Source organism: Mytilus californianus, unplaced genomic scaffold, assembly GCF_021869535.1.
Source record: "Mytilus californianus isolate M0D057914Y unplaced genomic scaffold, xbMytCali1.0.p SCAF_19, whole genome shotgun sequence".
NCBI classification, from domain to species: Eukaryota; Metazoa; Mollusca; class Bivalvia; order Mytilida; family Mytilidae; genus Mytilus; species Mytilus californianus.
Genome location: NW_026262667.1, coordinates 32,777 through 139,897, shown reverse-complemented (window position 1 = coordinate 139,897; position 107,121 = coordinate 32,777). Strand labels below are relative to the sequence as shown.

The 107,121-nt window shown below is 32.2% G+C and overlaps 2 protein-coding genes across 8 annotated transcripts; both read right to left on the bottom strand.

Moving 5' to 3' along the window:
• Window positions 1–14,172: 14,172 nt before the first annotated feature.
• Window positions 14,173–31,030, bottom strand: LOC127727019 (pancreatic triacylglycerol lipase-like). Its single transcript, XM_052234406.1, has 11 exons — window positions 30,952–31,030; window positions 23,834–24,099; window positions 23,352–23,498; window positions 22,346–22,454; window positions 21,548–21,664; window positions 21,156–21,275; window positions 20,715–20,830; window positions 17,348–17,480; window positions 15,795–15,912; window positions 15,040–15,234; window positions 14,173–14,282 (listed from the first exon to the last, which is right to left on the bottom strand). The coding sequence occupies exons 1-11, from the start codon at window positions 31,028–31,030 to the stop codon at window positions 14,207–14,209; spliced, it is 1,476 nt and encodes a 491-aa protein (XP_052090366.1). The 3' UTR covers window positions 14,173–14,206.
• A 9,935-nt stretch (window positions 31,031–40,965) lies between these two features.
• LOC127727010 (phosphatidylinositol-glycan-specific phospholipase D-like) lies at window positions 40,966–105,543 on the bottom strand. Of its 7 annotated transcripts, none has more exons than XM_052234384.1 (25): window positions 105,399–105,519; window positions 98,617–98,761; window positions 97,715–97,770; window positions 96,810–96,888; window positions 93,726–93,823; window positions 91,390–91,500; window positions 88,337–88,385; window positions 85,504–85,567; window positions 84,940–85,047; window positions 79,991–80,018; window positions 79,289–79,428; window positions 77,015–77,204; window positions 74,577–74,719; window positions 73,105–73,223; window positions 70,522–70,616; window positions 66,687–66,800; window positions 64,960–65,034; window positions 64,094–64,244; window positions 60,943–60,998; window positions 58,544–58,629; window positions 57,719–58,055; window positions 54,527–54,614; window positions 53,928–54,031; window positions 52,974–53,051; window positions 40,966–42,880 (listed from the first exon to the last, which is right to left on the bottom strand). In XM_052234384.1, exons 1-25 carry the CDS (start codon window positions 105,468–105,470, stop codon window positions 42,779–42,781), a joined length of 2,688 nt encoding a protein of 895 aa, XP_052090344.1. In that variant the 5' UTR covers window positions 105,471–105,519; the 3' UTR covers window positions 40,966–42,778. The 7 variants fall into 7 exon arrangements, with proteins under 7 accessions (XP_052090344.1, XP_052090346.1, XP_052090343.1 ...); XM_052234386.1 differs by lacking the exon at window positions 52,974–53,051 and adding an exon at window positions 43,374–43,451; XM_052234383.1 differs by lacking the exons at window positions 52,974–53,051; window positions 53,928–54,031 and adding exons at window positions 43,374–43,451; window positions 44,328–44,431.
• Window positions 105,544–107,121: the final 1,578 nt, after the last annotated feature.

The following is a 107,121-nucleotide window of genomic DNA, read 5'->3' as shown; positions in this document are numbered from 1 at the left end:
CCTTGATGAATTTGGAAGCTATCGCCAATGTTTCCTTTCCATTTGACCTTAGAGACTAGACCACTGTATAAGTGTTTTACCACAGTCCACATTGAATGGTTTTGTGTGTGTTCATGTAGTTCATCCAGCATTATTATATGATCCACTACATCAAATGCTTTCTGACTGTCATTAGTAATCAGATACAAAGGTTTAATTGTGAGATGTTTAGCTTCTGCTCTAGCCTCAGTGATAATTAGCCCAGCCATAAGCATAGACATGCCCTTTGTAAACCAAATTGAAGAGTTGACTGTTTAAAATTTTGAGTCAGAGATGGCAGTATGGTACATTCAAAGGGCTTTGAAACAACAGGTGTGATGGCAATTCCCCTGTAGTTGTCCATCATCGTTGGATTTTTTCCTTTTTTTCAGCACGGGTATTACAATGCCAGATTTAAATATATGTGGAATAAGCTTATCTTTCATGATAGTATTAAAACAGTCTGTAAGAAATTGTGTAACTATTGCTGGAGAATTTTTAAAATGTTCAGCAGCGAGACCTAGTTCATCTGTTGCCTTGCCGGAATGAAGCTGTTTAATAACAACGCAGATATTCTGAGTGCTGAATTCAGTTGTAATATTTTCCTGTTCGCACAGTTGTTGGATGATTTTGTGCCGGACATTACATAGGTCTAGAAATTCTGGGTCATATCCTTTGTCTTTGGGGAGAGCCAGGTCCTCGTAATATTTTGAGAAGCTTTGTGTTTGATCAGTGGCAGAGTACTGAAGTTCACCATTTTCCATTATGCACATCGAGTCCTTGTTTCTGTTGCCTCTATTACGACGAATTAGCCTATGGAACATTTCGTTGCTTGGATTGTCCATCACTTCTTTGTAAAATTGAGCCCTATCTATGTATTGTTCTCTCCTCATTTGTTTTCTTAGATTGCGTTGATCCAAAATTTTGTCCGACTTGAAGTGGTCATCATGTTTACCATGCGATTTCCAAAGATGATATTTTTCCTTACAGGTTTGAAGAAGGCTGAGGGTTGTTGGTGATGCCTTGAATTTAGGACCTTTCTGTTTGATGATTTTGGATGGAAAGGCAACTGCTGCGGCTTTTTTCAAATAGTTGCACAGATATTGAATGTTTTCTTCCAAAGAGTGTTTTTCTATGTTGTATTGAGTAAGTTCTTCATTTATGAGAGTATTAAAGGATTCAGAGTCTAAATATTTCCGTTGAAGTTTGAATTGCCTTGCAAAGTTTGGTTTGACTATTCTTTGTTTAACGTTTGCTTTTACTTCGATTTTTGCGCTGACAGGCACATGACTTGAAGTATTTGATGGACATCTATTGTGTTTTATAATAAGAGATAATTGTAGAGGTGTTATTGTCTAGAATATAGCCTATTTGAGAACAGGACAGTCCAGAATGATGGAAGAAAGTTGATTTGTCAGTACAGCTCTGTTTTAAGTTCATTTCCTGCACAAGTGCTTGTAGCAGTCTGTCATGTTTGTTATAATTTCTCGGAGGCTTTAATGTTCCATTGAAATCTCCCGCTATGATAATTCTTTGGGTTGCTGAATATGTTGAAAAGATGGAGCTAATGATATCGAGACATTCAGTATATTCCAGATAAGAGTCTCCAGAGTTGATTGTAGGCATATAGACACAGATAATACATAAGTTAAACGGAGGCTTTAGTTCAACTGCTATGAAATAAAGGCAACAGTAGTATACCGCTGTTCGAAACTCATAAATCGATAGAGATAAAAACAAATCCGGGCTACAAACTAAAACTGAGGGAAACGCATCAAATATAAGAGGAGAACAACGACACAACAAAAACACAATATTAAAATGTAACACACACAGAAACGAACTATAACATAACAATGGCCATTTTCCTGACTTGGTACAGGACATTTTAAGAAAAAAATGGTGGGTTGAACCTGGTTTTGTGGCATGCCAAACCTCCCGCTTTTATGGCAACGTCAAACACAACACCAAAACGACAACATCACATGACAGGACCACAATACAAATAAATGGGAGAACATATAAGACAAAGAAACACGAATAATAACTTACAAAAGGTACTAGGCTTAAAATTCAGGACGCCAGACGTGCGTGTCGTCCACACAAGACCAACCAGTGACGCTCAGATGAAAAAAGTTTGAAAGCCAAAACAAGTACAAAGCTGAAGAGCACCGAGGACCAAAACTTCCAAAAAGTTGCGCCTAACACGGCCAGGATTTCTGCCTGGAACAATAACATCCTTATTATTTAGAATAATTTATAATTTTACAAACAGTAAATTTTATAAAATGACTATATAATAGATATACATGATAAAACCAAAGTGGGGACTAACTACAGAATAAAAACGGATACATTACATAAAACAACTATTACCCTGTTGTTTCCGGATTGTATTTCTTGGACGGATGGCGTCAGATGATTTTTCCAAGCTATTGCAACACCCCCTTTCCCTCTTGGCAGTTTAAAATTATCAATTTCCTCATTGGTGTCACTGCATCTTATATGCATGTCCATATTAGGTAACACAGGCCCTCAAATTTGTTTTTGAAATTCATACAACCAGTGTTCCTGGATGCAGATTATGTCTGATGGCATTTCCAATGTATTAAAGTAAAATGAATTTCCTTTTCATTCCATATTGATTGTGGTTAAGTTTAGATAATCTTTGATAAATTTTTTTTCGTTTTTATTTTTAATTTTGCTGGTTTTATGAGATTCTGATTATGCTTGGATCTGGTGGTGGGTTGATTTGGTCGAGCCCTAAAAAAGACTTGTCTGAATTTGCTTGATGCGATGTAGCTCCTACAGGCGTTGACGGGCAGTTTTGCATGGTTTCGGTTGTGTACGTATCATCTTGAGGACTGCAGTTCGAGGTTGGAAGTGCCTGTTGTTGGTTCTCTTGCAGATTTATGTTAGCAGAAGTTTAATTGCACGGAATGTCCCCAGGTGAAACAAATAATGGAGTGCCAGATTGATGATTTATGCAGTTCGTTTTAACTTGAGCCTCCTGTGCATTAGATGGATATACACAATTGGACACTTCTGAGAAGACTGATTTTTAGACGCTTGTACAGAATTTTGATGCATATTAACGCTGTGGAATCTTGGTATTTGGGATGTAGCATGGTTCGACCTGTTGTGATGTTTGTCATGGTTGTCTGGTTGTCGTTCAGAGCTTCTGTTACATTCTGATGGACATGCTTGGGGTGGCATATTGTTTATATTTTCTCTCTGTATGGGTTGATAATTAGCAGAGTGATGCATGTGCTGTTGGTATACGTTTTGTCTGAAGATTGGCTGCTGAAAATAGAGGATGCTGATTTATTCTGACGGGAATATTTGGTATAATATTTTGAGGATAGCCAGGAGGAGGTGGAATATGCCTCGGTATTGACATGCGTGGATACATGGAGAAGCCGAGATTTGGCCGAAAAGATTATTGCTGAAATGGTGGTTGGAGTATATATTGGTGTTGTTGCTGCATCATTTGTGGTTGTTGCATCATTTGTTGCTGTTGTATCATTTGCTGTTGCTGCATCATAAATTGCATTTGTTGATTTGCTAACATGTTGTTCATGGACATGTTCTGCATCATCTGCATCTCTATCATTCTGAACCTTTGCTCTACAGTGTCATTTCTATGATGGTTAGAGTTTAGATGATTTGATGTTGAAGATTGTTGTGAAGAATTCATGCTGAAGGATGCTGCTTCTGGTTGCTCATTTTGGTGACGTAAGCTACTTTGCAGTTCAAGAGTGGATTTTAGCTTATTGATCTCATTTTCTAATTTAATTATGTATGCTTTATCATCAGCATTATTGATCTTAGGTTTCATTGTTCTTATATTTTGTCGTCTGGGCTTCTTCTGAATGTTATGACAGGGATGGTTCAGAATTTGGGAATGTTTTTGGAATACCTCCATAGGATTGGTTGCTAGTTTGCTGAGAATGGTTATCCTTTGCATTGTTGGCTAGAACACTAGTATCATGTTGGTTATAAATTTTCTTCACCAGTGTTGTTTCATCCGAAGCATCCATTACAGAGTTTGTAACACCTTCTGGTAGAGTAGTAGGTGGCGTGGGAGGTCGCACGTAGGTATCATGAGAGGTGTCATTTACTACTAAAGGATTCATTTCGGAATGCAGATTCTGAGAATTGTTACAACCAGTTGTGTCAACCTCATACAACATGTTGTCCGTGCACAGATCACAAACAAAGTCTAAGGCGTTCAGTGCACTAACAGCTGATTGTGAGAGTCCTGCACACTCAAAGTGTATCCAAAGAGATCATTCACTACGCTCAATAGTTTCTAAAAGCGATATTTTGTTGCAAATTGGGCATATGTCTGCTGTATCCTCATTTAAATCTTTGCTTTCGTCAATTCTAAAAGATATAGCTAGATCATCCAAGTTGTTTTGACGGTTTATATTTGCCGCAGCAAGATTTTGATTTAGATTTGGCACTGTACATTGTTATCATTTAGCGATGTAAGCATGTGACCTTTTTTGGAGAGTTCATCACATCAAATAAAAGTTTGTGAATATAAGCCACATAAAGGTCTACTCTAGAGCCATTAACTACAGTACAACCTGTGACTTCCTCTTAGTTATGTCCACTCTCTTGTTTGGTCACCATCGAATGGTGGCCATTTATTGGGGTATTCAATCTTGAGATGTTGGCCATTTATTGGGGTCATAAAACATAGGTTGATGTTTTATCTAATTATGTTACGTGTTGAAATCAATCAGGGTTGAAGTTTTCAGCTTGTATGTTTCATTAAAATTTACCTGTACAGGTAACTCAGGTTTCTTCTCAAATTTACATATCACCTTTTCTTTAAAATGTAGAATAGGATGTTGTTTTAGTCTTTGTTAATTCATATCATTTGTTGATTTTTCTGTCTTTAAATTTACATATTTTCCTTTTTTTATAATCATTAATAAAATTAATAAATCATTATGTTATTTAATATTTATTTTTTTTGCTTCTTATTCTTTTAATTTCTTCTTGGAAAGAATCTTGAGTAAAAATGACAAAAATTCAAAGATAAGTAAAGTTATTGATTAGCATTTGAAAACAAAACAGAGAATCCTTTAAATAATTATGTTTACATTTAAAAAAAAGTTATTGTACATGATGTACATGGTATTCAATTGTTTGTTTGCATTATTAAATGAATTATTATTAATTATAACTTATAATCATGCAAATGATATGTTTAAAGGAACCACGAATCAAGTAATTTAACAAGCCTGTTTCTTAACTAATCAAAATTATCAATATCATGAATATCAATCCTTTTACAATAAATTTTGTTAACAAAGTTGTACAATCTATTTTCATGATTATTATTCAGGAAAACTAAAAATATCATTATATGGTATAGGAATAAACTATTTTTGTTTACCTTTTATATTTTTCCAAATCTCAAAACTGGAGTTGTGCATGAAGAATCACTAGAGACTTAAATTTTCCAAATGGCTACCTAGTTATCATCAAATTTTGATATATGCTAATCATAATGAAAAATGTTCTTATCTCTATATTAATCTGAATAAAGTAAATCTTATGAAAAGAAATTATTTAAAGAAAAAATTGTCTTGCTTTTTGAAACAATTGTAAACTTATCAAATATGTTATCTTCAGTTTGGCTAATTTTGTCAGTTAACAGGCAAAATTTGTCTCCATAAAAAATAAAGTACACTTCTATATATATATATATTGTGACATTTTTATGGTCTATTAATTAAATCACTTTTTGTTCTGTGTATTATATTGTCGAAACTGCAGGACTGGCATATGCATGATACATATTCTTGGTATACATTTGCAAAGAATATTTCACTCAACTCAGGCCTTTTAGATAAAGTTAATAATTGCAGGGACTTGAATAAATTAGATTCTTTAAAGCCCATGATTAAAAATGAATTTTAAGAAAAAAAAAAGAATATTTTTGAAAATAAAATAAAAACTTATGATGAAAACAGTAAACTCAAATGCTTCACTCAGTAAAGAATTAGTGGTCATAATTTAGAAATAGAAAATGGTGGATAAAAATTCCTATAAAGGATAGAATTGTTTCTAAAATTAACATAACAACTTAGAGATAATCTATTTGAAAATTGCTTACCTTCTCATAATTATGTCTCTGACCAGTTTATGAATAAAATCTTGAATCTTATGAATAAAATCTTAACCAAGAACAAAAGGTAAAAGAAATGCTAAACCTCTATAACATGGAACATGTTTAAAATATTGGCTCCTTTATGAAAAAAAAGTCTTTAGAACTGAAGGCAAAACCTAATAATTTTTTTCCATGTGTTTTGATTTCTTATAAAATTGTTTTCTTTGCATTATAATGATTGTTTTTGTTGTTTTTTTTGTCAGAAACTTGATTAAATTATAATATGTTTATATACCAACAAAAATATTATCAAATTTTTCTGTAATTATATATTTTGAATTTACATGTATTTATTCAATAGAGAAATAATGAATTGCCTAAATTCTATTTAGAATAAGTCCTAAAGATCATCTTTAACATTTGTTAAACCATGTTAAATGCAGTAAGTATAAACAATTTTGATTTTAGAAAATTAATTTGAGAAACACCTTTTCAATGGAAAAAGGCAGGCATTGTGAAAGTTTGCATTATATTATAACATTATATTCATTTATTATTCACTTGCCAAAAAATACATGTAAAAAATAACTTAAATTGATAGAATTATTTAAAAGGCATAACATCAAAACAAATAATTATGAGAAAATTTTTACAAAAAAAAAGTTAGGAAGCTATATGTTCAACTAGTTTTATTATTTCATTTTATTTTAGAATTTTCCTGTCATAATCACAGTTATTAAATTGGACAAACACATATATTTTACCTGAGACACTTTACCTGTAAGTTATATAATTTTAACACTTCAATGCAGTCATGATTTCCCTTTATCCTTGACTAGTTTTTGATAAATACCTTGTGTATTAATTAAGCAACAGGAGGTATAATGATGGACATTTAGGGCCATCATGGTGACCATATTTTTTATGGCCACCATTAATAAGATAAAGTCACAGGTAGTACTGTACCATTGTTGAACTTGTATGGTATAGATTAACAACGAATTTTAGGTTCTTGCCCTGTGAACTATCTGATTTGCGATTATATACTTTAATACATGTGTCTACCTTTGTCCCAGAAGTTTCCTCACTATGTCTTACCATCCAAACATATTGTGTAGACTCTATAAAGTATTGTGACGAGACATTGCCTAGCATACTCGTAAGCTGATGTACTAAATTCCAGTACCAGATTATTCCCAGATTTCATTGTTGATTCAATGTGAGGTTTAGCACATGCATCATTTTTTCTTTGAATGGCTTTGGTTTTATCCAGAACATAGTCCTTGTATATTGGGTTTGAGATGTGTAGATTACCGCCCGAGTTCATACGGGTAATTCGTCTTGTTTGAACCTCTGATGTATCCATTTCACTGATTATATTGAACTTTATTGTTCGACTCAGGAGTTACGAGGAGAGAAGAGGTGTAAGCAGGTGTATCTATGAGGCAGACTATTTTGTATATGGATATTTGATAAAGATGCAGAGCAGATAGATCAGCAGCGTATTCCACCAAGCAGCGTATTAAATATTTGTATATGTTAGCCGGACAAATATAAGATGAGTATAACTGCAAACGAAAAGCATAAGGCCGAAGGAGCCAACGCGTCGTGGATATTCCCACCGTTGGAATGCTCAATGTGGTGACGGATTAAGCAGCAGATATGTGTTTATATGATTCAGGAGAGAGGTTATTTTAAGCAGTAGTTATATGCAACAGATGAGAACAATGAAAGTCAAAATCCAAATAATATGTATATAGCCAAGATCCTTGGAAGGCTGAAATAGAGAGCTTTTACAGATGCAGAGGTTGAGCTAGGGAGCACGTCGTGGATATTCCCACCGTTGTCTATGATATCAACCCCAGCACTGTCTTTGTATCTGTGTTGCTAGTGAAAAATCATGTGTCTAACACTAAAATTGCAATCATTACTCATCCAACATCCAATGGATTTAGTGTAAAGACGTCATTAACAATCACAGAAAAGCATGACCTTATGTAATGCCAAAATATAAGTATAGAACGGATGCTATCAAAACTAACGTCTCATATCTGACTGGATATGATAATTGTTTTATACGCACTCATGTGGGATCATGCAAGCCATTAACAGAACCGTTTTGAAAATTGACAATACACGAGTCATAATTTTGATGTGAACTTACAAGGTAAATTTAATTCTTTCTGTTTTCATGGCAAATTTTCAAAAAATTAAACCACCGTAAAAGTTATAGATAGCCGATTTGCAGTTTTAAGTACCGTCTTATCGTATCGCACGGTCAAAATATGGTCTAGTTTAAGTGATTAAACGGTCAACCATTTTAGAATTCACACGCAAATATTACTTGAACGGTTTTATCCGTTGGTAATAAAATGAAAAATCATTTATATATAAATCTTGTAAATATTTTTTTCTCTCAGTAATTTACCGATGTTCAAATCTCATAAATCCACTAAGAAGATACAAATAAAGGTAACAATAAAAATTTGAGGGAATCGCATGAACTCCAAAGGAAGCGAGACGAAATTTACTATATAGTTTTGTTTTTTTGTACAGGGATTTTAAATAATGTATAAGTGAAACATAAGAGATAAATTGAAAACAATTTATGATTTTTTTTCTTTATATTTGGATTACAGAAAAGAACTGTATGCGTTATTAAGTTATTTACTTCATGGAACATAATATACTTCTTATTCGGTATTTAATAGTAGTTTTATTGCTAAGTTAAAAAGTCAGAAAAAAAATAACCTTTTTTATGAAAAAATATAACATAATGGTCTAATACCTTAGTTTAAAATTTCGACTGATTTAATCTGTTGGCAATAATATGAACAAAAAAGCATCAAGACAACATACAAGTAAGATATTTACAATAGAAAAATAATTAGGTTTATGGTCTCCTTAAAAATATTCCTATAAAATCAGGTTTGTTATTTACGAAAAATATATAAACAGAATTCAGTAGAATATTTACTACTTTAAACTGAATTTATACGAATATTATAAAAGTCTGTCTAAAACTGATTTTTTTAAATTTTCAATCCGAAAGTTTACGATATTCTGCATTTATTTAAAAAGAGTGAATATTAAAACTATGTCTCATGAATGCCTTCTGCCTTAATGGATGGTTGAATTTCATTCTGGTACTTTCAATATATCGACAGAATTGTTAAATCCACTTGTGTTCTTTTTCACCTTAATTGTGTTGGTGGGATATCTGCGTGTGGGTGTTGGTCAGCTATCTTATCTAATCATCTCTTATTATACATTTTTTCAATTCAGTGGCCTGAGAGAAACTTCAATTATATTGTGTCCCTGCTATTATTTGATTGTTTGAGATTTTCCACCATTTTTCAAAATCCAATTGTCGTTGGTTGCTCTCTGTCGGAATTGATTTTACCTGCATCGCCGAAGGTGACTGCAGGTCTAGTAACCGCTCGACTCTGTCTGTCTGTCTGTCTGTCTGTCTGTCTGTCTGTTTGTCCGTCCGTCCGAAAGAAAGAAACTATCATGATGAAGCTATCCTGTGTTCTCATGTATTGTTCAAGTTGAGGTTTAATAACTTATACATTGTAAAACAATTTAACCAGGTTGACATAATGGACTGTCTTGACTCAGGATTTTGCTGAACAGTTTGACGTATGTTTTTTTTATGGTCACCACCTTTCAGCAAATTGGGTCATCTACTATTGCTGGAAATAAAAATAGTCCCCTTATTTTATGTTCCCCTTAGTGACAGTAAGGGGCAGGGGCGTGTGGCTATTGGAGTCTCATTGAGGTTCATATTTACATTTGTATTTTATGCAGCTTTTCCAGTTGATGTCCTCAGCTAGTTTTAGGAAATTAAAAGACATAAACCCATTTAATTTGTTGTGCAGATGAATCATTAAGAAAACAGCCATGCACACTAATTTGAAGCTTTAATGACTCATAATTTATGGTCAAGAGGCTTTTCATTTTAAAACTTCATTTTTCATATCAAGTTTTGCACCCAAGCCCAAATCTCAGGAAAAAATGACCTACAATATAAAGTCTTGGAACAAAGATGCATCTATGGGAGTAAAATAGCTCCAATAAAATGTAGGCTGACTCTGACGTTCATTGTACGCTTCATTGACTTGTGTTCAGTTTTGTGTCATTGTATAGATCTCACAAATTAGATTTAATCCTTTCATAGTGATTTTATAAAAATTGGGAAAGATAATTATACATTATTTAGATTTGTTCTATTTATTGGTTCATTTTTTTGACAGGCAAAGTTGACCTTAGATAGATTTGGCTATTTCAACTATTTCGATTCCTATACATCCTTGGCTTTCAAATATTTGGCTTAGATCGTTCCTGATGAAGGTTAATTCAGAAAAGGACTTTGGACAAGTGAAAATCATAAAGCGTGGTTTTCATTTTTTACAGCAGTTAGTCGATACCACTGCAGGAGAACTACCAGTCCCCGAGGGTATCATCAGCTTAGTAGTCAGTACTTTGGTATTTGGTACTAACATTAATTATCGCAAACCTTTCTAAAATTTGCAGTTTATAAATTTTGAAATTATACAGAAAAAAAGGCTTCAACTCCCTCAGGCAAAGTTGACCTTAGATAGATTTGTCCATTTTTTCAGATCCTTTTTGGTTATATAGCTCTTCATCAACTATTTCGGTTCTTATACATCCTTGGCTTTTAGATATTCGGCTTTCAGCGTTTCTGGTGAAGGTAAATCCAGAAAAGCGCATCGGACGCATGAAATTAATAACATGTTGTTTTCATTTTTTACAATGTAATTTTGTAGTTATATACAGTAACATTTCACCGAATACTACACCAGACAGAAATGCAGATTTTGTAATGAGCAGCATTTTTACAATGTGCAGTTGACGTGAAATATGAGAGCATTATGATGTCAAATTTGTTCCAAATATATTGAACAATTCATGAACATTCTTAGACTCTTAAACTATTTTTAAAATAGTTATGTTGCGATAACTAGTGATAATTGTTGTTTTTTTTCATTCTGTGCGATATTTTTTTAGTTTTTTTATTTTATCATAGAGTGACATTTTATTAAAATTAATTAAGTGCTAATGATTTTTATGTTGAAGGACATTTTCAGAGCAGTGTTGAACTTCATTCGGTACACTAGTAACTTGTTACTTCAATTATTTGTTATTAATCTGAAAATATTTTTCTAGCTCTGTCTGTTCAAAGGACTAAATGTTCTTTTGTCATCTCATCCCATTCAATGTCATTGTCCATAACGTTAAACCTAATGACTTAGCCTTATAATGGACATGACCATGATAACTATAGAGTCAAACATTTATAATGATATTTTTAGGTGTAACTACAAAACATAACTGTTGATGACGTGGTACTATTATAGTCACATTTAAAAGCCTGTTAAATGTCCCCAGGGGTTTCAGTGACGGAGTGTTTTTAGTAGTTTATCTACTGTATTACTAGCTTCTCAACACTGAGGTTGTGAGTTTGAACCCATCATGTGGCAGGTGCATGCTTTACAAATGTATCCGAGGATTTGATCTATCAACATATTCCGTATCAACTTCACAAATAATATACATGATGGTCTTAAAGTATAGATTCTAGGTACTGACGTTGTTTATCATCTTAATTACGTGTTAAAGTGCTCTTTTATTTGTCTTTGCAAATTATTAATCTTTACTATTTAGTCCATTTTTGGTAATATCCTTTTGGCGTGGCTCGGTACTTATACATCCCGCCATGGTGATATTGTGCTATGGTCATTTTTTGAATTGTTATCTTTCATTTTTGCTTATGTGCTTTGTCTATATTCCATTTTGTTTTTCTTCGTTGACATATTTGTTTGTTTTATAGTGATTAAATTAATAACACAACGTTGACTGCTGTATCCTTATTTTTGACATTTTTACCTATTATATAGATATAGGAAGATGTGGTATGAGTGCCAATGAGACAACTCTCCATCCAAGTAACAATTTATAAAAGTAAACCATTATAGGTCAAGGTACGGCCTTCAACACGGAGCATTGGCTCACACTGAACAGCAAGATATAAAGGGCCCCAAAAATTACTGGTGTAAAACCATTCAAACGGGAAAACCAACGGTCTAAATCTATATAAAAACGAGAAACGAGAATGTCTTTTTGTTTTGTTCACACATTGTTGTCAATATAATGGAATTTGTATGCGACTGTTTTACAAGTGAGAGGTTTAGCTAGCTATAAAACTAGGTTTAATCCACCATTTTTTACATAAGGAAATGCATGTACCTAGTCAGGAATATGACAGTTGTTTTCCATTAGTTTGATGTGTTGGAGCTTTCGATTTTGCCATTTGAGAAGGGACTTTCCGTTTTGAATTTTCCTTGGAGTTCGGTTTTTTTGTTATTTTACTTTTTTCTGTAGTAATTGCCACTGGAATAGAATTTTTTTGCTAGTTTCTAAGCTTTAGTTATTATCTTGAAAAGTGTAATAGATAAAAAAAAAAATAGCAGTAAAAATTACAAGAGCAATAAGATCTACAAATAAGTCAACATTGACGAAATCATCAATTGACAGCTTATAGTATAGGAGTAATTGCATAGAAAGGCGATGTGAATCAACATTGCCCCCTAATAAGAGTTATTGTCCTTTAAAGATTATTTGATTGTCCATTTTTTTGAAGAAAGAATAATAGATAGAAAGAAACTGCAAAAAAATGTTCAGCAAAATAAAATCTCTACAAATAAATCAACATAGGCAAAATCGTAATTTGAGCCACAATAGGAATCATTCCTTTGAATTATGTTTTACCCATTTTATGCATATTTGCAGATACCATAAACGATAGAGAAATTATGAATATCAAAGAAGTTCAGCAAAATTAGATCTACAAATAAATAAATCAACACTGCTGAAATTGTCAACAAACTCCTTTCGGAGTTTTTGCCCTTGAATAGTCATTTTATTCATTTATGTATTTTGTTTTAAACTATAATTGATAGAGAACAACAATATATTGCAAAAATGTTCATCAAAATAAGAACTACAAATAAGTCAAATGTTCGAAATCGTCAATTGACCGCTTTGAGGAGTTATTGCCCTTGAAAAATGTTTTTTACGTTTTTTGCAGATACCATAATAGATAGAGAGAAACAATAAGTAGCAAAAATGTTCAGCAAGATTAAACCTATAAATAAGTCAACATGGCCGAAATTGTCCTTAGGACTAGTTATAGGAGTTATAATTTCCTCTGCATAATGATTTTTACCCATTTTGGCATATATACCTGAAAATATAGTAGATAGAGGGATACTTTCAAGAATCAAAATTAGATCTACAAATAAGTCAACATGGCAAAACTAAAATTATGAAAAAATCTTGAACTTAAATTCTTGGAAAAAAAATTCAACCAAAAATATATATTGTGCCACCATATGAAAAGTCTTCTTTCCAACAATATAAATAATTAATTTTAAATTATAAGAAACAAAGAAAATTTCAAAACGTGTTTGAATAATTTGCTTAGAGAATGAAAAATTCTCCAACTTTTGACACTAGAATAACAACTTAAAACAATTAAGGAAATGAATTACAAAAAAGTAGCTCTACCTACAATCATTCATATCCAATGTCACATATTTTACATCAATATTAACAGGCAATCCTGAAAGGAGTTATAAAAATAGTACACCAATGTATGAACAGAAAAATGTCTCTCAAAACAGTCATTTACAGGTACACTTTTCAAGACGATAAAATTGAAAAAATAATTTAGTTCTATGCCCCTTTATCTACGGGTCCCAGGTAATTAGCACAACGTTTCGGAATTTATGGTTTCTAATGCTCTTTAGCTTTGTATTTGATTTCCCCTTCCAACTCTTTTGATTCGAGTGCCACTGATGAGAAGACCAAACGCGCGACTGTCGTACCAATTTATAAGACTGTATCTTTGAAGAGGTTTTTTTCTAGTAAGAAAGTACAAATTTTTCGTAAAATGGTAAATGGAGCCATACAAGACCTCAAGAAAAGGCATGTGTTGTGTAAGTTTATTTATCTGTACAATTAATTATAGACACGTTGTCAACATTTCCTATATAACCGTACAGTTGTATCAGTTTCCAGTGATCCTTCCTTTCCTCGTGTACAAAAAGTCGACCTGTTAAATAGAAGGTAATTTATGACAGTTGATGGCACTGAAAATAAGTATAACAATTTCTTTATAATCTTTGTAGAACTTTGATCAGTTTATGATTACATTACAAAGATGTTTGATAGGATTCCATCATTTTGATTTGCAGACAAAATCACGTGGTGTTTTAAAGTGATGTTTTATATCTTATTGAAATGCAGCGTCCATAGATGCAATTTCTCTCTATGACACCGTTACAACAATGCGTACGAATATTTTCAAATTAACGAAAATTCCATTTAATTCGTAGTTTTCTTTTTTAGCATTGAAGTTTTTTATAATGAGATTTGAAGACTTTCTTTCAAGTTTTGTAGTTTTGCTAGAGTGTAAAATCGTTGTCGGTACTCACATTCTTTTTTACATTAAGCACTTTCGCGCTTTAAACTAAGCGTGCTTCATTCAACGCTTTTACACCTAAATAAAACTACAAAAAGCAATAAATTCATAATGAAATTCTAGTCATGTTCGATAGAAAATATGACAATAACAATTCAGTTCTAAAACTATAAGTGATACATCTTAAGAATGCAACAAACAAACAATCCGATGAAAAAAATATAAAATGATGAAGCCTTACACTTTTTGGATTTACCATAGACAGACTACCGATTAAGAAGTGACAGTGTGCTCCTGAACTTATTTGGTACAGAAAAGATTAGGAAAAGTGAACTCATTTGTCTGTTTGTACTTTTCGGCGACTAGTAAATCTTCTATTTGAACTTACTGTTTTGATGCATGGGCTATATGAACTCTAGATATTAACAGTGTAGGATTACGAACTCCGAAAGGGTTCCATTGGAAAGGATTTAATAGGGTTGATTGATGGTGCCAATGAACAACTACATCATTTACATCTCCAACGTCATGTGGTGCGGTTGCCAAGAACCTGTAGCTCTGTCCTGGTGTAAAATACTGACTGCTGCAACATAACAAAGAAAGCATTTGTATTATGATAACTATTTACTTTATTTATTAAAATGTTTTAATGTAGGTAAGTTATATATAAAGATGTTTTCTATTTTAAAAATATTGTCGTGATACGAATCAGTTAAGACACTAGCAAAATTACCCATACAGCTGATAAGGATCCTACCAAGATTAGGTGACAGTTAAGTATTACGCAATAACGGTTAGGTCCCGCTTTTTTGTGAAGTTCTTGACACTCAAACTTTATTTCATTTTTCTGAGTTAAAGTCTTCCTTTTATCTGCTTTTTATTTTGATGATGGTCTTGTTGAACTTCCATCGACTGATGGTTTTTAGTTAACGAGTTGATTTCGCTCAGTATGCCTTTGATGTAAGTTTTCAATATATTACTTAATAATATATTTTCTATAACTTAAAGATTTGTTTTACATCGAAAAGACGCCATTGAAACATTTTTATATGAACAATACAGTGCAGAAACACGTAACTGTTAGAAATAAGAAAAACTGAACAAGAAGTGCACATGAAAATAAAGCTAGCTGTACGGACATACCTGCTGGTCAGAAGTGTATCTGGGATCTCTCCTTTTGTTCCGTGCATAGAAGCATAAAGTTTACCTCGCCATAGTTTAGAAGTACTTCCAATGGTTACTTGTATTTGGTAATGGTATCCTAAAAGAGCATTTTTGCATATAACTAATTACCTCTACGTGAAAAGAGAGGGGACCATGGGAAATAAACAGTTGTGTTTTATGTTAATTTGATCACTGTAGCACTTTGCTTTCTGATGATCATTTAATTTGAATATGAATATTTTAGAATTTTGCAAAACTTTCGTAGAGTGTTTATGCCACCGACGAAAAGAAATAAGGTGTTCTGTGTGATAGGTTTCGTCCATAGATTATTACGTTGTGGGCTCAGCATATGAATAAGTTGTTCTGTAGGATAGGTTTCGTCCATAAATTATTACGTTGTGGACTCAGCATATGAATAAGGTGTTCTGTAGGATAGATTTCGTCCATAGATTATTACGTTGTGAGCTCAGCATATGAATAAGGTGTTCTGTAGGATAGGTTTCGTCCATAGATTATTACGTTGTGAGCTCAGCATACGAATAAGGTGTTCTGTAGGATGGGTTTCGTCCATAGATTATGACGTTGGGGCTCAGCATATGAATAAGATGTTCTGTAGGATGGGTTTCGTCCATATATTATTACGTTGTGGGCTCAGCATATGAATAAGGTGTCTTGTAGGATAAATCTAATATCGAAAGAAATTACTATTCATACAAATTTTGAGGGGGAAATGCACAAAATATCTTGATAAGGAATTGTTGTTAAAGGTAATCACACAATATAAGGCATCTTTAATTCAGCGTGTTTACCTCTCCGTCGTCTTTTTGTACATCTTCACGTCAAACAAATGTTATATGACTTTGCCAATTTGTACATAATTTTTACATTAACAGTGAATATTTGTAATTGATATTGTCAGTGCTACTAGAGGATCATTAGACATAATTTAGAAGCAGATATTTTGGTGTCAAAAGTATCTACAGACGAATCGTGTACAAACAATCTTGCAACCTATGGATAACTAAGCGTTAATTCTGACAATTTACTACAGAATGGCCTGTTAGCCGATGTGTCCAGATAGTACTTTGTGTTAATTCTGACAACTTACTACAGAATGGCCTGTTAGCCGATGTGTCCAGATAGTACTTTGTGTTAGTTCTGACAACTTACTACAGAATGGCCTGTTAGCCGATGTTTCTAGATAGTACTTAGTGTTAATTCTGACAACTTACTACAGGATGGCCTGTTAGCCGATGTTTCTAGGTAGTACTTAGTGTTGATTCTGACAACTTACTACAGAATGGCCCGTTAGCCGATGAGTCCAGATAGTAATTCTGACAACTTACTACAATATGACCCGTTAGTCGTGTGTCTAGTGAGTACTTACTGTTAATTCTGACAACTTACTACAGAATGGTCTATTGGCCGATGTGTCTAGATAGTATTTTTGGGTTAATTCTGACAACTTACTTCAATAAGGCCTGTTAGCCGATGTGTCCAGATAATACGTAATTTTAATTCTGATAACTTACTACAGAATGGTCTGTTAGCCGATGTGTCGAGATAGTATTTAGTATTTACGGTACCAGCTCGTGGCTTGTAAAGATCGGCATGGAGACCCATTTGACCACAATTGTTATTACTGCAATCTGTACATAGTCCTTTCTTCAAAATAATTATACATCATGGTTAACGAACAAATATATATACTAAAAGTGACAAATATTTCCTTTAAGTGTTAATATATAACAGCGATATTTCCTTTTTGTTTTCCATTTATCAAAATTTTCAATGTTTGAAAGATATTCAATTTTTTTACACTCACAATCATTTAAAATGAATGTGAGATATATGCTACCTGATGAGCTCCCAAAGGTTATAGGCGCAGGTTTGTTTATCATCATACTTTTCGGTAATCAAATATACAAATTTGCAGGAAATCGACAACTTTAGTCAGCTAATCGTATGCTTTTTTATGATGTTTTACGTATGATAGTGGTCTAGAATTGAAGACCCAAATCGAACCGTTAACCATTTATCCTTCTTGCGGGAGAATATAAATAGATTTGGTCGATTGCATTTATAGAAATTTGTTCCAGTAACACTTTCACGCGAACTAAAATCATAATCATACTTTTGAACTTTAGCACTACTGGTTGTCTGTCCGTTCAGTAGCTAGTACTACAGCCATACAGATGGTTGTCCAGTAGTGAGTATGAAATAAATAAGGATGACTGTCCGTTCAGTAGCTAGTATTAAAGACATACTGGTTGGCTTTCCGTTCAGTAGTTAGTATCAAAGACATACTGGTTGGCTTTTCGTTCAGTAGCTAGTATTACAGACATACTGGTTGGCTGTCCGTTTAGTAGCTATTATTACACACATAATGATGGCTGTCCGTTCAGTAGGTAGTATAATCGACATGATAATGGCTGTCCGTTCTGTAGCAAGAATTACAGACATACTGGTTAGCTGTTTGTTCAGTAACTAGTATCAAATATATAATGATGGCTGTCCGTTCAGTAGTTAGTATCACAGACAAAAAAATAGCTATCCGTTCTATAGCTAGTATTACAGACATACTAGTTGGCTGGCCGTTCAGTAGCTAGAATTACAGACACTCTGGTTGGCTTGCCGTTCAGTACCTAGTAGTACAGACATACCGGTTGGCTGGCTGTTCAATAGCTAGTATTTCAGACATTATATTGGCTGTCCGTTCAGTAATTTTGTACTTGTTTTGGCTTTTATACTTTTTTCATCTGAGCGTCACTGGTTGGTCTTGTGTGGACGAGACGCACGTCTGGCGTATTGAATTTTAAGCTTAGTACCTTTTGTTAGCTATTATTCGTGTGTTTCTTTGTCCTATATGTTCTCCCATTTATTTGTATTGTGGTCCTGTCATGTGATGTTGTCGTTTTGGTGTTGTGTTTGACGTTGCCATAAAAGCGGGAGGTTTGGAATGCCACAAAACCAGGTTCAACCCACTATTTTTTTCTTAAAATGTCCTGTACCAAGTCAGGAGAATGGCCATTGTTATGTTATAGTTCGTTTCTGTGTGTGTTACATTTTAATGTTGTGTTTTTGTTGTGTCGTTGTTCTCCTCTTATATTTGATGCGTTTTCCTCAGTTTTAGTTTGTAAACCGGATTTGTTTTTATCTCTATCCATTTATGAGTTTTCGAACAGCGGTATACTACTGTTGCCTTTATTTAGTATTACAGACATACTGACTGCTGTCCGTTCAGTAATTAGTATTACAGACACAGTGACGGCTGTCCTTTCTGTAGCAAGTATTACAGACATACTGGTTGGCTGGCCGTTCAGTAGCTAGTATCACAGACATAATGATGGCTGTCCGTTCAGTAATTAGTATTACAAACATAAGGATGGCAGTCCGTTCTGTAACTTGTATTATAGACACAGGGACGGCTGTTCGTTCAGTAGCTAGTATTACAGATTAACTGATTAGCTCTCGGTTGCGTAGCTAGTATTACAGACATACTGGTTGGCAGGCCGTTCCTTGCTAGCATTTCAGATAAAACGATGACTGTCCGTTCTGTAACTAGTATTATAGACATACTGTTTGGCTGTTCGTTCAGTAGCTGGTATTACAACCATACAGGTGGCTGTCCGTTCAGTAGCTAGTATTACAGATATACTGATGAATGTCCGTTCAGGAGCTAGCATTACAGCCATATTAATGGCTGTCCGTTCTGTAGCTAGTAATACAGACATACTGATGACTGTCTGTTCAGAAACTATTATTACGGACATACTGATGACTTTCCGTTTAGAAGCTGGTATTACAGATATACTAATGATTGTCCGTTCAGTAGCTAGTACTGTTGAAAACAAACAAATCATAGATATATTATGATGGTAAATTGTCATTTGGTTTTTAATTGTACGTCAACTGTGATTATAATTTTCCCTTTCTTCAGCAAAGGTCACATGTGAAGATTCTGGATGTTCTGTTTGGGTTCCTTTTGATTACATACTCGAAAATATTTATATGTTTGCCTTCTGAAGCTTTCAGTATCAAGTGTATCTCAAGCTTAAAGTATCGAGTGTACCTGAAGCGTTAAGTACCGAGTATAAATAAAGGCAACAGTAGTATACCGCTGTTCGAAACTCATAAATCGATAGAGATAAAAACAAATCCGGGTTACAAACTAAAACTGAGGGAAACGCATCAAATATAACAGGAGAACAACGACACAACAAAAACACAACATTAAAATGTTACACACACAGAAACGAACTATAATATAACATTGGCTATTTTCCTGACTTGGTACAGGACATTTTAAGAAAAAAATGGTGGGTTGAACCTGGTTCTGTGGCATGCCAAACCTCCCGCTTTTATGGCAACGTCAAACACAACACCAAAACGACAACATCACATGACAGGACCACAATACAAATAAATGGGAGAACATATAGGAAAAAGAAACACACGAATAATAGCTAACAAGAGGTACTAGGCTTAAAATTCAATACGCCAGACGTGCGTCTTGTCCACACAAGACCAACCAGTGACGCTCAGATGAAAAAAGTTTGAAAGCCAAAACAAGTACAAAGCTGAAGAGCACCGAGGACCAAAACTTCCAAAAAGTTGCGCCTAACACGGCCAGGGTTTTCTGCCTGGGACAAGAACATCCTTATTATTTAGAATAATTCATAATTTTGCAAACTGTAAATTTTATAAAATGACTATATAATAGATATACATGATAAAAAAAATTATATATACCTGATAAAGATTATTTCAGAATCAATAGTAAAGACAATAGGTTTATATTGCAAAACATGTCTAAACCTTTAAGTTTCAACATTTTAAAAGTTTAATTACGTCTGTGAAAGAAAAGACAAATATACATTAAAAAAATATATCTGTTACCTGAAAAGAGTCGAAATCTTTACACCGGTAACTAGTGAAAGGACAACGAGAATTAATTGATTCAGTAAAGTACGTGTATGACCTCAAATGATTACAGGCAACGTACTGCTTTCCACCTGAAATTAAACATTAAATGCTTTAACTTTTCAACAAATCTCCACCCTTATTAAACAAAAATAAAATTGAAAAGCCTACACAAAAGCTTGGTGTGTTATAAGAACGCTTACTAAACTAACTCATTCGACTGCATGTAAGCGGACTGGCCAGAGAAAAAATAATATTTTCTGAAATTTCTTCGGGGACCATTTAGCAATTCCAGTACAATTATAAGTACATTTCGGAACAGTTATTTTGTCCTTATATCTTTACTATTGTGGTCAAAGTATAGTTTACCTTTTATAAACTTTACTGATAACACATTATGACGAACATTATACAAACCGTTGTACAGACTTCCTTCAACAAGGACACTACTGATCGGGTCCTTGTCACATCCAGGTTGGTTATTACCACCGTTGGGATAATAATCAGCATGTCCCACTGGTTGCATCATTCCAAATCCTATGTAAAACCCAGAAACCGTGTCATTTAGATTTGTGGCTGTTAGTATTAACAATAATGACTGATTAATTAATGCCTATTAATATTCGTAGTTTCTCTTCTAATTACGGGAGCTCATTTTCCAGTTAAATTTCATAAATGAAAATTAAAAAATATTTCGATCGCAATGACCAAACAATACAATAGATTAATTACTAACTCAACATTTTGTTCAACGTTTCGTAAAATAGAGATAAACTAACCAAAGTACATTTCACATTGACTGTACATACCTAATGTAATTAATGGTGATCCGTCAGAATGAATGGCATCCACAAATGTGGCATCGGTTGGATCTAATCTGACAAGTTTGTCTGTACCCGCAAAGTAAGGTCCAGCCGGATCTAGTCCTAATCACATCAAATAATGGTCGAAAACATTTAAATTATCAAAACGACAAGCGAAAATGAAGTTATAATTAATAATGCGCCTCATTTGTGTTAAATGCGTGGACCAAAACATAGCTGTACCCTATAGTGAGTGTTTTAAGTGATACATAAAAACACAAACAAACAGAGGAGAATAGATATGTACCTAGATATGATTTGGTTATTTGTTTCTTTACGTTGATATATCATTGGCTTATTCCCAACATCTTCTTTTATGCATATAAATAACTAAAATGCGCATTTTGTTTAGTGTTTAATGGAAAACTTTAAGATATTATGTTCATGTGGTTGTTGTTTGCCCGACGTAAAATTATTTCTCTGTTATCTTGTTCTCAAGAGGTCCTAGTTCAATGCCTCTTCTATTTAAATAGACTTCGTGCATGTATAGTAGAGAATAAAATCGGTTAGTGTCAAAACTGTTATAAACAAAATATGTATGTCGATTTTCTTTATATTCAAATCACGAGTTATTGTTTAGAAGTCTGTTTGGAAAAGGTCTTATTTGAATGCTATATTGTTTTCAAACGGTCCCTTTACAATAATACATCATGTACTTTAAAAGACCATTTAAGTAGTTAGACGCAATCAATAAATGTAGGCATAAGCTATGGATGCCGTCTTTAGTGCTTTCTGAGAACATACCAGTGATACGTCCAAGATTCGGTGTTCTTTCACCAGCATATCCGGCAATGTGTGAACCAAGACTATGCCCAATGATGTGCATATCTTGTGGCTTGGCATCTCCACGTTCCTGATGGAAATAGTTTAATTGTAAAAAATGCAATGATTGATGCCATGAAGAAGGAATGATAAAACCCTTCAATTTCAATAATATTGATTTTTTATTTAATCTTTAGGGAATTTTATTTGTAAATAATAAGTGCAGAAAGGTCATGTGATATCAATCAACATTCGGGTTTTTTGCCGATCGTGACCTTAATAAATAATCAAAACAGAATCATGGATATTGAAAACGGCGAGCACGTGTATACTAAGTGAGATGAGAGAGTTAATATGTTTTTTATATTTTTCATGCGTTCCATTTGTTAATAAACCTTTGTCATAACTGTGGTTAAATGATTTCGTGTATATATTCTTTTTTTTTCATAATAGGTTAATACTATCTTCCTTCCATGTTTGTTTATTTTTTCTTCCATCACGGTTTTTCCCTTCGCATTGCGTTTGCCGAATTTCTTACGTTAGGTGTCATATTAAGTTCACTGCATATGGAAACGGCTGTCGGCGAATTAGAGTACGAGAAGACAATATTTCAATAGAAGTTCATGTCCTGAAATTTTGGATAGAATTAAGGATTTTTTGTTAGAAGAAAGTATGTATACATGTTAAAGATCGTATGACTTTAAATGGTGAGATATAAATTCAAACCTAGTAAAATACAAAAGTTTTCAAATACAAATCAAAACCAATAGTATCCAACAAAAACCCGACCCCAGATCCCTCCCCCCAAAAAAATTAAATTACAGATTTGTTCTAATAAAAATGATAGGTAAAATGCTGGACTTATATCAAGTTACCATCACTACCAACACATCCTGCATGACTTCTCCGATGGGTTATAATTCAACCTCTATTTCATCATCTGTTACCTTTTTAAATAGTGATTTAAAACTGCGATGAACGTATTTACTTGCAAAAATTTGATGAGTTTGGCTATAAGCGCTCCTACAACTCTGGTATTGGCTGTGGCTTGTGTATATGGAAGCTTTGATCCTCCTCCCCAGTCTACTAATATAACGTTGTAATCTCCCTGTGTCAGGAAAGCATCCTTCATGTCCTGTTCAGTGATAAAACATGAAATTATAATCCTACTTATTTTACTGTAAACATTAGTTATTAGCCGATTAGTCACTCATTTAAACACCTGATACTACTCAAAATCGTAAAGGAAACCCATTCGTTAAGTAATATTGTCTATTTACTAAAATGGAAATACCGGTACAAGGGATGACAAAACAAGATCTATAATGCATACAACATATGTGCTTCAACAAAGCATAAAACAATTTATTAAAATATCTATTTGCTTTTGCATAATTTCAATTGTATATGACTGTAATTTTTTTACCTATATATGCGTATGATTAGTCACACAACATGATATATACATACTTTCATCCACTTTACGAAACCGTTCTCAAGGAAACCATGCGAGACAATTTTTGTCGGTCTTCCTCCGGAAAATTGGGAATTTGTTATATCAGTGTAATCATTCATGTTAATGAAATGTACATTATCATGATTTTGGCGAGTATATAACAGGAATCTGACGTTTATCTTAGATGGACTCTGAGGAAGAAAGTTGATGGGTCTCTGTATACTGAAAAATGGCGAACTGGTACTGAAACATCCAAGATCTCCATAACATGTGCTAGATCCTGTAATAGAAAACAACGATCATAGTTAAATATATATATACTGAAACATCCAAGATCTCCATTACATGTGCAAGATCCTGTAATAGAAAATAGCAATCATAGTTGGTCCGTGGCTGAATTAAAGTATCTATGCCTTATTTTAGCCTAGATTTTAAGTATTCGTATTGTCATCTGATAAAGTAAGGCTGATTGTAAGGTGCACAGTTTTCTCTTCTTTCAAAATCTTTCTGTTTGAACCCGTCTTGGTTTTCTTACTACAATAAACTTACTATAAACTAAATTAAATTTTTTAACTAATTAACACAAATTAATGGTGGAAGAAAACAGACTGGTTAAATAGTGTACTATAGTGTAAAACAATTACTTGAAGAATTCCAGGTTCTCATGAAAAAAGAGGGATTTACAGAATAGTGATGTCATCCATTGATGTTTTGTATTTCATTAGGTCTTTCCACTTTTCCGTGGAAAGACCTATTGGTTGTGGTCTGATTATTTTTTTTTTTTTTTTTTTTTCTTCCGCCTAATTTTTTTCTTGCGCTGTATTTTTGTTTCAAAAGATGTCGTTTAGTTTTTTTGTATATAATATCATACAGTCTATACGCTTTTGAAACTGACCCTGTTTAACCGAACACTTTTCTGTGTAAGAGTTATCTCCCCGAACACTGTTTTTCTTGTTATGAGATCTCCTTCGCAACCCGAAAAGTAAGCGACAAATTTATTTTTCCAAAATACTCATTATATGCTCAGGATGTTACGTTTTATTTTGACCGAAGCTGTCCGGAGAATCCATATGAGAGTTATTCCCCCTTATGCATTTGATATAAGTGATATGCATTTCTAACTGGTAAACCATAAGTGATAGAGACCTAAGATCTTTTGATTTGAGGTCCTCGGTCCAAATAAAGAAAATTAGGTCAAGGTCAGAGGTCAAGGTAATATTCTAAATTATAGATTTTGGCTTAATTTCACTTCTTTTCAAAAACCGTATAAGATATCGACAACATATTTTTACTAAATTGTTAGTTGCGACATGTCGTAACACATACATTTTGGTTAAAAAGGTACGCTAACATTAAATTGGAGTTTTCTCCCCTCTTAGATTTAAAATTACGCGTATGGTGATATAACTCATTCACCATATATAATAAAGACCTATTGTCTTTTGATTTAAGGTCCTTGATTTATGACCTTCAAATTGAGCTCAAGGTCATTGGTAAATTTGACGTTCTAGATTTTGACCTTTGCTTTTACTTTATATGTATACATGATAAAGCCATGGGACTTTATGCATTAGGTTGCAAGCCATATGACCTTGGAAAAGCCAACCGGAAGTGACCTTGTGTAAACCGGAAATAGCTATTTTTTGTACTTTTGTAATGTACAAGTATATAGAACCATATATTTTTGGAATCAGTGTCAGGTAAACTATAACATAATACCGGAAGTGACATTTTTCAATCCGGAAGTAACAAATTATCTTGCTTATTTAGAAAAAAATGTCTAGAAACCATATATTTTTTTAAACCAGCGTACAATAAGCTATCATTTGACGCTGGAAATAACATTTTTAACCGAATTTTAATATTTTTGTATCAAAAAAGATCTTTTCGGGTGGAAAGACCTTCAATTGTTCTCTGAACAATTGGTTTTTAATTGTTAATATTTTTACAAAACTTGGACCCTGTGCGAAAAATTCGTTATACGGTTCACTATACTGACCCCCTGCGGATCCATAGATGATTAGTAAAGTCCATAGGGGATTCGGCCTTCGGCCTAACCCTTATCGATTTTACGGAATCAGGACAACTCGGACCTAAGACAATTCTCACCACTTTTAAAGACAACTTGGGCCAGTTTGAAACACTTGTTAGACCAGTGGCTCTTCAAATATGATTTTTGTTTGTTTTGTCTAGATTTTTTTTCTTCTCAGTTTCCCCTAACTGACCATCTTAAAATATCCATGATGATGATTTTTACGAAAGTGGCCATGGTGGCTAAATTACATTTTTTACATTTATGAGAAAACACCGTCGCATTAACAGATACATCCATAAAAAAATCAAACAACAAATATATTTACATGCAATGACAATATAATACAGTTATATGGTCATCTCTTCATATCCAATTTTGCCTCCATGTTGCCCGATTGCCAAGCAGAAAGCAAGACACGTTCTCGTCTGATTTTGAAAGCAGTGTGTATACGAAATTGTCACTAGTCATTTCTGATAATCTTTTATACAGCAAGTGTCTTTGTGTTTGACGTTCTGTGCACATACTAATTTTATGGTAAAGTGTATCTTGAACAAAGTGTCCACACAAGTTGCAATTTCCGCTAATCGGGGGAGTAGACCAAAGTTTAGCTACATGTTTCGCGGTTAGAAGTCTGCCAATAATTTTTGCATATTGCCACAGGAAATCATAGCCATTGTTCTCAGACAATCTTAGAAATCTTATAAAATCGTTGTCACTACGCATTCGTTCTTCCTTTTGAAATCTATCACTTAGGTTAATCGCACTATTGACAATGTTTTTCCACTGAAATTTGGTTGGGAAACTGCCCGTAAACATATAGCTATTCAAAAAATTCAGAAGTGAATATTTTGATAAAATGTTAATTACATCTGGGATGAATCCATATTGTTTTCTACGGGTATCTCCGAAAAACTGATAAGTCTATAAATGAAAATTTGTTTGGTAAGTGATTCGGCCTTCATTTCGCAAAGTTTATACAGGAACATCAATTTCCGTTTTTCTACTAGTATAGGTAGTCTCTCAAGGTTGGTCATAGATTCACACATATCTGACCGTGTTCGTTTAGGGAAGCCTTGAATATGTTTAACAATGAAATGCTGGAAAGTTTCAAGACACCTTCTGTCTTTTGGTTTTATCCCATTCCAAAGCTCACATCCGTAAAATACCGCAGGCATAACGATTTTATTGTAGAGGCCACACACACAGTTAACGGATTTAACAAACAAGATCCAGTACCGGCTATAGCAAAATAAGCATTGCGACCCTTCCTACATGAATGCTGAATATCTGTGCTCGGTGATAAGTCAACCGTCCTTAATATTCCAAGGTGCTTGGTCTCAGTTGAAACGTTAACACTATTATCACCTAGATTGAATACATGGTCTAGTTCAGTTTTGTAGCACAATACAGATTTCAGAGGATTAAACTCAAATCTCCATTTAAGTGAATAATCGTACGCACAATTCAACAGAATTAGGAGTCTTTGTGGTGAAGTACCAATACAAACTACATCGTCAGCAAATGATGGATTACTTGTACGAATATTTGAAATATTTACGGTTCCAACTAATTCTAATTCATTTATTAGGTCATTAATGTAAACCAGGTAAAGAAGAGTCGATAGTACACCGCCTTGCCTGACGCCCCGTCGGACTTTGAAGGGTACTGATACGTGTTCATTGACGAAATCACTTGTAATGCTTTACTATTTATCCCAAGTTGGTACAGTTTGTAAATTAGGCCACTATGCCACACCGTATCAAACGCACGGGAACTGCCCAAAAACGCAACGTACAATTTGCATCCTAATTCTAAAAGGTAATATATATATATAAATAGTTTCTTGGAAGTTGAAGGAGGCAGTGATACAGCTAAGTCCATTTAGAAAACCTTGTTGTTGTGAATTGGGGAACAAATCATTTTTCAAAGAGGTTAATAGTCGCTTCTTTAATACCGTTTCGAACAGCTTATACAGTATTGGTAATAGAGATATAGGAAGATAGTTTCCGGGCGCTTGTTTGCACTTTCATTACCTTTATACAATGGAATCAATATGCCATGCTTCCAACACAAAAGAATACGACCGAATCGAATCACTGCATTAAAAATACGGAGGATGACTGTATGTAGTGTACTTCCGCTGTATATCACATGTTCGTTTTGCAGCTTGTCATATCCTGGTGCCTTTCGTAGCTTGAGGTTTCTAATCACTGTTTCGATTTCGTACAAGGTTATTTCACCTCCTGGGAGGAGGCCATTATTTCTTTAGTAGTTATATGTTATCAAATAAAATTATATAACATCATTTTTTACCTAAATCCTAATCTCAATTTTACACATGACACATCATTCATAACGAGATATTCTTTATGTTTCATTACGAATAAGTCATCAGCTGATATTGAAAAAAATCGCCAACACCTTATTTACTACATGTATAACATAAACTTGATCAGCATATAATGTGAGAAATAAAAGAAAACACTACCTTAATATTTTCCGTTTTACTTTTTCAAGACAGATGAAATTAACCAAATTGAATTTAACATAATTGAAAGAATTTATTAGATATAACTATTTTGCAATCTCAGAGACAACTATTTTAATTTCTCTTATTAAACCTTTTCCATCCTTTTTTGCCACCAGTGTTGGTATACCTTGTTTGAGCCTTTTAAAACATAACGAGGGAATTGGTATTACATGTATCTGTCAGTGTATCTTATCCAAATGGTTACATCGAAATTATTTGTTCTTCATCGTCAAGTTCGTCAAGTCCAAAAAGGTATGTAAAAAATACCATTAACGTTGTTTTTGCAAGATTTTAAACGTTATTCGTCATAAAAGTACCTCCAATACGACACGACCTTCTTTCAAACTGTTCTGTGTTGCTTTCATAAGTGGTCCAAATAGTTTTTTTAACTGGTCCGAATTGTCTTTTTAACTGGTCCGAATTGTCCGAATTGTCTTTTTAACTGGTCCGAATTGTCTTTAAAAGTCAGGTGCGAGTTGTCTCAAGATTGGTCCGAGTTGTCTTGGTCTGACTTGTCTTTGGTCCGAATTGTCATATATTCGGATTAAACATACCCTCTATAGATCCGTAGTGGGTCAGTAGTTAACCGTAAAACGTATAATGGTTGAAGGTGCTGAGGTAACCTGTAGACTTTCTCAGCATATTTGCGTTTGGAAAATAGTTAATTTGTTTCATTGGCAATTAAACAATACGTGTATGTATCATACTAAAATATGTTTGATTGTTCGTTGAGATAGAAGTAAAGGAGGTAAAATTTATTAAGAGACTAGGGTTACTTGCATTTAGATAAACAGACTATGGAATTTCTCTTCATGTCTCTATTTTACATTGCGTTTCAAAATACACAATATGCTCCTAAAAGTTAATTTTCTGTCACGTGATTCTAATTCAAAGTCGATTAGATTATAGTGCATTCTTTGCCATCATTAGCATATTTCTTTTGTGCCTAATTGTATTGAGGTTATAATTGGAAAACTCCTTGACACAACTTCCAATGCACCACGCTTTGTACAGGTATAGTACAGACTGACGAAATGCATTCATGTTTACGAAAATAAAATACACGGACCTAATATTCTAATTTATTGGAAATGTACCTGGAAAACTATTGTTTAAACCTTACTGCTTTTTAACCTTAGAACATGTCTCCTTATCTTTCTGTAAATGTCGAAATATGAAATATGTCCCTTAACTAGGTCAAACGTTATGTAAAATTAAAAATGAATAACACCTTTTTAGATATATTACATGATCTTTCATTTTTCGCAACATTTTAATAGCTATATATGCATTTTAGCTTGTCGACTTTGTTTGATTTTTTTTTTTGTATAGGCATCAAAAAGGAATTTTTGCACATCTTTTCTCCCCGGAACTCCATTACTCGAAATTCCTTTTCATTGCTTGCATTTATATGCTTAGGACATTATTTTTTTTTTGGCATGATAAAAGTTCAAAGGACACAAACATAAAAGTTAAAGATAGCGTATTTGCAGTTTTAAGTACAGTCTTATCGCGTATCGTGCGGTCAAAATATAGTATAGTTTAATCGTTCATGTGGTTAAACGGTCAACCATTGTATAACTTGCATACAAATATTACTTGGACGGTTTTATACGTGGACAATGAAATGTGTAATCAAGACAACTTATGTAAAAATCTATTAAGTATTAGGTTAAGACTTAAAAATGTGTTTTTTTTGTGGCTAAAATTATAGAGGCATCAGTATCTTACTGATGTTAAAATCTCATGAATACATTAAAAAAGATACAACTCAAAGTAACAAACAAACATTGAACTGTAAAAGAAGGGAGACGAAATTAATTTGGAGTTTTTGTACAGGGATTTAAAACGATATATTGATGAAACTTACGAAATATATTTCATACAATTTATTTTTCTTTATATTTAGTTTACAGAAAAACTCTATGGGTATATATATATTGTTTTTTTGTTTTGTTTTTTTTTGTCTTTCATGGGACATATATACTTTTTATTCGTAGTTTTTATTGCTAAGTTAATCGTCAGAAAAAAAAATAACTGTTTTTATAAAAGGAAATTGAAAATAACATGATGGTCTGAACGCTTCGTTTTATAAACTGGAATTATTTAATTTGTTGGCAGTAAATATGACCATCAAGAAATTAAAACAACACACAAGAAGAAGGATACTTGTAATGAAAAACTATCAGGTTTGTGATCTCCATACAAATATTTTAATGAAAATCAGGCTTAACATTTACGAAAAATTTCAAATCAGAATTCAGTATAACATTTGCTACTTTTTACTGATTTCAAAAGAAGATTATAAAAGTCTGGCTAAAACTTAGTTTTTTTTAAAGTCAATCCGAAAATTTTGGATATTCTGCATTTATTTAAAAACATGAATATTAAAACCCCGAGACGTTTAACTACGTCTTGAATTCGCTCTTGCTTTGATGAATAAATCAATTTCATTCTGGTACTTTCAATATATCAACAGAATTGTTGAACCTTCTCTTTCTTAGCTTAATGTCCATTCGACTTGTCTTTCACAACTGATAGACATAAAAAAAGAAGAACAGTCTTACTTTTATGAACAATAACCGCCTTTCCTGATACATCGTAGACTAAACAAACAAGTAAGCCGATGAGTACCGATGTTCCCATGTTGTACTTTTGCTCCAACTGTCTATTTGTCCAAAGTCAAGTTTTATAAGTGATTCTCTGTGTCAAATGTTATCTTTAACATGATATAAGGACCAATCACAAAGCAATTACTTTTAATGATTATACTCAGCTAAAATAGTGCAGCAACATTTATCTTCTATACCCCGATGACAATCCCAATTATACTAAGAGGCTTATAGTATGGTGATGTCGAATAGGTTGGTGGGTTGTCGGGTGCGCACGGATGGTGAAAAGTGAATATTTATTTTATACCTACTACAACTCCTACTATACAGTTTTCAACCCAGTACTCGGAGAAAGACTTCAATTATATCGTACACCTGCTATTATGGAATTGCTTGAGGTCTTTCTTTCATTTTTCCAAACCAGTTGTCGTTAAATGCTGTTTGTCGTTTATTGTTGTGTTATAGATCAGACTCGTTTGAATTGTTTTACAATTTGTCATCCTGGGACTTTTTATACCCCAGAAAGCAGTCTGGTATTACTCGTTGTTGAAGTCATGCGGTGACCTGTTATTATCCATTTCTTTGTACTTTTGTGTTTGCTGGATATATAGTTGTCTCATTGGCAATCATATCATACTGTTTTGGTTTTTTTTTTATTTTTTCGTTCTGGTTTTCTTGTTGTTTTTACTACATGTCAATATCATAAGTGCTCCATCTGCCAAACTGACTACGAAAACCCTTTAATTGTAGCCGGCGACCGGTCTTGTATTGCACGTCTTTTTTTCTTCCTATAGTATATTACCGATACTACTACTACTACTAGTGTTGTTTAAAGACCTTGGATACCCATGAGGGTCTCGCACGGTCGGTTACTTATTCTACCGATAATACTTTATAAATACGGATTTTATACACGGAACCATTTTTCTTATCATACAAAAAAATACATGTACTTAGGAATGGATTGGTTAAGTCAACAAATTGTTTCTGAATCCTATTACGACTATTACGTATTCAATTGTAATAATATGTTCATGGCAAATAACGAATTGTGTATAACTTGAATTTAATTAATGAAATATTTAAACTAAATAAATCGAAAGGTTATTTTGTGAAAACAATTGTCTATTCGGAATTGGAATTGATAAGAAGATTTTTTGCATAAAAAAATGACAGATAAATGTTAGAGGTTGTACGCGTATGGAACATGGTGCAGAGTTATCATGGTTCTGTTTGGGACTTTTACCAAGTTGAACGTTCAGGATAGTCAGCATAATCTTTGCCGTTTTTAACGAAGATGGTTCAAGTGAAGGTCTTAAATCACACCATATCTCCCTTTTTATAAAGCATGTGGTCGTTAGACGTCAATACACAAAATTGAACAAGCATGGTATCGTAAGACGGGAATACACAAAATTGGACATGGACAAAAACTTGAGAATATTTTCTTTATCAAACTGCTTATTTTCAGATCGTTTTTTTATGGTTTTCATATAATAATTTATTAAACGTACATCAAATACATAAAACTGCATTAATATTGAGTTGTAGTAAGATAATAATATGTTTTGTTATATTGTGGATTTACTAGGGAGAGAAATCTGACCTTAAAGATTTATATGTTAAAGTTACTGGGTTCTATTGTTCATTGTGGATTTTTTTCTCATCTGTTTCATATTTTTGCATTTCTAAAATTTTGATCTTAACTTCATCTATTCTAACATGTCTAATGAAGGTCGTGGCGGAAACCGGTGCGCAACAGAAATGTATCATATGTTATTTACAATGACTGGATTGGTACCGCTGGATGTGAAAAATTCATTCTCCCGGAGGGTACCAGTCACCCAGTAGACAAGGTTTACCAGTTAATCAGGCAAAGTTGACCTAAGACAGTTTGTTCTGTTAATCTTTTTTTGGTGGTTATTCTGTCGTATACGTTTGGAATCTGTTCGGCTATTTGTTTTAGAACTTGCTAATGCTGATGAAGGTCTTTCCGAAAACATGTACTGCACACGGAGACGTACGTAATTGTGCATCGAAAACATAGAACGAAACTATAATATCAATGTGAATGCAACACTCAAAATAATGTCATGATACAAATTATAACTGCAATGCATAAATATTATACAGGAAATACGATAATTACTCTATTATGATGAAAGGAGTAATCCGGGGAGACAACACGGAAAATCAAAAAAATAATTCAGGACATTGTCAACTACAGTAAAACGTCTTCAGATGTAAACATTTATTTTAATAAGCACTATTAATATTTGGTTTATACAATTTTGTATACTTGAATAAGAAGTCATATAATTATTTACAATTCATATAAAATAAAGTTAAGCACTATTATTGATATAAGTCTGTTAATTTAAACCAATGTCTCTGTGCTAATACAGGAATCGTGTTCACGGTTACGGGAATCATTTGAATCTCTCAAAACTGTCGAATAGGTTGACAGAGTCTTTGTCGGAATTCTTAAAATCTGCAAAAAAAGCAAAAACACGTGAAAACACCTTGCCAATAATCAGTGTAAGTCAACGTTGATCTAAGACGAACAAACTGCATAATGTTATCGTTTTTTTAAACTCTTTTTTCGATGTTGTTAACTACACTACACTTTTAAACTGTTTTGTCTTTTTCAATACTTTGAAATTCAGTTATTATGCTAAAACAGAACTTTACTCTTTTAGTAAACACCCCCCCCCCCCCCACCCACACACACAAAAACACATATTACCAACACAGACACACACCACAGTAGAAAAAAGTATTTTACCTTCAGTCTAAGTTTCTGTGCAGCTTTGTGATCGCCAAAACGGAATGTTTCTTGCATCAATAAGGAGGTATTAGCTTGCGCCGACAGGCAACGTTCAATGAAATCCCAGCATGCATTACGCAGGTCGGGAATATCAAACTCTGTAGCCAAACAAAGTAGCCCTAAAATAGATAACTAGAAATTAGAGTTTCAAAATAAAATTATTCACCGTAAAGCACATTAGATATTATTATGTTGAAGCGTAAGCTTCTACATACATACAACCATGCAAAAGGTTCATTTGATAAACTGTATCAGGAAAATTGGAGCCTAAATTAAAGAAAGCTGAAGATATATGTAACTATTGCATGAGTAATATATCGTAAATTTGCTAGTGCTAATAGTATTCAATTATGTTTTGAACAAGTGCAAACACTTCGAACTTTTCCGAATAAAAAAAATACTAGAACATTCGACATTTTCAAGAACAAATATTCTTTTGAATTAGTTTCCAGGCCAACCTGGAATCAGTTTGAATTTATAGAAGTTTGCTCCCTCACATTGTTATTTCACTACTTATGCTTACCAGTAACTGAAGATGGTTCCATTACTATTGACCCACAGTGGACAAACAACAAAAATGTACGGAATATATCAGCATCGTAATTATCTATTATGATGGTCAGTCTGTTGCTCTGGTCCGGTTGAATGTGCTTTATTTTCTTCGTTTTCTTCTTCTTCTGTTTCATGGCTTCTTTTGAGTGTTTCAAAAACATAACGAAAAATGACCTATCAAATGAAAATTACAGCTGTAAATTAGTTCGTATGATATACATTGGTACTGATTCCTACCTGGTCGAGTTCATGGTTAAAGTATCATGTTGCAGTATTTATGCTACTTTAAGTGATTTTTCCACAATTCTCTCAAAAACAAATAACAACAAGATTTTTAAAAACGACCTACAAATGAGAATGGTTCTGAACCTTTTTTATTACACTTCCAGCAATTATGGAGAAAAACATCTTCGACAGCGTTACATGTTGCAGTTGAAGGCATTTTTTATACGATATTGCTGTTTTTTGCAATATTGAATCGAAGAATTAATTTGTATTCGAAACACAATATATAGCTTTACTATCAACAAGACGTTTGTCCTAATGCCAAATGAAATAAATCCATAGGAAATTGGTCTTACGGTTCCCCTAGCATACTGCATAAAGAAAAAAATGAATTCATTAAGTAGTTGTTAGATATTAGAAGATGTGGTGTGAGTGCCAATGAGACAACTCTCCATCCAAGTCAAAATTTATAAAAGTAAACCATTATAGGTCAAAGTACGGTCTTCAACACGGAGCCTTGGCTCGCACCGAACAACAAGCTATAAAGAGCCCCAAAAAATGCTAGTGTAAAACCATTCAAACGGGAAAAACCAACGGTCTAATCTATATAAAAAACGAGAAGCGAGAAACACTTATGAACCACATCAACAAACGACAACTACTGAACATGTGACTGTTTTGAATTGTGTTTGTTTATTATTTGATTTCTTACCTGCTTCGAGTGCTCAGAATAGCCTTTAATCCATACACAGGAACTCTTTGTGGGCCTACGATAAACAAAACATCGCATAAATCTGGCATCGATAAAATGTATCGGATGTTATCGATCAATGTTTGTGTACTGGTTACTTTCATCGATTCTACCGAATCAATATCGTTATCATCACCAATATCGTCATCTTCAGATGAGGAATAATCCAACGGAGTCGATTCATCAGACGAAAAATCTGAATCATCAGATGATGGTTCTATTTGTAATCTTCTTTGACAGTTTCTGTTTGTATCTTGATCAGAGATGTAAATCGGCGGAGAATCATATCCCGATGAAAAGTCTGGAAACAGAAATTAATAAGAATACTGTAAGATAAGTGTTTTAAAACCAAACAAAATAAAATACATGATAAATTAATTGCCTTTTGCTTACAGTCCAATTAGAATAACATCGAATTAACAAATTTGTCTTTCATTTTCTACTCGTTCTTTGTTTGTTTGTTCTTGTTATACTCTCAAAACTAAGTTATGCATATTTATTTACGTCCGAGCATAAGATATAATTAATATAATAGAGAAAAGAAACGGGGATGGTGTCAAAGAGACAACAACAAGACAATATACGAGAAGCAAAACGATTTAAAAATATCAAAATATTATCTTTTAATAGAAATTTTAACTAGAGAAAATTTTAGCACACACTTACCTTCTTCATCTCCGCTATCTAGCGATAACAAACTAACTTTCTCTTCTATCAGAAGTTTACTTTTAGGTGTACTGGTAAAGAATGCCATGATGTATGATTCTTAAGCGTTGGTTGTCGGAATGATTTGAAACCAAAGCTTGGGATATTTATAAACTCATCTCCGCTTTGAAAGTTCAAGTTCTGACATTCCGAAAATTGATCTGTCAGTTTCATGAAAACTTTGGCATGGACATTATTTAGTATATGATGTCATATTTCCCTGATCTAACTAACGATAGTTCTCTATTGACAGTTGACGAGTTGTCTTTTGGCTTGGAGTAATCAGAATGTCATTTAATTAAGGTGGTTCGATACCTATTGTTAATCACTCAATGCTTAATTAGGCTCTGTTAAATTTTGATTATTCATGTATTAAACGGACATTAATTAGTCAGTTTTACGTTCTACTTTTTATTTCATAGTAATACAGTTTTCTTCTTCCATTTCATATAGGGTTTTATTTTAATAAAAATTTACAAAAAAAAAACAGTTAAAATGTTTTAAATTAATCATGGTAAATGCTTTGTACAACTGATTACATGATTATACACTATAAACTAAAACTTATAGATATTAATCTAAAATCCAAACTTTTCTTTTATTCAAAATATTTGCTTGACATTTTGATCTCAGTTTATTAACATTTTTGCAATGTTTTAAACTTGCAGGTGCTGATCCAGGATATTGAAAAGGGGTTTCCCCGGAAGGACAACGTTAGGAGTGGGACTTGTAAAAAGTCTATGCACTTACCATATATGTAGCTTCATGAGGGATGTCCCCCTAAGTCTGTCATGTAACATCTCCATTTCCAAATGAATTGTTTGGTAGAATTTCGTTCAAACTTCACGTTTAAGAACCAGGATATCAATTCTTCGCAAAAAATCATACCAGTACAGAAAAAAGAAAGGATTTGAAACTTCATGTTTTGTCCTGTAAGCTCCCTATACTTAATTTGAATATTCTGAATTTGTAGGAAATTAAAAGATAAAAGTCTAGATTTTTAATATATGTACGTTTTGAGTCTTGCCAAAAACATGGATAGAATAGGAACAAACACTTTCAATTTCGGTTTTGCGCGGAGAAAAACAACCACTGATCTTGTTCAAACCAAGACAAAATTATACCTTTGTTTTCATAGAGTTTTCTTGTTTCCCGCAGTACTTTTAAACTTTTGATTTGCGATACTTCATCGGAGTTCAATATCTGCATTATTTCCCATTATAGTTGATGATTCAGAACAAATATAGACAAACAAAATATTCTTGATATAGAAAACAATATATAGCGTATTAGAATGCGAAAAGCAAAACCAATATCATGAGTTGAAATAAATATAACATGAAACAACTCATCGGAACATATATAAGGAACATCGAGACAGTGCACAAATTAAAGAATCGTTTTAGTAGAAACTGTTATGCATTGCTCCCGTGTTTACCGATAAACATTGTTCCGTGTTTACCAATAAACATGGTCCCGTGCTTACCAATAAACATGGTCCCGTGCTTACCGATAAACACATGGTCCCGTGCTTACCGATAAACACATGGTCCCGTGCTTACCGATAAACATGTTCGTATGCTTACCAATAAACAAACCCTTCACTGACAAATAAACTTTGAAGTTGGGACTTTTAAAATTTTTTTTAAAAATATTTAGGGAGGTATTTAAAAAACCTGAGTTAATGTTATGAAAAATTAGATGTCATTCTGGGCAGACACAAACTATTCTGCTTAAAACACTTATAAGCCCACATGTTGAAACTCTATCATCAAAAACAATAATACTAGCTTGGCTCATCGACTATTACATCTGTCGGTAGTTTGTTTTGACATTCAAACTGTCTATTGCCAGTTTAAACATTATCACGACGAAATACTAGCAACTGTACACAAGGAATCCAAAACCAATTGTCCGATTCGTGTGATCATTCACACAGAAACCCATTCTCATTTATTAGACCACAGCTCTTCAAATGCGATTATAACAATTTTGAGTTTTAAAAATATCTACAAATTACTGTTTAACCCTTTTGATCCTTTTGAGTTGTGAATATTCTGTTGCAATGGTAACAATTCTGTTTGTAAAAAACATACAAGTTACACTAATTGACCATAGTTTACATTTAAGACATTTTTGCTTGAGAATACGTACATATAAAATTTATTTTTAATGTTGAGATATGATATGTTTGATATTGAAACAACTACCCACAAAAGACCGAACGACAAGGAAGTAAACTAACCAAGGTCACTGCGCAATTTGGAGATAAAGTACTGTGTAAACCGCCAAGTGATTGGAATTCCGGTGGTCCCTAATTTTGACCCTCTTATCGCAGATTTATTTTCTTCGTGCTTACTGTTATGAATTGTAGTTAACGGTTAAATTACGGAGATACCAACCTTAAGAAACACCACAATAAGCTGATATTTGGTCGACAGAATCTCTCTTACTAAACAAGACTTATCCAAATATACCAATAAAATTTAACAACATAAGCTGAGGTCTGATTAAATCTATTTTTTATAGTGATCGGTCAATTTCGACCATGATAACGAAATTCTCACACAGATCTTATCTATTGATACTGATTTGTTTCTTTTCTTACTGTTATTGGTACGACCGACAGTTCGTGATATACGTGTATTTAACCTACATGGAAATACAGCAGCTGATTAAAGAGCGAAAATACACGATTTATGTATCAGAGGATAAGGTACTTTGGGCTAGCTTCCAACTGGGGCATACAATATTAGTATACTATTCCAAGCTTCCAATAACAGCAAGCCATTTTCGATACTGTATCATTTATTACCTTCTACTTGCAGCTTAAATTTGTGTTTATGTTGTATTAAGTAATATATTATCATTCAATCAGAGATATATAATATAAATACAATATGTTATTATTAAGGCACTGGCTACGGTTACATGGAAATGTAACAATAATAAAAATATTATTGTTACATTGGAGACTAATTGCCGGAATATAGGGTTGGGTAAGGAACCGATTAATTACGAATGTAACAATAATATTTGTGTCTACGGTTACATTGCGTGATTGTTACACTAATGCACTGCAATGTACGATGGGACTATAGTAATATGTATGAAAACAAAACTTGAAAATTTTTATTTGATATTTACAATATTGCATACAATTTTTAATTTTTTTATTTACAATGACAGTTTCCACAAATCAGGCCAGTATGTTGTTTTTTTGGATCATGTTTAAGTCCGACGCATTTTTGTGAAATCACTCCAAGCAGCCATCACAAACCAGTAAATACATTTTCTCAGCCCAAGTTCTAAACAGCGAACCATTGAACTATATTTTTCGCCTTTGGCACTACTAAACTGCTCTTTGGTCGGATTGTTGTCTCTTTGACACACTCCCCATTTCCATACTCAATTTTAATATCTCGAAGAACATCAAAACAATTAAATCAATGCTTAATACTATTTAAACACTATTTGTTGAATAATATTGTTTTTATTATTATTATTTATCACTAATATTATCTAGTACATATCGAAAAATTAAGCAACAAAACTATAGGTTTAAGTTTAATATATCTTGCGTACATTGCAGTCTTTAATGTAACAATAACGCAATGTAACCGTAGACACAAATATTATTGTTACATTCGTAATTAATTGGTTCCTTAGCCAAGCATGTATTCCGGCAATTAGAAACAATGATGTACTCATTTAAAGATGATTTCAATTGTTTTCAGTCAATAAAATTAGCTTAATATAACGGACTGTACGGTATGCACTTTGGTCATTATCGAAGGCCGTACCGTGCGAGCTTTATTTGCTTAAATTGGCTACATTTAGACTGTGTTATATAATTGTCTCTTTATCATTCATACTACAACTCCTTATTTTATATTGAATGAATGTCAATGTCAGTGCATAAGAATTTCGTGTAAATTGCAAATTACTATTTTCTCCAAATCATGTTCACAGTTTAAAGTTTTAAGTTGATACATTTTTAAAAACAGAATAAATTACCAAATAAAATACCAACTAAAGATTCATCTAAAAAGTTAATCCGTGTAGTTCTTGTATAAAACCAGTGACCAATATAAAGATACTTGAAATTAAGATCTTTGCCTCCCAAAATAATAGCTGTAAATTATTGTTTTTGGGAGCATATCTATGTTCAGTTATACTATTTGTCCAATTCCTCTGGATTGCATATTGATTTTCACTGCCTTGTGTTTAGATTTGGGATAATCAAAGGCTATGAAAGTGAACCCAGAAAGAAAATCCGGGCAGACGAAGCTCGTTAACCATGGCAGGCAATCGTCTATGGGAGGGAAAACCCAGAAAGCAAAAGTGGACCCTGCAGGTAGTAGATTTCTTGCATGGCTAATCACCAGGCAGAGTTAAAGTAGCTAATTACAGAAACCCAAGATACATTGAGATCCAGGCCTTAAAGGCCGACCGGCATGAAGAGGATAGGTGAGATGAGGGTGAAGTGGGGGAAATTTTCATTTTCATAATCTCATGATAATTTTTTTTATCATATTGTTCAAAGGTGCAGAAAATTTCATTCTTTTAATATTTCAATTCTAGAAACTGATTTTACAGTATAAACATTTTTCATTTATGATTTTGATATGGATGGAAAGAGGAATTTGCAATGGATGGTACATTTGTTTAATGTATTTTTTACAGAATTTTTATATCATACTTTCCAGAAAGAGGAATTGAAAATTTATTAACATAGGGGATGATTTTTTTTTTCAAGAGTTTAAGGTCGCAGCCAGATAAGAATGTATATGTTTTGCATTTTGTCATATTTGTTGCAGGAGAGAAACAAAACTGCACATAGGGTGATAGGTTTTAGCATTAACCATACTTAAAATAGTATTGAGAATTAAACAAAGAAAGAAAGAACTTAAAAAAAATACTTTATTAATGACAGATTATTTTCATATATATCACATAAATAGATTACAAAACAAATATAAAAAATCTTTATAAAAATTGAAGAAACAAAAAATGTCAATCATATTTATTCATAAGGCATTTTGATCTACAATGATATTTTATCTGATCTTGTATTTTTAAATGCTAAGGTTATAAAATTACCCCTTCTATAAAGTGTTGTGTCCAGATCTACACCTACAAAGGATGATTGATTGATTATTGGTATTTAATACCACTCTCAGCACTATTTGCTTTATCATGACAGACTGTTTTTATTGGTGGAGAAAGCCAGAACAATTGAATAATCAAAGTGCTTGTGCTTCCATTTTTGCAATTTTGTGAATTTTTAAATAAAACATTGAATTGTATTTTACTAGGCAAATTAAAAATTTGAGTTTGAGTTATCTTCCTTTGTTCATGATTGTACATTTGTATTTGAACCTATTTTTATAACAGATTCATACACCATGCATTACTTATGTAATTTTAAGTAATATTTTCTTGACAAATATGGTACTTCAAATACACATCATATTGTAGCTTAAATATCAAAGTATTACATATCATCAATAAATTGCATAACTTTGACTGGATTGGATCTAAATAATGATCACTTTTACTGCACTATTTTGTTTGAACTATCAAAGGTAGTGATAAAACTTGGAAGATATAGATATCAAGTCAGTACCATAGGGTTTTGATTGCATTTCATGCAATCTTTATGCTAAAAACCAGCCAACCTTCAGCAGGAAAACAGTCAATCTAGTCAATTAAGATCTTATTGTGAGTAAAAAGTAATTATATCTTTGTAATGTAGATGACAATTCAAAGTTGTATAACTTGTGTCCTATCCTTTTGTCATGTTTTTATATTTCAACATTAAATTTGTTTAAACTAATGACTGCTTAGATTCCAGTGGCAAATTAAATGCATATTCAGAACAAGATCAAATGAATGTGATATGAATATGAACCCTGCTTTGTACTAGACCTACAGACTGAGCTTGATTTTCATTGTGCTAGTTGACAAGTCACCCATTTAGTCTCTATGACATATTAGATAAAAATAACACAAATTTTCCAAATGGAAGATTGTTCAACATTTAAAAAATCACCATACTATCAGTCTGATTAGCATTTAATGCAACCCAGCTATTACAAAGACAAATAAAATTGTCCATCTTAAATATGTAAAATTGTTTATGCTATTCCTAGAATAAACATATATATTTTAATTATACAAATAACATAATTCCATAAAGTAAAATTTTACTTTCTTAATATGGAAAAGCTTGTAATACTGGTCAATATTTCATAAGGATACTGAGTAAAATAAAAAAAAATCTCAAAGAGAGACAATTCCTGTGAGAGAAGTCCTGAATATCTCTTGTTTATCAGAAACAATCTCAACTGATGAAGAATTTGTTTCGTTGCCCATTACAAAAACATGATGTAACCTGGATAGGCTAGATGCTTAGGTAGAGTCAAACTTGTGTGGTATGTCAATCCTTGTGGTTATACAAATTTTGAGTACAATTCTCTGACTCAGCCAATCAAAATACTGGATTTGGTGTTTCAAGCACAAAGTTTGTACTGAGTTCTGAGTAAAGTTTTATGACAGAGAGCCATGATGATTCTATTATGAGACAAGTTTCGCAGTACATAACAGCAGTAATTTCAATGTAAATCAATCTTCAAATCAGATGTGGGATCTATTACATGTTTGTGTTTACTCTGATGATGAGGCGGTGTGATCTTCATCCTTGAATTACTGCTTTACAATTAATGTTTGAAATAATATCTCCAAACCACACCAGATCGTCTTCCTGCTCCATGATTATAAAATCCTGCGTCAGAAGCTACATCAGATGAATATAAATAAACCTAGAAGATAAACATACAAATCAATAGTGGCACAGTTATATCAGATGAATATAAATATACATGGAAGATTAACATAAAAATATAGTTATACACATACATCCATAAAATAAAGCCAAAAGAGAAATCATGATAAATTAAACTGAAGTAAAGAATTCATTCTATGTATATGAGGCACTCTAATTGATTTTATGATTCTAGAAGTAAAATATCAGGTATTAACATTTACTAAAAAAGATAGACCCTGTATGGCTATCTGGAAATCTGCAACACTTCTGCCAACAGAGGTGCACAATTTCAATATAAATACAAGCATTCTAATAAGTTTGAAGTCCCTGGGTTGAGAACTGCAGAAGAAATTGATTACACAAACAGGTATTCTCTTTTCCTTTCCCACCAAGCCAAGATTTACCATTACTATAAATGGCCAAACATAGTCAATATGATATACTATTAATTTGATAGATTTAATAGAAACATTCCAACCAATACTTACACCATGCTTGTCAGAAACATTATAAACAAAATATCCATTATTACTGTGCTCATTTAAAGAGTCTGATGTAAAGTTTGCCTAAAATAAATACATGTAATTTTAAATAAAATACATACATGTAATTCTAAATAAAATACATACATGTAATTTTAAAAATAAAATACATACATGTAATCTTAAATAAAATACATACTATGTTGTGATGTTATACTATTGTTTCAGAAAAGGGAGAAGGTTTGGTACCATTAAAACATTTAATCCCGCTGCAAATGTTTGCACCTGTCCTAAGTCAGGAATCTGATGTACAGTAGTTGTCGTCTTGTTTATGTAGTTCATACGTGTTTCTCGTTTCTCGTTTTTATATAGATTAGACCGTTTGTTTTCCTGTTTGAATGGTTTTACACTAGTAATTTTTGGGGCCCTTTATAGCTTGCTGTTCGGTGTGAGCCAATGCTCCGTGTTGAAGGCCGTACCTTGACCTATAATGGTTTACTTTTATAAATTGTTACTTGGACGGAGAGTTGTCTCATTGGCACTCATACCACATCTTCCTATATCTATATAATCTTAAAGAATATTATAAATGAACAAACTGATGAAATGAAGCAAAAAAATCTTTGTTTGTGAAGCACATATTTTTATTTTAGTTTAGTTTATTTGCATTTAATTTTAAAAGAATATTTGTGTCTGTTGATCGCACACAATGTGTCATTCCATTAAATATTATGACAGTTGTTATCATAGGCATTGATATAATACCGGTATATTACTCTGTACTAAGGTATTTAGAACAATATAGTCCATAACTTTACCTACCACAATACTTCAGAATTATTTTTGTGATGTAAATCCAATTAAATGTGCTAGCTTCAATTTTTAAAAATAGAAATTTACATATTGTATCAACATCTATCATATATACAAAACACATCATTATTAAATAAGTCTTCTTACCACATTTGATGGACATGGCTGTTCTTGGTCACATGCTGTGGAAAATGTGGCTTTTCCTATTGGCATCTGGTTACCTCCATAAAACACATAAATTCTTCCATTTTCTAAAAGAGATATACATAACTTGATTACTTCTGGGCTAATGGGTCAACTTTACTGTTATTGAAACAAGTGTGTACTCTTAGTGATCAAGAGTAAAACAAGAAATATTTTAATCATAAAGTTGAAGTCATCTCATCAAAAGCTTTATATATACCAGTACCACTTAGATGGCACTTGATTTGTCCTAGCCACAATTTTGTCATTTCCTTGTTCATGACTTGTCACCAAAAAAGGACTTATCATTGGATGTTCCCTGTCATGAACAACATAAAAAGTGCAACTAATGTACCAACAGTTGGTTACCCTTATAAAGCAAATGATTTCACCCCTATTTTTCATTGGGGTTTATGTTGCTCTTAAGTTTTAAATGTACCAGTTCTATTGATTGTCTTTTTCACTTGACCATGGTGTTGTTTGTCCTGCATATATGCTTCCTTTTAATATAATATATTTCTTCAGTGGTAATGAAACTTTTGAAGATAATTGAGAGAACTTACTGATATACTGCCATTCAGTTCTATCTTTTATTCGATTAGGCTCACTTATTATCAAATCATCAAAACCGTCACCGTTCAAGTCACAAAACTGAAAGAAAAGATTAGAAAATCATTGAATAAGTTTATACAATAGGTAGTATATGTGCTCCCAAATAAGTATCAAAATACAATCATACAATTATAGTACAGCTTCTTAATGTGAACAAGTTTGGTATAATCATGAGGTAACTGGGATTGATAAACTTGGATGAAAAACACCTACCGTAATTTTAGTTTTAGTTATTTGAAACAAGAGTGCACATGCTGAAATGTCTCGCCTGCTTACTGACCATTGATTTTATGTTGAAAGTCTTAAAGATAAAGGTTTAACTAAAAGCATCACAGAAACTCAGGTCAGATAAATGCTGTCAGACAGACATATACACCTTACAATTTTTTTATACACAAAATATTTTTGACCTATTGCTTATGATAATTGAATAAATCTGTTGTCAGACTATAAACAAATAAAATCTTATAACTCGGAAACGTAAAATCGAAAATTTATAAAAATCAAAAGGAAGCTTACAAAAATAGATATAAACAATTTACCAAAGTTTCATAAGCATTTTTGAGTTATTGTCCGATAACTGGAAAATCCCCCTTTTTGTAATGAATAAAACCCCATAAATCGGAAACATATGGTCTGAAATTTATAAAAATCAAAAGGGAGCTCATGTTGATAGAAATAAACAATTCACCAAAGTTTCTTGCAAATAGGTGAAATTGTTTTAGAGTTATTGTCTGAACACTGGAAAATCCCCCCTTTTATAATGAATAAAACCCTAAAACTCGGAAACGGTTAATCCAAAATTTATAAAAAACGAAAGGAAGCTCACATCAATAGATATGAACAATTCACACAAAGTTTCATGCAAATTGGTGAAATTGTTTTTGAGTAATTGTCCAAAAACTGGAAAATCCCCCCTTTTTTAATGAATAAAACCCCAAAACTCGAAAATGGTAAATCTGAAATTTATAAAAAACGAAAGGGAGCTCACGTCAATAGATATAAACAATTCACCAAGGTTTCATGCATATTGGTTAAAGCGTTTTTGAATTAATGTCCGACATGTTGACGACGGAAGGACGGACAGACGGTCAACGGTATACCATAATACGTCCCGTAAACAGGCGTATAAAAACAGACCAAAACAAAAAAAACTTAACATTGACCTATGAACCATGAAAATGAGGTAAAGGTCAGATGATACCTGCCAGACAGACATGTTCACCTTACAATCCTTCCATACACCAAATATAGTTGACCTATTGCTTATAGTACTTGAAAAACAGACCAAAACACAAAAATTGACTAATGAACCATGAAAATGAGGTCAAGGTTAGATGAAACCTGCATGACTGACATATACCATTACAGTCATTCCATACACCACGTATAATTGACCTGGTGCTTATAGTATTTGAATAAACTGTTAACATAGAGATATGTCTCACCTTTTTGTAATTTTGTTAATGCATATTTTTGAATGACTAAAGGTACATGGCTAAACAATCTCCATGGAAATGAGATGTGCCAATTCCAATACCACTGCATACCAAATATCATTGACTTATCATAAGTTGTTCCCTTTAAACAAACATTAACTTGTAAACTATGTAAAAGTTTCAAAGTCAATGAGCCATTATGAGGGGGTGGGGCTAAATACTCTACATGGAAATGAGACTTGCAACTGCCAATAAATTTGCATACCAAATATCAATAAATTAACATAAGCGGTTCAATTTAAACTGATCTAATCACAAACTAATACATGTAAACTAAGCAAAAGTTTCAAAGTCAATAGACCATGACTGAGGGGGCTGGGCCAAATATTCATCATGGAAATGAGATGTGCTAATGCTTATACACCTGTATACCAATTAACATTGGTCTACCACTAATGGTTTCCCTTGAACTGACCTAATCACAAACTAATACATGTAAACTAAACAAAAGTTTCAAAGTCAATAGACCATGACTGATGGGGCGAAGCCAAATAATCTCCATGGAAATGAGATATGCCAATGCTTATACAACTGCATACCAAATATCATTGACCTACCTCTAGTGGTTCCCCATAAACTGACCTAATCACAAACTAATACATGTAAACTCAGCAAAAGTTTCAAAGTCAATAGACCATGACTGAGGGGGCAGGGCCAAATAATCTCCATGGAAATGAGATGTGCCAATGCTAATACAACTGCATACTAAATATCATTGACCTACCACTAATGTTTCACCATAAACTAGACCTAATCACAAACTAATACATTGTTGATGCCACTGCCGCCGGAAACAGCATACCTGTGTCTCGCTTTTTGACTCTGTCAAGGCGAGACAAAAACAAACGTAATCACGTAACTTTAACCTTGATCACTGATCCATGAAATGAGGTCGAGGTCAGGTGAACCCAGTCTGACGGACATGTAGACGTTGCAAGGAACCGATATACCATATATGGTTATCCTATTACTCATAATGTAATAAGTGAGAAATTCACATGACAAAAAACTCAAATATTTTTTCAAGCAGTCGTTGAACCATGAAAATGAGGTCAAGGACATTGGACATATGACAGACGGAAACTTCGTAACATAAGGTATCTGCATACTAGATATGAAGCATCCAGGTCTTCTACCTTCTGAAATATAAAGCTTTATACAAATAGTTTACGCCGCCACGGCCACCAGATAGTAATACCTGTGTCTCGCATACTGCGACTCTAGTTGCAGGCGAGACAAAAATAAGATGAAAACAAAGCTATTTGAATTTTTTTCTGTCTGTTTTATATGAACTATGGTTTCATCACTGGTGACTTCATACAAATTATGATAAACACTTTACTCACTGTAATCAGTTGAGATTTATCAAATACTAATATTGAAAGATGATGGAAAGAAAATTTTACGGAAATTCCATTTATTGAAATTATACTCAATAACCTATTTTGTTGGTGAACATTTGAAATTGCCCTGAAATTTAACAAATAATATTAATTAGAATACAAAGTTTTTTTTTTAGTCACATTAAGACTACTGTGGATTCATTTATTTTCGTGGGTACCAAATTTTGTAGATGAAAATTGGTATCCTAAGAATAATAATGAATTCACAGTATTTCTCTTTTTAATCATAATGACTACAAACCTTAACAGCTTGTCCAAATCTGGCATATTTCCTATTGCCATCAAACTGAGCTAAAATATTTCCTTCATTAATTTTGTAATTCACTAATACAACACTGCCTGCTCTATAAATGTCTTCAGTAAAAATGTTAAATCTACCATTAACATCATTGCCAGGTATACTGTAGGCAATAACTAAGTTCTCTTTATCATAAGGAAATCCTATATCAACGCTGTAGCCTGTTGACTGATAAAGTGAGCTTCCCGTTAGGGTTAAATTTGGTTGTTTCTGGTCAAAACTGAAGATGTGAGATTGTCCAATGACCTGTATATCATTCTTAGAGTAGGAACAATTTGATCTGAAATAGAAGAAATAAAAATTTAACAAACCCAACATCACATTTGAACCTGCATTACTTGGTGGTGTTTTGAATAATAAACCTTTCTGATCAGACCAGTTTCAATATCTTATTATAAAGTTGTTTATTATATAGTGTTAAATTACAATTGTGTGATCTTGTGAACATAATGTATCTTTCAATTTATTTGCTTCACCTTTTCTTTTCTTTTTCATTCTGATGACCAGATCCCTTTTTGAATGCAAATCTGTAAACTATGATGTATTGTGATTTTTTTTGTTGTTGGTTTGCTGTCTCATTAAGGTAAACCCAACATCTGTAATGCAATGTATATCCTTTATCTTCCTATGAAACTTAAGACATGTTGTAATAGTATTTCGTTATGTTGTTCATTTTAATTCAGAATGTTTTATTATTTCTCATACCTGTTCTCCATTATAAAACTTATTCTCCATATAATAATATTCTAAGCAATTTTTAAAACTTACAAGAAACACTTTCTGTAATTAGGTGAATTGACCATTACTATATTTCCTTTAGACATAATGCTATGTCCAAACCAGGCATAAGGTTGCTAAAAAACAAGATAAGTCAATTACCAAAGCAACTTATTTACCGGGTAATAAGATTTCTTTTTCATAGCAGAATATTTGCAATAAATAAAGTAAGCTGATTGAACTAGCAGATATTTATAGCAAAAAGATTAAAGTCTTATTAAAAAAGTGTCCCTGAATTATGTTTCCTTATTTTGTAATTTTCGGCCTGTTCTCTTAAAGTTAGTTAATTATGCCAATATGATATCTTTGGTGATCTAACAACCAAAACAAATGGTGTCTTCAAATGACTCTATGTAAGATACATAACAAAACAAATGGTGTCTTCAAATGACTCTATGTAAGATACATAACAAAACAAATGGTGTATTCAAATGACTCTATGTAAGATACATAACAAAACAAATGGTGTCTTCAAATGACTCTATGTAAGATACATAACTAAACAAATGGTGTCTTCAAATGACTCTATGTAAGATACATAACTAAACAAATGGTGTCTTCAAATGACTCTATGTAAGATACATAACAAAACAAATGGTGTCTTCAAATGACTCTATGTAAGATACATAACAAAACAAATGGTGTCTTCAAATGACTCTATGTAAGATACATAACAAAACAAATGGTGTATTCAAATGACTCTATGTAAGATACATAACAAAACAAATGGTGTCTTCAAATGACTCTATGTAAGATACATAACAAAACAAATGGTGTCTTCAAATGACTCTATGTAAGATACATAACAAAACAAATGGTGTCTTCAAATGACTCTATGTAAGATACATAACAAAACAAATGGTGTCTTCAAATGACTCTATGTAAGAAACATAACAAAACAAATGGTGTCTTCAAATGACTATATGTAAGATACATAACTAAACAAATTAATGGTGTCTTCAAATGACTATATGTAAGATACATAACTAAACAAATGGTGTATTCAAATGACTCTATGTAAGATACATAACAAAACAAATGGTGTATTCAAATGACTCTATGTAAGATACATAACAGTATTGTACACACAAATGGTGTATTCAAATGACTCTATGTAAGATACATAACAGTATTGTACAGACAAATGGTGTATTCAAATGACTCTATGTAAGATACATAACAAAACAAATGGTGTATTCAAATGACTCTATGTAAGATACATAACAAAACAAATGGTGTATTCAAATGACTCTATGTACGATACATAACAAAACAAATGGTGTATTCAAATGACTCTATGTAAGATACATAACAAAACAAATGGTGTATTCAAATGACTCTATGTAAGATACATAACAAAACAAATGGTGTCTTCAAATGACTCTATGTAAGATACATAACAAAACAAATGGTGTCTTCAAATGACTATATGTAAGATACATAACTAAACAAATTAATGGTGTCTTCAAATGACTATATGTTAGATACATAACTAAACAAATGGTGTATTCAAATGACTCTATGTAAGATACATAACAAAACAAATGGTGTATTCAAATGACTCTATGTAAGATACATAACAGTATTGTACACACAAATGGTGTATTCAAATGACTCTATGTAAGATACATAACAGTATTGTACAGACAAATGGTGTATTCAAATGACTCTATGTAAGATACATAACAAAACAAATGGTGTATTCAAATGACTCTATGTAAGATACATAACAAAACAAATGGTGTATTCAAATGACTCTATGTACGATACATAACAAAACAAATGGTGTATTCAAATGACTCTATGTAAGATACATAACAAAACAAATGGTGTATTCAAATGACTCTATGTAAGATACATAACAGTATTGTACAGACAAAGTTTGGGTTATGCAGAAAAACATTTTCAATAAATCTTAGACAATCAATCTCACTATTTATTATGAATTATAATCAAATCATTTAATTCAATAAATAAAATGAAATTCATAAATTTCTTAACACAAATTCTTGATTCTTAATTACTTCATATTTAGTGGAGTTTGAGTTATCTTCCTTTGTTCATGATTGTACATTTGTATTTGAACCTATTTTTATAACAGATTCATACACCATGCATTACTTATGTAATTTTAAGTAATATTTTCTTGACAAATATGGTACTTCAAATACACATCATATTGTAGCTTAAATATCAAAGTATTACATATCATCAATAAATTGCATAACTTTGACTGGATTGGATCTAAATAATGATCACTTTTACTGCACTATTTTGTTTGAACTATCAAAGGTAGTGATAAAACTTGGAAGATATAGATATCAAGTCAGTACCATAGGGTTTTGATTGCATTTCATGCAATCTTTATGCTAAAAACCAGCCAACCTTCAGCAGGAAAACAGTCAATCTAGTCAATTAAGATCTTATTGTGAGTAAAAAGTAATTATATCTTTGTAATGTAGATGACAATTCAAAGTTGTATAACTTGTGTCCTATCCTTTTGTCATGTTTTTATATTTCAACATTAAATTTGTTTAAACTAATGACTGCTTAGATTCCAGTGGCAAATTAAATGCATATTCAGAACAAGATCAAATGAATGTGATATGAATATGAACCCTGCTTTGTACTAGACCTACAGACTGAGCTTGATTTTCATCGTGCTAGTTGACAAGTCACCCATTTAGTCTCTATGACATATTAGATAAAAATAACACAAATTTTCCAAATGGAAGCTTGTTCAACATTTAAAAAATCACCATACTATCAGTCTGATTAGCATTTAATGCAACCCAGCTATTACAAAGACAAATAAAATTGTCCATCTTAAATATGTAAAATTGTTTATGCTATTCCTAGAATAAACATATATATTTTAATTATACAAATAACATAATTCCATAAAGTAAAATTTTACTTTCTTAATATGGAAAAGCTTGTAATACTGGTCAATATTTCATAAGGATACTGAGTAAAATAAAAAAAAATCTCAAAGAGAGACAATTCCTGTGAGAGAAGTCCTGAATATCTCTTGTTTATCAGAAACAATCTCAACTGATGAAGAATTTGTTTCGTTGCCCATTACAAAAACATGATGTAACCTGGATAGGCTAGATGCTTAGGTAGAGTCAAACTTGTGTGGTATGTCCATCCTTGTGGTTATACAAATTTTGAGTACAATTCTCTGACTCAGCCAATCAAAATACTGGATTTGGTGTTTCAAGCACAAAGTTTGTACTGAGTTCTGAGTAAAGTTTTATGACAGAGAGCCATGATGATTCTATTATGAGACAAGTTTCGCAGTACATAACAGCAGTAATTTCAATGTAAATCAATCTTCAAATCAGATGTGGGATCTATTACATGTTTGTGTTTACTCTGATGATGAGGCGGTGTGATCTTCATCCTTGAATTACTGCTTTACAATTAATGTTTGAAATAATATCTCCAAACCACACCAGATCGTCTTCCTGCTCCATGATTATAAAATCCTGCGTCAGAAGCTACATCAGATGAATATAAATAAACCTAGAAGATAAACATACAAATCAATAGTGGCACAGTTATATCAGATGAATATAAATATACATGGAAGATTAACATAAAAATATAGTTATACACATACATCCATAAAATAAAGCCAAAAGAGAAATCATGATAAATTAAACTGAAGTAAAGAATTCATTCTATGTATATGAGGCACTCTAATTGATTTTATGATTCTAGAAGTAAAATATCAGGTATTAACATTTACTAAAAAAGATAGACCCTGTATGGCTATCTGGAAATCTGCAACACTTCTGCCAACAGAGGTGCACAATTTCAATATAAATACAAGCATTCTAATAAGTTTGAAGTCCCTGGGTTGAGAACTGCAGAAGAAATTGATTACACAAACAGGTATTCTCTTTTCCTTTCCCACCAAGCCAAGATTTACCATTACTATAAATGGCCAAACATAGTCAATATGATATACTATTAATTTGATAGATTTAATAGAAACATTCCAACCAATACTTACACCATGCTTGTCAGAAACATTATAAACAAAATATCCATTATTACTGTGCTCATTTAAAGAGTCTGATGTAAAGTTTGCCTAAAATAAATACATGTAATTTTAAATAAAATACATACATGTAATTCTAAATAAAATACATACATGTAATTTTAAAAATAAAATACATACATGTAATCTTAAATAAAATACATACTATGTTGTGATGTTATACTATTGTTTCAGAAAAGGGAGAAGGTTTGGTACCATTAAAACATTTAATCCCGCTGCAAATGTTTGCACCTGTCCTAAGTCAGGAATCTGATGTACAGTAGTTGTCGTCTTGTTTATGTAGTTCATACGTGTTTCTCGTTTCTCGTTTTTATATAGATTAGACCGTTTGTTTTCCTGTTTGAATGGTTTTACACTAGTAATTTTTGGGGCCCTTTATAGCTTGCTGTTCGGTGTGAGCCAATGCTCCGTGTTGAAGGCCGTACCTTGACCTATAATGGTTTACTTTTATAAATTGTTACTTGGACGGAGAGTTGTCTCATTGGCACTCATACCACATCTTCCTATATCTATATAATCTTAAAGAATATTATAAATGAACAAACTGATGAAATGAAGCAAAAAAATCTTTGTTTGTGAAGCACATATTTTTATTTTAGTTTAGTTTATTTGCATTTAATTTTAAAAGAATATTTGTGTCTGTTGATCGCACACAATGTGTCATTCCATTAAATATTATGACAGTTGTTATCATAGGCATTGATATAATACCGGTATATTACTCTGTACTAAGGTATTTAGAACAATATAGTCCATAACTTTACCTACCACAATACTTCAGAATTATTTTTGTGATGTAAATCCAATTAAATGTGCTAGCTTCAATTTTTAAAAATAGAAATTTACATATTGTATCAACATCTATCATATATACAAAACACATCATTATTAAATAAGTCTTCTTACCACATTTGATGGACATGGCTGTTCTTGGTCACATGCTGTGGAAAATGTGGCTTTTCCTATTGGCATCTGGTTACCTCCATAAAACACATAAATTCTTCCATTTTCTAAAAGAGATATACATAACTTGATTACTTCTGGGCTAATGGGTCAACTTTACTGTTATTGAAACAAGTGTGTACTCTTAGTGATCAAGAGTAAAACAAGAAATATTTTAATCATAAAGTTGAAGTCATCTCATCAAAAGCTTTATATATACCAGTACCACTTAGATGGCACTTGATTTGTCCTAGCCACAATTTTGTCATTTCCTTGTTCATGACTTGTCACCAAAAAAGGACTTATCATTGGATGTTCCCTGTCATGAACAACATAAAAAGTGCAACTAATGTACCAACAGTTGGTTACCCTTATAAAGCAAATGATTTCACCCCTATTTTTCATTGGGGTTTATGTTGCTCTTAAGTTTTAAATGTACCAGTTCTATTGATTGTCTTTTTCACTTGACCATGGTGTTGTTTGTCCTGCATATATGCTTCCTTTTAATATAATATATTTCTTCAGTGGTAATGAAACTTTTGAAGATAATTGAGAGAACTTACTGATATACTGCCATTCAGTTCTATCTTTTATTCGATTAGGCTCACTTATTATCAAATCATCAAAACCGTCACCGTTCAAGTCACAAAACTGAAAGAAAAGATTAGAAAATCATTGAATAAGTTTATACAATAGGTAGTATATGTGCTCCCAAATAAGTATCAAAATACAATCATACAATTATAGTACAGCTTCTTAATGTGAACAAGTTTGGTATAATCATGAGGTAACTGGGATTGATAAACTTGGATGAAAAACACCTACCGTAATTTTAGTTTTAGTTATTTGAAACAAGAGTGCACATGCTGAAATGTCTCGCCTGCTTACTGACCATTGATTTTATGTTGAAAGTCTTAAAGATAAAGGTTTAACTAAAAGCATCACAGAAACTCAGGTCAGATAAATGCTGTCAGACAGACATATACACCTTACAATTTTTTTATACACAAAATATTTTTGACCTATTGCTTATGATAATTGAATAAATCTGTTGTCAGACTATAAACAAATAAAATCTTATAACTCGGAAACGTAAAATCGAAAATTTATAAAAATCAAAAGGAAGCTTACAAAAATAGATATAAACAATTTACCAAAGTTTCATAAGCATTTTTGAGTTATTGTCCGATAACTGGAAAATCCCCCTTTTTGTAATGAATAAAACCCCATAAATCGGAAACGTATGGTCTGAAATTTATAAAAATCAAAAGGGAGCTCATGTTGATAGAAATAAACAATTCACCAAAGTTTCTTGCAAATAGGTGAAATTGTTTTAGAGTTATTGTCTGAACACTGGAAAATCCCCCCTTTTATAATGAATAAAACCCTAAAACTCGGAAACGGTTAATCCAAAATTTATAAAAAACGAAAGGAAGCTCACATCAATAGATATGAACAATTCACACAAAGTTTCATGCAAATTGGTGAAATTGTTTTTGAGTAATTGTCCAAAAACTGGAAAATCCCCCCTTTTTTAATGAATAAAACCCCAAAACTCGAAAATGGTAAATCTGAAATTTATAAAAAACGAAAGGGAGCTCACGTCAATAGATATAAACAATTCACCAAGGTTTCATGCATATTGGTTAAAGCGTTTTTGAATTAATGTCCGACATGTTGACGACGGAAGGACGGACAGACGGTCAACGGTATACCATAATACGTCCCGTAAACAGGCGTATAAAAACAGACCAAAACAAAAAAAACTTAACATTGACCTATGAACCATGAAAATGAGGTAAAGGTCAGATGATACCTGCCAGACAGACATGTTCACCTTACAATCCTTCCATACACCAAATATAGTTGACCTATTGCTTATAGTACTTGAAAAACAGACCAAAACACAAAAATTGACTAATGAACCATGAAAATGAGGTCAAGGTTAGATGAAACCTGCATGACTGACATATACCATTACAGTCATTCCATACACCACGTATAATTGACCTGGTGCTTATAGTATTTGAATAAACTGTTAACATAGAGATATGTCTCACCTTTTTGTAATTTTGTTAATGCATATTTTTGAATGACTAAAGGTACATGGCTAAACAATCTCCATGGAAATGAGATGTGCCAATTCCAATACCACTGCATACCAAATATCATTGACTTATCATAAGTTGTTCCCTTTAAACAAACATTAACTTGTAAACTATGTAAAAGTTTCAAAGTCAATGAGCCATTATGAGGGGGTGGGGCTAAATACTCTACATGGAAATGAGACTTGCAACTGCCAATAAATTTGCATACCAAATATCAATAAATTAACATAAGCGGTTCAATTTAAACTGATCTAATCACAAACTAATACATGTAAACTAAGCAAAAGTTTCAAAGTCAATAGACCATGACTGAGGGGGCTGGGCCAAATATTCATCATGGAAATGAGATGTGCTAATGCTTATACACCTGTATACCAATTAACATTGGTCTACCACTAATGGTTTCCCTTGAACTGACCTAATCACAAACTAATACATGTAAACTAAACAAAAGTTTCAAAGTCAATAGACCATGACTGATGGGGCGAAGCCAAATAATCTCCATGGAAATGAGATATGCCAATGCTTATACAACTGCATACCAAATATCATTGACCTACCTCTAGTGGTTCCCCATAAACTGACCTAATCACAAACTAATACATGTAAACTCAGCAAAAGTTTCAAAGTCAATAGACCATGACTGAGGGGGCAGGGCCAAATAATCTCCATGGAAATGAGATGTGCCAATGCTAATACAACTGCATACTAAATATCATTGACCTACCACTAATGTTTCACCATAAACTAGACCTAATCACAAACTAATACATTGTTGATGCCACTGCCGCTGGAAACAGCATACCTGTGTCTCGTTTTTTGACTCTGTCAAGGCGAGACAAAAACAAACGTAATCACGTAACTTTAACCTTGATCACTGATCCATGAAATGAGGTCGAGGTCAGGTGAACCCAGTCTGACGGACATGTAGACGTTGCAAGGAACCGATATACCATATATGGTTATCCTATTACTCATAATGTAATAAGTGAGAAATTCACATGACAAAAAACTCAAATATTTTTTCAAGCAGTCGTTGAACCATGAAAATGAGGTCAAGGACATTGGACATATGACAGACGGAAACTTCGTAACATAAGGTATCTGCATACTAGATATGAAGCATCCAGGTCTTCTACCTTCTGAAATATAAAGCTTTATACAAATAGTTTACGCCGCCACGGCCACCAGATAGTAATACCTGTGTCTCGCATACTGCGACTCTAGTTGCAGGCGAGACAAAAATAAGATGAAAACAAAGCTATTTGAATTTTTTTCTGTCTGTTTTATATGAACTATGGTTTCATCACTGGTGACTTCATACAAATTATGATAAACACTTTACTCACTGTAATCAGTTGAGATTTATCAAATACTAATATTGAAAGATGATGGAAAGAAAATTTTACGGAAATTCCATTTATTGAAATTATACTCAATAACCTATTTTGTTGGTGAACATTTGAAATTGCCCTGAAATTTAACAAATAATATTAATTAGAATACAAAGTTTTTTTTTTAGTCACATTAAGACTACTGTGGATTCATTTATTTTCGTGGGTACCAAATTTTGTAGATGAAAATTGGTATCCTAAGAATAATAATGAATTCACAGTATTTCTCTTTTTAATCATAATGACTACAAACCTTAACAGCTTGTCCAAATCTGGCATATTTCCTATTGCCATCAAACTGAGCTAAAATATTTCCTTCATTAATTTTGTAATTCACTAATACAACACTGCCTGCTCTATAAATGTCTTCAGTAAAAATGTTAAATCTACCATTAACATCATTGCCAGGTATACTGTAGGCAATAACTAAGTTCTCTTTATCATAAGGAAATCCTATATCAACGCTGTAGCCTGTTGACTGATAAAGTGAGCTTCCCGTTAGGGTTAAATTTGGTTGTTTCTGGTCAAAACTGAAGATGTGAGATTGTCCAATGACCTGTATATCATTCTTAGAGTAGGAACAATTTGATCTGAAATAGAAGAAATAAAAATTTAACAAACCCAACATCACATTTGAACCTGCATTACTTGGTGGTGTTTTGAATAATAAACCTTTCTGATCAGACCAGTTTCAATATCTTATTATAAAGTTGTTTATTATATAGTGTTAAATTACAATTGTGTGATCTTGTGAACATAATGTATCTTTCAATTTATTTGCTTCACCTTTTCTTTTCTTTTTCATTCTGATGACCAGATCCCTTTTTGAATGCAAATCTGTAAACTATGATGTATTGTGATTTTTTTTGTTGTTGGTTTGCTGTCTCATTAAGGTAAACCCAACATCTGTAATGCAATGTATATCCTTTATCTTCCTATGAAACTTAAGACATGTTGTAATAGTATTTCGTTATGTTGTTCATTTTAATTCAGAATGTTTTATTATTTCTCATACCTGTTCTCCATTATAAAACTTATTCTCCATATAATAATATTCTAAGCAATTTTTAAAACTTACAAGAAACACTTTCTGTAATTAGGTGAATTGACCATTACTATATTTCCTTTAGACATAATGCTATGTCCAAACCAGGCATAAGGTTGCTAAAAAACAAGATAAGTCAATTACCAAAGCAACTTATTTACCGGGTAATAAGATTTCTTTTTCATAGCAGAATATTTGCAATAAATAAAGTAAGCTGATTGAACTAGCAGATATTTATAGCAAAAAGATTAAAGTCTTATTAAAAAAGTGTCCCTGAATTATGTTTCCTTATTTTGTAATTTTCGGCCTGTTCTCTTAAAGTTAGTTAATTATGCCAATATGATATCTTTGGTGATCTAACAACCAAAACAAATGGTGTCTTCAAATGACTCTATGTAAGATACATAACAAAACAAATGGTGTCTTCAAATGACTCTATGTAAGATACATAACAAAACAAATGGTGTCTTCAAATGACTCTATGTAAGATACATAACAAAACAAATGGTGTATTCAAATGACTCTATGTAAGATACATAACAAAACAAATGGTGTCTTCAAATGACTCTATGTAAGATACATAACAAAACAAATGGTGTCTTCAAATGACTCTATGTAAGATACATAACTAAACAAATGGTGTCTTCAAATGACTCTATGTAAGATACATAACAAAACAAATGGTGTCTTCAAATGACTCTATGTAAGATACATAACAAAACAAATGGTGTCTTCAAATGACTCTATGTAAGATACATAACAAAACAAATGGTGTATTCAAATGACTCTATGTAAGATACATAACAAAACAAATGGTGTCTTCAAATGACTCTATGTAAGATACATAACAAAACAAATGGTGTCTTCAAATGACTCTATGTAAGATACATAACAAAACAAATGGTGTCTTCAAATGACTCTATGTAAGATACATAACAAAACAAATGGTGTCTTCAAATGACTCTATGTAAGAAACATAACAAAACAAATGGTGTCTTCAAATGACTATATGTAAGATACATAACTAAACAAATTAATGGTGTCTTCAAATGACTATATGTAAGATACATAACTAAACAAATGGTGTATTCAAATGACTCTATGTAAGATACATAACAAAACAAATGGTGTATTCAAATGACTCTATGTAAGATACATAACAGTATTGTACACACAAATGGTGTATTCAAATGACTCTATGTAAGATACATAACAGTATTGTACAGACAAATGGTGTATTCAAATGACTCTATGTAAGATACATAACAAAACAAATGGTGTATTCAAATGACTCTATGTAAGATACATAACAAAACAAATGGTGTATTCAAATGACTCTATGTACGATACATAACAAAACAAATGGTGTATTCAAATGACTCTATGTAAGATACATAACAAAACAAATGGTGTATTCAAATGACTCTATGTAAGATACATAACAAAACAAATGGTGTCTTCAAATGACTCTATGTAAGATACATAACAAAACAAATGGTGTCTTCAAATGACTATATGTAAGATACATAACTAAACAAATTAATGGTGTCTTCAAATGACTATATGTAAGATACATAACTAAACAAATGGTGTATTCAAATGACTCTATGTAAGATACATAACAAAACAAATGGTGTATTCAAATGACTCTATGTAAGATACATAACAGTATTGTACACACAAATGGTGTATTCAAATGACTCTATGTAAGATACATAACAGTATTGTACAGACAAATGGTGTATTCAAATGACTCTATGTAAGATACATAACAAAACAAATGGTGTATTCAAATGACTCTATGTAAGATACATAACAAAACAAATGGTGTATTCAAATGACTCTATGTACGATACATAACAAAACAAATGGTGTATTCAAATGACTCTATGTAAGATACATAACAAAACAAATGGTGTATTCAAATGACTCTATGTAAGATACATAACAGTATTGTACAGACAAAGTTTGGGTTATGCAGAAAAACATTTTCAATAAATCTTAGACAATCAATCTCACTATTTATTATGAATTATAATCAAATCATTTAATTCAATAAATAAAATGAAATTCATAAATTTCTTAACACAAATTCTTGATTCTTAATTACTTCATATTTAGTGGAACATGACTAAATACTACCAACGTCACTGAAAAATAATTAAGCATTAGTACAACATAATTACTTGTTTTAAAATGCACCTTATTAGAAAAATTAACATTTAATTGAAGCAAGCCTAATAAACTGCACCTATAATGGCTATTAAGATGCAAGGATGATGATGCAACTGTCTACCAAGTATCTTTAGAAACTAATTCTGAAAGTGACCTAATTAGAAAATCAAACATCATGAGACAGCATCACCACTAGGAAAAAGTAATGTCTATGTCTCGCCTCCCTCAAAATTAATTGAGGAGACAAAAGTACATACCTGCTTTTCTGGTAACAGTTTTGTCTGTAGTTTTTCAAATTCAAAGAAGCTTTTGGCTACAAAGTAATATAATTACCAGGGTTAATTTGCAGTTTAGTTAAAAGTTATACTGATAATATGATATAGTCACACAAAGTTAACCATTGCTTCTATTGCTTCCAATATCCCTAATTATAATATAAATAGTATTGAAAATTTATGGTCAGTTTACAGAAAACTTATACAAATACAACTCAAGTTATCATATCTAAATCAGATAGAAGAAAAGAGGTATATTTTATATTTTATATTGAACAACTAAAAAATCTACCAGAAATTTTTGTTTATTAGGCTCTTTTATTACAGAAAAAAGAAGCTGCCATGCAATAACATAAACAGTACCAATTTTTCTGCACCAGATACGCATTTCGACAATAAATGTTTCTTCAGTGATGCTCGAGGCCAAAATATTTGAAAATCCAAATTGTATTAAAAAAATATTAAGAGCATATAACCCTAAATAGACAAATGTATAGCCAAAGTCCGGCAAGGAAGCAGAGCTTTACATGAGGGAGATATATTCCTTATTTCAAAATAATTTTCCAAAAAATGCAATGTAATTCTGAGCATTTAAAACTCAAAATACATAAAAACTGAGGATGTTTTATTAAAGAATTTATATCAATAAAATGCATCTAAATCTAAAAAAAAATAGAAGTTTAAAATTAAGCTGTTTGTCCCTACTGTTGTTTGGACAATACAAACAAATGTCATATTTGACAGGTTTAATAGACTGACAATATTTATACTGCTAATCAAAACAATTAACATCCACATTAAAAATGTGTATTTATCATTTCTGGTTGTGGTGGTCCTTAAAACTAATTCTAATTTTTGTTTTGAGTCAAAGAAATTATCTTGAAATTTCATCATGATAAGTCAATCAAGACAAGTCATAACCTGGAAATCATATTGATATACAAGCAAAAATGTTTGCTCTCATATTTTAAACTCATCACCTACAGGAAATTAAATTCTGGTCTTCCATCAAATACATGACACCAAACAATTAAAGCTTCCAGGAGTCTGAATCACTCACCAGGAAAGAATACTCCTTCCTTTTAGGCCCCTAGGGGTCATATTGGACTTTTCATCAGGTTCAGAGTTGCAATGCTTAGTAAGTACCTTCTAAAGAACATTGCTGTTTGATTTCATTTCCCTTCATATGTTCTTGAAATATTTTAGGTGAATTTATTCAGGGACCAGTAAATTATATTTCAATGAAGCCTTATTTACATAATTTTCACTAAGAATACTAGTCTAGAATATTTTTCACAACAATTCAGGAAAAATTATAAATAGGCATGTCATTCAAGGCCAATAACTCCTTAAAAACTTGATTGTTGATTAGGGTCATTTGACATTTCAGGGACAATAAATCCAACCTAATTTGTCTTGAACTTCTGATCATTTTAACCCTATGTCAGTTTTACTTAAACTGCCTTAGTTTTTGAGATATAAAGTAAAATTGAAATCAATTACCGCAATGATGGCTGTTGACAAGTTTAGACCCAATCCATTCAGTCCTTTCTTTTAAAATGTTAACAGCCACATACAACAATGACAGATGCCAATTCATGTCAATGGTTCATGATAATATAACAATGATACCGTCTTTTTACAGTGAACTAGACTTTAAAAAAAAATTTTATTTTATTTCCTTTTTTTTTTTTTTAAATTTTAATGTTCTTTTTTAACCTTTCTTTTTTTTTCTTTTTTTTTTACTTTTTACTTTTTCAATTTTTTTAACTTTTTTGTTTTTTTTAATTTTTGTTCACGATTTTGGAGGGATGAAAAGGGGGTGCGTATTATACACTACTGCGTACTATACATGGCTAAATACAGTAGATTGAAACTATAAACAACTGTCATACAAGTGGGAGGTTTAACTAGATATATAACCAGGTTTAATCCATCATTTTCTTCGAAAAAGTGCTTGTTCCAAGTCAGGAATATGACAGATGTTTTTCACTCATTTTGTTGGTTGATAACATTTGATTTTGTCAGTTTTTATGGACTTTCCCTTTTTGAATTTACTTGGGAGGTCAGTATTTTGCTATACCTTTTTTCACATAGACCTTTGGTGCAGGTGAGTAAATAACTTTTGTCCAAAAAAAATCAAGAATGCTTCAATAGAAAATAAATTGCTTCGCCGAGCGCAGCTGGAAACGACCGCAGAGGTCCAACCCTGAACAGTTGGGGCAAAAATGGACACAATATTCGCGCTTGATACAGGTCTGAATTTGGATTGGTATTCAATATTTGACACATAATAGGTTTCTGACACAGAATAACTGTAGTCAAAGAACTTAGAATTGGTTATATAATTTGAATTTATATTCAATTTTTTGCTTTTGTGCAATTCACTATGCTGTTGCGATTGCCCCCCCCCCCCCCCCCCCCTTTAAAAAAAAAAATTGAAGGATTTTCTTTTTGATTTCTGAAATCTTGAGAAAAAATTGTTCCCCCCTACTTTTTTTTTAACCTCCCCCCATCTTTTTCCAAAAACAAATTCTTTCCCTCAGTCATGGTCATAATTTTAATTCAAATTGTTCAAATTTCCAATGGAGTTTGCAACCATAATAACCCATTTAAATACATCATAAAAGTCTTAAAATAGAAATTGACATACATAATCATAGCTTAAATTAATTTACCTTAATCAGCATTTCTAAAATTATTAAAATAGTAACTTCTAAAAATGAACTGACAGCTAATCACCTCAAGACAATACAAAAATTCTTTATACATAATTTAAAAGCAGTGTAATGGAGGTAATTCAAAGTAGTTTTTGAATTACCTCCCTTACACTGTAATGTGTACTTAAGTAATAGTCCATTAACCAGGACACCCTTGTTTTTTTCTCACTTTTTTGCCCCTAATTCCTAAACAGTTTGAGCCATAACCCCCCAAAGCCAATCCTAACCATCCCTTTGTGGTATGGAAACTTGTGGTATAATTTCAGAGAGATCCATACACTGTTCCACAAGTTATTGTCATGAAACTAGAAAAATGCTTACTTGTACGACGACGACACCAACGTCATACCAATATATGACCGCAAAAAATAAAAATGGATGCAGGCTAATATAAACTGTAACATAAAAGACACCTTTAATGTTTTTGGAAGCCATTAGTACAGCAATAATGCCCATCTGTTCATACCCAGCTGTATAATAGGGTGAACCAATAAGTAGATCTTGAAATCCATCATTGTTTACGTCTGCTTTGTTTAAACTATAACCTAGGTTACAATATTTTACCTAAAAATAATTTCCACAGATTAGTCATACACTGAAAGGTCTTAAAGGTTCAAAGCTATAATTCTCAGTACCAGAATCTTTGAATATGATTTTCAGTACTATTTAAAAAGAAATCAACTGTATGTTTTAATTACTATATTATAGTAAAGGAGTTAACACTTTATAATTTGGAAAATTATAATATATTCTGAATTTTTTTAAGTTGCATACTGTTATATTTCATTTGTAAAATAAAAAAAAATACTGTTGACTCCAACAAAGTATAAAATAACTTCTATATACTTTGCCAACAAAACAATATTTTCATTTAAAATTCAAGTATAATACAAGCAGACTTTAATGTGTTTCTTCACAAGCTAAATTCTGGTTGTCTAGATGAAGTTTCATGTTTTTTTCTAATTGTATGTAAGTTTTTTCTAATTGTATGTAAGTTTTTTCTAATTGTATGTCAGTTATTGCTCATAATTTGCTGTCTGCATGAAAAAGGAATGCACCTCTTAATGAGGTCTGCATCACATTATGAATAGCCTTACAGATTTTGCAAACCTGCGTCTTTTTGATAACAAAACAGTTGAATAAGGACTTCAAACAAGTTGCAATTTCTTTTCAAATAGCTAACAACTTATTTGAAGTAGGAATCTTAAATATATCTGATTTCATTCCTAAAGCAGCTAAATGTAATTACTGGTCAATAACAGAAAACATGTGACTCTACCTTACAAGTAATGACAATATCTGGTTTACTATACTGTCTCTTGTTCAACTGTCCCAGATACACTGATACCAACCCCTGCCAAAAACAAATGATGAAGTTGTAGTTTGAAAGTCAGATAGTAAACAGTTAATGTATTATAATATCAGAATCTTTTTTACATCTAGTAAAAATAAGTATAAAAGGAAAACATAAATGAGAGGTCAAACCTATTTAACTTAAAGTCTACAGACTAATACTGGATTGTCTTCTCCTTTGCCATTTACAATCTATGAGAGGTCAAACCTATTTAACTTAAAGTCTACAGACTAATACTGGATTGTCTTCTCCTTTGCCATTTACAATCAATGAGAGGTCAAACCTATTTAACTTAAAGTCTACAGACTAATACTGGATTGTCTTCTCCTTTGCCATTTACAATCAATGAGAGGTCAAACCTATTTAACTTAAAGTCTATAGACTAATACTGGATTGTCTTCTCCTTTGCCATTTACAATCTATGAGAAGTCAAAACAATCAATCAGGAATATGACACTTGTTTTTCACTAATTCTGTTGGTTGATAATGTTTGATATTGTTGGTCTTTATGGACTTCCCCTTTTGACTTTGCCTTGGATTTATGTATTTTGTGATACTTTTTTTTCTTCTCTCTATGGTGAGTGCTGAGAATATTGCTAAAGTAATGATATCTCATTTTACTTGTTAAACATTATGGTGCTTTTCTGATTTCTGTTACAATACCCTTTTTAAAGCTGACTGTAATGAATTGTAGCCATAGATGTATCATTTAACCAAACATGGGTAGGTATTCTGGAACTTAAGAATTTTTTTAATTAAATTTTTGTCAAATCTTTAATTTTTGGTTAAAGTTGCAGCTATGTTTGTAGGTGGGTGGAGTCTTCAATCATAATCCTCTTAAAGAGGATAAGCAAAAATGTTTGACCAAAGTTCTGGTATTAATCAAACTGCCAAATGATTTTCTATATTTAGGGGTGGTGGTGGTGGTGGGATCCAACTTTCTACTTGAAGTAGCAGTGTGAATTTGCTTGGTAGTATAATTATTTTTTTCTATATAGTACTTTTTGTCCATTTTCGGGGTGTTTTTTTTTGTTTGTTACAGTAGTCGCAAGGTTGAAGGAAATTGAGGCCATAATCACAAATCCAAAAGGGGCATTTCTGAATTGCTCACTTCCAGGGTTTTATCAAAAACTATTTAATTTAAATTTAACCCTATGTAAAGTTTGGTAACATTTATCGGGTAGTCTTTAAAATAATTAGAGCTGATGGTCTGAACTAGCTTGTAAGGTGTAAAGGGTTGTCCCACATTTTAAGCAAAATTGGCCACCTTAATTTGACCACAGGTTCATCACATATTACTTTTAAAGCATATATCCAATATAGGATGATGCAGACCAAGTATGGTCCATAGTTATCAGAAGAGATAACTTTGAATATTTCTTCTGTTGAATTTTTATCAAATCTTTAGTAATGGCAACAGCCATGAATACAGATGAAGTCATCAAGACATGATTTTTAAAGTATACCACTTAAGGCCTAAAGTCAAAATTGGCCCGGGGGTTTCTGATAAGACAACTTTTTGACAATATGATAGACAACAGACAACATAATACTTAGACAAATTATCATATGGCATGAGCTCACACTAACTTTTTGGTCTAACGGCATGTAAGCTAAAAACTACACACATCTAAGACTTAACAAAAACTTACATTATAATCCAAGGGACTATTGTTCCAAAAAGATGGACTGCTTACAACAATATCATCAACTCCGTCTAAATTAATATCTAATGCAGTTACACTGGTGCCAAATCTGGACTGTTTCTACAAGTATAATTCAACTTGGAAAACACTGTGTATATATATAAACACTGCTTCAGTCTCTTAAACTAAACAACCTGTTACAACAGAGAAAAGTTCTGTTCAAAAATTTAAGGTTGGAATATTAATATTAACACAGATAATGTTTTATAACAGTATTTCTGTAAAAAATAATAATCATTTAAACATGTTATAGCAATGTTTTGCACATGTGAGGATCTGTTTGCCCTTCCAGAGCACCTGAGATCACCTCTGGTATGTTTTTGGTGGGGTTTGTGTTGCTCAGCATTAAGTTTTCTCTGTAGTGTTTTTTGTATTTTGCCATTGTTTTGTTGGTCTCTCTTCTACTTTATATGAGTTTTGTTGGTCTCTACTTTATAAGAGTTATGTTGGTCTCTACTTTATATGAGTTTTGTTGGTCTCTCTTCTACTTTATATGAGTTTTGTTGGTCTCTACTTTATATGAGTTATGTTGGTCTCTACTTTATATGAGTTTTGTTGGTCTCTCTTCTACTTTATATGAGTTTTGTTGGTCTCTACTTTATATGAGTTTTGTTGGTCTCTCTTCTACTTTATATGAGTTATGTTGGTCTCTACTTTATATGAGTTTTGTTGGTCTCTACTTTATATGAGTTTTGTTGGTCTCTCTTCTACTTTATATGAGTTTTGTTGGTCTCTACTTTATATGAGTTTTGTTGGTCTCTCTTCTACTTTATATGAGTTTTGTTGGTCTATACTTTATATGAGTTATGTTGGTCTCTACTTTATATGAGTTTTTTTGGTCTCTACTTTATATGAGTTTTGTTGGTCTCTCTTCTACTTTATGTGAGTTATGTTGGTCTCTACTTTATATGAGTTTTGTTGGTCTCTACTTTATATGAGTTTTGTTGGTCTCTCTTCTACTTTATATGAGTTATGTTGGTCTCTACTTTATATGAGTTTTGTTGGTCTCTACTTTATATGAGTTTTGTTGGTCTCTACTTTATATGAGTTTTGTTGGTCTCTCTTCTACTTTATATGAGTTTTGTCGGTCTCTACTTTATATGAGTTTTGTTGGTCTCTACTTTATATGAGTTTTGTTGGTCTCTCTTCTACTTTATATGAGTTTTGTTGGTCTCTACTTTATATGAGTTTTGTTGGTCTATACTTTATATGAGTTTTGTTTCTCTTCTACTTTATATGAGTTTTGTTGGTCTCTCTTCTACTTTATATGAGTTTTGTTGGTCTCTACTTTATATGAGTTTTGTTGGTCTCTCTTCTACTTATATGAGTTTTGTTGGTCTCTCTTCTACTTTATATGAGTTTTGTTAGTCTCTACTTTATATGAGTTTTGTTGGTCTCTCTTCTACTTTATATGAGTTTTGTTGGTCTCTACTTTATATGAGTTTTGTTGGTCTCTCTTCAACTTTATATGAGTTTTGTTGGTCTCTACTTTATATGAGTTTTGTTAGTCTCTCTTCTACTTTATATGAGTTTTGTTGGTCTCTACTTTATATGAGTTTTGTTGGTCTCTACTTTAAATGAGTTTTGTTGGTCTCTACTTTATATGAGTTTTGTTGGTCTCTCTTCTACTTTATATGAGTTTTGTTGGTCTCTACTTTATATGAGTTTTGTTGGTCTCTACTTCATATGAGTTTTGTTGGTCTCTCTTCTACTTTATATGAGTTTTGTTGGTCTCTACTTTATATGAGTTTTGTTGGTCTCTACTTGATATGAGTTTTGTTGGTCTCTACTTTAAATGAGTTTTGTTGGTCTCTACTTTATATGAGTTTTGTTGGTCTCTACTTTATATGAGTTTTGTTGGTCTCTACTTTATATGTTGGTCTCTACTTTATATGAGTTTTGTTGGTCTCTACTTTATATGAGTTTTGTTGGTCTCTACTTTATATGTTGGTCTCTACTTTATATGAGTTTTGTTGGTCTCTACTTTATATGAGTTTTGTTGGTCTCTACTTTATATGAGTTTTGTTGGTCTCTCTTCAACTTTATATGAGTTTTGTTGGTCTCTACTTTAAATGAGTTTTGTTGGTCTCTACTTTATATGAGTTTTGTTGGTCTCTACTTTAAATGAGTTTTGTTGGTCTCTACTTTATATGAGTTTTGTTAGTCTCTACTTTATATGAGTTTTATTGGTCTCTTCTTTATATGAGTTTTGTTGGTCTCTACTTTATATGAGTTTTGTTGGTCTCTCTTCTACTTTATATGAGTTTTGTTGGTCTCTCTTCTACTTTATATGAGTTTTGTTGGTCTCTACTTTATATGAGTTTTGATTGTCCCTCTGGTATCTTCTGCCTCTTTTAAAACCAATATAGTCTAACAAATTTTGAAAATCGCTATGTATGTTCACATAGTCAAGGCAATTCTATAATATGTTTCATCTAATAAACAAGACAAATCTGTTTGCAAACCAAAAGATTTATCAAAAATGTCTTTGTACAAAATCACATGTTGCTTGCAATCTTTCAAAATAACAATTTCTAAACTTGTATTACTACCATCCTATCAAGTCATGACAATTATATAATACATTATCAAAGCCCTCAATTTAGACAATTCTTTTATAAGAAATGAAAATGTATGTTACATTATCAGAAGACATATAACTAAAGTTTAACAAAAACATTAATAAAATCAAGCATAATCTTACAATTATATAATGAAATATATGCAATTATATCTTTATTTTTCAATCAAGAAAAAAAGTAAAATGATTGATTGACTAATAGCTGCTAAATGTCAAGCTGAAAATAACATGAAATGTCCTTTAAGGATGTTCGCTAATCTGTTTCAAAATAACAAACTTTTTAAAAGTATGTTACAAATTGATAGTATATGAATAAAGGAACTAAAAAGGCAGAAAAAAATAAAAGGTCCGTTTGCTTGTTTTCGAGATATAAGCCATTGAAAATTTGGCGGGAAAAAATTCTCTCTAAATTTTTCATACATTTAACATTGGCACCTTCTTTCTTTCGAAAACTATGAAAAAATCACAAGGATTTTATAAGATTTTCACATATGGCTTTTTAAACTATATGTAAAGAAAAGTAGGGGTAAGCAGGCAAAATTTTTTAATGGCACTACAGAGATAAAACCAGAGGATTCCCAATATCTGGCAAAAATTCAAAAACAAGTGGAGCGAACATCCTTAATTCTTCCAATTTGGTCGAATAAACTAATTTATAAGTTTTCTATTTATAGAGTCCAGAAGAAATTTGTTTAAACTAAGCTATCAATTTGGATCATCAAAATACATGGTTAATGTCTGTAGAAAGTTAAAAGCATGGTGAGCAGTATCAGTAGTTAATCAAATAAAAGTGAATAAAGAATACGAATGGAGAAACACCTTCAATCTAACATGTTCATATATGTTGAACACCCCTTTATACCAGTTCAGATATTAATCAATGCTTTTCTTGCTTAAAACTAAAAGATAAAATCAAAAATTCATACCTGCCAACTTTTCAAAATCTCCATGGGGGATTTTAAGTGCAAGAGGACCTAATGCTGGTCCTCTTATATTGTCATAAGTGTTTTTTTAATTTATTTGTTTATTGTTTGAATGAGTATATATGTGCTTAAATACCCTTTTAACTCATTTGAATGCCTGTACTGAGGTGTTCAGTTTATATAATAAAGAATTTCAAAATTTATGTCAACACCTCTCATGGGAGATATCAGCCATAAATCAGGATGCCAGTATTTGGCAGGTATGAATATTACTAACCTTGTCAGCACCCTCTATAAAGGTGACATTTAGCTGCTCCAGTTTTTGATCATCCAAATTGATAACTTCTGTATTAAACAAATCTGTTCTGGACTCTATAAATAGAAAAATTCATAAATTAAAAGCAACAGGGAAAGGTTCTCATTTTCAAAAAATGTCACAAGAAATAACATATGACTTTTTAAAACTGTAATGTTCTTTATTTATTGTACAAGAAATGTGGACCCTGACTCTGTTAATGAATGAATTTTAACTCTAGCAATGCTAAAACATTTTCAGGAAATGCAAATGAAATATATTCTTGCTAATGCTAACTGTTAAACATTAAGCTAACATATGTGATCACAAGGCAGAGTTGTTTGGGTGGCTAGGTAGGATCAAGCCCTAAAGTTTACCATCTCCTGAAGAAAAAAAACACTTTACTATTGACATTTTCTCTTCCTTAATTTTGGCATGCAGGACCAAGGGATGCTAACATACGTAACATACTGTAGCCTTGATAGACAGTAGGCCTCCGTCAACATATGGACCACATATGTGTTCACATATTCAGGTGTAATACCACCAAATCATAGTACGTCACATCCGGTTGCATACGAAAATAGGTCAAAAAAAAAATATTCCCTTGAATTTGACAGTTGTAGGTAATTGATCCTACATTTCATTGCAGTAAAACATTTCTGGGTCATAAACATATATCTTGGGTATTTCAAAGCACCATTATTTTTTTATTTGGGGTTTCTATAGAATATTTTGGTTAGCTTCCAGTGATGCTTATTTTCTTATATGCAATGAAATGTTATGTGAAATTTTTTCTATAGTACTGGACAGGATGAAACTTTACTCATGCCAAGTATTTCTTTATTTGAAACAAAGATAATTTTCTATAGTACTGGACAGGATGAAACTTTACTCATGCCAAGTATTTCTTTATTTGAAACAAAGATAAATTCTGCACAATTTTTTGAAAAGTGCAAATTTAACAAAGACTAATAGGGGAAAATCAATGGTGGTATTACACCTTCAACAGAGCTACAAATGACATGTTATTAAATTTGTTTTTCTTGATTTCTTTTATTCATGTAGGTGTTTTTTGCACTATTACTATAAAATGAAATGTATGATTTTAGGTAACAATGCTTGAGGCTTTTGCTTTCAGTGTGTTCAGTTTTTTCAAATAGATTGTTAAAAACAAGAGGAGGTAATGAGCAGGAATTGCTTATCCGTAAACAAAAAATGCCATATTACTATTTATGTAAAAATCAAGATTAAAAAAAAAACTATCTACAAAATCCTCCAAGTCAATTTTTTAGTTTCTCCCTTTCCACTACTCTTTTGTAAATAATACCTACAAATGCTAAAATAAATGCAGAATGTGTAAATATGCATGAGTAAATTTCCACATACATAAGAACCGCTAAATTGACAACAACACTTAAGTGAACTGCATCTTTTATTGTTCGACATGTTTCCATTTTTTTGTACTTCAGGGATGCTCATTTTGTATACTTTGTCCTGAATTCGCCGATCTAATCGGCGAAACATGTCGACCAATAAAAGATGCAGTTTACTTAAGTGTTGTTGTCAATTTAGCGGTATTTAATATTTTTTATCTGACAACCCTGCATATCATCTGGTATCCACTTAAGGGAACTCTACCAGCACAAAACATAGGAGGCGTTGGTTCAGCAGCTCCTTATAACTCAAGAACGGTAAAAGTGACGCCACCCAATTATAAACTTCATCTGTGTTTTGTGGTAATAAGCATTGTGTATAAGTTTAATAACATTTGGTTGAGGCAAACTAAAGTTAGAGAACGGAAACGAAAAATTCAGCAATTTTTATGTTTATAAAGGGCATAACTCATGAAAGGTAAAAGTGATGACACACAATTTCGAACTTGATCTGTGTTTTGGGGTAATAAGCATTGTGTTTGGTTGAGGCAAACTAAAGTTAGAGAACGGAAACCAATTTTGGGGAAGTACGCAACGGACTGGACGGACTGACAGATCGGACAAGGGTAACACTTAATGCCCCGTCAGCTACGGTGGCGGCATAAAAATCATTTTGAGGGCTTTACCTCCAATAAGGAATCTGACAATTTTTATGGATTAACAGCTATTTTGCAAGCATTTTATCCCTGTCAGATTTTCTCTATAAATCCTAGTTTTCAAGATATGAAACAATTATTTGCATTTTAACTCCAATGCTTGATTGCTAGGATATGGTGGCCATGCTGGTTGATAGATAGTATTATAATTCATTTACTACAATATAAACAGGATCAATCACGTGCAAAATTGGTCTAAATTGGTTATTAAACAAGTTTCAGAGGTAAAGAAGATCATTGAAACATAAAAGAACAGACAAAGGTATACCATAATATGTCCCGTAAACAGGCATATACAAATGATAACATTTGGTAAAAAGTAGTTGTTTTAAGGCAATAACCCTTTAAGGAATCAACGATTGCCATTGACAACAGATAATGCACAGTGGACGACAGAGGCCAATTTATGGCAATAGATCATATAGCCCTTAAGATAAGAGAGAAAAGGTCCCATTAAAAAAAGTAATAATTACCACTGCCATAGACAATATATATTCTTCCTGTCTGCCAGTTGTTCACATGGCTGTAACCAGGAGATCCTATAACAACATCATTGTAGCCATCATTATCCACATCTCCTGATGAAATCGACCTATAATTAAATCACATTTTAATATTTCTGTTACCATAGGTACCTAACACATCTTTCTAGTAGTTATCATTTTATAAATCTCTTGATCAAATTTAACTTCAATGAAATCTGATATGATCACAAAATGAGTAACAGGAGTTGTGGTTTAAACATTATCCAGACATTACAACACAATCAAGCCAAAATGAACACTAAAAGATTTGTGCTGATACATATGAAAAAGATGAACTTATATTATATAGAAAGACAAATACTTGGGAACAACAAACCAACTAAACTAATACATATATATTAGAAACAGGACGAAAAGCGAGGCTCGCCGAGCTTTTCTCCTGTTTCGCAGCGAGTACAAATACATTTTATATTTTCCGACAATGTACATATATTGTTTTTATCCTGAAATTTACACCCAACACTTGAAACTTTAGTTGTTAAAATTTAAATCATTGTCTCTAATTTTTCAAAGAAATCGACATAGTTTAAACGCGGACCGCGAAGAGGACACCAAAATGAACTGGTACGCAAAAAGAAATATCCACATTACCGCTTGCTCAACATGGAAGAGGGGTAACAGAAGACTTTATTTGTACAAGTACAAATAAAGCAAAAATTTATTTGTGTACCTGTTATTTGTACAATAGTTGGCTGATTGCAGGATAAATATATGTAACATTCACACCAAATTATTTTGTTTTCATATCTCTCCTGAAGTAAGTCTGAAGAAGTATATCAGAAGTTAAAGTAATAAGATATAATGCAAAGCCTTATCCTTTAAATCATTTCCTATATGTTTTGATAGAAAGCACTGTTTCATAAATTGTGGTGATGTGATAGGGTGACATTAGATCATTTTTATTTATGATGAAGTCATAGTTAAGTAAAGATAAGTTCATACCATCCTTTCCTACGTTTTACGGATCGTATAATCAGTTGAATAACTGTTATGGATCATATCTTTGTCACAGAGGACCACATTTATGGTCAATTTGTCGTAGCCACAACCCTGTCCTTTTTTCCTCGACCTTGACTTTATGGATTGAGACTTATTATTAATACTGAATTTGTACTTACCATGAGCAGCACAACAAATGTCACATGTGGAGCAGGATCTGCCTACCCTTCTGAAACACCTGAGACCCCCCCCCCCCCCCCCCCCCCCTGCGTTTTTTGGTGGGGGTTTGTGCATCTCAGATCCTGAGCTTTCTGTGTAGTATTTCATAGACTGTTGTTTGTCTTTTCTTCATTTTTCATTTTTTGTCATGTTTTTGTCTGTCTCTTTCCAACTTAATGAGTTTTTATTGTCCCTTTAAGTATCTTCCTCCTCTTTTTTTAAATTTTTTACACTGTACATACCATCCAAATCTGGCATAAGATCCATTTACCATCAATTTTGTAGTTGGTATATTCAATTTCTTTTTTTCTGATTCTTTTTTTCTTTCCGTGAAAAGTTTTCTTTTTAGTTTGCTGATTTCTTTATATTTCCACTGTAATTCATTCTGTTGAATACAAAATATGAAAATGATATCTAAGGTATTTCTCACAGCCTTGCCCATGATGTGGTTACAATTTTATTCTTGTGTTCATATCAAACTATCTACACCTGTTTTAAATGCAATTATATAAGGCCAACCTTAAAAATATGTTTGTTTGCAGTTTTCCGACTGTACCTTCAGACTGAAGGGTCGGTAGGTAGGAAAAATATTTTATTTTATCAGCCAAAATGAAGTTTAAACAAGCAGTTACACAAACCAAGTTTCTTGTAAAGAAATTTTTTTTTTAACAACAAACACTGAAAACCAACATAAAATGAACAGACATTTTCAGATAAAAACTTTTCAACCAAAATTGAAACTATAACATGGTGTGATTATCCAATTTATGACATTATTAAATACTAGTACTGGAACAGTTATAAGATCTTATAAACAAGGAATGACTAGAATTGTTTTAAAGAAATTGTTCACTGACATATGCTTATTTACTAGAAAGTTTTCATGAGTCGAGTATTTTCATTAGGAAATGTAGATATCAAAGATTCATAAGACAATGTTTTAAAGAGTGTTATCAATAAAAAAAATTAACCATTGAATCTTTCTCAATTAAAAAAAAAAGAAATTTGAAAAAATATATTTGACATCTGACTGTTTTCATAAATCTAACAATATTTAATTATATGTAATAAGGTTATATTTTGAAAGATATGTTGATGTGATCAGGCTTTAATTAAAACCAAAAAAAAATCTTAGACTTCAGGGTGAAATCAATAGCACCCTTTTAAAAGTAAATGGTCTGTACTGAAATGTTTTGACTGCATAAAAAATTGGCAGCATACCCCTAAGGACATGTTTTAATTCAATTCACACAAGCCACACTGTTTGGGTATATTTAATATTGTAAGAGGGAGAAGAATTGCAATGAGTGGGGTAGCTCCCCTTATCCTAAAGGAGCATACTCATTGCAATAGAAGATAGATTTAACATAGAGAAAGTATATTTATTTTTACAAGCCAACCATTCATTTTCTTTACATCTTTGTGTAGTTTCTGTGGCTTCTTATAGATTTGGCATTGTCTATCGATTATTAATTTCAAATGCGCCCTTCCTGGTGTGTTTACAGGTATCCATGAAGTCATGGAGAAGTGGTTTCATCCTTGTTGTCTTCACAACGTTTTATAGAAACAATGGCATACTTCAGGCTGCTGTCAAATTGTTTAACCACTGATATTGGTTCCATAAAGTCCGGCTCAAGAGATTCTGTACCCGGTCTGTTTGAGATGGAAACGGTTATCGTGTCGGTTTTATGAATATCCGCTGCATCATGCGTTCTCAAATCGTCAATGATATCTGTCTGAATCTGTATAAACAGTTTACTATTAAATTTTTTTGGTTGTTATTTGTTTTAAAATTGACAGAAAACAACAGCGCAAAGTACTCCTCCATGTCTTCATCGATACTTGTAAACAATCTCCATGTGCTTTATTATTAAACGGTCCCATGTATGCTTGACAAGAAGGTAAGAAAAACCGAACTTGAAACGTGTATTCGACCCAAACTTTAAATCAATTCCGGAAACGACCAGAAGTTCCGGTTGCGTCAATAGAAAAATAAAAATAATTTCTTCAAATTAAAAGCAATAAAATTTTCAAAGTCGGGCGGATTTTCGAGGGTCGGTCGGTAAACTGCAAACAAACAATATTTTAATTAAAGCCTTATCTTGTCGGTTTTATGAATATCCGCTGCATCATGCGTTCTCAAATCGTCAATGATATCTGTCTGAATCTGTATAAACAGTATACTATTAAACTTTTTTGGTTGTTATTTGTTTTAAAATTGACAGAAAACGACAGCGCAAAGTACTCCTCCATGTCTTCATCGATACTTTTAAACAATCTCCATGTGCTTTATTATTAAACGGTCCCATGTACGCTTGACAAGAAGGTAAGAAAAACCGAACTTGAAACGTGTATTCGACCCAGACTTTAAATCAATTCCGGAAACGACCAGAAGTTCCGGATTGCGTCAATAGAAAAATAAAAATAATTTCTTCAAATTAAAAGCAATAAAATTTTCACAGTCGGGCGGATTTTCGAGGGTCGGTCGGTAAACTGCAAACAAACAATATTTTAATTTAAGCCTCAGTTGATCAAAGGAAAATAATGCTTTATATTGTCCTTCCAAAAGTACAGGATTTGCAGAAAGTTGAAGTCATAAATTTCCAGTTGTTGTGTCTGTAAAAGTAACAATCATGACAAAAGGTAATTATTCTATTTGTTTGACTACCATGATTTGTACCTTAAGCTTTTGTCCTAACTCAATATTTATCCCTCTGGCTGTTTTTGTGATGTTGAAATCTTCCCGTGTAAGTCCATGTTTACCATGATTTACAAAATAACCATTTTGTATTTTCTCTTCATGGGTATTCTTAAATGTTGAACTTTTGTTACAAGTTACAAATAATGGATTGTATGGCAAGTTGCAAACACTGAAATATAATATTGAAACATAAGTAAAAGGTCCACCAAACTCATGATAACATAAGTTAATATATTGTTATTATGGTTAATTAAAAATAACTTGACAACCAAGTACTGTCAAAATGACACCAATTTCAATCAAAGTACTGAAGTACTGAACATAGGATGACCGCAAGTTCTTGTAGATGGTCACAAGCACTTGTCTCAGAAAAAAGAATCACATCTGTATACCTGAAAGTGAGGTTAATGAACAGAGATATATTTTTTTCTGAGACAAGTTCGTGCATGGATAATGAATAAATGACAGGAAATTCAACTTCACCGTAATAACTATTATATTGTAGTGATACAAATCAGTATACTCTGGTTTGTTGTTATATATTATATTGATATTTGTATACAACATTTACATGTATAAAATATAATTTTCATCCATTTGTAAACATTCTATTTTACTATTCTAATAATAGTGCAGTGCAAGTGCATGGTGGACACTCTTCTGTAATAATATGATTTTTCTAATAGATTGGATTTGAGCAGGCATTCATATTTTCCCGCAAAACATTCTTAAGATATTCTTCCGCATGCGTTAACACAATTTTTCTGTACGTGTGCATAGATATTATCAATGATTTTTTTTTACTTATATATATATTTCTAACGACAAAACATTTTCATATTATTAATTTATGTTCTAAACAAAAATATTTTATGAGTATTCATTTAAGAAATGAATTTATAACAAGCGATAAGTAATGTTATTTTGCACTCGATAATGTCCGTGTATTTATCATGTTTATAGATCGGTTACAATCCCAACACGAAAGTTACGTAATGGAAATCTAGGCGACAGCAATACACCGGAATGCCCTCACGGTATTTTCTATCAATACATTCAGTTCACGCAGTTTTGAATGCTGCTTGCCCTTCCGGAGCACCTAAGATAACCTCCGGTTTTAGAAGGGTTCTTGTTGTTCAGTCTTTAGATTTCTATTTTTTGTTTTGTGTACTGTTGTTTGTCTTTTTCTTTTTTTTTTTTGTCCTAGCATTGTCAGTTTATTTTTGGACTTATGAGTTTGAATGTCCCCATGGTATCTTTTGCCTTGAAAATTATACTTGTTGGCCCTTGTGTGTGAACAAAATTTTCTCTTTTCTTAAATGTTAAGTTATATCTCAAATTGAGAAACATTTGTCAGAATAAAAAGACAAGAAATTTGCTTTTATTCCCCAATGATTCACTGGTGTTGTATTGGTGAAAAAAAGGAGTAAGTTCACAAATGGTTAAAATTGGCCCTAAGATTTTGAGGATTTTTTTAAATCAGGCCAAAATGCTACAAATTTCACATACTGGGTAAAAATAATTGTGATATTACTATTAATACAAAATAACCTCTTTTTGGCACCCCACATTAAAAATTATGAAGTAATGACCCCTTAGGTATAGACATTTGTATTGTAACGTCAGTTTTCATCAAATTTACAATAATTCTTATCAGTTTTTAGACTAATTTTCTTAGGATGCCACCCCTGATCCAGAAAGGTTTGGTGTCTAAGGAATCAATGTCTTCTTTAGTAACTTTTAGTTACAGAACAATTTGGATCCTAAGTTGCAGCCATGGGGTTCCTCGAGCTTTTAGGTAAAAAAATGCATGAAATACTCATATTTTGACATTATATCCAAAATGTGCTGACTTTGTAGCCTAGAATGTTCTCTTATGAAGAGACTTGTTTAACCAAGGAGTAAGGCTTTTGAACTACATCCATTGAAAAACCTTAAGAAATTATGGCTATTTTCAAATTTTATGAAATTCAAGGCAATATTTGGCCTAAAGCATACCTTGTCCTTTTGTATAATATCAATAATGGTTCCCCAAACAGTGGTAAGGCCATAACCATTAGTCATACGAGGTGCTACACTCAGAGAGGCGTCAGTCTATGTCATTATTACACCCTACAGTTAACTAATTCATTTGAAAGATAACAGATTATTTAACCATAACACCAGTACATACAATCTATTACTTTTAAAGATATAAAAGAGGGAAGCAAATAAAGAAAGGTGATTTATTTTGACAAACTTCATAATAATTACTCAGTTCCTTTGTTCAGCATTGTGACTACATTGTTCCAACTTCTCTGTGTCCACCCAACCATATCATTTACTCCACCAAGAAAATAATTCTCCATTTCTTGTACCAGAAATGGACTTCTATCAACAACACCTGAATATATCTGTAAACAAAAGACTTCATTACAAAATCATTAAAATATATTGCTCAATATGTTTACATCCTGTCATGTGACATTTTATAAGTTCTATCCCTGTTTGGATAAAAACCATATTGACACTATTTCATTTTAGTCTAGTATTTTATCTGACAAAATTTTTTACTGAATACAACATATATAAGCTATTCTCTTTCATTTACCCATTATGTAACAAAACAATTACAGTTAGTTGTATCTGTCCATATCCTAAAGGAATAATATTCTTCTCAGTCTATTGTCTCTTATCAATTCTGATTTCTTATATCCACAAAAGATCATAATTCCCTCCCTTATAAGACTGCTTCATATAGAATGCCATTACACATTAGATATAGTTACTACATATTCAAAAACCAAAAATAAGATTTCATTGTAAATTTGTATTCATCCTTGTATATTTTTGAAAATCAGAACTTGATCTGAAAATTCCTTGTGTTAAATAATATGTTATATATTTCTAAGAAAGTTCTGTAGATGCCTCCTACTTTTCTTCTCCTTATACAGATGGCTTTAAAATACAACATACCTCAGATTTGGCAAGTGCTGCTCCTACACTAAAATAAATAATTTATATTATTACACTTCATGTTAAAATGCGGGATTCTGATTGGTTAATACGAGGGCGACAATTTACTCTATCCAATAGCAAATACTCTATTACCCTTCACGTAGAAGCTTGATCATTTGTGCGCCCCTCGAAAAGACATAAAGGCATTGTCAACCTTGGCTTCGCAGTGGTTAACAATGTTTTCTTGGGGCAACAATCTGCTCTATCACCCTCTCAGCTATGTGTTATTTATATAATGTCTATAATGGCATACAAATGTTCTACACTGCAGACTGCAATAGAATTTAAAGGAAAGTCAGAAATATAGTATTAATTCCTAAAATATTACACCTATCCATTGTTACAGACTGTATATATACATAGCAGAGCTAAATACTAATCTAAAATCAGCTTAGTGGGTCAGCTTACTGCCCAAACACCACTCTCTTTAATAATAATTTCTGTATGGGGGAAACCCTTCATTTGGGATGTGAGGCCAACCTTAAAAATATGTTTGTTTGCAGTTTTCCGACTGTACCTTCAGACTGAAGGGTCGGTAGGTAGGAAAAATATTTTATTTTATCAGCCAAAATGAAGTTTAAACAAGCAGTTACACAAACCAAGTTTCTTGTAAAGAAATTTATTTTATAACAACAAACACTGAAAACCAACATGAAATGAACAGACATTTTCAGATAAAAACTTTTCAACCAAAATTGAAACTATAACATGGTGTGATTATCCAATTTATGACATTATTAAATACTAGTACTGGAACACTTATAAGATCTTATAAACAAGGAATGACTAGAATTGTTTTAAAGAAATTGTTCACTGACATATGCTTATTTACTAGAAAGTTTTCATGAGTCGAGTATTTTCATTAGGAAATGTAGATATCAAAGATTCATAAGACAATGTTTTAAAGAGTGTTATCAATAAAAAAAATTAACCATTGAATCTTTCTCAATTAAAAAAAAAAGAAATTTGAAAAAATATATTTGACATCTGACTGTTTTCATAAATCTAACAATATTTAATTATATGTAATAAGGTTATATTTTGAAAGATATGTTGATGTGATCAGGCTTTAATTAAAACCAAAAAAAAATCTTAGACTTCAGGGTGAAATCAATAGCACCCTTTTAAAAGTAAATGGTCTGTACTGAAATGTTTTGACTGCATAAAAAATTGGCAGCATACCCCTAAGGACATGTTTTAATTCAATTCACACAAGCCACACTGTTTGGGTATATTTAATATTGTAAGAGGGAGAAGAATTGCAATGAGTGGGGTAGCTCCCCTTATCCTAAAGGAGCATACTCATTGCAATAGAAGATAGATTTAACATAGAGAAAGTATATTTATTTTTACAAGCCAACCATTCATTTTCTTTACATCTTTGTGTAGTTTCTGTGGCTTCTTATAGATTTGGCATTGTCTATCGATTATTAATTTCAAATGCGCCCTTCCTGGCGTGTTTACAGGTATCCATGAAGTCATGGAGAAGTGGTTTCATCCTTGTTGTCTTCACAACGTTTTATAGAAACAATGGCATACTTCAGGCTGCTGTCAAATTGTTTAACCACTGATATTGGTTCCATAAAGTCCGGCTCAAGAGATTCTGTACCCGGTCTGTTTGAGATGGAAACGGTTATCGTGTCGGTTTTATGAATATCCGCTGCATCATGCGTTCTCAAATTGTCAATGATATCTGTCTGAATCTGTATAAACAGTTTACTATTAAATTTTTTTGGTTGTTATTTGTTTTAAAATTGACAGAAAACAACAGCGCAAAGTACTCCTCCATGTCTTCATCGATACTTGTAAACAATCTCCATGTGCTTTATTATTAAACGGTCCCATGTACGCTTGACAAGAAGGTAAGAAAAACCGAACTTGAAACGTGTATTCGACCCAGACTTTAAATCAATTCCGGAAACGACCAGAAGTTCCGGTTGCGTCAATAGAAAAATAAAAATAATTTCTTCAAATTAAAAGCAATAAAATTTTCAAAGTCGGGCGGATTTTCGAGGGTCGGTCGGTAAACTGCAAACAAACAATATTTTAATTTAAGCCTTATCGTGTCGGTTTTATGAATATCCGCTGCATCATGCGTTCTCAAATCGTCAATGATATCTGTCTGAATCTGTATAAACAGTTTACTATTAAACTTTTTTGGTTGTTATTTGTTTTAAAATTGACAGAAAACGACAGCGCAAAGTACTCCCCCATGTCTTCATCGATACTTGTAAACAATCTCCATGTGCTTTATTATTAAACGGTCCCATGTATGCTTGACAAGAAGGTAAGAAAAACCGAACTTGAAACATGTATTCGACCCAGACTTTAAATCAATTCCGGAAACGACCAGAAGTTCCGGATTGCGTCAACAGAAAAATAAAAATAATTTCTTCAAATTAAAAGCAATAAAATTTTCACAGTCGGGCGGATTTTCGAGGGTCGGTCGGTAAACTGCAAACAAACAATATTTTAATTTAAGCCTGAGTAGGAAAATTGTACCAACATTCAAATTAATTTGCATACAAGAAACTTTACAAAAAATACACAAATGAAAAATTATTTCCTTAGAATAATAAACTAACTGACTTTAAAAATGCAGCACTAGATAATTCTTTTTAATTCTCATTTTCAAAAATGCAATTCTTGTAAAATAAATGTATAAACACAAATTTCGTTCATAACCTCATTGTCTTAAATATTTTGCAGTTCGAAAATTGAATTGATTATGTAATTTCTAATGTTCAAATCATGTGGTATGCACTGAAACCTGAGTTTTCCCCTTATCAATGGATCTGTCACCGTCGAAGTCAACCACTACCTGTAACCAATGCCTAAACGATTGACAGAAAAGTCAACCAGTTCTGTTGGGCATGTTTTGAGTTCTGTTTAGTACCTTCTGAGTTGACCCCTGTCCTATACATTACAGTGTGTTTTGGCAATTTTGCAGTTTAAACTTTAGGGCTTTAAACGTTTTTCTGCAGTCGATTCTTTAGCATTTCAGTATTTGGGAAACATTTATGGCATGAAATTTTATTGACATGGCGCTGTCACTATATATACTGATCTGGTCATGGGTGGTAATTAACAAATCCTGTATGCCTGTACCGTTGTTGTAAGGACAGAAAGAGGAGTTTCTTACATGAAATTGTCTAGCAACAGCAGGTTCATATATTCCTGCCTACAATATTCTTATGGCCAGATTCAGATTTTCATTGCTCAGTCTTGGCAATAAGGAAATGCAACATTTTTTTACTAATTTAAGTGTGGGTATGGATTGAAAGAATCGGTTCACAAAGGACAAAACCTTAAAGAAATCATTTAAGGGTTTCAAATAGATATAGGAAGATGTGGTATGAGAACCAATGAGACAACTCTCCGTCCAAGTAACAATTTATAAAAGTAAACCATTATAGGTCAAGGTACGGCCTTCAACACGGAGCATTGGCTCACACCGAACAGCAAGCTATAAAGGGCCCCAAAAATTACTAGTGTAAAACTATTCAAACAGGAAAACCAACGGTCTAATCTATATAAAAAGGAGAAACGAGAAACACGTATGAACTACATAAACAGACGACAACTACTGTACATCAGATTCCTGACTTAGGACAGGTGCAAACATTTGCAGCGGGATTAAACGTTTTAATGGTACCAAACCTTTTCCCTTTTCTGAAACAATAGTAAAACATCACAACATAGAAAGACACACTATAAAATATCAATTGGAAGGCTTAACTCAATCAAAAAACGCAAATTAACACACAATGAACGAATAAATTTGATCTGTGATACCTGAATGCAAATACATTGTTAATAAAAATTATAAGCATAAATAATTAAGTATCGCTTTAAGAAATTTGTACTACCTGAGGTAAATCAGGTAATGATTTTTTCTATATAGAAAGAAGTTTGGTAAGCATGATTAAAATTGAGAATGGAAATGGGGAATGTGTCAAAGAGACAACAACCCGACCACAGAACAGACAACAGCAGAAGGCCACCAACAGGTCTTCAATGCAGCGAGAAATTCCCGCACCCGGAGGCGTCCTTCAGCTGGCCCCTAAACAAATATATATACTAGTTCAGTGATAATGAACGCCATACTAAACTCCAAATTGTACACAAGAAACTAAAATTAAAAATAATACAAGACTAACAAAGGCTAGAGGCTCCTGACTTGGGACAGGCGCAAAAATGCGGCGGGGTTAAACATGTTTATGAGATCTCAACCCTCCCCCTATACCTCTAGCCAATGTAGAAAAGTAAACGCATAACAATACGCACATTAAAATTCAGTTCAAGAGAAGTCCGAGTCTGATGTCAGAAGATGTAACCAAAGAAAATAAACAAAATGACAATAATACATAAATAACAACAGACTACTAGCAGTTAACTGACATGCCAGCTCCAGACTTCAATTAAACTGATTGAAAGATTATGTCTTCATCATATGAATATCAGGCACAATCCTTCCCGTTAGGGGTTTAGTATCATACCATCATAACATATATGAGAAGAACATAACCCGTGTCATGCCAACAACTGGTTTTTAAATAAATGTGTTTAGTGCAGATGCAAAGACCCTATAAGTGAATCAATATCAATATAGTTATATGAGGATCAATCATGATTTGGTAAAAAAAATCACCAAAATGTGTGTTGCCGTTTAGAGTCCGTCAGTATACATCTATCTGCCATTATAACTACACTGATCCAGAGACAGGTTTATAAAGAATTCCAAAATTAAGATGCTGAATAAGGTCTAAATACCAATGTCCTCGCAACATGTGCAATGTACATATATCTACCAAAATTTGGTCTGTTATTGCCCTTCAACAATGTTTCTTAATTGTTAGAATAGAAAATATTAAAAGTAAAGTTATAGCTCATACAAATAATTATACCTTTCTAGTAGAATCCATGAAGAACAAGTCTCTATATCAGATAGAGTTATCTTTGTTGTTCCATAAAATTCTCTATAAATATTGAATAGATCTTTTGATGGTATGTACCTGTAAATATGAGGGGATAGTTTATCAAAATTTCTTTTTATTAATTTATAGACATTTAAAGTTATTAAGTAATAATATCATACCTACTTAAACAATTAAGTTTATTTTTATGTTTGTAGAGGAATAAGATATATAAACAGAAGAACAGAAATCATCAAAATTACCATCTAGAGGTCACATCTAGAGGTCATAATGATGATGGATTAGTGTTTAACATCCAGTGGCAAAAATTGACATATATTTGGGGATGACAACATATTAATGTGACCTGATTATGACCCTGCTTTATACTAGATTAAGATAATTATTTATTTTAAGGATGATTGACCAAATTAAAGAAAACAATAAAGTAACAAATTCAAATTTGGTCTTTAACCTATAAAATTTCTCATGATATCTTCAGTCTTTTTAAAACACTTCATAATTCTAATCTTTACACAGAGATATGTTACTTACCATTTTTGTTCAAGGTCTACTACTAAATCAGCATCTAAGTCTATAAGACTCACAAATTCACCACCTATAACATTTAAATATTTATATTTATAGTAATTAAGCCTAAGCAGGGTTTATAATAAATGTATATATTTCTAAACAGCTTCAGAAGCCAATGTCATTGTGATAAATTTTGTTGTAAAAACAAAAATCCCTTGAAAAATTATTCAAAATTCTTTGTATTCTGTTCTTCAGACATTATTTGATTCCAATAATGGAATATATTTATTTTGATGAAAATAAGTTCTAACAAATATCAAAAATTTATTAAGTTACCACATATAACTTAAAACCTTTACTTAATTCTTCTATAGATACTAAGATTTGGTTTGCAAATTTGGCTGTACCTGTAAAAAACTTATTTCAGACTGAATAGCACATCCTAAATTTTACAGTGATGTTGTTTCAATAAAAAGTCCGGATATTTATATACACTCCGGGTAAACTTATCAATCTTTTGAATAAACTTATTCTAAAAGGTTACCAATTCAACACTGTAATTAGATCTTTGAATATTGTTTTTATTGGTATAATTATTGATTTTGTTATCAGTAAATTAAAATCATACTAAATAATATTGTTATACACATATGGACTTTAACGGTACTACAGTCTGTCGATACCTTTATTTTGGCATTGCATAAGGTCATGTTTTTCTCCGACGTCTTTACACTAAATCCATTGGATGTGTGCTGATTGATATTTTAGTCTTAGATACATGATTTTTATTTATTAGTTGTCAGGGATGAGGGATGGATAAATTCCCTGCCATGTCTGGTTTGTGTTTTTGTTTGATGTTTTTTCTGCTTTGTATCAATCTGATGAGTTAAGCTTTTTTCAACTGATTTTTATAGTTTGTTCTCATCTAGTGCTTTTAAACCACTGTCCCAGGTTTATAGGGGGAGGGTTGAGCACCCACAAACATGTTTGACCCCGCCACATTCTTGAATTGCCTGTCCCAAGTCAAGAGCCTGTAGTTCAGTGGTTGTCGTTGTTTCATGTCTGTCATATTTGTTTTTCATAAATTGTTTTGTTATAAATTAGGCTGACTATACGGTATGGGTTTTTCTCATTGTTGAAGGCTATACGGTTGTCTAAAATTGCTTACATCCACTTTATTTGAATTTTGGTGGATAGTTGTCTCATTGGCAATCATACCACATCTCCTTATTTTTATATCAAATCCTGAACATTATATATTTAATGATGGTATTTACATTTTACATTAAGGGGAACCACTTGTTTGTGAAGTCAGAATGAATTTTTTATAGCTTTCTACATATACAGTATAAGTTTTGCTCATTTTTGAAGGCCATATGGTGATTTATAGTTGTTAACATTGTCATCTTTTGGTCTATAAGGATTTTATCAGTGAATTTTGGGAAATGTCTTTTGCATTCAAATTGGAAAAAACTTTTGAGGTTTTTCCAGTTTAGGGAAGAAATGAAGAATTTACTTACTTTGATGAGTCAGTTATATTCAATATTCATTTGAATTGAAAATAAGTTATCCTGTTTTTTCTCCCATGAATATAGTAGAAAGACTGAAGTGCATCAATATCTGTGGCAGTTAATTCATAAGAATTAATAAATAATGAATAAATTTTCCCAGGCTTGGTTGGTGCCCTTTTAATAAAAATTGGTGTTCCAGTCACCTGGAAGTGCACATTGTAGTTTTCAATTTTTACTTAATTAGGAAAGCCTGCTAAAATAAAATTTGCTTTGCAAAGGGGAGTCAACTCAGATTTCTTACTACGAAAAGAGAAAGTTAAAAAAAATAGTGTAGTTAATTAATAATGATACAGTTACAGACTCTGCTGCTATAACTTTGTAAACAAAGATTCATACGCACCGCGTGGGAATAACCGTATTACTAATTTCCGATTATTAAAATCGTAAATCTGGGTAAAGACAAATGGATATCAAAATGATTCCGATTATTACTTTTTTAATGATTGTAAAGTTGAAATGGCATGAAAGGCTGACATTATTTAGGAGAACTATTTTGTCTAGCGATTGCTGATCATTGGAGGGTAAAAAGTCCAACACCATAACAAAACGGACCTATTTATCATACATACCGATTGTTTACGATTGTAAGACATGTGCATAAAAGTGAAAGCTCGAATAAATATGAAAAATATAACAAAGGGATAGCTCCAAATACCATTTAATAACAAAAAACATATGGACAGGTCAAGATATCTTTTTGGTAAATAAAATAACGTATGTAAACTGGTTTCCGTACGACTAAAACACTTTGTTCGAGTGTAGCGTCATTCCAAGCAGATTCCAGTTACGTAGTATGTAAAATAGTAAATATGAAACCGAGTGCGGTAGGCGGAGGCATAATCAACTTCCGTTAGTTCTGGTCAATGGTATCGGAAACATGCCGCTGATAGCGTCATTTTCCAAAAATTGGTAAAAAGATATCACTGATGGTAATTTGATTCTTATTTCAACAAGCAAGAATGGTACTGACTTGCACAATTGATCCCTTCACTGTTTTGAGCCTGAATAATTCAATTACTGATAGTACTTTAAACTCACTTCACTCTTTCTCATTGGAATTATTACTAGTAAGTAGTTCTTGATTTTAAATTTGTGTTAGCCAATCAAAGTATCTCATAAATAATGTTATTTGTTTAAAATAGTTCCATTTCACAAAAGTTAAAACTAAAAACAATTACCAGGTACAAATATTACAGTTTAGAAATAAGTCTACTCATTTCATCTAAATGTTTCCAAAATCAAGTTTCAGATAAAAAAATAAAATGAAAGTGAAAATGTCTTACCAAGGTCACCAAATTGGTGAGCAGACGTATAATCTCCATGGAAATTTATCTGAAAAAAAAAGATAATCTAAATCAATTTAATAGCTTTCTTATTCCATAGAATGTTCATTGCAACAATTTCAGCATGGAAATATATTTATCTAAAGTTTATAATATCTCTTTATAATATTACAATATAATGGACTCTCCTGCATTTCTTCATCCAATTTATATCTGACAATTACTGAACTACATTTTGTAACTCATTACTTTTTGTTGATTGTCATTTATGCCTACATTTATGCCCAAATATGTCTACAACAGCAATTATATCAAAGAGCTGATAGCTCTGAGGGGGGAGAAGATGCATACAAAGATAACTTGAAAGAAGGCCTACTCTGTGCCACATGTCTCCAAAACAGATTAAGCTAAATATAAAAATCTCTGAATACTATTGAATCGAAAATGAATTTTCTATAATTCTATACATTGCCTCTCAGCATGTTCAACTTAAGTGAAGCAAATATACCATACAACTTCAATCATTTGCCTGAAGTGAAGCAAATATACCATACAACTTCAATCATTTGCCTGAAGTGAAGCAAATATACCATACAACTTCAATCATTTGCCTGAAGTGAAGCAAATATACCATACAACTTCAATCATTTGCCTGAAGTGAAGCAAATATACCATACAACTTCAATCATTTGCCTGAAGTGAAGCAAATATACCATACAACTTCAATCATTTGCCTGAAGTGAAGCAAATATGTCACCAAGGTCCCACAGAGCACTGTTAGATAAGGGGGAGCTAACTCGTATGTGCTCGAACCAAGGGACAGGGGGTCAGTCTATCGCTAGACTTAATGTTCTGATAGGCATAGCTAAAACGCAAGGAAGGTTTTCATAATTTAATTAACAATAACAATTTAGAGGAATGATGATAACAATTCAATCAGTAAACAATGCCAAATAATAATAATCAAATTAAATTACAAAGTATCAAATCTAAATATCAAATCCAAAGTAAAACTATTTCTCCTTACAATATAAAATGTAAAATAAATGCCAAAACTACTAAATCATAAAATGAACTTAATCTCAAAATCAAAATGTAAAAGTCTCAAAAATAAAAGATTCCTAAAAGTATTTTCCAAAGTTAAATTATGAGTCAGAGATAAATTTTGTCTCAACACTACACAGTCAACTGGTAGACTGGTAGACAGTCTTATAGGTCCAGTATCATGACGTGAGTAGTGAGAGGTTACGGTTCCGAAACACTGACTGTTTTCTAAAGTTTTCTCAAAAATAAAAGGCGAGTCAAAAATACATTTTTGTCTAAACACTACAAAGTCAACTGGTAGACTGATCAACAGTCTTATAGATCCAGTATAATAGACTTTAGCAGTGCAAGTTAAGGTTTCCGAAAGGTGACTGATTTTCCTAAATTTCAGAACGCTATTTATACTAAATCCAAAAATAGATCAATAATACTCGACATGTAAATATTACTCTCATTAGCAAAAATAGACTTTAATTAACAAAGCCTAATCCTATAATGTTTTGATAAAATCTTAAACTTTCAAAATGACATATGCTAATTACAATTAATATTTCAAAACAAAGTGCTTTGAGCAAACTGTGACATTTCAAGTATTAATGCCACAGCATAGGTAAAAATCAATTAAACCAAAATTAATCAAAAATGTTACAAAATACAAACTTAATATTTTCTTTCTAAAAAATAAAACATATTTTTTATCCAAAATAACACTAACACAAATATAAGCCAAATAACACACCATGACAAATATACCATACAACTTCAATCATTTGCCTGAAGTGAAGCAAATATACCATACAACTTCAATCATTTGCCTGAAGTGAAGCAAATATACCATACAACTTCAATCATTTGCCTGAAGTGAAGCAAATATACCATACAACTTCAATCATTTGCCTGGTTTAGATAAAAAAACTACAAAATAATACAACAGCTAAATTGATGAAGATGCTAGAAGCAAGTAAACATTGCAACCAATTTTATGAATTCCAAATGTACTTGGGAGAACACCAACTCTGCCTGGAGACAACTTGGCCACTCTATAACTTAGAGAAATATTATTATCATCAAAGAGAGCAGTGTCTGTAAACTAGCTCCAAATATATGATAATAATAGTATCTTTTTACATCCTTGGAGCTGTCTATTTTAGCGGTAAAAAGTTGATTAAAAAAAAATAAATAGGATGTAGTAGTCGGGCTGAATTGTTACTGTACTTTCAAATTTAATTAACCCATGCGTTCTACCAAATCTACTTTAAAAACATCCTGTTACAGTGAATAGAAAGTTTCAAATTACGTAAGATTGAAGATAAGTAAGATGGAATATAAAAATTAACGTAAATCAAAAACAAGAAATTAAAACATTAAAACATGAGAATCTAGAAAACAAACAAACCTTACTGTACATTTGTTTCTTTGTCTTTGTTTCATAAAATGATGCAAATGGTATTTTACAAACTTGCAACCAATCATGTGTACAAATCGGCAGTCTTTGAATTTAAACGGTAGACCGAAAACCTGCAGTTGGTAAAATGCCTAGAGACAACTTTGCCGCTCTTTCAATAAGAGAAATATAATTATCAATGAAGAGAGTAGCGTCTGCAAACTAGCTCCAAATGTATGATAATGATAGTATCTTTATACATCGTTGGAGCTGTTCATTTTAGCAGTAAAAGTTTTTTCTTATAAAATATAAAAAAGATCAAGTAGTAGTCTGACTGAATTGTCACTGTACTTTCAAATTTAATCAACACGTGCATTCTACCAAATCTACTATAAACATCCACTTACAGTAAAAGAAAATTTCTAATTACATAAGATGGAATATAAAAATTAACGTAAATCAAAAGGACGAAATTAAAAAAATAAAACATGAGTATCTAGAAAACTAAGGTCTTCTTCCCCCAAAAAACATATGTAATAATTTTCAACTCATGTTCCTGGAACTATTTTCATAGGATTGCACTCAAAACCCAAATGAACTGTTGACATAAATAAAATATACCTACATCTCCCATTGTGGTTAGAAATCCCTGAGATATACCAAGACTATGCCATAAAATATCAGCTGTCTGATGAGATACAATTCCAAACAAAAATACGACCAATTTCTCTGTTTCCTGAAAAATTAAAAATAAAGAATTTCAAATTAGTTCCATAATTTAATTTTGAAAATTCCATGCATTATATCCCTGCAGAAAGTTGAAAAGGGTATATATTCACAGACATATTACTGAAAACTTGGCAAAACAAATCTCATTCAAACATAATGAATAATTATTTTCTATATCAAATAAAAAAAAAATGTTTCCACTTTGATCCCTAATATTTTATCCCTACCTGAAACATGTCACCATTAACTGAATGGTCTAACAAACAGAATACACAAAAAGAATTAGATAAAAATAAGCCAAAGACTCAAATGAACTGATTGCACAGAAAGTTTCTTAAACAAAATTTTTCTATAATTTTCATTGATGTGGTTCATAAGTCATACAAAAATTTATGATAAAAGAGATGATTTTTCATTTCCTATCGTTAATTATCCATTTTTAGATGGTGACGTTCCCTTGTCACCATCTTATGGTGTTTATATATCTCAACTTGTACGATTCGCTTGTGTATGTAAAAACGTATTAGATTTTAGCAAGAGAAATTTATGTATTACTGAAAAATTATTACACCAGGGTTTTCGATATCATAAACTAGTCAAAACATTTACTAAATTTTATCATCGGTATAAGGACATCATTCGTAAATATAACTCAACATGCAGACATCTTATACGTTCGGGTATTTCACATCCAATCTTTTATGGTAATATTCTTTACAAAGCACAAAAATGTCAGTATTCACCTCAAAAGCTAACAAAACCTTTAAACAGACTTATTAAGAAGGGATATAGTTACGATACTGTTGTCAGGTCATTAAAGATTGCATATTTTGGCTGTAATATTGATTCACTTATAGGGTCTTTGCATCGGAATTAAACATATTTATTCTAAAACCAGTTGTTGGCATGACACGGGTTATGTTCTTCTCATATATTTTATGATGGTATAATACTAAACCCCTAACAGGAGGGATTGTGCCTGATATTCATATGATGAAGACATAATCTTTCAATCAGTTTAATTGAGGTCTGGAGCTGGCATGTCAGTAACTGCTAGTAGTCTGTTGTTATTTATGTATTATTGTCCTTTTGTTTATTTTCTTTTGTTTCCTATTCTGACATCGGACTTGGACTTCTCTTAAACTGAGTTTTACTGTGCGTACTGTTGTACATTTGTTTTTTCTACATTGGCTAGAGGTATAGGGGGAGGGTTGAGATCTCAAAAAACATGTTTAACCCCGCCGCATTTTTGCGCCTGTCCCAAGTCAGGAGCCTCTGGCCTTTGTTAGTCTTGTATCATTTTTAATTTTTGTTTCTTGTGTATAATTTGGAGTTTAGTATGATGTCCATTATCACTGAACTAGTATACATATTTGTTTAGGGCCAGCTGAAGGACGCCTCCGGGTGCGGGAGTTTCTCGCTGCATTGAAGACCCATTGGTGGCCTTCGGCTGTTGTCTGCTTTATGGTCGGGTTGTTGTCTCTTTGACACATTCCCCATTTCCATTCTCAATTTTATTCATAAGTGTTTCTCGTTTCTGGTTTTTTATATAGATTAGACTGTTGGTTTTCCTGTTTGAATGGTTTTACACTAGTAATTTTTGGGGCCCTTTATAGCTTACTGTTCGGTGTGAGCCAAGGCTCCGTGTTGAAGACCGTACTTTGACCTATAATGGTTTAATTTTATAAATTTTGACTTGGATGGAGAGTTGTCTCATTGGCACTCATACCACATCTTCTTATATCTACTAACAATATGTAAATACAAAATATATAAAATGGGAAAAAATATTTAATCCCTAATGGGAAGTACAAAACTTCAACAGGTGTGCAAATTCTCTGTGAGGTTTCAAGAATCTTGGTCAGAATGAGTAGAAATGGATAATACAAAACTGGTACAGTCTTTTATAAAGTCTGGGAAAGTGGGAAATAAATTCCTAAAACAGTTCAATACTAGAGGTACAACTTCAATATGTGTGTAATCTTTCTATAAAGTATTGTGGTTGTAACTACAGGAGGAGATGATTACACAAATTACGTACCTGCTTTTCCCCACCCAAAATCTCTATAATATAAGCTTGTTTTGTACAACCGGACTAAAAAGTGATATAGATGGATCCTTATACATGATTCTAAATGACAGGGTTCCTTATATCCTAAATACTAAACAACTACCTGAGTCTACCTCCGATAAAAACACAGGTAGGTATTTTCATAATGAATGAAAGCTTACCAGGTCCCATGGTTGTGGATACATCTTTCTTATGTAATTCACAGATGCATTTAGAAATGGAGTCCAGTGCGTATCTTCTGACACATTATGGAATTTATCTACAAAAACATTCAAAACTATTGCTATCATTTAATTATTGTATCTATGAATAAAAAATAAAATGTCCATGATAACCTTTTTAGCAGTAGCAGTACAGTATGTTGAATTCAGAAAATTGTTAAAAATAGATCATTAATAATACAGTTAATGTATAGCATAAGCAAATATTGAAATGCAATCAGTTCCCTTAATGCCTCAATTCTAATACTTTACAGCAATTCATAATTACTGTTCTTTAGACAATAGCCAGTGGGAAATCTAGTGACAAAATATTACCTCCCCTGTAAACACTGAAAACTAGATCTTCTCAATGTTTGTCCCATTTTAGCAAGGACGCTATCAATTATGTATTCACAGGAAAACGTTCTTGTAAATAGTAATAATAGAAATATGTTGAAATAAAAAGAAAACTTCCATTCAATGTTACCATTTCCCTCCTTAAGGAGCAAACAAAGAGTACAGCAGGCTATAGAAGCTTGATGTAAAATTGGTTTAAAATGTTGCTAAGCAAATAAATTCCTGGAATACAAACTTCAATTAATTTTTTTACTGGCTGTATACCTCTCTGGAACATGCTAATTATCTGTATATATATATACAGCTAGATCAGAGAAAGTCAGGGAAAAAATTCCAAAGGAATCGATTGATATGCAGCAAAGATTGTGCTCGATAACTTAGGTGTGAAAAATAAGGATACTTTAGGAAATTGTAACATGCTAAGGACTTTGTCGAACACTCTGAAAATTGGTGACCCAAAAGATCTTTAGATTTTGTATGTACCGGTACATGATTTTTCCAATTTTCTCTATCAATATGCAGCAAACATTGGCATTTTTAAAATTTCAGTTTCACAAGCTTCTAATGCAATTATCTCGATAAATACTGAACATAGAACATTGTGTATTTGCATGTATATTTCTAATAACACAGTTTAACAAATAATTTCTTAAAAATGTACAATTATTATTTAGAAATAACTGTTGATCAGTATCATCACCGGTATTGTTTTATTATTGACTTTCTCAACTCTATCATAAGAAGAGTGAATTTTCTTTTGTTTTCGTTCACTAGATTTCCCACTGTAGCTTAACAAATAGAACCCTTAAATTCAGTGGGGAAAAAAATTGTCAATTTAGTTTTTTTAATTCTTTGGATTCTCTTAAATCAAATTGACAAATTAAGTTTTCAATCTCATACTGTTGAGAAAACATAAAATATTTGAACATATTTTTTAGATTGGAATAAAAATAGAATTAAAATCTTAATGTCTACTCCAACGAGTAAATTGTGATGACTTTTTTACTGCTGAATAGAAAATATTCCTTTAAAAGTACTTTGTTTATATCCATAAGCTCTTTCAATAAAAATACCTTATAACTAAATTGATTGGAAGTAATACTGAATTGTCTTGTGACTCAACAGCGATTTTTTAATGTTAAATATTTTCTAAAAATAGCTGTTGCAGTATAATTTGCTATTCACTCCTTTCAGATTTATTCGAGGGAGAAAAAGGAAACCAAAGCATTACTCAATAACACTTTTTTTTTGTCTGTATATATCTAAAGAAGTAAAATTTATCTGAAGTGACCCAATGTAAGAATACCTGTTCATAGAGTAATATTATAAAGTTGTGAAAAAAACAAATGGTTTTGGCAAAACAATATCAAATAAGTTGATGCCCCAAAAAAAAAATCAAAATTCAGAATCAACCTCTTTCAAAGATTACATATAAAATGTATGTAAAAGGCATATAGGGGCCTTTTATTGCCGACCATACAGTATGGCTTTTTCTCATTGTTGAAGGCTGTACAGTTGTCTATAATTGCTTACATCCACTTCATTTGAACTTTGGTGGATAGTTGTCTCATTGTCAATCATACCACATCTCATTATTTTCATATGATATATGTATTACCACTAATATTTATAAAAGATATATAATTGACTTAAAATATAAAAAGTTGTATAAATAGCCACAATAGTCTTTTATTTAGATTGATCAAAGAATTTCTTTACTGGACGAGAACCTATTACTGTCAGTTAACAGTTACCGTCACCTTGCATTTTATGCAATTATGGAGTTGTTGCAAAAATAAGGCTTAGTGCTATTATCTTAGGAAAATACTGTTATTTCATTTTTAAAAACTTGGGTTTTGTTTGATCCAATCAAGACTTGGAAATCTGTTTTTTTTATTCTTTTACTACGTTTGTGCGGGGACATGACATCATCACTTTTGATGCCCTCGATTTTAGAAGACTGAGAGTTTTCAGATAAAGTAATAACAAAGACATAAAAATAATTTATAAATTTCCATCAAAGGAATAAAAAAAGGTTTACCTATTTTAGAATCTATTTCTATGATCCCCTTCAATGCAGTGTAACTAGTTGATTTCAGGTGATATAAATTCGAGATCCATTCAGATTGAGGGAAAGACTGAGAGATTCGGAATTTGTGGACCGAATAACGATATTGTTGGTTCATTTAACAAACCTCCATCTCTGTTTGCCTCAAAACAGCAAAATATGACAATAACTTTCTTATGAATAGGACATTTCTATAATTTAGTAACTAGATTTATAAGTGACAGTAACTGGTCCTCATAACCATGAAGTTTCAAGCAAAAATTGGCACACAAGTAACCTGCTTTTCACTGTAAATAAGAGGAATTAAAGTACGAATCTATGGTCCTAGACCTAACTTTTGGTAACCCTTTTTTAAAGAATATTTCCAAAAGTATTTCCGGCTAAAATTTATTTGAGAAAAACTATGAATTTCTGACGGTAACTGGTACTGGACCAGTAACATTTTAAAAAGTATATACAATAATAAATTTTCATAAAAATAGAAGTGAAAGTTATCATTCATGCCAACTGCTACTTTCAATGTTATATCCATTTAACAATCTGAAATACACATACCTAAGAAAACTGAGAAAATAAGATATTGCTGTTTCAAGCATATGACATTCCTGTAATATACATACCACCAAAACAAGTGGGACCATAAAAAGAATCTGGGTAGCCACTTCCTGCTTGTAATGCATCTCTATGTTTGTACAATAACTGAAAAAATAAGTCAATAATCCGTTGATGATTGTCTATACGTTATTTACACGGTCACTTTCACGTTCAATAATCAGAATATGATCGTCTATACGTTATTCACACTGTCACTTTCACGTTCAATAATCAGAATATGATTGTCTATACGTTATTTACACGGTCACTTTCACGTTCAATAATCAGAATATGATCGTCTATACGTTATTTACACGGTCACTTTCACGTTCAATAATCAGAATATGATTGTCTATACGTTATTTACACTGTCACTTTCACGTTCAATAATCAGAATATGATTGTCTATACGTTATTTACACTGTCACTTTCACGTTCAATAATCAGAATATGATCGTCTATACGTTATTTACACTGTCACTTTCACGTTCAATAATCAGAATATGATTGTCTATACGTTATTTACACTGTCACTTTCACGTTCAATAATCAGAATATGATTGTCTATACGTTATTTACACTGTCACTTTCACGTTCAATAATCAGAATATGATCGTCTATACGTTGTTTACACTGTCACTTTCACGTTCAATAATCAGAATATGATCGTCTATACGTTATTTACACTGTCACTTTCAAGTTAACTTCTTGTATTTTGCCTTTTTTCATTAAGTGTGTTTTTAACCCTGTTAGATATAATTAAATTACAAAATCAGAAGTTTGGCTTTAAAGATGGGAAACAGAAAATCATATACCAGTACAAATAAGTTATAACAGGATTTTTCACAGTTTATGTCACATTTTTGGCAATTTATACAGGACAAATACAATCTAATATTTTTCCACAATGTATAAACAATGAAGTTCTTACCTGTCTATAATCATTATATCTATCATTGGCATCATAAAACTCTCTTGCTCTCCCACCTATAAATAATAACACAATTTTAATTTCTATACAATATAGTAATGAACAAGAGACTCCAAAGGAGCATGTATATGATTCTATTCAATAAGAAAATACTTTCACAGCACAACATTTTGTACCTGACCCCTTACAGCCCTCATCACTTTAAAAGATGACTGTTTGTATTTAACTCTTTTTGTCAATTTTAAATAACCAGTTAATAGAGGTATAATTGTCTCATGCAAATCAGCTGTATTCTTTTGTTTTCCCTAATTGTAATGCATCAATTAACCTGATTATCAATTACTGGTAAGATGTATCTATTTTTACTTCACTTAATGATTAACTTATTTTTACTTTACTAACTGATTAACTTATTTTTATGTTACTTACTGATTAACACAATTGTTAATTACTGGTAAGATGCATCTATTTTTACTTTACTTAATGATTAACTTATTTTTACTTTACTTGCTGATTAACATGATTGTTAATTACTGGTAAGATGTATCTATGTTTACTTTACTTACTGATTAACATGATTATTGATGATTACCGGTAAGATGTCTCTATGTTTACTTTACTTACTGATTAACATGATTGTTGATTACTGGTAAGATGTCTCTATGTTTACTTTACTTACTGATTAACATGATTGTTGATTACTGGTAAGATGTCTCTATGTTTACTTTACTTACTGATTAACATGATTGTTGATTACTGGTAAGATGTCTCTATGTTTACTTTACTTACTGATTAACATGATTGTTGATTACTGGTAAGATGTCTCTATGTTTACTTTACTTACTGATTAACATGATTATTGATGATTACCGGTAAGATGTCTCTATGTTTACTTTACTTACTGATTAACATGTGAGTGACGGTACCACAACCACTGCCATATGACATGTATGAGATAAACTGCATTAAACATGTGAAATAAACTGCTACTGTAAACATGGTGTTTCCCAAATCCTCAATATTTCTTTTTAATTCATTTCCTGAAATCTGAAATCATTACAAAAATTACAATACCTAGCAGAAGGTAGAACTAGTTCCCTGTAATATGATGGATTAGAAACGACACTTTATCTGAAAAGAAAAATTTGTGAATACAGTATTCTTTCTACAAATAATTTTCTTAATTTCAGTATAAATGAATTGTGAGAATATAAAATATTCTTATGATTCAAATATCAACCTTAAATGTTCATAAAAGATTATATCATATGAAAATTGAATTTTCCACCTTTCTTTGATATTTGTAAAACTTGGTAGATGCAGCATACTACATGTATAGAACAGGATCCAAGGAAAAATGGCGTAATTGTCCATATGGTAAATATTCATGTCTTTATTGAATGGTTTTGAAGACATTATATTGACTTATTATAGGTTTATTACTGTATTGCTGTCTAATTGCAGTCATACATGTATGTGTATATTTTTTCTAATTTTCTTAATTTCACATTTGGTTTAAAAATCAAAATATCTATGATATTAAGGTAATCTTTGTTTTATATTTTGTGTCATATCTTTTAATAGATTCCTGAAATAGCTAGCTCTCTTATGATTCGTCCATCAAAATGTGCTTCAGAAACCCAATTGTATTCTGATGGGTCAATATTATTGAATTGACTATATATATGCATGTAGTTAGAAAAGGTAGATATGGAGTCTACTAAAAATCAGTGAGTTTGTCAATATTGGCCAGGATGATTCAGATGATGTATTCTTAAAATTTGTAAGGGTTTCCGCAGAACCCTGTGTCTCACCTGCGATTGCAGCTATCAGTGTAAAAGTGTAATGTTGACTAAAAGAGGCATTAGCTACGAGATATGAAAAAAATTAAAATATGATTTTTTTTTGTTCAATTATTAATGAAAGTGAAATAATAATTCGCTTTTAGCAGACAGGTTAGTTCAATTTTGTCAAAATAAGCTAAGAAACTTCGCTGATGAATTATTCACTTGCAAGTGAATAATTCAACCTCATTGAATCCATATTCATATGACCTTCAATCTAACCCATTAGCTAGAGATTGGTTACGCATGTATTAGTCGTGTTCAGCCATTAAAAGGAAAAGAATGTCAACATTAAAAGTGAAACAAAGGTGAACCATTTGGTTGACTGATTTGATCCACAAAAAATCATTCTTATACAGGTAAAAACAATAATTAACCTATGTTTTAAACCTATAACATGAGGTCACTATCTATTTATATATATGTTGATGTTTATATCGGGAAATGTGGCCATCGGCAGTCTTCGGAGTTCATCTCGATGGTTAATTAGATGGAGTTTAAACTAAAATACCCACGAAATGTTGATATATATTATCAAGTCCACGCAATGTTAATTGTTTATTTCAGACTTATTGTAATTTGGATATAAGTTTTAGTATGTAATAAATCAAATATGAGAATTTGAATCAAATCGGTGAACATGAATTTGACAGCTAATGCCCCTTTAAAAAGTGAGTCCATTTATCAGTATATGAAGATTTAAAAAAATTACAAACTTTTTCTTTAGATGCTAGTTCATTGTCTTGAATATTGACTTCTGTTCAAGCTTCATAACATTCCATGAAGGTTAAAAAATTTATCATGTCAAAAAAGTTTAATCCCAGACTGTTTGTAAATGTTAACTGTAAAATACTAAGTCCATCTATCAGAAAAATACTGAAAATAAAAAAAAATTATTTTCAAAAGTTTGCTTCAGACATTAACTCTTGATCATAAAAAAGCTTGTGCCAAAGTTTCATAAAACTCTATGAACATGATGAATTTTTGATAAAGTAATTGATGTGTAACAAACTTTAACTCCAGACTGTATCTATTTTTTGCATCAACAAAGTGATGTTGAATTACATCTTTGGATACACTGTCTTGCAGATACAGGTTAAAGGAGATGTAGTAAGAAAATAGAAAAAGGAACTCGACAGCGAATCTGTATACCAAGGAGCAATTTTTCTAAAAATACAAACAGTGAATCCGATTCCCATTGAGGCTTATGCTACATGAGAATCAGATCCAGATTGTACTTACGAATTGCACTAAACAAAGTGTAATTACTCCAAGGGATCCGGATTCCTCCACGGATTTCAAATTGGGATATCCAGTGTGTATATGTGAAAATAGCTTGATTGAATAAGACGGGCACTTCTGCTATAACTCAAGCGATAATAGTTAACTCAGTTACTTCTGACTTTTTTTTTAAAATGTGACAGTAGTGACATTATTTGAGGAAGGACACCATATAGTCCAGTTTGTCTACATGGTCTATATGGGCACAAATATTTAAAAAAAAGAATGAAGTTAAGGCAGAACACTTGTCTTTAAGTATTCTCTCGTAATTTCGGTCTTTTTCAAACAGTGAGTAAACTGGTTCAATGATTATCAGTGTTTTACCGTAAAGAATCAATTTACTATATGAATTTACAAAATAATTGCTCTGGTAAATATAGCAATAGGAAAAAAATAACAATACAAATCGGGTTATCACATAAATATTATTTCATAATTTTCCTCGCCATGACACATAGAAACAATGAAATCATAAGGTTATTGGAGTAAAATCAGTATGGTTCTTTGCCATGAAAACAATTCAGGTCCACCACTATTTATTTCTTTAATATCTGTACTCAGGAACATGCCAATACTCCTTTGTATGTATGACACTGGAGCAGAGAAGTTAAAGAAAGAACAAATAAATACGCAGCCATGTCAGGTCAGAATTCTGTCACTCTCCAATATACCCTCATTTTCCAGTGGCAGTCCAAATTTCAAACCCTTTAATCTGCATGATCTGGTCGATTCCCTATTTCAGGACCTACTTATTGTATTAATTGTTTATTTATTTCTCATCCTGAACATGCATGAAATATTTGCAACTAAACATGAAGCAAACAGCAATAAATCAATAAAATTAATTTTAAGCGGAGTGTTTTTTATGAAATAGCTAGGTCATACTTTAGTAGTAAAGCAAAATGCTGCTAGGTTGTTGATTGCCTTATATTTATAGGATCAGAGTATTTCTTACATACCAGATGGAAAGTGTTGTCTTTTTCATTTGATTCTTTATACTCAGAAAGGAGAGTAGACACTCCTTCAAATACCACGTCTACCAATTCTATGAAGTAGATTTACAATTATGATCTGCAGTAGCACTTGTGTCTGACTATTGGGGTGTCAAAGCTAATGGGGTGTCAGACTATTGGGGTTTGGGACTAACGAGGTGTAGGACTAATGAGGAGTTGGACTATTGGGGTGACAGACTAATGGGGTGTCGGACTAATGGCCTTGGTGTATTAGAATAGCGGGACGACACCTATGTATATAGGCACTTGCTATGGTCACCTGCTAAAAGCAACAATAAGAAAAAGTTATTGTTACTTCAGAGACTAATTACCGAAATGTTTTTCCAGAGAGGGACCAATTTCATACGGAAATTGACAGTAATCATGGAAATAATAAACTTGTTTTTAGTGTAACCTGCAGTGATTGATACCCGCAAAATTTTTACATTTGCAAATTGTTTAGCATGGGATACTTTGTAGTCTACTGTCTTCATGTAATTGACATGTATACTTCGATTTACATAGTTGAAAAAAATGTATATGAATAGAAATTTTTTTAATGAACATAGTAGTGATTATTTAAACATTTATACATAATAAGTAATATAGGTATTTATTTTGATGGCACTTCCAGGATGTAGCCTTATGTGACATTTTGAGGCCAACACATTTTAGATGGTACCACTCCAGACATCTGTTGCAAACTGTAGATTCATATATATATATGCACGTCAATACCACACACTAAGTAGTTCCACAAGAATTTTAAAACTCCAAAAAAGGGCAGCAAGATTAATTCTAGATGCAGTTCCTTTATCCCCCTCAGCCCCCTTATTTAAAGAACTTGGGTGGATGACAGTTGACAATAGAATAAAATACCACAAATATTTACTTCTATATAAATGTATGCGTATGGAAGCACCAATGTACCTAGTTCAAAAGTTTAAACTGAAATCAGATAATAATCCTTACTCCCTGAGAGGCGTCACTCAAGGTAATCTGATAGTTCCTAAGCCAAAAGCTGAGCTATTTAAGAAATCTTTTGTTTATTCTGGATCAGTGTTATGGAATGGACTACCACACAAAATGCGTAAAGCTCAAAACACTTATACTTTTAAACAAAGTATCAAGAAGTACTTAACACAGTCCTGATAAGATTATGTTTTCTACAATGTATTTGTATATTCTTTTATTTTTATTTGTATTTGATTTTTTGACTACATGTACATCTTGAACAGCCTTATATCTTATCATGTTAGTAATATATATTACATTGAACTACTTGACTGTAAATTAACTATGTGTAAATATCTGTTTTTGATTGTATTGTAATTTGTATGTGAGGGCCTCAGGGAAGATTAGTTTATTGTAACTAACTGAGTTTACCCTCTTTAAATAAAGAATTTATTATTATTATTATTATTACTCTGCTATGTCCTTCTTCCTCGATATCTGTTGGTTTTTTTTTAGCATTTTCCATGAAAAAAAAGGGTTGATCTGTTACTCCAAATGAAATTGCTATTCCATAACGTGATTTGATTGAATGCATGAATGTTCAGTAGATTTACAAATGCAACAAATGTTTATATAGCTGATTTGGATGGGATCCTTCCGATTTGGAGGAAACAATTCTGCCACCATTAATGCATGAATATTTTAATTCAAAATAAATTAAATCTTTATTCCTGATCTCTTTTTTGCCTATTCTACAAGAACTACTTCTATATACATGATTATACATGATATAATTGAACAAAATTTGCATTTAATCATTGAAGTTTATCATTAAAATTTTGAAAAGATATAAACTTTTCACCAACCACAAATTGGACATCTTGCTCCTTAAGAATAGTGAGTTGTTTTAATCGACTCCCCTATTGCAAAAATGAGCATCCCTTTGGTCAATATATCTGGACATTTAATCATGTTAATGATTTTACATCAAAAATTTATTTGTTTAAATTTATTTCACAGATTGCTCGCAAATCAAACATTTTTTTTATATATTTTGAAGGTAACAATAACTGCAGGTAACACTCTCCAGAAATACATCTCAGCAATTAGTCTCAGAAGTAACAATAATTATTTCTTAGTGTTACTTTTTGCAGGTAACCGTAGCTAGTGGCAGTGCCATATATATATAATAAAGATTTGTATAGTGTGTTGAAAATTTTGAATATTAATGTTGTATTGCTGCTACCAGATAATTTTTATCTTTGATTTGTACTGAAGTGAACATGTGCAGGAATACAAAGTATGCATAGTACTACAGATGCAGCAACATACACACACATACAGACACTTCCTTATCTGTATCTGTATATTACACAGTGCAGGATACGATCGCGGATATATGCACACTGGAAGAAGAGCTTGTTGGTTAGTCCAACTGTTGGAGGGCAGCCGTGAATCCCTCAACTGTCTTTTGGCATGCTATATTCTCTTCCAGATGGTTCCACTGCACCATCATTTTAGGAAAAAAGGACTTCTTTCAGATGTCTATTTTGCAGTCTATCAATTTGAATGATCTGCTATTTCAGGTTTCTCATCTTTCTACGATGTTCGTGTATTGGAAATCTAAAGTTTTTTGCCTTGACTTGGCATTTGTTTCTGATTTCTTGCAGGTAGTTTGTTGGTTCAAAAGCTGGCACCAATCCCTAAACCACTTTGTAGAACATAGTCAGCCTCTGATGTTTTCTCCGTTCCTGGAGAGATGGTAGTTACAGCTTGGAAAGCATATTTGTAACGCATCCTGTTTCCCTGGATAGGTCATTTCCCGAATCAGGTCTTTCACCGGAAAAGATCGTCAATTTCGCACACCTTTATGACGTCATTTACCAGATAGAAGGTGCGCCTGTATCCCTGCTCTATTAAAGTTTCAAGCACTTTCAGAATCGTCATTCTGCAGGGTAGTCTTCAAATAATTTATTTTCCGTAAGTACGTAATCTTAATTCCTGTACGACTATGGGAGGGTGACCAACTTAATAGATTTTAATTTTCCAAATATTTTGAGCAGTATAAGATCAAACTTTTTGACCCGTTCTCTCAACATGTTTTGGAAGTGTAGATCATTAGATCCCTACATTTTGGATACGTGATGGAAGTCACATGACATATTAAACTTGACAACTAACTACCGTATCCCGGATCTGGTGTATTTGTAGTCATGGTAGTCGTACAGGATGAAACATGCACCTCTTTTCTGTATGCTTTCTATCTTTTCTATTTCTCTGATGGTGAAAGGATCCCAAATGACAGCACTGTATTCTAGTACCGATCTAACCATGGCTAAGTAGGCTAGTTTTTTGCACTCTTGGGGGCACTGGCATAAGTTTCTTCTGAGGAAACCTAGTGTACAGCTTGCCTTGCTTGTGATTTTACCTATGTGGCTGGTCCACTTTAGGTCATCGGATATATCAAGACCTAGGTACGGATTTGTTTGGACTTGCTCTAATATGTGGTTGTCTAGTTCAGTAGTTGGTAGAAGTGTGATGATTTTTTTTATCAAAAACTAGTAAAACGGACTGGATAATAAAAGAGAATATTATTATATATATTTTACTTACGCAAGAAACAAGTCCCTGTGATATACCTGACAATAAATATTTTAGTTTATAAGAATATGTAGTCCAGAACATGCAGAACTTGGTACAACAAGAACAAAGGAAAACAAATCCGTGAAGAACCCTGTAGTATGGGGGAAAGAAACGTACAATACAATGCCATTTGCTCCCGAGTCTACTCTTCTTTCAATAGTTTTGAAGATTACTTTCAGACGCATGCCTGTGTGAGGTTGCTTTCAAATCTATACAAATCTAAAACTATTTTAAATCCTTTCATCGAAATATCACATGCGTCCATCCTCATTTTCAAAACTGTCTGCAAAAAGTGATAGCGTAGTGGTATTAACACCAAGACGTCGTTAAATGAAATTGGCTTTTCAATAACATATGTTGAAATCGATGAAAAGACCCCCCCCCGCAAATTATTGAAAACTATCATTCTGCATTGACAATAATATCTTGTTGTAAATTAGATACACCCATACGGACTAACGCCCTCAAGGTGTATCTAATAATTTACATCCTGGGTTTGTAAGTTTGTCTTATGGACAATATTTCAAAGATTGATAGTAATAAGATTTTGTCTTGTTAGAGGCTATTCAGAGTTACATTTTGTAGATATTGAGACTATATTTCATGGATGTAGTGTCATTCATCATGTTCATTCATTCATTCGTTCACTCACTCACACAAGGTCATGTTTTTCTTCGACTGGAATGTTGGATGTGTACTGATAGATATTTTAGTCTTAGATACACGATTTTTTATTAGTTGGTACTGGCTTAGAACTAGCTGTCAGTAACTGCGATTTCTCTCAGATCTGTACTTTGTGTGTGTTTTTTTGATTTTTTAGGATGTGTTAATACTGCTTTGTAACGATCGGATGAGTTAAACCCTTTTTAACTGATTTTTATAGTTTGTTCTTATGTTGTGTTGTAACACTATTGTCCCAGGTTAGGAGATGGTTGAGCGCTCACAAACATGTTTAACCCCGCCACTTTCTTTATGTGCCTGTCCCAATTCAGGAGCCTGTAGTTATGGGGTTGTCGTTGGTTCATGTCTGTCATATTTGTTTTACGTAAATTGTTTTGTTATATAAATTGAATTGTTTCCTATTTTTCATGTCGGGGCCTTTTATAGCCGACTAAACGGCATGGGTTTTTCGCATTGTTGAAGACCGTACGGTGCCTATAATTGCTAACTTCATTTCACGGAACTTTGTTGGATAGTTGTCTCATTGGCAATCATACCATATCTCCTTATTTTTTAAAGGAAAGTCCAAGATATATGTCCTCCTACTACTACTACAGGGGCGTTTAACGACCTTGACTGGCTATACAGTCCTTGCATGGTCGAATCGGTGCTTTGAGGGCATTTGAGAAGCTTTACTTATTCCTGTGTTGTTGTCAAGATTGGTCAGACAGCAGGCGACCTTTTTGGTTGAACTATTTTTGATATTATTTCGGGTCGATTAACAGCACAGCACTGCGCAATGGCTATTTTCAGGGTCGAGTAGATCAGTTTGGTGCCCGTTATATAAACACGTCGATGAGTTGCGGACTTAGTAATTAACGATTACGGGAAGCCTGTTCATGACCACTGTCGTTTGACGGTGAAATGGCGGTCCATTACCCAACACCACGGATACAGTAACTTCGGACGCCAGAGAACAAAACACTCCCACATCTACAATGGGTTTTGGAGCAAAACCAAACCTTCTTCAGTT

Coding starts and splice junctions, on each gene's coding strand:
- LOC127727019 (XM_052234406.1), bottom strand. CDS start 31,030: ATGGGAACATCGGTACTCATCGGCTTACTTGTTTGTTTAGTCTACGAT. Junction 24,100..30,951: donor GGCGGTTATTGTTCATAAAA/GTAAGACTGTTC, acceptor TTTCTATTACAG/GATCTAGCACATGTTATGGA. Junction 15,235..15,794: donor GATACACTTCTGACCAGCAG/GTATGTCCGTAC, acceptor GTTATGTTGCAG/CAGTCAGTATTTTACACCAG.
- LOC127727010 (XM_052234388.1), bottom strand. CDS start 105,470: ATGTTCTGGACTACATATTCTTATAAACTAAAATATTTATTGTCAGGT. Junction 96,889..97,714: donor GATATAATGATTATAGACAG/GTAAGAACTTCA, acceptor TTATTTTTTCAG/TTATTGTACAAACATAGAGA. Junction 79,429..79,990: donor CAGCACTTGCCAAATCTGAG/GTATGTTGTATT, acceptor TTTTGTTTACAG/ATATATTCAGGTGTTGTTGA.